This window comes from Mesocricetus auratus, unplaced genomic scaffold, assembly GCF_017639785.1.
Source record: "Mesocricetus auratus isolate SY011 unplaced genomic scaffold, BCM_Maur_2.0 Super-Scaffold_100010, whole genome shotgun sequence".
NCBI classification, from domain to species: Eukaryota; Metazoa; Chordata; class Mammalia; order Rodentia; family Cricetidae; genus Mesocricetus; species Mesocricetus auratus.
In genome coordinates, this window is record NW_024429194.1 from 63930124 (window position 1) to 64069774 (window position 139651).

Sequence of the window (139651 nt, forward strand, 5' to 3'; positions counted from 1 at the left end):
GATGGGGCTGGAGAGCTGGCTCAGAGGTTAAGAGCACTGGCTGCTGTTCCAGAGGACCTGGGTTCGGTTCCCAATACTCACAGGGTGGCTCACAACTGTAGCTCCAGTTCCAGGGAATTTGACATATTCAAACCAATGTACGTAAAATAAGGTTAAATAAATTATTAAAAAAGAAAGAAGATGATTAAAAACAGAACCCAAGGACAAGTCTGCCTACAGATTAAGGAAAACAAAACAAAACAAAACCCAAAACAGTCAAACATTATTATGGGAGATGTCACTAAGGAACGGGAAATCAGAGGGCATGCTGTCATGGAAACCTAGGGGTGGGCATATTGCAAGAAGGGGATCGAGGATTCAAGCTGAGAAGAGCCACAGCAAGGTCAAGATACAGGCAGATGGGAGCTATCATGTAAGTTGCAGAGACCCCTTCCCTGAACAAGATGTGGCCTGTAGGTAGCTAGAGCTAGAAGGCACAAATGTGGTCTATAAAGTAGCTCTCTAAAGGAAAGTTTGGCTGGATCCTTGTGCCAGACAGGAGAGAGAGGAAAGATACCCACAAGACATTTGGGTGGTGCCAGTAATTTTTAGTTCTTTGTTGAAAGGATGGGTACCCATGATGCCTTGCACCACTCTGTGTCACCGTTCTCGCTCCTCCCATATCTGCTGGAGGACACCTGACACTCCCTGACAATCCATTATCAGAAAAATGGCACAGTCTTAGTCAACTTGTGACCTTCCCAGGTTCATGCAGAGGTGTTCCCACCCCTCCCAGGAGACCACACCCAGTTTCCAATCTGTCAATAGGCCCTTCTTGCTCTGTCTAGGCAGTGTGGAGTGTCCTCTGCTGGTACAGAGGTGTCACTACACACAGCCACTGCTGCATGGATTAGCTGTGCAAGGAAGAGGTTTCTAGGCACAGGGAGGGAAGACAGAACAGTTTAGGACAATTCCTGGCAGTGAAAGCAGGAAATGCATTTTCCTTGGCTCTGCTCATTGGTTGTGAAAATGTGGGGAAGCAGTTAGGTCCCTCTTGGTGTGGGGTTTGCACAGACGTGTATGCAGGCAAAAAAGCCAATGCACATTAAAACCCATCCAATGAGAATATCACGTTTTCAAAGGCTAGAAGTGGAAGAGAAAGGGGACTTGAAAGATCAGAGACAGCGGCAGAGGGTTGGGTGTGATGGCCTCTTTTGGTGAAGCTGAACTGCACCACTCTTGTGTGGGGGAGGCAAGTGCCGTCCTCTGAGATCCTCAATGGAGGGGATTCTGGCTAGGGCACTCCATAGAGAGAACTCAAGCCTTGGATAGAAGGTGGATCACTTCCAATTGTGAGATCCCATGTTTGTGTCTGTTCCCCACTCTCTTCCCATGTCGTCCAGATTCTTTCTTTCTTTTATGTTCCAAATAGTCTCAGGTTCCTAGACTGAACTTCTAGAATATTTTGATCAACTATTTTAGAAAGTGAAAGGCACGGCTTTGGCTTGGGCTACCTTGTAGGCCTTTTGGATAACATTTTTGCTTTTTCAGTTAAAAAGAAGAGAACAAGGGGCTGGAGAGGTGGCTCAGTGGTTAAGAGCACTGCTGTACTTACAGAGGACCTGAGTTCAGTTTCCAGCACCCACATGGCAGCTCACAACCATCTCTAGTTCCAGGGGATCCAGTGTTCTCTTCTGGCCTCCATGGACACCAGGCATGGGCCCATTGCCTACATATACATATGCGCAGGCAAACATTTATGCACATAAAATAAAAATATAGAACTCTTTAAAAAAAAGAGGTCAGTCTTTGGCATGGATTGCTTCGTCTAATTCTGCTCAGGTTCTTGGTACATATGCAGCTTGTCAATGGGGACTATAAAGAAGCTGGGGATAGCTGGGGCCAGTGCCCCTGCTGTCCCTCCGCTGTCACCCTCTGTAGCCGTAGACATGTTACAGGGCAGGGAATGGAAATGGTTCATTTGAGGTTGTTAGGGCCTACTGTTTACCCATCAACCTAAAACTTTCACAAACAATGTAAGAGTAACATGATAGGCGATAGAGGGGAGTGGAAAACCACCTCTATGAGAAATGATTGTTTCCACGTTTGTTCTCGACTCTGCGGCCACAACTGCAAAGTACGTACACTTTTTAGGAAGTTTAAAATAGATGTGTCTAGTCAGGCCTGGTAGATCACGTGTAACCCCAGCTGTTCCAGAGGCAGGGGGATTGCAAGTTCAAAGCCAGCCCAGGTGACTTAGTAAAACAGTAAGCTGAGAGCTAGAGCAGTGAGGCTCTTGCTTGGCATGTGTGAAGTGCTGCTCTATTCCTAGCACTTAAAAATATGACACTGGCCGGGCGGTGGTGGCGCACGCCTTTAATTCCAGCACTCGGGAGGCAGAGAGGCAGAGACAGGCGGATCTCTGTGAGTTCGAGGCCGGGCTGGACCGATAGCCTCCAAAACAATACAGAGAAACCCTGTCTCGTAAAAACCAAAACAAAATATGACACTGGGGGCTGGCTCAGTGGGTAAGTCCTAGCACTTAAAAAAATGACACTGGGGGCTGGAGAGGTGGCTCAGTAGGTAAGAGCACTCACTACTCTTCCAGAGGATTCAAATTTGATTCCCAGCACCTAATGTTGGCTCACGGTCATCTGTAACCCCAGGCCCAGGGGACCCTAAGTCTTCTTCTGGTCTTTCTGGATACCAGGCAAGAACATGGTGCATAGACATAACACACAGGCAAACACACACAGAAAGTGAAACAAAAGAAATGTAAACAATTTAAAAATGACATTTTATTTAAGGCCCAGACAAACGCCACAATTTCTGCGAGGACATGTTAAGAGAGTGCTCCTTCGTGTTCTATTTTAACCTGCCCGCATCCCAGTGTTTGAGATATGATGTGCATCTGTCATCTGAGCGATTTGGGAGGTCCTAAATGGGTGGTAAGGTCATCCTTTATTTATTTCTGACTCTTTTAAAACAGGTTTCAAATCACTAAGTCGCAGCATATGCAGCATATGGACTCTTTAATTTTGGTTCTTCGAACTGTTTCTGGTGCAGAAGTGCACACTCCGTGGTCTAAAACATGTTCACTGGCTTGACTTGCTATCCAGCACAAGCCAGGGCAGTTTCCTGTGCAGGGCTGGGCTTGGGGTGGGGGAGAAGCGGGAGCCTGGCAGGAGAACCAATGACATTTGTACTTTGTGGGGTTGAGGACCAATACTTTCTGAAATCTGGGGTCAGGGCAGGGAGTTAGGGGTGTGCAGTAAGTTACTAGTGGGGAATTTGCCTTGGGCAAAGTGGGTGCTGCCGTGGTGGGAGATCTGGATAGGGAAAGCTATGTCAATGTTGTGTGACAGACCTTCCTTGAAGAGACACTACACTACACTACACTACACTACACCACACACATACACACACACAATTACAGTCTTGTACACACACTCACACAAACTCATACACTGGCATACCCTCACACATTCATACACACAACTCTTACACGCTTGCACACTCTCACACTCACTCATACACACACTCAAACACACACAGATACCCTTACAAACACTCAAACATACCCTCACACATATACTCAAGCACTATCACCTACACTTACACACATGCACACTCATATACTCACACACCTGTTCACACACTCATGCATACAAGCTCACACACACCCACACTCCGATACAGAAACTCATGCACACATGCTCACAAACCCACACTCAGACCCACTCACATTCTCTCTCTCTCTCTCTCTCTCTCTCTCTCTCTCTCTCTCTCTCTCTCACACACACACACACACACACACACACACAAACACACTTTTACTCACTTCAGAAAAGGGAGCCCAGGAAGACCAAAGCAACAATTGCACCAATGGCTGATTGTGCAAGCCAAGGAGTTTTTTTTCAGGCTTACTAACAAGAGTATAAATGAAAGGTTACTTACATGGTGCAGGGATAATTTAGAAGCAGAAAGTCACCCTGACATAGGAGGTGACTGCCTAAAACCTGTAACCCTGATCTCTATGCAGGCAACTCCACAATCTAAACATCTTTTCAGTGTGGTTGACCAAAAGCCCCAACCCATAGTTCAATCCCTTTTATTCTGTTAGTAGGCCCTCAAGAATTCTGTCCTTTCCTCCTCTTAGATACCTGACTTTGTTCACCACTAGAGGCTCTAGAGCAGTGGTTCTCAACCTGTGGGCCAGCTCCCCTCTGGGGGTCAAATGACTTTTTTACAGGGGTCACTTAGGACCATCAGGAAACATAGATATTTACATTATGATTCATAATAGTTGCAAATTACAGTTATGAAGCAGCAACAAAGATAATTTTAATACACAATACAAAGAACTGTATTAAAGGGTCACAGCATTAGGAAGGCTGAGAACGAAGTCTCTAGAGCCTCCCCTCTCTCCTGGAGCAAATGCTTCAATTTGGAGGGAATGCTGCAATTCTGAGGAACATGCTGTGTAACAGTGATGTCAGGGTGACCTAGCCTCTGAGGCCATTTTCAGGATGATGTGAATGAAGCCCTTCACCTTGATTTTTATTAGAAAGACGAGCAAAAGGCCATTGTGGTTTGACCTTTGACTCTGGGGTAAGCGGCCTTTGGGGTAATAGTCTTGTTGTCGCCCTTCTTGCCTTTTTTCTTTTTCTTTCTCTCTCTGTATGTGTGTGTGTGTGAGTGTGTGTATGTGTGTGTGTGAGTATGTATGTGAGCAAGTGTGTGTATGTGTGTGTGAGTGTGTGAATGTGTGTGAGTTGTAATTTATTTTAAAGCACAGTGAAGAGAAGTCACGCCACATTACAGGGTTCACATGGGAGGTTTATTGGAAGAGGAGAGAGAAGGGGCACAGAGGGGAGTGGAGACTTGTCCCTGGGGACAAGAGTGGTGGAAGAGAAAGAGAGGGGAGAGACAGAGAGAGAGACACAGAGGGAGTCAGAGAAAAAGAGAAAGAGACGGCAGATGGGCAAGGCCCACCTTTTAAAAGGGAACAAAGTGAATGTGCACAGGTGGTGCTCTTAGTGGCTGCAGCTGAAGACGTGTCCCGTCAGAACCCCAGAATACTAACAGTGTATACACCAGTAGTCAACGTGGTATTATTTTTCAGGCACTGTCTGCCTTGTTTTCTTGAGATAGGGCCTCTTGCTGGAGCCTGTGTCTCCCTGTGTAGGATAGGCCAGCCAGACAGTAAAGCCCAGGATTACAAGCACACACCGCCACTCTTGGCCCCTTACCTGGGCATTGGGTATTAAATTCAGGTCTTCATGCTGAAACAACAAACACTTTACCAACTGAGCTACCTCCCTATCCTAGTCACTCATTTTTTAAAAAGACATGTCCATCAAGTTCGCCCAATACAGGAGATGAACCATTGACCACACTGAACATTTACTTTAGTAGATGCTTCCGATGCTACCATCATGACAGCTACCCCCTGCAGATACACCAAGCAGGTTTTCCTGAGGTGCCATGGAGGCAGGCCCTGCTGGGGTTAGTAAGGAGGAAGAAGGTGCCAAGGTCATGGGGCCCCTACTGAGAACCTACACAGGACGTTTCTCATATCCATCTGTTGGGAATGCCACTGCCAACTGGTTTCTTGCCTGGGCCAGGCCTAGTGAGAGGTGTGGTATTGTTATCTGCTAAACAAACCAGACCTACACATCTTTATGCAAATATTTCTTCATCTCAGAGTCTTCTCCCCTTTTTCAAGTATGTAACATGTGTCCATCCTTTGAAAACTAGCTCACAGGTGTTCCTCATCCCTCAACTCTTGCATCGATTTTTTCTATTTCCATTATCTTGTTCTTGGTAGGTATGTCTGGTGGTGTGCCAGCTCATGGAAACCAGCTGAGTACCTGTGTTTTTAGCTATATTCTATCATATCATGTGGTAGCTTGAAGTTAACTATGGTGGGTGTTTTCATCCCACATGAATTAGGAAATACTCCAAGTCAAGGCTTTCCTCCACTGGAGACCAGATGTTAAACACTGATCAGCACAACACCTTCACAGTGTCCATCTCTATGGTACTCATAAGTCCCTCACCCACAGGACAATGAATCTCTTGAGAGAGGGGACTGTATCTTCCCCTTCTCATCCCAAGGATACAGCACAGTGTATGTTGTCTACTACAGACGATCAGAAAATTCTTGTTGTTCAGTGACTTGAGTGGACAGGAATCAGAGGGAGGGACCCAATGGCATAGATCTCCAGTCCACCAGTCCAGAAGAAAGCACGTCTGGCTTGGGGTTTGCAGGATGGATCATGGTCATGGGTGGAAGTAGGATAGTGGGTAGGCAGTTTTCCCCTCAAAAGAAGAGCCTGTAAGTCAATCTCTAATTTAGACAATTGCCACCTGTCTGTCCCAGTTTGAGGTGCCCATTTAACCTCAATTATATGGAATAGTTGAAGTGGTGTGGGTGGCAGGGCCTAGGCTTAGTCTTCTGTTCCCAAATCCCATGCTGTCCCACACTCAACATTTCTACTCTTTATGCAATATGGCCATTGGTGTAAGTATCTCCTGATGTCAGCATAGTTGATTTCCTCTTGTCCTGTACCTGGTAAGGCTGAAAGAACATTCCAGGCAAGTGATGAACATGATCTCTATCTCTGTGTTCCTGAAGAAAGAGTGAAATGATTCTCAGGCGAGATCACCCACAATCAGCATGTACTGTGAAACAGTTGGGTGTCTTCATTCCCACTGTGCTAAATTCTAAAGTGTGTTTGGGATTAAAGAAAGCCTTCTGGGCTCCTGGGGGAACACTCTGGTTTTGGCCGCATCTCCTCATCCGTCCTCTCTGGGGTTTACAATGGATAAGAAGGATTTCCATGGTAAAGACATCAGGCTTGGAGGCAAGGTGGTGTGCCAGAAGCCTTGTGCCACCTCCTTGGTACTTGGAGCTTGCCAGGTGCCATTACAGAGAGGAGCATGCTTAGCAGGAGCAGGGGAAATGCAGTCATTTCATGACAAAGCTATCACCAACCTGTGACTGCTGAGGCAGGGCTTGAGCAACTTGGTCCTGAACACAATTTACCAGCCCCTTTCCTGGTCCATCTACAGGGAAGCCAGGAGGGAGGTGCGGCTGGTCTGGTGCCCTGACAGCCCCAAGGGAAGGAAGCATTGCAATGAAAGATTTAGACAGCTGTAAAGGACACAACCGTATGCTTCCTACTTTCCGTCATTATAGGTAATTGAGCGTTGACTGCGGTGTTTATTAGGCCCCTGCCTTTGCTCCTGAGCTTGTTCTGGCTGTGAAATTAGTGCTGTCTGGGCTAGTACAGGTTGGTGAGGGAGCAGCTAGGCCAGGATCTGCTTTGTCACCAACCTCCACAAGTAACCCACCTCAGCCTTTCCCTCTTACATGTGAAGATAGCCAGCAGCTAAGGGGATCTCTGCCAGGTTTCTGTGCAGAGACCAGAAAGCAGAGTCCGTCAAGGGGCAGAAAACTTCAGCTCCAATTTTTGTCACACAGTGGGGGCATTTGGGTCAGAGAGGGTGGAGCTGGCAGAAGTGGGGTTCCCTAACAGATGTGGGGTCTGTGGCCCTCAGCCATTCTCTTTGCTCTTTAGAGGCTCTACCGTGTATGAAATGCGCACTGGCCATAATCATTTCCTGAGGAGGTGGTCAAAGCAGATGATGTGTACCAGGGTGACCTGCAGTGACCACGAGAGGGGCCCTGACCCTGCTGCTCCTCCTTGATCAGGTGCTGAGTGTGGGATGAGGTGTAGGAGATGTGTCCTGCCCCTCATTCTCCTGTCTTCAAGCACCCAACTATTTCCCTCTGAGTGGAGCTGTCAATGCCTCTTCTTGATCACTACATACTGGTCACACATATTGAGTCGTTGCACTGTACTCCACAGATACTTGCAGTTAAATCTGAATAAAAAGTTCTTTTAAAAGCAAAAGTGGGGCTGGAGAGGTGGCTTGGCAGTTAAGAGCACTTGCTGCTCTTCCAAAGGACCTGAGTTCAGTTCTCAACATTCATGTTGGTCAGCTCACTGCTGTCTATAACTCCAGTTTCAGGGGAATCTGATGGCTTCTTCTGACCTCCACAGGCACCTCCCCTACATTCTATGAGAGTGTGGGCACACACACACACCATTCTATGAGAGTGTATACACACACACACACACACACACACACACCATTCTATCTATAAGAGTGTACTCTCTCTCTCAAAAGAAAGGTCCATTTATTATGAAGAAGCTCATTCACTAAAGCTGCTATATAATGGCTGGTTGCCTGGCACCTGCCCAGGGAGGAACCCAGAGCTAGATGGGATTGGCAGGAAGAAGGGGCAGATGCTTCAGGGAATGGGGAGGGCCCGGGAGATGGGCTTGCATACCATGAGTAAGGGGTGCACCACAGGCAGCAAGATGAAGCCCAGGAAATTTGGGTGTTGTCACAGAGCTGGAACTTCTAAGTGTCTCCTGCAATGTGTGCAAACCTTGGGCAAGGTGAAGCAAATGCTTCCCAATGGGAGTTGTGCTTGGTGTTGCAGGCCAATTGGCCTTTTAGCTAGTCCTGGTGCTATTATCTCTACTTCACAGGTCAGGAGGTAAAGGCTAACTGGGGTAGGTTGTGAGAGGATAGTAAGTGATGAAGCTGGGCCTCAGTCCAGCTGTGTGGGGTGGGTATGTGTCCTTTATTGGTGCACAGCTAGAGCAGGTCTTGGAGTGGGAGCATCCACCACCCCTCCTGCTAATTCTCCTTCACAGTCTGGGCTCAGGACAGCACTGCTGCTATGTTCATTAAAGGCCCCATGCCAGGTTTAGAACCATCATAATTTTCTCCTCTAAATAATTTCCTCAAAATCATGTCCATGGGGATACTACAGGCATTGAAAAATGAATACTGGGACTAGGGTAAAGAGAAGCCCTAGATGACAGAGAGAAGCCCCTTCCACTGCTGGGCAACTCTCCTTCCCGACGTCTTAGGGGAAATGGGGAGCACGGCCACTCACCCTTGGGTGGCAGATAGGTGCCATTTGGGACAAAGGTGAAATCTGCTTTTAGTGAGTTCCTGCCTGATCTAGTGTGATGCTCTGATTCAGGATGGGTCCAAACTGCTCAGAGGGCCATGGTGCCAGGCAGCAGTACTGCGGGACCAGGCCAGGGGCTGGGATAGGTATCCCTTATAGGTGGAACACTCCCAGGCAGGAGCTGGGCTCCACGTCTCAGTGCTTACCTAGGGAGGAAGGATGTGAAGGGAGAGCCCAGGATGGTGTGTAGTGAGTAAGAGATCATATTTGAGGGAGAAGCTGGGCAAATGTGCTCAGCCTTCAGCACTAGCAGCTGGCAGCAGGCACTGGCTCCCTGCTTCCCAGTGCCTTGTCCTCCTTCCCTCCCAGGTACAGTCATTCACCTCGTGGACCCATCCTCCGGGTCTTCTTTTGGACAACCCTAGAATTCAGGGTTTCATGCTCTGTCTTGCAGTCTTGCCTCAGCTGTCATGATCTCCTCCCAGAGAGGCTGGGTGCTCCCTGTGGTGTAGTGGCAGCCCAGCTTTATGCCAGGACTCCCACTGGACCCGAAGCAGGGCTTTGGGATAAGGTAGGTCATTACCTCTTTTGTTAACTGTCTTCATACTGTCACCCAGCTTGGGCCAACACTGTTTTTGTGTTCCCAAAGTCAACAGGATGAGAGCCTCTGAAACATTGAAACACGCCCTTTAAAAATCCCATAGTAGTTTCTCGCTGATGTCACACACCCAATAGGAGGTCAGCTATGCTCTCTCCTCACAGACAGGATGGATGACAAGATCCCCCGTCCCTTCCAGTTTGTGGCATATGAAGTCCTGAGACTTCAGAGCGCCAGGGTCTGCCCTTCCTCACACTCAACCTGACAGTTTGCAGTTCTTTCTCCTAGTCCTGTGGCCTTAGCACTCCCTGCAGCACCTCCCACTCTGTGCTGGTCCGCCCCCCATCTCCACCCTCTGGGGTGTGAGCAGAAACCAAGAGAATCCAGACACAGCAAAGTTCTTTCCACACGTGTCCTGGTATGTGCCTGCGGAGCAGAGGCCTAGGAAAAGACAGCCAATTGGATACTGATTGGGCACTGTCACGTGCTAACATTGGTTCTGCCAGCCATGGCCTGGAGCAGCAAGTGAGAAACACAGGGAGGTGAGGGCATCTCAGGATAGAGGCTCAGATATTTAGGTCATAAATCCTGTGAGCATGTGAGACTCCTTCTCAAGGAAGAAAAGGCTCCTGGGTCAGCATTCAAGTTTACACAGATTGCCTAGAGTCCAGCCGGCTACTTCTGCTTAAGAACCAGGCAGAGGCGTTTGCGATCTGAGAACCCCAACTGCTACTTGACGTTTAGGACCTGGTGTAAGAGAAGAAGGGGAAATGAAGGCAAAGCTGTGATGGACCAGGACAAGGAGCACTGGCTTGAAGGATTAAAGGAGAGCTGGTGGAATGGTCTTGGGGAGATCTATGATGGACACCACAAACAGATATCCTGCACACCGACTCTGTATACTCCTGTCCCATTTCTCACTGTCATGATTCTCCTCTCGCGTCAGCAGATTGAGAATGAGAGTAGGAAAGTGTACACACACACTCACACATACACACTCACATATACAGACACACACAGACATAATACACCCACTGCACACATACACACACACACTGAACACATACACACTCACATATACAGACAAACACAGACACACAGACACACACTACACACATACACACTCACATATACAGACACACACAGACATACATACACACACTACACACATACACACATATACAGACACACAATACACACATATACACTCACATATACAGACACACAATACACACATACACACTCACATATACAGACACACACAGACATACATACACACACTACACACATACACACTCACATATACAGACACACACAGACATACATACACACACTGCACACATACACACTCATATATGCAGACACACAATACACACATACACACTCACATATACAGACACACATACACACTCACATATACAGACACACTCACTCACACATTCATACACATACACACTCACAGACAAATGAGACACACAATACACACATATACACTCACATATACACAAACATACACAGAAACATACACACACAGACACACAGATACACACATTCACAACACATATACACTCACAACACTCACACACATATACACTTAGATATACACATAGACACACACACAGATACATACACCCACATACACACTCACATATACAATACACAGACACACACACACACACACACACACACACACACACAGAAGGAAGTACCAATCCAATGAGAAGACTTGCAGGTCCCACCAAGGATGCCAAAGAGAAGTGGATCAGCCTCTTCAGCCAGCTACCTCCTGCTCTGCTCCCGGGGGACAGTAACTCCAGATGCCGCTCTGCTGTGGAGTGGGCGGGGTCTGGGGAGCTCTGCTTGGTAAAACCAGGTCCTCCTTTCTGCTTCCCAGCATCTGTACCTAGTAGGGCAACAGTAATGTATGTTGGCAATGATCTGGCTTCATGGATTTGCCTGGACAAGCCTGCTAAACATCTTCATCGTAAAATTCTGACATTATAATTTTTCTTACCAGAGAGGCACTATTTCTGCTTGATGGTGAATGGCTGGTATGGAGGTAAACCTGCTCAGATACTTGTTGACACCTGCAACTGGGTCTTCCTTGATGTGGGAGACATGGCACGGATGCATGCAGACCCAAACAAGGTAGGTATCCAGGTGAGCGGTGGACGCAGTCTAGGTGTCTGAGGGAGGAGAGGGTTTAGAGATGATTATACGTGGCCAGAGACTCCAGCCTTTTGGATATTTCTTTAAAGTTTTCCTGCATCATGGCCGTGGCACCCCACGAGAGGAGGTGAAGGACACCTGTCCTGTTGTCTTGGAGGAGGATGCTGAGGGAGGGGGAGACATCAGAGTTGCAGAGCTGGGCTAGAGGGGTTCAGCTTCATTTTGGAGGCAAAAGGGAGTTTCAAAGATATATCGACGTGTGGGTTTGCTCTAGACATTGTGAATGATCAGGGATGAACATCCCCCAGTAGCTCAGTCGGGCATCAAAGACAAGGAAGCTTGACTGTTCAGATCCGAAGTGTCCACCTCACAGGCAAGCCCCCATCACAGCAACTGGTGACATCTATTTTCCCTTCCTCTCCCCTCGTCTGGGCTCCCACCGTCCACCTTTCCTTTGAACCTGCCTAGGAATGACTGGAAGCAGGGATGGCACTGCACATGTGGTCCCTGAGCTCCCAAAGAGCTGCCTCAGCTCTCAAAAGGGCTTATCTCTGAAACTTCTTGGAGCATGACTGGTATCTGAACCTTTTGGATCTGTAGTTCAACACCCACCCTTCAGAGAGGAGAAGCCCGAGGCCCAGAATGGCTAGGGGTTGTGCCCAGAGTGGTCACGAGTCAACAGACCCACGTCCTCTGACACCCTCCCCAAGGGTCTCCCCGATGGTCACTAAACCCTTCAGTCCACAGGTGGTGACATGTATAGGTGACACATCTGCTTTCTCGTGCAAGGACTTGACCTTTGCTCCTAAACACACTCTTCCTGGGTTACCACCCAGCTTCCCTTGTAGAAGTCTACTAACCAGGGGTAAACACGCTTCTCTGAATACCTGATGGGCTGTGAAGTGTGCCCAAAGCTCATAAAAAATGTAATTCAGGTCATAAATTTAATACAGCCTTGGTGAATGACTGTGCTAGCTCTATTTTTAATCGCTTAATTAGCAATGGTTTCATTTATAGTTTCTTTTTATTTAAAGGGTTTTAAAGAAGAATTCTCAAGATCCGTTGTCTTCGATGTCAAGAAACAAAAAAGCTATTCTGAACAATTGCCTTTCTCCAAATCCTATAGCAAAAATCTCACCTAGGATGAAGCCTGTGGTTATTTTAGATGGTTTATAAAAACTTATTGCTAAACTGAACAGCAGGGATTGCTTGAATTTAGGCTTTTAAAATAAAAGTTGTTTTAATGTGTATTTTGATTCATTTTGGGGGGAGAGGGCATCCCCTCACCAGCCTCCACCTACAATTATCCCCTTGGGGCGATACAGGAACTCTGACAAGAAGAAGGAACTCTTCCCACTGGTGTTGGGGAGGGGAAGGGCAGGTCAGATGTGAATTATGACTGTTCGAGTTGGCAGTATGGTGTGGAATTGATAGGGGGCTCCCCACCTTTGAGGGGCTGGGTGAGAAGGGCCAACACTGGACCTGGAAGAGCCCGAGGAGTCTCTAAACCAGGAAGACAGCATGAGCACATGGTTGTGAGGATCCTGTTAGGATCCTGACTAGGGTGAGATAGGACACCTGACAACCTGGTCCTTCCAGGTTTGAGTGGCTCTGTAGGAAATGAACAAAAGTAAGTGTCCAGGTCTGGCAGGGGGGAGTTTGGAACCATAGGGCTGGAAAGGAGGATTGGGGCTGGAACAGCAGTGCTGTCCATGGACAACCCTTTGCAGTTCTCTCCGTATGAACGAAGGCGTGGGACCACACATGTACCATGTTGTAGCATGTTAGCCAACAGGGGACAGGTCTCCATGAACCCTCAGGATGCCTGCACAAGAAACTGAGCTGATGCGGCTGCAGAACCACCACGCAGAGAACAAATTCACAGTACGGAATACAGTATTCTGGGCCGGAAAGCTAGGCATGGCAGTGCATGTCTATAATCCTCACACTTTAGAGTCTAAAGCAGGAGGACTGTGAGCTTAGTGCTAGCCTGGGTTATAGGACCCCGTTTCAACACACACACACACACACACACACACACACACACACACACACACAAAATTAAAATTAAATTACATATGTCATATATGACCACAGCAAAGGGGGAGAAGTGACATTCATTTACTACCCAACTGTAAGTTAGATTCTATGCTGGTGTCTTCATTGATTTATTGATTTGTTTTTCAACAATTGCTGTATTCCACAAACGTGTGTCAAATGCCTGCTGGTCACCAGGTCTACCCCTGTCCTCATTGTCCCTCTACTTCTGAAGCTTGCACATCCTGCTTTCTCCAGAAACCTGGCACATGTGTCCTGGAATGTCTTCACTCTGGGACTGTCCTGCAGAGCCAGGCTTATGGGAACTGACATGTAGCCTTTCCAGTGACCGCCAGTTTGTCTAGGGCCCCTTAAAATCAGCCGCCACATGTTTTTCTTTCAGAAAAGGGGGTAAGCAGAGCCCAAACTACTAAAAAACGAACAGGTTAGGTAAGACGTGAGGGGGAGGCTAGAGCTGGGATGGGGAACTGGGTCAGGGCCTGGGACTTGGACTGAGTAAGCAGTTTAGAATAATCGTTTACAAAGAAAGGCCCTGGAGGGAGAAGTTGAGCAAGTGGCTCCGCCTGGGAGCCTGCCAGGCTCTGTCCCACCTTTCCTTGCGGCCGCTGGCTCTGTGATGGGGCTCTTTGGAGCAGCATGTTAGTTCAGATGGAGGCAGAAGGGGTCTGCAGGCAGCGTGGGCATGCTGGCCGGTGGGACATGACCGGCTCCACTCTGGGTTTTTGCCATTTTCAGCAATCAGAGGCTGGAGGAGGAGGGCCCTGGTTTGTTCGTTTTATTTTTTCCTTTAAAAACCCAACACTTGTTTTCTATCCTGAGAGCATTTGGGTATTTATTCTGTTCAGTTAATGCCCAGACATTGGGAAAGGGAGATAAGCTTGTCCAAAATCATGAAGAGGGACCCTGCCAGAGAGACACAGAGACCTACAGCCACTCCCACAGTGGGATCTTCAGCAATTACAGGGGAGGCTGTAAAGACTCAGGCAAGGTCACCACTGAAGTCCTGCCCAGGGCGAGCCTGCAGTCCCAAACCAAACCTGAGAAGTGAGTTTTTGGTAACAGGCTTGTTCCCAGAGTGACTGCTCTGGGAGACGGAGGTTTCTGGTAAAGATGAACGTGACCTTGGCTCTTCTCTGCATAAGTCTAGGGACAAGTTCGTCGCAACATGAGGGAGATTGTGCCGAGGACACCTTACAGAACATGTTGCTAAGGGGGTGCGGCGGGGAAGACTTCTTCCTGCTGTCAGCTCCCACGCCTGCTTAGACTTCATTTCTGTGGGCTAGAGAGCCGACTCCCCTCTGCTTACCACCAAGGGCTCCGGGTTCTGCCCCACTGGCCAGCAGACAGGCATTTGCAAACCTGTGAAAAGCACCAGAGCCTTCCTTGGGTTTGCTGGCAACTTATTTAAAAAGAAACTGGGAGCAAGAAGGGGTTCGGACCACAGGCTTCCTGCTCTGTTCTGAGAGACAAGAACAGTGCTTCCACAGGGGCTAATGTCCTCGTGGCACAGACAGGATCTGGGATAAAGGTTCCCGTGGACATGAACATCAGCCATAGCCAGACTAAGAGTCTCAATCCCATCTCACTCCCATTAATAATGCAAAACATGCTAAATTTAAAGTTCATTGAAATTACTTTTAGAAAGGTGAAATTTAAAAAAATCCCATAGAAACAAAATCTTATGTAATGACTGAGTTCCACTACTTCTAACCCCCACTTTTCAATAGAGGAAGAGGATTTTTTTATTCTTTGATTTTTACACACCACAGACGGGGTCTAGAAGGGGCAGGCGCTCAATGAGATTGTTGAGAACAAAATTAAGATGTTTATGTTGACCAAGTGCTGGGCACAAAACTAGGACATGGCAGATGCCCACTCAATGTTTATTCCTTCTCTTCACTTAGGGATTAAGACCACTCTGAAGCTGGTGTGGCCTCCGCAGAGTCATAGTGGAGTAATGGGCAATTAGGGCGTTGCTTAGATACCCATAGATAATGACACATTTGGCTTTGGATTGAGACTCTAAAGCTTTTAGCTTTATAGTTTATTTGCATGATTGTAATTATATAAGCTGGATTGGAAAAAAATGGAGGAGACTCTTGGATTGCTTTGTTCAGCTTTCTTTTTACTGCAAATCTAACAGCGCAACAAGTTCTCCGTTCCTTATCTCTGTTCCCACCCCTGCTGTGTAGTTACCACACAGGGCTGAGAAGGGGCAGAGCAAGAGGGTAAATAAAATTCATTGAGTTTCAGTTATTAACCAGCAACCGTATCCTGCACATGTGTGCTGCTTCTTTCTCCTCCTCCTCCTCCTCCCCCTCCTCCTCCCTTTTTCTTCCTCCTCTTCCTCTCACTATAGGTGAGGAAACTGAGCAACCCAGGCTCACAGAACAACATGATTTATACAATGCCATTTCTCTCAAACAATGAAAGCGTGACCTAAGCCATTAGAAGAAAGACTAGGACACTAAGGTTGAAAGGAAAAGACAATATCTTTGCCTCACTCAAAATAACGGCATTTGATATTTATAATAATAGTATAGTTACCAAAGCATTGCATATTAGTTTTCCACTCCATAGCTAAGGCAACAAAGCCTCAAAGTTTAATTCAAGGCCAAACAGCCAATACATGGCAAAACTGACTTGGAGCTGATTCTGTTTCTCCCGCAGTGACTGTCCTGCATGTGTAGCCACATGGACAGGAAAGACTGCCTGAATTTGGTGTGATGCTCTGTGCAGTTGGTGACTCCGGATAGACAGACTGGCTGGGTTTCCCAACACTCACCCATCTTCGAATGTCAGCGAAGAGCCTGTCTTCTCATTACCTTCAGAATTACAAGGCAGTACATGGTTTCTGAGCAACAGAGTTGGTCCATATTTGGATCTCAAAGCCACACTTACACTTTCATGAGCGCCCTTAAGAACAGAACTTGCTCGTCCTTTCGCCCTTCATCCCTTGTGCATTCATGCAGAAAGCAGCAGAGTTGGTGGCCATAAAAGTTCCTGTAGACAGGGCTGAAAAGGAATCCTTCCCTAGTGTTTGGCTATGTGTATGTTTTGTGTGGCCAGGGAAGAAGTGGGCTGAGAGGTTCGGATAAATGGCTACACTGTTGCAGCATGGCAGGCCAGTTTCTCTCTGGAAGCAAAGGCTGAGTCTCCACCACAGTCACCCTCTCCATTTCCACCACAGTCACCCTCTCCAGCTTGAGCCACACAGAAAGAAGCAGGACACTTGGGAAGCTGGAGTGTGAGCGCTCTGAGTCTTTGGTAAGCCCACACAGGCCTGGGTGGTGGCCAGCTTCCCATGGGTCGGTCCAGAACAGGGAGCAGCATTTTGCAGGACATTTTTTTCCAAGTTGAGAAACCCAAATCCTAATCTGCTCTTCTGATGATTTTACAAAAATCAAATTGCGTGACAGATGGGCAGATAAACAGGAGTTCGCAATCGAAGCAGGTTCTGGAATGGGGCTGAGTAGGAGATGTTTTAATGGCCATTAGGTTGATAATCACTCACCAAGAATAGCTTCCAGGCAGACCAAACCCATGCATAAGTGGGCCCACACCCAAGCTCACAACACCTCGTTGGCAGGTATATAAGAGGACCCTGCGAGTCTCCCAACAGCACAGTTCAGTCTCCAGCCTTGGATCTGCTCTGATCTTCTTCTACTTTCCTTGCTGAGCAAAAAAGAAAAAGAAAAAGAAAAAAATCCATCATGAGTTGTCAGATCTCGTGCAAGTCTCGAAGAGGAGGAGGAGGTGGCGCTGGATTCCGGGGCTTCAGTAGTGGCTCGGCTGTGGTCTCTGGAGGAAGCCGGAGATCGACCAGCGGCTTCTCCTGCTTGAGCCGCCATGGTGGTGGCAGAGGAGGCTCCGGTGGAGGTGGCTTTGGCAGTCAGAGTCTTGTCGGCCTCGGAGGGTACAAGAGCATCTCTACTAGCGTGGCTGGCTGTGGTGGAGGATTTGGTGGCAGAGGTGGCAGTGGCTTCGGAGGCCGCAGCAGCTTTGGAGGCAGCGGTGGCTTTGGAGGTGGCTCTGGCTTTGGAGGAGGCAGAGGATTCGGAGGCAGCGTTGGCTTCGGAGGTGGCAGTGGCTTCGGAGGTGGCAGTGGCTTCGGAGGTGGCAGTGGTTTTGGAGGTGGCAGTGGCTTCGGAGGTGGTGGATTTGGTGGAGGCGGCTTCGGTGGAGGCCGTTTTGGAGGAGGTAGCGGCTTTGGGGGGCCTGGAGGATTTCCTGGTGGAGGCATCCATGAAGTCTCTGCCAATCAGAGCCTCCTGCAGCCTCTTGATATCAAATTAGACCCGGAGATCCAGAACGTGAAGTCTCAGGAACGGGAACAGATCAAAACTCTCAACAACAAATTTGCCTCTTTCATTGACAAGGTGAGTCAGAGAGGCGCTGCTTCTGGGATGTGATGTTCTGCTTGTGCTGGATAAAAAGGCAACGATGGACTATCTCAGAGGCATGGATGTGACACCAAAGCCAGGGGCCTTGGCAAATTTCAAATGGGAGAGATGCCGATTTTGTGGACTACACTTCTGCAACATTTTCTTTACATTATATTTTTCAGTCCAAGTAGATACTATTTATAGAAAATTTTGACATCATAGAAAAGTTGAAATAGGCAAGTAGTAACAGAGCAGCAGGTCACGCCAGGTGACAGCAGGATTGGAAGATGATATCCAGAAAGGGTAGTTTTTGTATCTATTGAGTGTTATTAGTCTGATAAGTTCCAGGATCTGTTCTTGATATCTGTTTGGGGATGAATAGAATTCCAGCCCTCAAGAGAACTGTTCTCATTTTGGTGACCCATAAAGTCTTTATTGGTATTACCTTGGGGTGTTACTGTCTTGGTTCTTCTGCCTTGACTTAGACAAGAATTTACAAGGTTCTTAAAATTCAAGCAGAGGAGTCCTGCCTACCCCCCTAGGACTCTCCTATTTGGGCCATCTGCTACTGGGCCAGCAGATGCCTGCTTTCTGTTTTCTCCAGAATTTATGAGACCTTGGCAGAGTATTGGAATAGGGGGAGGGAAATGCCTCAAGTCTAGGGAGTCACTGTGAACAAAACAGTGATCATGAAAGTAGGAGAGTTTTAAGATCAGAGTGGGACAGACATAGCAACAGAGGTCTATATATCCTTTCCATGTGTGATGTGGGGGGGGGGTGCTCAGAAACCCTGCCTGGTGTTTTCCAGCCTCCCTTGGATGGTGAGGGTGAGGTATTGTGACTTCTACATCTCCTGGAGCAACACCAGACGTTCTTGGGGGGGGGCAAGAGTGACCCACTGGTGTGACAGTCTTCCTCTGGCCACTGTAGGTTCGATTCCTGGAGCAGCAGAACCAGGTGTTGCATACCAAATGGGAACTTCTGCAGCAGCTGGATGTGGGCACCCAAACCACCAACCTGGACCCCATCTTCCAGGCCTATATTAGCATGCTCAAGAAACAAGTGGATAGGCTTATAGCAGAAAGGACCTCGCAGGATTCAGAGCTGAGCAACATGCAGGATCTTGTGGAAGAGTTTAAGAAGAAGTAGGTGATCAAGGAAACCCTGAGTGGAGATGGAGTTCTGACTGTAGCCATCCACTTGTTGATCTCTCAGCAGCCGTTCTGCTGGTGCATCAGGGTGGTGTGGAGGGCATCTTTGTTAATTACAAAGAAGGCAGGGTTTGGGGACTTATACATGCTTGAGTTAATGAACAGAAAGCAACCTTCTTTTGAACTTTCATGGTTTTCATCTAAATATCTAAAGAGTTTAATTTTCCAGCAGAAAAAAGGGAAAGGGGAGCTGGCCAACCAGAACATGTCTAACTGCTGTTGCCTTTTGGGGATTCAACAGGTATGAGGATGAAATCAACAAGCGCACATCTGCGGAGAATGAGTTTGTGACAATTAAGAAGGTGAGCAGGAGTTTACCCTGGGGCAGGGTAGGAATAGAACCCCTCATACCTTTCCATGTCTAGAGGGACAGCCAGGAAACCACTGTGAGTGCACACACACAGAGCCATCAATAGGGTGGGCATCCTAGGAGCTGGTTTTCTTGAGAAGAACAGGGTCTCTGTGTACTAACTTCCATAGGTGATTTTTTCAGTTTGCCTACTGTATTTGGGAGAGCACCTCCATTGATGACTTAGTTAAAGAGTGTCATGAGAAAATGTCAATAGAAAAAAAGCATTTTATTCTTCTAGAAAGCAGAGGAGGAGTGGGACTTTTTAGGACTCCTGCTTCCTGACGAGTTATGCTGATATAGATTTGAGCTAGGAAACCACAAAGTGTTAGTCTAGGTCCTGCAAGGGTTTTGGAGAATAATTCAGGTAAGTTCAGGAGAGTTTGTATGGAAGGCATGAAGACTGTGGAAGGGTACAGAAGCCATCTCACCTATTATGGGAATGCACCGTGTCTCGAGCAAGAGGGATACGAGTTGGGAATGCCCTGTCCATTGCAAGCTCTCTTCATGCTGGGATGTGTGAGCAGTTGATCTGGGCATGGAGCTCCCCACAGAGGTTCATGGTAGGGTATATGCTAAATGAGGGTCTGTGGAGATACAGCTCACCTGGAAGTGCCTGGGATGCTGGAGGCAGCAGAGAGAATCTGGAACCCATCAGGGAGTCATTCAAGGTGGGGAATATGAGCTGTTCCAGAGACCCCTAACTTCTCTGCAGGATGTGGACAGCTCCTACATGGACAAGACAGAGCTGCAGGCCAAGACGGACATACTGATGCAGGAAGCTGATTTCCTGAGAACGCTGTATGACGCGGTAAAGGAGGCTGTCCCCACAGACCCTTACTTCCCACCTTTCCTACTAAAGAAAAATCCTTTTCAATCATTGAAAAGTCTGCTGGAATGGGATTGTTGGCTGACTGACTTCATGCAGCGAGACCATTGCAGTCCTCTAAGGGGTTTCCCTAGAGCAGGGTTGGGGGTGAGGGATTTCTTCCTCTGATGTCACGTGAGGTTTGGAAACAGCAAGTCAACGTCCCTTTTCTCCATCCCCTGCATGTCCAGCTCCCTTCAGAAGTGACCTTCCTGTGCCCAGGTGCCCACTATACTCCAGAGGTTAAAACGCATCATGCCTCCTACTCACTCCCCAGTCTACTTCTGAGATAGGAAGAAACTTAAAGGAATCCGCCTTGGACCGGGTTCTTTCTCGGGCCTACTGGCATAATGGTGAAGGCGTTATATTATAATGTCAGTAAACAGCTTTCTGCCATCATCTCATCATGAGGATAGCCCTGTGGTGATACCACTTTTCATCTCACCCAAGGCATGCTTAGTCTGAGAGTCTATATTTCCTCAATGCCTGGGAAGGGAGGCCTTTCAATGTCTGTGGCCATTGACAGAACACCATGGCTAATCAGTGTGTGTGTGTGTGTGTGTGTGTGTGTGTGTGTATTATAGGAACTGTCTCAGCTACAACAGAATGTCACTGACACCAATGTCGTCTTGTCCATGGACAACAACCGGAGCCTTGACCTGGACAGCATCATTGCTGAGGTTCAGAGTCAATATGAGATCATCGCCCATAAGAGCAAGACCGAGTCAGAGGAGCTGTACCATAGCAAGGCAAGTCCTGGGGATGCAGAGAGAGTGACATGTCCAGGAAGGACATTGGAATGGTTTGTCTAGTGGAGACCAAGTATCATTCCCATGGCAGTTCAGAGAATGGCACTAAATCCTCAGGGGCATGTGAGGTGGTTTCCTAGGTGGGTTGACCATCCCTGGCCTGTCACTGGCCTTCTTTAGCTCAGGCTAAGCCTCCCTCAGACAGAACTTCTCTGTGAACTGTCTTTTCCCTCATCAGTATGAAGAACTCCAGGTCACTGCTGTGAAACATGGGGACAGCTTGAAAGAGATCAAGATGGAGATCAGCGAGCTGAACCGCACAATCCAAAGGCTGCAAGGGGAGATAGCGCATGTGAAGAAGCAGGTGTGGCTTGGGGCTCAGGGTGGGACCCCTGCCATCCCTCCAAGTGTAGGGGAGAGACAGGACAGAAAAGAAACTGGAAGTTCTAGTTTACAGCAATCCCAGTCTCCTCCAGACCAAGGCGATGTAAGACCCTTAGAGTAGTTCAAGTCACATTCTCAAGTGAAGATCAGGGAAGGGGAAGAATTGCTTGACTTAAAGGGAATAACAGCAAATAAAGCAAGATCTTGTTTGACTTGCTGATTGGACACATAGCTTCTTGTTCCATCATAGTCAGTCCCTGGACAGCTGCTGTGATGACTGTGTTCACAGAGGGGCAGTGAGTGGGAGAGAGCTAGTCCACATTGGACATTGACTTTGGAACTCATTGCTAGGGGCAGAGTCGGCTTCATAGGCAGAAGAAGTTCTTCAGAACAGAGTTTCTTCATTTGCACATAGAACAGAACAGATGATGAGTTCTTGTGTTAGGAGGGTCAAGGGCACTGTTGGGAAAGCTTAAGGGTCCAGTCAAAGGGATGTGGGAGGAGGCTAGCTCATGGACAGCAGCTACAAGTCATAGCACAGTTGTCTGCAACGTCTGTTAACACCAAAGGGGGTCCCCAAGACTTCCAGAGACAGCTATTCTGGTCTTCCACACCGAGTGTCTTGTCCTTTGCGTCCCCTCCCCCCAGCAGGCTGACCCTATGCAAAACAGAGACCTTCTTTTCTTTTCTCATAGTGTAAGGGTGTACAAGACTCCATCGCTGACGCAGAGCAGCGCGGAGAGCATGCACTCAAAGATGCCAGGACCAAGCTCACTGACCTGGAGGAGGCCATGCAGCAGGCACGAGAGAACCTGACCCGGCTGCTTCGCGACTACCAGGAGCTCATGAACACCAAGCTGGCTCTGGACGTGGAGATCGCCACCTACCGCAAGCTGCTGGAGGGCGAGGAGTGCAGGTGAGGGACATCACTATGGAGGGTGTCATGCTGTACACTGTCCTATCTCCTGGAGCCAGGACTGGAGTAAAGGGAGAGAAAGCTGAGGGCTGGGCAGGGTCTTTGGTTAGTGAGGTTGGCATCAATGTGCTTCTCTAAGTAAACATTCAGGATGAGAGTGACAACATTATTCTGTTATCAGTAGAGAATGGCAAATAGGACCTGTTACATTAAGCTAGGTGATAATTTAGACATCCTGGTCGTCTTTAAAAGAGAAAACAAGCTGGGAGGTGGTGGTGCACGCCTTTAATCCCAGCACTTGAGAGGTAGAGGCAGGTGGATCTCTGTGAGTTTGAGACCAGCCTGGTCTACAAGAGCTAGTTCCAGGGCAGCCTCCAAAGCCACAGAAAAACCCTGCCTCAAAAAACAAAAAACAAAAACAAACAAACAAAAAAGAAAACAAAATGACATGAACATCGGCAGACAAACGGAAGGGTTTGTCTCTAAGTCTGTAGGGAGACTAGCTTCCTTCCCTTCCACGTTTGGCTCCCAATGGGGAGACGGCATCAAATGTGTCGGAGGGACACACTTTGTTCTTTTAAGGCCTCTACAATGACAAACAGAATCATTTGACTATTTTAAAGAGGAGTACTTTGCTTCCTCTCTCATCAGCATCCTTAGGGACTTAAGGTGGGTGAAGCTGCTGGGAGGGGAAAGCCCTGGGTGTCAGCAGCCCTGGGCATCAGTGTAACAAAGGAGCTGGCTTTCCAAGCCACTGCTCTGTACTTGTCTGAAAGGCAATGCCTCCCATTCCCATGAAGGAGCTGTCAGGCCCCGGAATCTGGGCTGGAGCGGCCGAGCTTCAGAGGAAACGGGAGGCAGGGAGCCCAGGAAGGGTAGGCAGCTTCACAGAGTTGCAGCTCTTTCTGCTCAATGGTCACAGTGCAGCCTCGTTTTGAAATGTTGGGTGTAGCATGGATTCTGGATAGCAGATTCCCTGAGGTAGCTGTAAGTACAACTTTGGTACAGTCAGAAGTGACTGGGCCTTTCAGCCACTCTGGATCTACAATGCAAGTGTTTGTTTTGATTGAAGCAAGATCTCGGGATGAATGGAGATTTCGGCTGTAGTGAGTGTGGGGTCTGCCACCACCTCTGGCATCCTGTGTCATCTGTCAGCACAGAAGGTGTGGCTGCCTGAAGCAGCTAAACTGCACACTTGTAGGCGGGAGCTGTAAAACAACTCTGTTCACCCACATAGAGTCCAGACGCTCAGTCGCAAATCCCTTTCTTTCTCTTCCTGACAGGATGACTGGAGAATTCAGCGACAATGTGTCTGTGTGTACGTAGTGGGGCATGTGCCTGTCATAATGGGGCAGTGGAGGGTAGAGGTGGTCAGAACTCCTGGATTGACATAATCTCTCCTACAGCCGTGACAAGCAGCACCATTTCCTCATCCGTGGCATCCAAGGCTGGCTTTGGCTCTGGAGGTCAAAGTTCTGGAGGAAGAGGAAGCACCTATGGTTCTGGAGGCAGAAACTCTGGCTCCAGAGGAGGATCCGGAGGAGGCGGATTCAGCTCTGGAGGAGGCTCTAGAGGAGGATCTGGAGGAGGCGGATTCAGCTCTGGAGGAGGCTCTAGAGGAGGATCTGGAGGAGGCGGATTCAGCTCTGGAGGAGGTTCTAGAGGAGGATCTGGAGGAGGCGGATTCAGCTCTGGAGGAGGCGGATTCAGCTCTGGAGGAGGCGGATTCAGCTCTGGAGGAGGCTCCAGGGGAGGATCTGGAGGAGGCGGATTCAGCTCTGGAGGAGGCTCCAGGGGAGGCTCTGGAGGAGGTGCTGGAGGCGGCTCCAGGGGAGGGTCTGGGTCCGGAGGAGGCGGATACAGCTCGGGAGGCGGCTCTAGGGGAGGGTCCAGCTCTGGGGGTGCAGTATCTAGCTCTGAAAGGGGAGGTTCTGGCTCAGGGGAAGGTTGTGGCTCCGGGGTGACCTTCTCTTTTAGATAGAGATGGGTCCTTGCCCTACTCTTTGCTTCCAGAATGTCAGGTGTATCTCTGTATCACTAATTCAGAGCAACCCCAATTTTTGTAATCCACCTCTGATGACATTTCTTTTTGAGAGGGGGTGATGAAAGATCTAAGAATTAGAGTCAGAGGCACGCACTGTGTTCTGGGGAAGAATCTGTGTTGTCCAAGTGTGTCTTCAAGCCACGCCCCACCCCTGGCCTCCTTGTAGTGCCCATCTGACAGTCATTCCTAGATGGTGCTCTGCTGAGGACCCCAGGGTACCCCCACCCTCCTCCCCCAACAGTGGTCTGGGGAACTATGCTTCTGTGTACATAGCCTCTTGAATGGACTCTGCTCTCTGAGTGCTGTGGTCTGGGTGTCTGCATAATAAACTTCATTTGCAATCGATATTGTGTCATGTCTGTTGGATGTCTGGTAGAAGTGGGGTCCACAGAGAAAGGAGATTTGGGAGTGGTAAAAGCTGGGCTCCTGGGAGAGGGATGACCTTTTGAAGGTGGCTGGGGAGCTCAGGAGGTTTTCCTCTAGTAAGAGGGACCAGGAATGGTCCTGGAGTTAGGGTTGGTGCAGCATTCTCAGGAAAGATTTGCCAGATTGGGGACTGTGGCCTTTCCAGGTGGTAAGCTGGGGAATTTATAGAAATTTTCTTTCTTGGCTGAAGTACTGTTTTTGAGAAGCATTTCCCACAGAGTGCCTCTTCCTGGCTTTCAGACAAGAGCTTTGCTCTAAAGTCATTATCTGCAGGGCAAACTAGCTGAGTCCTGGACATCCACTCAGTTCGTTACAGCCGAGCTCTCGGTGCAGAGCACACTCAGGTCAACACAGGCCAGATTTATGCCCTATGAGTGTCCCCCTCCCTGCCTGAAACAGAACAGCTGAGTGGGATCTCCAGAAAATTCTGCTCTTATTTGCACAGCAGCCCCTGTCTCAACACACCTCTTTCCCTTTCACTCAGGGACTCCCTGCAGTCTCTACCCAGGGATGCACCACTCACGATGAGTTTCTGAAGGTATGGAGATGATTCCAGCTCCTTCCTCACAAACTCCTGGTGCCCGACTGGAGCTTCCAGGGAGATGAGGAATGGTTGGGCAGCTTCAGTTGGTATTCAAAGATCAGAGGTAACAGAAGACCTATTAGCTCTGATGAGGCCCTCTTCCCACTGTCGGGGGACATGGGGCAGACTGGCGGATACAGAAGATGTTCCTAAAGGATGGATGCTTTTGCTGGCCCTGAGCACCCAGGATGAAGAATGGAAGGTGCTGGGAGGGGATGCTCCAAGGGCTGCAGGCGGCAAGGTGGCAGCAGAGCAGGCTGAGAACCGCCCGATGGAGAGGGAAGGAAGACAGGGTGCCAGCCGGGGAGAGTCATTGCGGGCTGTTGGTGCTTTTATGGTACACCCATGATGTAAACATGAATACAGCAGTAGGCAGGAACTAGTTCCCAGACATATGGAGCAGGAAGTGAGCTCCAACAGTCAGGGAACTTGAACTTCCACTTTAGGTAAGAAAACAGTCCAGTCCCAGGAGGAGGCATGGAATCCCAGCCCCCACCTTCCATTTCGTGCTATGTTTTTAGGCTTCAACAGCTGAGAGCCACCTGGTAACTTCTGAGGGGTAGAGAGGCAAGGCAGGGCAGGGGCAGGCTTTATTCCCACCACTTGCGTTCTGATACTCTCAGTGACACCCATCTCAGTCCGTGAGTTCCCAGCTCCTCCGTCCTCCCATGGAGACAGCCCCCTCACACTGACTGCTTCCATACTGTACTCCCAACAGCCAAAATGTTAACCTGAATGTTAACGGACAGGTACAGCCTGAGGCTGTCAGAGGTTGTCACTGGGCAAGAGGCAACATTGCAGAGGGACTCTTTGTTCCCTCCTGAGTGATCACAGTCTCTATTCCCCATCCATGCTCTACTTCCACCAAGTTCAAAGATTGATTTGTCATGTTTTTGGCTTTAAAAGGCTGAGAGATTCAGGCAGGATTGTGTGAATTCCATTTTCAGAGAACACAAGGACAAAGATTTAGTTACACTGCGATGATGTGAGGTTTTTAAGACAGCTAGTCCCCCCTCTTTCCCTGTCCATAATATCTCATATAAACCCAACCCAGTTTTCCCTCACTCCTCCTCATACACCCCCTTCCCATCAGCCTTCTCCAAGAGGCCCTCTGAAATTGAACACACAAGTTGTGAAATGGCAAAGGCCTCATACGGGGAATGAGATGCTTGTGTGACATCAGAATTGTTTTTCCTCCTAAATTTCATTTCTGTATGATTTTAGGGGAGCAGACTAAGATCCTCTAAGACACTGAAGATATAAAGGCAGGAACATGTCTATGTGTCCTTCATTTGGGACCCTGGAGTCAGGGAGGAGGCTGAAGACTTGTCTGAGCATAGGCCACTGCAATTTCTTCTCATTCTGCTTAGATAAACATCTCACACCATGATGGAGGGGAGGGACTGTGTTTGGCCACGCGGAGATAAAGGCAGAGCATCCTGCAGGAAGTTCACTGTCTAAGTGGGGATGGATGAGAAATTTACAAACAGCTGTTCTTGCAATGTGGGACGCAATTAGTGCAATGGCTACTCTGGGACCCATTGTGGATATTAAAGTCATTTAGGTGCTTATTTAAAACACTTGCTCTTAGTTGCAGCACCCTGAAGTTCCCATCATAGAGGAGTGGGGAAGATCCTGGAAATCCACATGATTAATCAGCTCTGGGAGCACCTGTGTCTGTGGTGCAAGACCCTCATTCTGCGGAGCTGTCGGTACTTTGAGGTTGAGTAGGTTCTTAGTAAAAAAAAGTAATGATCGGATGAGAGAATATAAGACCTTGGGTGCATTATTTAACAATTCAGAGACTGTGTTTACACATTTATAAAACAGAAAAATAGCATCTCCTTACAGGGCCATTCGAAAGATAAACTCAACGAAAATGTGAACTGTCTACTCTTTAGGGCCTGCACCCTCGCTGCATGCAGCAGGTGCTCCTCCTCCTCCTCCTCTTCCTCCTCCTCACCATCATCATCAGACAGTGTTGTGAGACCGGGAAAGGTTTCATAGATGCAATGGCTGCACATCCAGGCCCTGAAGGACATGTAGGATTAATTACAAAATAATACCAATTCTACGCAAACTCTTCCAGAAGACAGAAGAGTCAATACCTCCCATCTTGTTTTATGGGACACCAAGACATTGTAAAGAAAACCTAAATATGTTTATATGTTTATTTACATCTATGTGTTCCCTTGAACATACAGATTCCAAAGTTCTCAAGAATATATGAGCACATTGGACTCAGGGATAGGTAAAAATGGATACTAGAAAAGGATTACCAGCCTACAATTTACACCGCCAGAGAAGCTAGGAAACAAGGAGGACCCTAAGAGAGACATACATGGTCCCCTGGAAAAGGGGAAAGAGACAAGATCTCCTGAGCTCGTTGGGAACATGGTGGGGTGGGGAGAGGGAGAAAGAGAAGGGGAGAAGAGGAGGGGAGAGGAGGACATGAGAGAACAGGAAGATCGAGTCAGGGGAAGAATAGAGGAGAGCAAGAAAAGAACTATCATAATAGAGGGAGCCTTTATAGATTTAAAGAAAAATCTGGCACTAGGGAAATGACCAGAGATCTACAAGGATGACCCCAACTAACCATCTAAGCAATAGTGGGGAGGCTACCTTAAATGCCCTTCCCGGATAATGAGATTAATGACTACCTTATATGCCATCCTAGAGCCTTCATCCCGTAGCTGATGAAAGCAGAAGCAGACAGCCACAGCTAAACAGTGGACTGAACTCCTGGAATCCAGTTTCAGAGAGGGAGGTGTGATGAGCAAAGGGGTCAAGACCAGGCTGGAGAAACCCACAGAAACAGCTGACCTGAACAAGGGAGAGTGCATGGAACCCAGACTGATGGCTGAGAAACTAGCATAGGACTGTTCCAGACCCCCTGAACATGGGTGTCAATTTGGAGGTCTGGTTAATCTATGGGGCCTCTAGTAGTGGATGAGTATTTATCCCTAGTGTAAGAATGGATTTTGGGAGCCCATTCCACATAGAGAGATACTCTCTCAGCCTCGACACACTGGGGAGGGTCTACGCCCTGCTCCAAATGATATGACAGACTTTGAAGATCCCATTGAAGACCTCATGGGGATGGGATAGGGGGTCGGTGGGGGGCAGGGGAGGAGGGGAGGGAGAGGGAACTGGGATTGACATGTAAAACAAGCTTGTTTCTAATTTAAATTTTAAAAAGGAAGGGAAAAACAGGATGCTAGATCATGCTATGGGAGATTTACCCCAGAAATGAAAGGTTGGTCAACATTAAGAATCAGGTACGTGATTCACTCTCCAGAAATGAAAAAACATGCTAGCTATATTGTCATATTATAGAAGAAAAACACATACATGGCCATCTGAACAAACGCAAAAGTGTTTGATACAATGGAGTGTCCATTCATCACGGAGTCAGACAGCACAGTGAACAAACAAGATGACGGGGACTTGCTGGAGACTCTGGCAGGTGGGCCCGGGACACAGGTTTGGATTTGAACTGTGATCTCTAGCTTGCCAGCTCCCCCATCAGATTTTGGATTGTAAAACTTCCACAATCACACAGGGCAGATATGTGTGAGAGAGAGGGGTGGGAGAGAGCAGAGGAGAGAGGAGACAGTTCCCTTATAGTAAACACTGAATACTGAAGGTCTTAATGTTTTTCCTATAAGATTGGGAACAGGTACTAACTTTATTTAGTATCATACTGGGTTCCTAAACAGTACAAGAAGTATAAAACATACAAGTTGGAAGGAGGAAAAATTGATTTTATTTATACATTCAGCAATTGTGTGTGTGCAAAGTTCCAAAGAACTTGACTAGCATTGACTAGCATTCCCGTGTTATGTTGACTCACACAAAAGCTGGCGATATTTGTAACTTGGTGATCTTCAAATATTTTATTACTTTCCGTTGAAAGAAATAGTAGGAGGTGCTGCCTGAAAGTCTGAGAGCTCACCAGCCCCACACACTGTGTGTCCCCTTGGGCACTTACAGATGCAGCACTTGATTCAAGTCTCTGTGAGTGCATTGGGCATGGAACCAGGTGGCCATGGCTCAGACCCTGCTTCTACCACTGAGCTGGTTGCATCATTTTGGACGAGCACTTAATCTTCTGAACCTTAGTGTCTACTCCTGAAACACAAAGATATTTGTAAGAACTACCCTCTAGTGTAGTTGTGTAAATATTATGAATATTGTCTTTGTCAAGAGCCTAACAGTTCCGAGTGTGATGATCTGATGATGTTTTGTGAGCTGTGGGTATTCCTGCAGATGGGAAGGATAGACTTAAATATTTCTTTTTCTGAAATGTCAATGGCAAAAGTTAACACCATAGGGCTGGAGGTATGGTTCAGCAGTTAAAAGCACCAACTTCTCTTCCAGAGGACTCTGTTGATTCCCAGCACCCACATGTCAGCTCACAATCATCTGTAACCCCAGAGCTTGGGGGTCTTCTGGCCTCCATGGGCATCAGGTATGCATGTGGTACATTAGACAAACAGGCAGACAAAACACCTCACATAATAAGATAAATACATTAAAATGATTAAAAGGGAATACTATTTCCATACCCTGAAGGTTTTAAATAATATCTTGGCTATGTAGTCAGAACGTCGTTATCACCCCATTTGACAGATAATGAAAAACTGAGGCTGCAAAGCCCACAGTCATAGAACTAGAAACTGTAGAGCTGGAACTGGACATTATGGTCAGAAGGTCACCTCCCTTCTTGCGTTCTCTACACTGTTTGACTTCCCATCTGTCTGGATCTCCTCCAGTGGCCAGGTTAGAGGCATTCACGTGGTAGGTGGGGCTCCATACTGAGCCTGGCTGAGTAGGGAGGGCACAGAAATAGGATATTTTAGTTCAGTCTAGATCCATGAGAAACTATCTGGGAGAAGTTGTGCTGAACCCTGCCAAGTGTGTGTTATCTCAAATGGTTGCTGCCAGGCCAGCAGTCTCAGGGGACAGACAACTGGGGACTAGAGATGAAGCCGTTGGTCAGTGGGATACTGGCCCATGTAACTGATGGATAAGATAAACCCAAGCCCAGAATACTCACTCAGGCAGCTAGACAAATGGCTGCCAAAAGAGTTAATGTTCTCAGCCTGCTTTGTTATACCCACCTCCCACTCCAGTATGATGTATGTATGTATGTATGTATGTATGTATGTATGTATGTATGTGCTCCTGAACACATGAAAGTCACTGGATCACTCCAGTGCCATTTCTCAGATAATTTCCACTTTTGTGGAAGGGAGGGTCTCTCACTGGCCTGGAACTTTGACAAGTAGTCTAGGTTCCCACGATTCACCCGTCTCTACTTCCCATCCCATCACAGCTTAGGTCACAAGCATACATCAACTCTTGTGGATTTTTACCTGAATTCTGGGCAAACTCAGGAAAGCCCTGCATTGACTGAGCTGCTTTCTTTTTCTCAGCTGTGTTCTAAAAGGCAGTTTCACCTTCCTACATTAAAGTTTGAAGTTTTTATAAGGCCAGACTGCTTGTATTATACAGACCAATGCCTGCTTATTGTATGATATTATTTTATTTCTTTGAAAGTTTTTGTTGCATTTACTTTTATAACTGTTGGATTTATTTATTTAATTTTATTTGTATGAGTGTTTTGCCTGCGTGTATATGTGTATGACATGAGTGTTGGCTTGTGAAAGCTGTATCTCTGGAGTTCTTGGCACAACATGTAGGTGGTTTGGTTGCCCAGTATCTTTTCTCCATCGATTGTTACTGCTTATATAACCCTGGGAAGGGACTCAGTGAACCCTGTAGGTTTCAGAATCTTTCTAAGACCTGTAAGTTTCACTTATTTCTTAGACTCTCTAAGTTTCATTTACCTCCTGAATCCTTTCTTTCTTGTCTTCATTTTTTTTTTTGAGACGAGGTCTTACAATGTAGTAGCCCTAGCTGACCTGGAACTCACAGTGATCCATTTGCTGTGTCTCCCAAGGGCTGAGATTAAAGGTGTATGCTACCATGCTAGGCTACTTCCTGAATACTAATGAGTCTTCCTCTAGGGGAGAATGTTTTAGTTCAGGGGAAATAGCTACACAACACTCCACTTCTTTTCAGTCCGTCCTCTGCTTCCACAATGTTCTCTGAGCTTTGGAGGGGGTGACATAGATGCTTGATTATTTTCTTCCCTCTAGGGCTGATTACTGGACCAGTATGCTACAGCAACAACCAACTATTCTTAGGAGCTTCCTCAGTGTAAGCCTCTGTAGTGTGCCACCTACTGCAAAACTAAGCTTCCTTCCACAGTCGGTTCAGGCTGACAGCAGCATTAATCTCGGTGTAGCACTGATGCTTAGGAAGTAAGTAGCCTGTGAGGTACTTCTCTTGAACAATAATGGTGGTCTTCTCATGGGGACTATGACCTCCACAGCTACTGTCTTTTGTCCTGACTTCTGAAAGTAGGTGGAAGGTCCCTCTGGTGGGAAGGCCTTAAGTCCAAGTGGAAAGCAGTGGTTGGACCCACGACAGTCAACAGTCGTGTTACTATTTCACTGGTGGGCACATCTTGCTTGGTACTCTAGAACTCAGGGCTTAAAGCAGAGCAGTACTGTTGGTGACAGTTTTCGCTAGCAGTTTACATTGGTACCTTTCAGCACTATGAAAGCCAGCCAGCAGGAAGGGACCTTCCAGTTCAGTCTCAGCTTGATTCCAACATGCCCTGCAGCCAAGCATGTGCCATCTTCAACAATAGGAATTTACTGTCTTTACTTGAACCCATAGGAATAGAGGTCCCAAACTTTGAGGTGTCAAGGCATGGAAAACACGGAAGACAAAAGCTGGGACCTGGAGGTCTTGTATAAGCTTATAGCTTATGCCACACAAGTTCGTTAAGAAGTACAGCACCTGATATACTATTTGCAAGGGACTATGTGTCAAAGGCAGCAGAAAGCTGAACCAAGCAATGTTGGCAATGTTGGCAAGGGAAACCTCAGACAGAGCTGCCTTAGGACTGATAATCACAGCCCTTGACTGGTGTTGCATAGGGGAAGCCAGGTTCCCACCTTAACTCCTTCAAGGCCCTACCAGCTCCAGACTGGATCTTATCAATTCTGCTCCTGGGCAAGGACACAAAACTAGTATTTCCTTTTGTCTTAGGGTTACTATTGCTGTGATAAAACATTATGACCAAAAGGAACTTGGGGAGGAAAGGGTTTATTGCCTGCATTTCCATATCATATCATTGTTCATCATCAAAGGAAGTCAGGACAGGAGCTCTAACAGGGCAGGAACCAGGAGGCAGCAGCTGATGCAGAGACCACAGGGGCAGCTGCTTAATGGCTTGCTCCCCCATGGTTTGCTCAGCCCGTTTTCTTATAGAATACAGGACCAGCAGTCTAGGTATAACACCTCCCACAATGGGTAGAGCCCTCCCACATCAATCACTAATTAAGAAAATGCTCTATAGGCTTGCCTGCAGCCCGATACTATGGAGGCATTTCCTTAATTGAGGTTCCCTCCTCTCAGATGACTTTGACTTGTGTCAAATTGACATAAAACTATTCAGCACACCTTTGTCCTTTCATCAGAGCCCCCAAGAAAGCCTTGGATCAGCCTGGATCCCAACACCATCTAATTTTAGCTGGCAACTCTTAGTAGCATGTATGGTGGACACAGCTGCCATCTACTGCCCCGGAACCTATGGACATTCCCATTAACCGCCTAGACTCACCTTTGGGTGCTGTTGCGTCTACAGGGCTTCCATGCATCTCCTCACTCCTGGTGGCTTCAGCCTAACTCACGAGTATTCCCTCTCTAGGAATGAAGGAAGGATACAGCAGAAGCAAGCATGTCCAGGGGCCACACAGTTGGCAGAGTCTAGTTTGAAGTAGGGTCCATCATGACCTACTGTCCTACAAATTCATGAGCAGAGGCTTGGGACTTGGGTATCTGTGGATGGGTCTGAGCCTTGTCCTTTTTAGAAGGCTGCCCATCTTCTTCTTTGTCTCTACTCCACCACCATTTATCTAACAGACCGCATGGGAAATCCATTATTTCTGGCAGTTTTTAAATACTAACAACTAGTTGGATCTGAGTATAGTTGGATCTGAGTATTGTTCCCCATTCCTGGCCAGAGATGAATGGTTGAATAGGGTCATTTAGCCAGGGAGGGTTTTCAGGGCTTGCCAAAGGAGTCAATCAGGGCTTGGGGGGGGGGAGGCTCGGGCTGTAGTGTCCAGCATCAGTGTTAGGACACCATTGGCTTCACCCTCTTGCATTCTGTCTCTCTCAAGAGGTAGCTTGGGGAGGACCAGTGCTAGTATTGAGGCATCTAACTGGCCTGTCCTTGGGGTTCTGACAGGATAGGTTCTCAGCTGTAGACACTAAGAGCACTACCTGTGCACATTCACTATGTTCCCTTTCAAAAGAGCCCTGCCCACCCCCATCTTCCTCTTTCTCTGCCTGTTTTTCTGCCCCTCCTTCCTCCTTCTCTCTCTCCCTCTCCCGCCACTCCTGTTCCCAGAGGCTGGTCTCTCCTTTTCCCTCCCATTTTCCCATTCACTTTCCCCCAATTAAAAAATCCTCCACCCAAGCTCTGTCGCATGATGTTTCTCTGTCATGCTGCTTCTTTAAAATACAACAAAGGGAATATTTATGATCAGGAGAAAAGATTAAAAAAAAAGGATTGTCAGGGGGCATTGCCTGTGTTGAAACTGGGAACATCTAAAGAAATTGTTTTTCTTGCTAGAAAAGAGCTATTTTGCATAAAGAATGGCAAATTTGCTTGGTACAACAGCATTAAGGACACTTCATAACCACTATATAGAAACTGTTCAGTCAGGTAATCAACTAGTGGAATATTTGTGTTTAATGAGGAAATTACTGATTGTTGTTCTGCGTAAGATCTGGGGATTGTGAAACTCTTGGGTCACATACATTGGCAGCGTTAAGGGTCAAATGTTAATTTGATTGTCTGCCTAGAATTCTGAGCTAGATTTGGTCTTCTTCAGGATTCCAGAGCCTAGCCTCAGACGTTTGCAAACTGATTGAGTGGATGTATTCTCTAAGGAAGGAAGCTGCAGCTGGCTGGTTGTTAGGGTGGGCAAATGACAAGGCTCAGAATTGGAGTCAGAAGACCAAAATAGGAGTCCTTGCAGCAGAGGACTGTGTCTTTCTAGGGGATTTTCATCCTCTGGGATTCTTACAGAGAAAGGGTGTATTAAATGTTTGCTAAAGGAATGAAGCTTCTGCTTTCCCATTCATGAAATGTAGATGGTTGCCATCACTCTGCAGATGAAGAGGACGGAATGAGCCATGTGCAAGGAGCTACACTGCCAAGTGTTGCACCTGTGTAAACCATTGTACATGGTGGTGGTGACCATCACTCAGCTTACAAGACCGGGCTTAGAGGTCTCTGCAAACAAGTGAAGGCAGATGGGCACCTGGCTGGCACTGGGGAGCAAGGGACCTACCTGAGGGCACAGCAGGAGGTTCCCCGCCACAGGGTGGAGCCTGGATTTGGATGGTTTCCCATTCCGCATCCCTGGCAAGTCAGGCCTGAAAACAGTCTCTGGCAGTCTTGGGAAGCCGGGCCTTGGGACTTCCTAACCACATGAAAGCAGCCAGCCAGGGTCCCTGAAGCAGGTGATCTGATGCTGGCACAGGTGGAGGGTTTCTCATAGACGACACTGTCAATTAGAAGTCTCCTTCAGCACTCCTACTACCCCAGCCCTCTGAAGAAGTATAGTTGGGATCATGACAAGCTTCCTAGCTAAGATCTTCCTGGGGATAATATGGCCCAGCTAATTACCCCATGCTAATAAGATAAGACTCAATTACATGCAGAGGACTTGCAAGCCCAGCACTTTGGAAGTTTTCAAGTTACCCCATGTCTCTGATTTTGATGGGAGAAAATGATTTTTTTCCTTCCAGGCAAACTAAACCCACCAATTAGGGCAATTGTTCTCTTGAGCTCTATAAAGGGTGAGGCCAAGATCACAAGCTGGTGAACAGTCTCACAGGCAAGGTTGTGCGTCTCATTCCCACTCTGTGGCTTCTCCACGATGAACCGCCAATTCACCTGCAAGCCCGGAGCCGCTAACAGGGGCTTCAGCGGCTGCTCAGCTGTGCTATCCAGCAGCTCATCCTCTTACCGGGCAGGGGGCAAAGGGCTCGGTGGAGGTTTCAGCAGTCGGAGCCTCTACAGCCTGAGGGGTGCCAGGAGCATCTCTTTCAATATGTCTGGCAGCAGCGGGCGCACAGCGGGATATGGGTATGGCCGGAATAGGGCCAGTGGCTTTGCGGGCAGCATGTTTGGCAGCGGGGCTCTGGGGCCTTCAAACCCACCCCTGTGTCTTCCTGGAGGCATCCACCAGGTTACTGTGAACAAGAGCCTCCTGGCTCCACTCAACGTGGAGCTGGACCCTGAGATCCAGAAGGTGCGCGCGCAGGAGCGGGAGCAGATCAAGGCTCTGAATAACAAGTTCGCCAGCTTCATCGACAAGGTGGGGCAGCTGATAGCTAAGTACCTCCTTTCGTCCTCCACTTTCACTGCCCTTGGGGGGGTATCTGGAGAGAGGATTTTGGGGACCCTTCCTAGTAATCTAACACAGCTTGGGGCAGAGCAGAGAAGAAGCAGACAATAGCCTAGACATCAGAGCTGAGGGACAGGACCAAAGGCAGGTAAGGAGCTCCAGACAGCTTCATTTGGAAGTTCTCTAGGGGCCTCTTGGTAGAGAAGAGGGTGAGTGAGGCAGAGTCAGTGGGACTTAGAAGACAAGGGAGAAACCATTGGTAGCCTTGGGAGGGGCATAGTGCCATGGTCCTATGCAGTCTGCGTTTTGATAAGCCATTAGGAATATTGATGCTTACCGAAGTCTGAGCACCAAGGAGTAAGTGGTAGGTGAGTCTTGAACAATGGGAACTTCCTGGCAAACCACAGAGGAGAGCTCAAGATCAGCCTAGTTGAGTATCTGGCTTCCAGGTAGGCTAGGAGAAGAGCAGGCCAGACAGACTAGGTCACCAGGCCCTGCAGGGTGGGAAGCTGGCCTGCATATCTGGAGCCTGCAGTAGAGAGGCATTCCCAAAGCTCATCAGTATTGACCCAGCAGGTTTAGCCTGGGCCGGGAGACAAACAGCCCACATTGTGACGGGCTGGGGATAAAGGCATATTGGGCCGCTCATGGCCTCTGGAGCCGCCTTCTGGCTGCTAGACTGAGGATTCCCAGAGGGAGGTACTTGGGTATCATTTTTCTTTCAGAGCAATGTGACCTTCAAAGGTCGAAACCCATCTTTTCCTCTGGAAAGAAAGTCTCCCATCCCTTCTCCCTGTTGTCTGTGGAGTGGGAACAGGTGGCTGTGGGTTTGGGTTCCAGGTGCGCTTCCTGGAGCAGCAGAACCAGGTGCTGGAGACCAAGTGGGAGCTGCTGCAGCAGCTGGACCTGAACAACTGCAGGAGGAGCCTGGAGCCCGTTTACGAGGCCCACATCAGCAGCCTGCAGAAGCAGCTGGATACGCTGTCCGGGGACAGAGTGAGGCTGGACTCAGAGCTGAGGGGCATGCGGGATGCCGTGGAGGACTGCAAGAAGAGGTGAGAGGGATGCTATGTGGACTAGCTGACTCCTGGGGTGGGGCTTTCTAAGCAGGTCCTGGGACTTTTGCCTGTGGCCTCAGGGCAACTCAGCGTAGAACCAGCCATCTGAGCTCACCCGGCATAACCAGGCAGGATGGATGGAGAATAGCCTGTAGGGCAGTGCAGGGACTCCCTTTCAGACAGTCTCCTCTTTCATGTGTTGCTTCCTAGCCCTTCTATAGAGCCCTTGTGCGTGTTCAACACAGAACTCCAGTTCTTAAGCTCACCCAGGGTGCCCCAAGTTCCAAGGAAACCCCAGCAGAGTTTCCATAGAGCCTCTCCTCTCATTGGACCCTGCACATTTGAGCCATATTCTTTCTTGACCTGGGAGCGGGTGCTTCTAGCTTGTGGCATTGTCCTGTTCCTGTGATTTTGGTGCTGGAAAGGAGGAGGAAAAATGGACCCATTCCGCAGGCATCAGAAGAAACCTAGACCCAAACCCTCCAGCCACTAAGCTCAGGTCCCTACTGACAACTCAGCCAAACAGCCCTACCAAGTTGGGGCAGCTGAAAAACCCCTGCTTAAGGATCCCCGATTCAGCCATCTTGAATTTCTCTGTGAGAACACACAGATATAGGCCACAGACACTGGCACCCCCAGTCTCTGTTCACTGATGCTTTCCCTGCAGGTATGAAGAAGAAATAAACAAGCGGACAACTGCTGAGAATGAATTTGTGGTGCTTAAGAAGGTAAGGAAGTCTCCCGTGGGGGTGCAGGGGTAAGGGCAGGGGAGGGAATGAAGCAGACTTTGTCATCTTCTTCACAGCTGTGGATAGTCAGTGCCAGCTTATGGTCAGCCATGCGCAGGTCTCTGGGAAGGGCTAAGTCCTCTTTCTAACACATGTCAAGACAAGTCACTGTGGCTGCCTTGGTGACCATGGGAAGGAGCAGGGTCTGTACGCTCCATTGGAGGAAGAGGATGAAGCTCTCACTGTGGGTCCTGGCTGAAGTCAAGTTCCTGCCCCTGGGGTCTCGAGTCTCTTCCTCGGGTAGTTAGCCGCAGGCTGGGGTTCAGCAGAGAGACTTGTCAGTAGGAGGTGTCTGGATTCCCTTCAGGATGTGGACGTAGCGTACATGAGCAAGGTGGAGCTGCAGGCCAAGGTGGACGCCCTGGATGGAGAGATCAAATTCCTCAAGTGTCTGTACGAGGGGGTAAGGCTTGTCCTCGCCTCTAGCTTTGGATTTGGAAAGGACTTGTGATGATAAGGTACCTATTTATCAGTCAGTTTAAAAGCGCAGGAGCCCTCCAATGTTTGGGTCCTGAGGGCTTAGTAGTTCAAAGGCTGGGTGATAGCTGGGCAGGACATTTTCCTTCACTTTACTTACTCCTGCCCCCTCTTGGGACAGACATGTGGTTTTCTTCTTTCACAGCAACTGGAAAGGTTTTCAAAGCGGTTTTGAAACCTTGGGCTCTGTTATATAGCTTTAGGGAATTCTGCTTGTGCCTGTTTTGGGTGTCCTGGGGTTCTTCTGCTTGGATAGGGCCATCATTTTGTCATCTTTGCCCGGTTACAATAGGCATTTCAAGCATTCTTCTTCTCCTGTAGGAGATTGCCCAGATGCAGTCCCACATAAGTGACACATCTGTCATCTTGTCCATGGACAACAACCGCAACCTGGATCTGGACAGCATCATTGCTGAAGTCCGTGCTCAGTATGAGGACATTGCCCTGAAGAGCAAGGCCGAGGCCGAGATGGTGTACCAGACCAAGGTGAGGCTGACTGTACACCTCTCCACTGATGTGTGTATGGGGGTATGGTTTGGTTTCCTTTTTTTTCTGTTCCATGACTCACCACAGCTAGCTGGGAACATGACACTGACCTTGGCACTATGGGAAGCAGGAAGAGAGCAGACACAATTCTGCCACTGGGCTCCCCTTAGGCCCATGGCAGACATTTCAGGATGCAAACTGCAAGGTACAAATGAAATATCTTTTTTCTTTTGGTTTTTCGAGACAGGGTTTCTCTGTAGTTTTGGAGGCTGTCCTGGAACTCACTTTGTAGACCAGGCTGGCCTCGAACTCACAGAGATCCACCTGCCTCTGCCTCCCGAGTGCTGGGATTAAAGGCGTGCGCCACCAACGCCCGGCCAAATGAAATATCTTAGTACAGGACTAGGTGGGATTGGGCAGGACCCACTTTATGGAGGCAGAGAGCTCTGAAGTGTGCTTGGGGGAGGGGGAATTTGAGCAGTCAGCATCTCAGCTCTGTCATTACGGTGAATCACAGGTCTCTTCAGTGATATCTGGCATCAGGCAACCCCCACTTTTTCATTCAAGTCCACCTCCAAGGATGAGGAGGGTGTTGCTATCCTGCACATCTTAGCTCCCCCGATGGGTGTGGGTGGGAGCTGACTTAGATAATCTGGTTTCTCTGATCATGATGGTAACTTTCTAATTGTTCCTTGCTGTTCACTGGGCTCTTTCTCTAGATAAATCACCTTTGGGAGACCTTATCTCCCCTTCTCCATCTCCTTCCCAGCCTTGAGTGAAGAGGTTTAGCCTGTTGGGGAAGGGTTAACCTTCAGGGCCTAAGGGACAGCACAGGCCTAGACTTTTTGATGAAGGCTCAGACTTGTGACCTGGTCCCCCAGTTCCTTCCCCATTTACTCTCATAAGCCAGGGTTGAGAATGACCATGGGCTGTCAGGATCCAGCACCCAAGCACAGACTGTCCCCTCCATAGCCCTTTGCAGGAGAATCAGACAGGTCTCCCAGGTGTGCTTGTAGACCATTTGCCACGTGGGTTATTGGCACCTCTACTTCACCATGGGCTTACTGAGAGGGATGCCGTGGCTAGGTGCTGACCATAGTGGCTGGGTGCTATGAGGCCAGTTTTCACTATCACCATTTCAACATGAGTAAGTGAGCCCTGCAGGTGCAGGAAACTCACAAGAGCACTCAGTAGATAAGGAGTTTGCCACTTCTGGGGTGCCAAACTAGATCAGAGTTGAGCATTCAAGGATGGGGGCAAGGCACACATCACCCTAACGTGCCAAAGAACACACCTGTTTCCCTTTAAGTCAAATTCTGAGGTTGAGCTGGGATACTCTCTGTTGACTATTCGATGGACAACCCAAATGGCAGGAGGTGACAGAGATTCATGGCTGATAGTCAATGCTAACCTCTCCCTCTTTCCATGTCCAAATCCATACAGCCTGTTCTCAGTTAAGCTAGCAGGGGGAAGAGGACGTGGGAGACACAGCCGATTGGCTTCTCATTCAGTCATTTATTCACCCATCAGATCTTCTTCTTGAGCGACACTTTATGCTATATACTGAGAATTAAGAAAAAAATCTATCCACGGAGGAAGGCACAGAAACATTTCAGTGAGGTCTAACATGTGTGACTTCTGGAGCCCAGGATCATGGGAACAGAATTGCACCCAATCAGAGGATTAGGGAAGGTCTCCCAACCTGGCCTAGCTCCAGCTACCTAAGGAAGAAGGAGTATGGGGGAAGGGTTCTGGGGGAGAGAGAAGCTCATAATCCCTCAGGGGCATGGAAGCATGTGAGAGTCATTCAAGGAGGGGGTGGATATTAAAGGACTATTTGGCAAAGCTGGGGAACCAGATACATGAAGGCAGGGCAGTGAGAAGTGAACGTCTTGATGCCGTGCTAGGAGTTTGCATTTCATCCTGACTCTGAAGGGCTACAGGCAGAGAGGGTGGTAGATGGGGGTGCATCTTACAAAGATGCAGTGTGGAGAGGTGGGGCTTCCAAGAGTCCTATCCCAAATTCAACCGTCAGGAAGATCAGCCAGGCTTAAGGCAAATGAATAAGTAAGTCTAGGAACAGATGGTTACAGAGAAGAAGGCTATGAGATTGGGGACTGGGAATCCCTTCTCTCCTCTGCCACACGGCCCCAAGCAAAGGCACCATTTCCATGCTAGATTAAGCTTAGACAACCCTTATGTCATCTATATGCTTTGTTACTTCCTACCTGCCAGTTCCAGGAGCTGCAGCTGGCAGCTGGCCGGCACGGGGATGACCTCAAACACACCAGGAATGAGATCACTGAGTTGACCCGGCTCATCCAGAGACTGCGATCGGAAATTGAGAGTGTGAAGAAGCAAGTGAGTGACAGGGGCTTCTGACTGGGCCTCCTACACACCCCAAGGGAAGGCTGGGGGGCTGGTAGCTTCCTGCCTTGTCTCCTTCTCTTTGTACTTTGTTCTAGAAACCCCTTCCTCAGAGAAGCCTCATCTCTTCCCCTACTTTGTTCCCCATCTGAAGTCTAGAACCATTGCACGGTGACCCCCAAAGCTACAAGACTGAGAATAACATAATTCCCTGGAACCAAGCGAAAGTCCTTACTTCTAGATACATTCCACAAAGTGTAGCAGGACAGAGTAGTGCCTCCCACCCCCACTGGCGCATGCATATGGGAATAAAGTGGGACCTGGGTACCTCAGAACTCAGGGGGGAATGCTACCTCCTGCCCCTCAGTGTTCCAATCTGGAGACAGCCATTGCTGATGCCGAGCAGCGAGGAGACTGTGCCCTCAAGGATGCCCGGGCCAAGCTGGATGAGCTGGAGGGTGCCCTGCACCAGGCCAAGGAGGAGCTGGCCCGGATGATGCGTGAACACCAGGAGCTGATGAGTGTCAAGCTAGCCCTGGACATCGAGATCGCCACCTACCGCAAGCTGCTGGAGGGCGAGGAGTGCAGGTGACCGCAGGGATGCTGAGAGAGAACCTTTGCAATTCTCCCCAGACCCGGTTCCCTAGACTGTGGGATGTGGACACTGGAGGGCTGTAGATAGTTTTCAGTTCAACCACAAGCAAGCCCCAGAACGATTTCCATTTGTGCAGTAATGACAGCAAAGTCCTTTAATTTTTCCTTCAGTTCTTCAGGGAGTTTCAGCCTAGTATTGCCAGCTTCAAGGCCTTGGTGGCCCTAACAAATACTTGTGTTCACCGAGTGGGTCCCAAGGTCAGCCTCTAAGCAGATAGCACCATCTTGATCACCTACTCCAGTTGGCTTGTTTTATTTTCACTGTATTTGTTTTTAGTGGCATTTCTTGTTCTTATTTGGTTTAGTAATTTTGGTTTTGTCCACTGTGACATTAAACCTTCTTTTAAGAGAAATGCATTTTTCCCTATAAAAGGCAGTCACTTAAAAATACTTAATTGATAGCAATGTGGGTTGCACCAAGTCCAGTACAGTTAGGGGCACAGGACACAGGGCACTAGCATTTGGAAACCATGGGACTGGGCTAAAGAGCTTCATTCATTGCTACTTCAGTTGGTCTGTATCCCATGCCTCTACTTACTCAGGCCCCAAGAGAAACTCCACAGGCGAAAAGGGGGCCCTGACAGTGGGGGGTTAGTGTGGGAGCCCCGAGTCTACAGCCCTCATATCTCTGAAGTGGGAAGTAGACAGGGCAGGGAAGGCGGGACCGGGAGGCTCAAGTCTTGAGGCAGAGGTTGTTAACTCTTTCTGACTGGCTGGTGGCTGGTGGGGTTGGTGGAGATGAAACTGGACTGGCTGGTGTTTCTGGCCCATGTCCAGTGAATGGGGAGCACAGCTGGGGATCCTAAGCGTGACAGAGGCTCCCTGTGTTTTTTCTGTGCAGGATGTCTGGGGAACACACCAGTGCCGTGAGCATTTGTGAGTATTTCATGTGTCTGAGGGCACAGCTCCAGGCAGTTAACAAGCACAAAGTGAATGAGTGGGTGCCTGGCATCAGGGCCCCTGTGGAACCCCCTGCACTCCTACTTCCTGCCTCCCCTATTCCGCACTACATCACCAGTAGAGTTAGCTTCCCACGACTCTGACTTTGCACACTCACCACTTCCCCCAGCCATTCCACCTGTGCTGGGATGACAACCCTGTAGCTACACACCCTCTCCTGCTACCTACACCCGCAGTGTCACCTGTCCCTTCCGTGGGGAAAGACCTCTGCAGTCGTGCAGCACAGACCAGTGTTATCATTAGCCCCTCAAGGTTCATCTACTCTCTTCCTAAGGGGGGCGGCATGAACACCCCAGTTCAAACCTCTGGAAGTACAATAGAAGCAACTTAAGGGTGCCTTTTCGGGTTAAATGCAAGGGCTTGGCTTGACTTAGGCTTGGGTATCGCCATTCTTTGGGAACCTTGCTGTTTCTTGCTCATCCAAGAAAGAGCAGGTGCCTGACTAGGGATTTGGTGACAACTGGGTTGTTTTTTCTCAAAGCTTGATTTGCTCAGGATTGAGTCTGTGTCACTAAACTTAAATTTGGGGTCCATGTGAGGGGTCTAGTTAGGAGGGAGATTTTTGAGTTAGGGGGGCTGGAAGTTGAAAGCGACTTAGGGCCAGTTCTCTCCTGAAATGCCCACTGATCCCTCTTCTCTCACTTTTTTTTCCAGCGGTTATCAGCAGTTCCACATCTGGGGCCGTGGGTGCAGGGACCAATTTTGGATTCAGCAGCACCGGCACCTATGGCTACCGGCCCAGCTCCGTTGGTGGGGGCTACAGCCTCCTGTCTGGGGGCTGTGTCACCGGTAGTGGGAATTGCAGCCCTCGTGGAGAGACCAAGGCCAGACTGGGTAGTGCAAGTGAATTAAAGGATGTTTCAGGAAAGACCTTGGCTTTGGGCTCACCCACAAAGAAAACCATGAGATAAACGACCCATCCCCCACATCTGCCCAGCCTTGGTTTTCTCTGGATTCTCTCTCAGGAAATCTTCTGTTCTATTCACCATCACTCAATTCTTGCTTTTCTTTGTTACCAACATCGCCCTTTCCTCTCCAGCCACTCTTAATAGTTTTAATTAACCAGAACCAGGATTCTAGGAAGTCATTCATGCATCCTTCTGCCCCAGTACAAAGGAACCACTTCTCTTAACCTTCCATACCTTCATGAGGACCTAATCCCTCTGCCTGCATGTCCCCTTGCAGATAAAGGTTCCCTCTAGGCTGACCCTGATCCCCCTGATGCCCAGTACAATCTGGGCACATGAGACTTGAAGTGAGTTGATGGACAGCTCTGCAAGAACCAACCCAGCCTGGAGCAAACTCCTGTGTGTAGTTGCGTCTGGCATGATCTCTGTCTGTTTAGGGCTGGGAGTCCCCACATCCATTCTGGACCTTATTTAGGCCCCAGATCTCTGTCTCTGCGTTCCACTAATAAACTTATAAAACCCACATAAGGTCATATTGCCTCTTTCCTGATGAAACCCTCATCTCAGGCCATGTTTCTTCTGTATGTGAAATGGTCACTGAATGGGAGCCTCTGGCACATGCAGTTCACCCATCACACAGAATCTAAGTGTAGTTTGATCTGCACGAGTTAGACCCTGCTGAAGCTGGGGGGTCTCTACCAACCTGCATGGACCCGGCACCACCTGCACAGATACCCAGCTTCACTTGTTCACACCGCACTGGTGCGAGCCCCACTTTCTTCAGATGACAGTCGTGAGGGGTGTGCACAATGTTTAGCAACATGCAGACTCTCAGGAGAAGGAGTCAAGTGTCTGGGGCTAGACTTAAAGCTGATCAAGAGGCACCAGAAAGCCAGTTCTCAAAAGCTTAAGACTTCATATTTTTTTCTAATTAAAAACCCCAAAGGCAGATTCCTCTTTGAAATGTCCCAGGTCATTTGCACTGAGTCAAGGGTGGGCATGTAGGCATACATGTGTGAATTTGTGTGTGTGAACACATATGCATATACATGTGTGTGTGCTTAAGTAGCTGGGCATCCCAATGACACATATCACTTTGTTCACAGAGCCCTGTGTGTTCAGAGGGGTCTCCTAGGTCCCCAGGCTGCAGGAATCATTGTCAGACGCAACAGAATTCAGAGTGCAAATGGTACACATTCAAGTGGAGGCTCCTGTGTGGCAACTGAACAGGACCCTGTAGGTCCAGGATGTCTTCGGGTTTTTCCTGCTGTGAAGAGACACCACAACCAACACAACTCATAAAGGAAGCATTTAATTGGGGTGGTTCACTTACAGTTTCAGAGGTTCAGTCCACTCTCATGCTGGGAAGCATGGCCATGTGCGGGCAGATGAGGTGCTGGAGCTGAGAGTCCTACATCTGGCAGGCAACAGGAAGTATATTAATTGTCACACTGAGGGAAGCTTGAGCAAAAGAGACCTCAAAGCCCACCCCCACAGTAACACACTTCCTCTAACAAGGCCACACCTCCTAATAGTGCCACTCCCTTTGGGGGCCATTTTCTTTCAAACCACCACACAGTGGGAAGATAGTTTTCAACAACAGAGAATTTTGAATTCCGATTCTGCAATTAATTGGTGACCCTGAGAAAAACTCTCAGCTCACATGAGCTTCATTTCTTTGTTTATAAATGAGGAACAATGATACCTCTGATGTTAGCTGGAATGAGACAGTAAGAGGAGACCACGTGCAATTCCTGGCATACCGAGTCAAGACAACTTGACCAGAGTGGCAGCAGAGGCCTGCCATCTCTTTGGTTCAAAAGCTTGACTTATGAACAGTGTGGAGGAACTGGGAAAACAATTCACAAAATCTGTACTTGGGAGAGATCATCTCTTTGGAGATTGTATTAGACACTTTTCTGGTTGCTGTGACCACATTCCCGGTAAGAAGCAGCTGAAGATAAGAAGGGAAGATTGGGGAAGGAAGGAGGAAGAATGGAGAAGGAAGAAAGGAAGAAGGGACCCGGGCCACCATGGCAGGCAAAGAGTGATGGTAGAGGGTGGGTGGTCCCATTGCGTCCATAGTCAGGAAGCAGAGAGAAGGAGAAGGCGGGATGCTGGCATTTAGTTCTTTTCTCCCTTTATACGGGCAGAACCTCAGCCAATGGGCTGACACTGCCCACATTTGGTGTTCTCTTCTACCTCCAGTCAAACCTTTCTGGAAACATTTCCAAAGACACACAGTGATACGTTCCCATGGTGATTATAAATCTTTTCAGACTGACAATGAAGATTAAACAGCACCAGAATAATACAACTGTATTTTCCAATAGCTAGTAGCCTCAGGAATAAATTCTTGGGTCCAACGGAAAAAGGGCAGCTCAATGGTTTAGAGTCCATAGTTGGCATATGGTTCGTTCTTCATACTGGGCATTTTATGGATTTGGACAAACATGTAATGACATGCATCATGACAAAACACGGAGTTGTTTCACTGCCCTATAGATCCTCCAGCAGTAAGCAAGCTAATGGACTAGTCCTGTGACAAGACATTTGCTTATTGCACACATGGAATACAGGGATGAAGAAACCCTGTATATGTGCTGTAGGGAGGTAACTCACCCTGGTAAGACAACAACTAAAGAATGCCCAGTGGCCACCCTGGCGGTGAGGAGCTGGAGGTTGGGGGGCAGGCTGTCATAGGAGGCAGTGTGTCAGGCTTCAGAGGCTGCGGGATTCCTGGGAAGAAGTGAAGAAGTGAAGATTGGAGCAGAGGCACTTGAGTGGGCAAACCTGTTTCTTGTTGCTGTACTATCACCAGTGAGACAGAAGGGGGCTCAGGTGAGGGGCATGGAAACCCCTGGAACTGGGGATGCAGCTGCAGGGGTCAGGGAGAACCTTTCTTTTCTGCCGAGAGCCGTGATTCTCTCCCACAGATTGTGAGGGAGAATTGGCCCCTAAGCTGCCGGATGAGCCTGGATCAGTAGGACCTGGTCCCTGGCTGTGACTCAGGCTACTTTTGCTCCATGGGTCTCAGATTTCTCATCTGATAAGTGCTTAGTAACAGCAGTTATCATCTGAAGTTACCGTGAGAATTAAATTTAATGGGGGTAGTGTTCGAAAGTCATTTATCTCATGGCCTGGTGCTTAGAACACCCCATAAATGACTGCTCTGGGTATTATGAGGGGCAGAATGTTATTCCAAGAGGCTTAAGTGAAGAGAGAAGTAGAGAAGATCTAATAGAAATCAGATTATATGGTAAGTATGGACTTAGGATAAAGAACATTAAAAGATATTTCTGCTGAGCAGTGTTGACACACACCTTTAATCCCAGCACAGGGGAGGCGAAGGCCAACCTGGTCTACAGAGCAAATTCCAGGACAGCCAGGGTTATGCAGAGAAACCCTGTCTCAAGAAACAAAAAATAAACAAACAAAAAAGAAAAATTTCTGCCATCTATCTTCTATGATTAGATCCAGAGAATCAATGCCAGTTGCATCAGTGGCAAACCCTGGAATCTGAACATCTCAACTTAATACAAAAGGTCTAATTTCTCACCCACTGTCTACAGCAGGCCAGGGCGGCTATCTCCCATGGCTGTGCCAGTGGGTGTCTAGGGAACTTAGGCTTTTCTTAGCTAGGGCGCATGGGACACATGAGATAGAAGCAAAGGGCACTAAGGCTCCTAATGGCTTCATCACCCCAGATGTGGCTCTCTTCAATGGCACTCACTTCTCAATGGCCAATGGAGCCCATGGCTCCAAACACAGCGGAACCCAAAAGAGGCTTGGAGAAAAAGAGGAGAGTGAGGTTGTCTGGCATCGTCTTGATAGTCTCTGGAACAAGCTGCCTCAGTTGAGATGTCCAGTCACCAGTCTGAGAGTTCCTTTGCCTTTGGCCAGCGCTGGGAGATGCTGAGCACCCTTTCCAGAGTCCACGCAGACATCCTTCCCTTTTGGTTTTGACAATAACCCTGCTCACATTACCGTAAGCTATCCGAGGCTGCATACTGTTCTATGTCTTTCAAACGACTGTTAGGAGGAGTTTCCTACAGTTTGGAGAATTATCTATATGGTAGCCATGTTTTTCATTTGAATGTGTAAATTCAATATTTATATCAAGAAAAAGAATAAATAAATAGCGAGTAGCTGAGCCGGGCGTTGGTGGCGCACGCCTTTAATCCCAGCACTTGGGAGGCAGAGGCAGGCGGATCTCTGTGAGTTCGAGGCCAGCCTGGTCTACAAAGTGAGTTCCAGGACAGCCTCCAAAGCCACAGAGAAACCCTGTCTCGAAAAACCAAAAAACCAAAAAAAAAAAAAAAATAGCGAGTAGCTGATAGAAAAAAAAACAGCAGGTAGATAGCAAGCATTATAAGATCAGTATACAGCAAAGTTAACAGGAATAGCCCCAAGCCAAGGGAGCAAACAGAAGGTGACACCATCAAACCAGGGCTTAAACACACACAGCAGAAGTCAACCGGGAAACAGGCAACCAGCTGGAATAGCAATCAGGAAGGTCTAGGTACTTATAGAGCAAGGGGCAAATAGATAATATCAATTTGGACACATCCAGCGGAAATAATTGAGGAAGCTAGGCAGTGAACTGGAATTCCTGATTGAACTTTCTCACTATGGATGAGCATTGCATGGCTGAACTCCCGGCTTCCCATTCCCACTCCAGGGATTTTTTTATTGTTTGTTTGTTTTTCAAGACAGGGTTTCTATGTGTAGCCCTAGCTGTCCTGGAACCTGCTCTGAAGACCAGACTGGCCTCGAACTCACAGAGATCCACCTGCTTCTGCCTCCCGAGTGTGCCACCACCACCAGGCATCTCCAGTGATTTTTATATCACAGGACAAAACATTCTCTGTTGGAAATGGCTGACCTAACTATTCTCAGGGATACAGTGATTTACTCAGATACAAGGAGGAGGATGGTTTGAGACCAACATGTTTGTGTCTGAAATGAGGAGGAGGGACCCTTTCCAGATCCAGCTTCCCAGTGAATAGCAAGTGACAATTTACTAGTATGATGACATTATAGGAAGGGAATGCTGATCTTTCTGGATTTGGGCTTTTTAAATCCATTTAGTGATGAAATGGTGACACCTTGAAACTTTGGTTTCCATAAGATATGTAGCCAGCCAGTTGGTGGTGGCTCACGCCTTTAATCCCAGCACTCAGGAGGCAGAGGCAGGCAGATCTCTGTGAGTTTGAGACCAGCCTGGTCTACAAGAGCTAGTTCCAGGACAGCCTCCAAAGCTACAGAGACACCCTGTCTCAAAAAAACAAAAAAACCCAACCCCCCCAAAAAGATATGTAGCCAAATTGACCAATTGGTTAAAAATGCTCTGAACACTCCAAGACTTTTTTTTTAATAAATAAGGGGAGTATTTTATGTCTGCTAGAAAGATTAACTTTCTCTCTTTTTATTCTATGGTTTTATTGAACAATACTTCATTTATAAAAATATTTTTCTGCCCATATTTGAAAAGCCAGGAATATTAAAAAGCTGAAAAAGCCATCATTCATAATTCCACCTTGGCACTGCTTGTGGAAAAGGCCAAGGCTAGCCGAAAGCACAAATATCTTTGCTGCTGTTGACACCATTGACACTACCCACACATTTATTTACTTATTCTGGGTTTGAGTTTTCTTTTTTTTTTTTGAGACAGGGTTTCTCTATGTAGCCTTGACTATGCTGGAACTCACTATGTGAACCAGGCTGGCCTTGAACTCACACAGATCCACCTGCCTCTGCCTCTCAAGGACTGGGATTGAAGGCATGCACTACCATGCCTGGCTTAGGTTTGTTTTTTTAGAAGAAAACTTTAAGGTTCACGGAGTGGCAGGCACGGTGTTTTCCCACATGTCCTCTGCCCTCCCCTATCATAAGCATCCCCACCAGAGCGGTGCATTTGATATGGCTGATAAATGTTCATCATTGCTTTTGGAGTCCATAGTTCACTCTTAGTGTTGGACATTTGGAGTTTTTGTTTGTTTGCTTGTGTTTTGCATGTATATGTATGTGAATGGAGTCTCAAGGTTGATGTCACAAGTTTACTTGATCACTGTCTACTGTCTATACTTAGTTTACTCCAGAGCCCATTCTAGGAGCCTTCTCTAGGAATCTCATTTCTCTGCCTACCGCACATTGGGATTACAGGTGGCAGACCACATCCACCTGGCATTTGTGTGGGTGCTGGAGACCCGAACTGTGGTTCTCATGCATGCATAGCAATACTGTACCCACTGAGCATTCTCCCAGCTCCAGTGTGGGACATTTTGTGAGTTTGAATAAATGCATAGTAACATATACCCACTATTACAGTATCCTATGGGATCGTCTCATTGTTTTGAAAATCCTGTGTCACTAAGTATGTTAACAGACTAGCAAGTTTTGCACTAGCAAGTCTATCTGCCTAACTTTTCTTTTCTAAACCTAAAAGCCTCCACCCTGATACCTTTCTCACATGATACTTATTAATTTCTCAAGAACTGGTGTTCCAGGGCAAAAGAGAGCCAGTTTAAAAAAGCCCATTTGCAAGTCTCATTCCAGAATGGCTTCATTCATCTTTTGCTGTTGACCTCTGGTTTTGAAGGGAAGACATTCCTTCCTCGGTCCGCCAACCTCTAAGGGCAACTCAATCAAAAAACGAATGGTACAGGTGGCCTACAGGGCCTGAGGCGACACAGCAACCTGCTATCAGAGGCAGGTGCCAGGACCCCCCACCCCAGGCCTCAGTCACCTTTGATCTTCCCACATCTGCACACATCAGATGTCTCTGAAGCCACATGTGTCACCGTGCCTCTCCACCCTCTGTAATAATGGTAGCACAAGGGCGGGGGGCTCCTGATTCACCCAGCAGAGGAGCCCTCAGGGGAAGGCGAGAAAAAGCTGTCTTCCCTTTCCCTGTCTGGGGAAGGGGAGCTCTGCCCACGAGGGACAGATGTCTCTGAGTCTTAGTTTTCAGAAAAAGATGACCACAAAGGTTACTTTTCTAAGCCAGTGTTGCGTAAGTATTATCCCCTTTAAACATCTTCCCTACATTGCTAGACCTGATAAACTCTTGCTCTTGTTGGGGGAGGGGCAGGCAAAACTTTAATGGGGTGGAATTGAAATAACAAAATGTTGAAAAGCACAGCTTGGAGTTTTTTTAAGGTCCAGTTGGTTCCTAGCCCCTCCTCTGGCAGCACAGAGAGCCCAATTCTTCCCCGTGGGGACACCTCACCTCAGGTTTCTCTATCTGTCCATCTTTGCCTGGCGCCGCCATCTTCACCACTCCCAATAACCACATCACACCGAACAACGTGGGCAAACACCTTGGCTGTCATTATGCCTTCTGACGGACTCACTGGAGGCCATGGCAGCTGTCCTCAGGGACTGTCTGAGTATCCCAGAAAGGCCCAAGGGGAACATAGGCTCTGAGGCATCAAGTCTGAGGCGACTGTTTCTTCCAAACTCATCCCTAACGTTCCCGGTACCACGGCCTGCTCTGAGTCTGGGAGGGAAGAGTTAATCCCAGTTGGGTGGTCAATCATATGGAAAGTCTCTGAAGCAGAACCAACCTGGACATCTTCTTGGTGCCCAATCCCCCAGCCTACCACAAGCCAGATCCACTTGATTTTCTACTGAAGATCTTGGTAGTGATGACCTACATAATTGGAGGGAAGACATCACCTATGGAGATAAAGTGGTGAAATTATTATAATGCTGGAGACGATCACGGGGAATTCAGGGTTCCAGGCCATTTTATAGGGGATTCATGGACAGGTGAATTGGAAGAGTCAGAATTCTTTGCAAGTGAATGGTAATTTCCTAAATGAAGGACCCAAGAAGTCCCCTTCCAGTGACCCCAAAGGGGTTTCCAACATACAAATTAGCTGACTCCATCCTGCCAACCCAAGCAGGACTATTTAAGGGGCGAGCTGGGTCAGAAGTGTAGCTGCATCTGTGCCCCAAGGCCTGCCTGCTGCCGCTCTGCCGGTCCTTGCCCACCTCCAGCCATGAGCCGCCAGTTGACCCTCTATCCCGGTGCGGAGCGCCTGGGTTTCAGTGGCTGCTCTGCTGTCATCTCGGGCCGGTTCAGCAGCAGTCATGCCTCAGTCCGTGCTGGGGTCAAGGGTGCGGCTTTCGGCAGCAAGAGCCTGTTCTGCATGGGGGGTGGCCGGCGGCTGGCGTTGAGCTCCGCGGGGCGGAGCGGTGGCTTCGCGCTGGGTCACGGAGGGGCGAGCAGTGGGCGGCCCGGGGGCTTCGTGGGCACCATCTTCGGCAGCGCAGGACTGGGACCCACGTGTCCATCCGTGTGCCCGCCTGGCGGCATCCCTCAGGTCATCGTCAACAAGAGCCTCCTGGCTCCACTCAATTTGGAGCTGGACCCGGAGATCCAGAAGGTGCGCGCACAGGAGCGGGAGCAGATCAAGGCTCTGAATAACAAGTTCGCCAGCTTCATTGACAAGGTGGGTCGCTCGCTTCTACTAGCCCTGCATTGCCTTGGAGAGCACCACAAGATGCAGCACATTCTCTCTGCTGATGATGAGTGAGAACTGGAACGAACCTCCTTTCTGCCTATCTGTCAAAGGGACCCAGTAATGTATCTTACCCCTGGGACCAAGGGTTCAATGTACTTAGGACAGTGCCTGGCACACTAAACAGTGAAGGAGAATCTCACCCTTCTATGTGTGATGAGACAACTGTAGCATGAGTCCTGTGAGGGCTTTCGGTGTTAGACCCACATTCTCAACAGGGGCACTAGAGGGACAAAGGCCAGGGAATGCCATAAGGCACGGGAGTAAAAAAAAGGGAGGGCAAATTTCCAGAACAGAGGGGAGAAAGGAGCCAGAAAATTCAAATCAGACTTACAGACATTTTCAGGGAAGGGATACCAAATTGTTCAGCAATGAAATAATCAGGAAAGCGTCTTTGTTGGGGGTCAGAGGCAAGGATCCCAGTGAATGAGAAAGGGACAATAAACGGGTTTCTCTCACCTGGACCCCCATAAGAGATCTTGACCATGAGGGTGTTAGGAACATAATAATGACAGCTGGCATTGATGGAGAGATTACTGTATTTCTGGGTTGCCCAACTAACTCTTATCAACTTGAGATCCCTGCTTCTGTGCTGGCTTTTACATGGAGGAACCAAAGGCTGGAATGATGAGCATAAGCTCACGTTGGTGGTACAGTCAATGTATTTTTCCTCTCTCAACTCTACTCAGCCATGTTTCCTGCTCACCCTAAGTGCACAGACAGGTAGGAGGAAAGGCTGGTGAGCAGCAGAGGAAATGGGAGGAATCCTGAAATACATGAAAACTGGCTTTGAACAAACTGAAAAATCAACCAATGGCATCCAAGCTCCAAGAGAAAGGAAGCATTGTTCCCCCCACCCCCAGAATGCCCAGTTTCTCCCCTAACCCCAATTCTCAGCATCTTTAGCAAGAGAAACTGACCCAGCCAACATGGCAACTCTCCAGGCAAATGACACCATTGCTCCAGCTTGGCTGGAGGGTTCTTGTAGATGCTTTCAGATCCCATGTGCTCCCAGATGAAGACGCCCTGGGATAAACCTTTCTTTCCTCTGCCCCAGTCTCAAAAGGCAATAGCATGGGGGAACTGTGGCCATGACCGCCTTTGGGTTCCAGGTGCGCTTCCTGGAGCAGCAGAACCAGGTGCTGGAGACCAAGTGGGAGCTGCTGCAGCAGCTGGACCTGAACAACTGCAAGAGGAGCCTGGAGCCCGTTTACGAGAGCTATATAAGCAATCTGCAGAAACAGCTGGAGATTCTGTCCGGCGACAGGGTGAGGCTGGACTCGGAGCTCAGGAATATGCGGGAAGTGGTGGAGGACTGCAAGAAGAGGTGAGTGGAGGCAGAGAAGGAGAGTGACTGCAGGTGCTCCCCATCAAGCTCGCAGTTTGCTTTAGTCCCTTGTTGAGACCATGGGTATTCCCTTCATATCCCTCAGCAAGAGACACCTGGATAGAACGGGGTTGGAAAGATGGTGTGGGTCTACCCAGAATGCTCCTCTGCCTCGCCCAGGAAGTCTGTTCAATTTCTGGTCCTGGAAATGGAAGACTGGGTCAAAGAACACTCACTGAAACCCCTCTGTTTAGCCAGAATGGCTTTGTGGTCTCCCTTAAGGAAGGTTTTTCTATGGCACTTTCCCTAAAAGATAGACACCTCGCCAACCCTGGATCAAAACTTAAAACGAAATAAACTAAAATTTAAAACTTAGTTCACATTGAAGTGGGTACCTATCCTGTGGAATCTCATCTTAAGGAAAATATTGAGAATGTCTTTGAAGCCAGATTGGAGCAATAAGGGAGAGATCAGAATGACAAGAACCTAATATTTGAAAAGTTTGCTTCTGGGTGCCAGGTTTGTGGGGACAGAAGCCAGCGGCCATAATTCCAAAGGAGTGGAGATGGTCAGTGCTGACACATTTCTCTTGTTCCACATCTAAAAGGCCTGACCACTCTATGCTACAGTCCCTTAAGCCAAAAGCGTGGCCTGAGCTCTGCATAGAGACCCTAACAGAACTGGCGATTGCCCTGGCTATAGAGAGTCTATGGGCGCAGGCTTGCAGAAATACATCCAAACAGTCATGGGGAGTACGGGATAACTGAGATCAATGGATTCAGATGGGCCTGGGTCTCCAGATCTGAGCTAAGCCTGCAGAAGAGGGTCAGAGGGCACAGTCCAGAGGTGCAGCCCAGAGGCGGTGCTAACTCTGGACCTTCTGTGGGGTAAAGATCTAAAGTACCTGAATCACTTCTTTCTGGGTGACTTTGCCTGGGCCTCTCAGCCCTCTGTGAACGGCAACATTATTGCAGTCTCTGTAATATAAAACACTGCCGGCTGTCTGGATACCTGAAAGAGCTTCTGAGAGGAGAATGGCAAACAGCAGTGTATGGAGAGCTCCTAAAAGCTCAAAGTTCGGCACAGGGCATGTGTCCTCGGCACAGTCTTGAATGTGAATTTCAGCTTCACTATTAGCTAACTGTGTGTCCTCAATACAAAATCTGGACAACAGAATAGACCCCCTAAAAAAACAATGGATTTTATTGGAGTGTTGTGGAGCTGGGTGTGGTGGCACACACCTTTAATCCCAGCACTGGGGAGGCAGATGTAGGAGGATCTCTGTAAGTTTGAGGCCAGCCTGGTCTGCACAGTGAGTTCAAGGGCATCTAGGAGTACATAGAGCGATCCTGTCTTAAAAAACAAAAACAAAAACAAAAAACCAAACAGTAACAAAAACAAACAAACAAGCAAAAAAGAAAGAAAAATAAAAAGAGCTGTTATGGTAAACAAATGAGATGATGAAACATTTAGCATGTTGTTTGGCATACAACAATGAGAAAAACAAATTCTCATTTATTATTATTGTTTAAAATTGTTAGCTGTAAACAAGTGAATGCATGTGTTGAATGTATGGTTTCTAGAAGTACATAATGCAAAACCCTTTGTAACTATTGTCTTTGCTTTCTGATAGTCATCTTGATCAAATGTTTTCTATGTATCTTATAAAATAGACAGATACAAAATACTAAGATCTAATCAGTCTGGAAGCTAACATATGCATTAGTTTTTATATCCAGGCAGCAAATGTCATTAGATATTTATAAGATGACATAACCACTAGTGTGAGGGTGAACATTTGTTATACAATGTCATCTGGAAGCTTTTAGTTACATGCCAAGCTATACACAAAATCTGGGATGCATTGTTTGAACTGTTTTCTTTGTGTTTAGAAAAACATGGCAGTCTCAGAAAACTCCCAAGCATATTTAATTAGTTTGTTGGTTGTTTATTTATTTAGTTATATTGGGAATCAAACCACTGGGCTACAGCCCCAGCCCCCAGTTATATCTTAAATAACTCACATTTCTAACTCATTTTGCTGCCAGTGATGTCCCTTAGGGATGCATGAAGGGCTGCAAATTGTTACTTATATTTAAGCATATAGAAGGAGCTATTTTCTAGCATTAGATACTCTCATTTTAATGCAGTAAAATATGTATATCAAAATTTTACCATTTTGAACTTTTAAAATAAAAACCTCAATAATATTACTTTCTTAATCTACAATATATCCACATGCAAAATATCCTGGGCTCATCCAAACACTGTTTCTAAGACCTTGCTTTGCCTGAAATGGAAGTCTGAAACTGGGGTAACATAGTTTCAAAGTGAGAGCAGTGTTTGGTGAACTGGGCATCACATCACATTAATGGGGGTGGGGTGGCTGAACCTTTCTCCTGTAACACGGAAAAGGCCACTTGTGAAGGGGAAGTGAAGTGGATACTCATGTCCCCAACTCAGTGTTGTCTCAGACAAATCAAGTCAGGGCAGACTATATATGGACTAAGGAGCTAGAAAAAATCAAATCAAAACAAAGCAGTGTTCCTCCTTGGGGAAGGCTGTTTGTCCTGGCGTAAATAAACACCCTGCAGCCGTGCGGAGGTGGAAGTCTGCAGAGCTGAACTGTCCCAATGGCAATGCTGTTTTTGCTGACAGGTACGAGGTGGAGATTAACAGGCGTACTGCCGCGGAGAATGAATTCGTGGTGCTGAAGAAGGTGAGGTGGGGTGCAGTTGGCTAGGACTAGAGAGCCTTTCCAATGATCTGTCACAGAGATGTGCCTAGGGTGACTCAGTTTTTGGGGATCCTAACATCTCAGCTCCTTCTGCTAAGGGGAGGCCCTTGGGTGCTTGCTGCTTCTAGAGCTTGCAAACCTGGCATCCGGCTTAGATCCAGGGCATCCTGCTGTGGCCACTGAATTCACAAGTTAGTTTCTGCTTAGGGACTGGGCCGTCCTTGAAGCACAAGGTGAGGGAATGAAGAGTGATAGTCTCCACTCCAAATGGCAAGGGGGGCAACCGGGGCAGGGTGGGCAGAGTGGGCAGGTTAGGGAGGGCAGCCTGACCATCATCATATGTGCTCCCAGGATGTGGACGCTGCTTACATGAACAAGGTGGATCTCCAGGCCAAGGTGGACTCCTTGACCAGTGACATAAAATTCTTCAAGGTCCTCTATGAAGGGGTAAGGACGTCACTGGCCTCTCTCACGGAGCGGCTGCTAGGGTTAAAAGGGAAAAGCCTTTTGTCCGGGTGCAGCTGGCATTCACCGCCATACTGAGGGCTGGCACAGAGCTGGGGTTAGCTTTGAGGAGACCAGGCTTGGCAGGAGAAACCACATGTGGAGGAACTTTGGGAGAGCAGAGGAAGGCATGCGAACCCCGCCTAGGCCTTCAGGGAATGTCTCTGGAGAAAGGAGGTCTGGGAAGGGAAAGGTGGCAGGCATTTGAATGCCACGTGGAGTTTTGACGTGGTTAACGTGGCTGTCTCTGAAGAAGGGTGGGGGGCCTGAGTACAAGTGGAGTTCAAAACAAGGCGCCAATCGTGTGGGACTGAGCTCAGGGAGGCCAGTCTCACTCCCAGCTGAGAAGGGGTAAGGATTTGGCCAGGGAGGGTCCTCATGGACGTGCCCCTGACATTCCCCATTGGCCACCAGGAGATTGCTCAGATGCAGTCCCACATCAGCGACACGTCTGTCGTTCTGTCGATGGACAACAACCGGCAGCTGGACCTGGACAGCATCCTCACCGAGGTCCGAGCCCAGTATGAGGAGATTGCTGTGAAGAGCAAGGCTGAGACAGAGAACATGTACCAGTGTAAGGTGAGCCTGGTGTGAAAGTGTGCAGAGAGCTCTGAGCACAGCCGTTGTGCTCTTAGTGAGCGCGTGCGTGCGTGCATGCATGTGTGCATGCGTGCGTGTGCGTGTGCGTGCGTGTGTGTGTATGTGTGTGTGTATGTGCACTTGTGGGCTTGGATGTATATTTGGGCTTAGTTGAGATCCCTTTTATTTTGGAATTGGGCCTCATTAGGCATGCCTCCCTGTGGCCCCGGAGGTCAGTCAGTCTTAGCATGCCTTAAGGATTAATACAGGGTTAGCCCTTCCCTCACTGTGGCCCTGAGTGACAGATGAGGCCATGCCAGCTACAACCTTCATAAGTCAGTGAGTAATCCACACTCCTCAGCTTTTCTTCTTGTTTCTAACTTCGGTGAAATGAGGACAGAAAACTCAAGCTGCAGCAGGCTCATGTTTAAGGACCCAAGTGCCCTGCTGAGCTAGAGCAGGACCTTGTCTACAGTAGAAGGAACTGCTGCTCTTCCACTTCCTGCCTTCCCCCCTTGGCTGGTATTGATGCTGCCCACCCCAAGGAGACCACAGGCACCCAGAACTCCCTCCATGCTGAGGAGCACTCCCCTCTATGCTGACTATCCCACCTTATGCTGAGGAGTACTCTCCTTGTGCTGAGCACCCCATCCCTGTTGGGGTGTTGGAGTGTGTTGAGGAGCACTCCCTCTGTGCTGAACACACCACCTTGTATCTAATGCTCCTAAGCTGGTAAGTCTTTAACCACCTTGAATCCTCACTTCTGATTCAACCTCAGATCCAGGAGCTTCAGGCCACAGTAGGCCAGCACGGAGATGACCTCAAACTTACCAAGACCGAAATCACAGAGATCAACAGGCTGATCCAGAGGATCCACTCAGAGATAGGGAACGTGAAGAAACAGGTGGGTTTTACGCAATGAGGCAGCTCATGGATTTGTTCAGCCCCAGTCTTGGAGAGACCTGGAACAGCAAGCAAGGGTGGCTTGGAGCAGAGAAACCATCCAGGAGGGAGATGATGGTCCCCTTCTGAGCCAGGCAGTGGCTGCTGTAGGTCTAGGATGACACTCTTAGGTTTCAGCATTGTTGGAGGGAGTGGAACTTGTGGTCAGCTTTAGACAGAACAGGGAAGCAGCAGCCTTCTGCCTAACCTTAGCCCAGAACCCTGCATGGCTGTGGCCTTCCTCATGGCGTCGTGAGGTGGGAACTGTTCCCAGCATCTTCCTCTGCGGGAGCATTTGATGGAAGTCTCACTGGTGCCACACCTGTGCTTCAGAAGCCATCATCTTTTGGCACATGGAAATCAGTGCAAGCATTCGAGAGCCTCAGCTTCTCAGGCAGGTCAAACGCTCCCCTCTTTCTTGTCCTCTTTATCCCCCACCTCTTCACTCTGCACATGAGTGTGAGTGCGCGCACACACACACACACACACACACCACTATTCCTGTGTTCTTTGGGTTTATGATCCCAGGATTAAATAAGAACTTATGAATTTTTTGTTTACCTATGACTGATAGACATGCATGAAAAATGCAATATTTCCGGTACTTTCAGTAATAGACTGGTGTCTACTTGACTCAATGCTGTATGCTCACAGTTGGGCAAGGCTCCCAGAGCCATCCAAGTTCAAATCAAAGCCTGAGGCTCAGTGAGGATGCAGGATCATTCTTCTTACTGTCGCACTTTTAGATCAGAATGTTCTGGCTGTCAGGGAAGATGTCTCTGTGGGGAACCTGTGAGGGTCCCTTGTGATATTCATTTCATGTTGTATCCTCTGAGACTCCTAGCCAAGGGGCTTATCTCCCTGCATCTTCCCTTCCACTAAGGAAGAAGCCCACTGCGTCACCTTGGAGGGTATTGGCGTTTGTGATGTTTGAAAGAACATTCAAATCTCATGTTCTTCCAACTCAGACAATTCATAAGACCCAAGCTTTTGGAGTTCTCCAGTTTGCCCTGTGAAATTTGATCAGTGAAGAGCAGAGACAGTCTGATCAAATTCATGTCACCCTCCTGCATGAGTAGGTCTAGAGGATGAGCCATGATTACCCATGGTCAGGCATCTTAGTCCTGGGAGTCTCCTCCAGGCTAGGAGGCACTCATCTATAATTCTGTGGGTATTGGCAAATCTGGGGACTGCTTACGAGAGATGGTGACAGCTGAGGAAAAATATGGAAATTCGTTTGGAGTCAAGACCAGCTATTGCTTCTTCACTACAAAGCAAACTTCCATAGGAAAGGGGCACCCCAAAAAGAATAGGCTGAAACTTAGACCCTACCAAAGCCTTAGAGGAGTGACCAAAACGCCCTCAAACTAAAATACTCAAGAATCCCCCAGAGTCCTTACATGTGTGAACACACAACCCCAACCCCCGAGAGATTGCAAGATTCCTAACTGAAGGAGTTTGCCACCTGCAAAGCCCTGCTGGTCCTGCAAAGGCATCTTGGAAGCCTGTTTTTGCCCCTTCACATGATTCGCTGCATCATGGGTGCGGCAGACTGAAACCGTGGTGGGCTCATTAGACAGATACTTTTACTAAGAATGACTTATTAGCTACCATTTTCTCCTCAGAATTTATGGACACTCCCAAGACAGCCTGTGCTGTGTAGAACTGCCGAACTCTAGATGTAGGGGGACTTTCATCCAGGCTGTCTTTAGAATCCGACAGCTAATAGTTTCATCAAGTAGTTCAGGGCCAAGGGCTCATACCCAGGCAGCCCATCTTCTCTGTCCCTCCCTGTCTCTACTCAGAGAAAGACATCTAACTTTAGGGGCTGAGGTGAGGTGTGGGTGGCGGTGATGGTGGAGGGGTGAGGTGGATGGTGCCTGGAGTCAGGGAAAACATAGACTTGCCTCCAATGACCATTCAATGGGATCCCAAAGCGTTGGTATCAGCAGAGAGGGCTGAGCAGGACTTCAGACCCAAAGTGCTGAATCTGTCTGTTCCTCAGTGCTCCAACCTGGAGACAGCCATCGCTGATGCTGAGCAGAGAGGTGACTGTGCCCTCAAGGATGCCCGAGCCAAGCTGGACCAGCTGGAGGGTGCCCTGCAGCAGGCCAAGGAGGAGCTGGCCCGGATGATGCGTGAACACCAGGAGCTCATGAACGTCAAGCTAGCCCTGGATATGGAGATTGCCACCTACCGTAAGCTGCTGGAGAGCGAGGAGAGCAGGTGAGCAGCACCCATCTGGGGAAATTTTCTCCCAGCTTTAATAGGAAGGCCAAAAACAATTGGGCTCTGTTCAGGTTCTATAGATGTGAAACCACACAACAAATGTGTTCACCTTATGGTAGAAAAGACACAAATTAGATAGCAAGAAGGACTGACTTGTAAAATCCCTAAAAGGCTGTGGGAGAGCAAGTAAATGCCACCAATATTAGAGTGTCCCCTGACTCCTCATGGTTCTTGGATGGGAGAGGGGCAAGAACTCCCAGAGCCATCCAAGTTCAAAGTCACTGTGGCAAAGCCTGAGGCTCGGTGAGGATGCAGGATCGATCCTCTTACTGTCACACCAGAGAGTAACGGTGGAGAGCTGCTCCCTACAGCAGAATTATCCTCAGAGCTGGCTCGGGAATGGGAAGGAATGAGTCTGGGCTGGGGTTGCCGTTTACTCTGGTGGGAGGCACTTTCTCTTGGAGGTGACTCTGTGAGTTCATGGAGTGATTGTGACAGTGGATTCCCCTGTTTGTTCTCTCTCTGTAGGATGAATGGTGACTACTCACATTCTGTGAGCATTTGTAAGTACCACATGTCCTTCGCACCTTCTCAGGGTCATAGGTAGCTCTGATTCCCTGGCACAAAGCAGAAATTGGGATCACAGGGGAGTGGGAATGAGCTCGAGGTTGAGGATAGAAAGAGGAGTCTGGCTGCAGCGACAAGAGAAGCAATGGCTAGAGAGTAATAATACGTTGAAATGTGAAAGAAAAACAGTCCAGTGATTCCCAACAGCGCACGTTCCAGCCGTGTCTTCAAATGACCTTGATGGAAGCGCTCCTCCTGTCCAGGCCAGAACAGCGTGGCCGCCCTCTTTGCATACTTCTCTTTGAGGGCTTTAAAGTCTTCTACTTATATATAGACTCAGACCACTTGCAAAAAAGATTGAATATTTGGGGTTAAGTGCAGGCAAAATGAAGCCATGGATATGATGAGTGCCCACAAAGGTATCTTAGGAGAGAGAGAGAGAGAGAGAGAGAGAGAGAGAGAGAGAGAGAGAGAGAGAGAGAGAGAGAGAGACAGAGAGAGAGAGAGACAGAGAGAGAGAGAGAGAGAGAGAGAGAGCGCCCAGTCTAAGGAAGTAACCATGATGCTCATGAAGGACTCTGACCACAGTGTAGACTAACTGGGTCTGGGGTTTTCTGTCGTCCTTCTCAGCTGTCGTTAGCAATACCAATGTGGGACCAGGAGGTGCTGGCTTCAATGTTGACTTTGGTTCTTCGAGCAGTTACAACTACAGACCTCTGGCCCTGGAGGTCAAGACCAAAGGCAGCTGTGGCAGTGAGCTCAAGGATTCCCCGGCCAAAACCTCGGGCAGCAGCTGTTCCACCAAAAAGTCCTCCCGTTGACAGACAGACAGACGGTGGTGGTGCTATGAGCAGAAGGATGCGGGCCTCATTCTCCTCCTGCTCTTTTTCCTTGGGTCCCTTTCCAAGTCTGGAAGTGTTTTCTCTGTCACTGAAATCCCAACTGGTTCCCCCGGCCCTGTTTTCGTCAGTGTGGGAATTGTCTGGTGCAGGAAGGTCAGTCATGGCTCCCTCAGTGACTTCTCTCCCACTCACTTTTCACTGGGTAGCTGACTCACATGCAGAGATGAAGCACAGACCCAAGATGTCTCCCTGAAGCCAACTGCAAGTCTCTGTTCTGTGTCTTCTTCAGCCTTCACCATCAAGGGACTGCCCCTCTTTGTCCTCTGATGGGGATTCTGTCTAGTTCCCTACCTCCTGCAATAAATGATTGACTGATGACATCATCCTAGTCTATTTTATCTATCTTTCTGCCAAGTGTTTCAACAGGTAAATTATAAAGAACAGGGATTATTTCGGCTCACAGTTCTGGAGGTCTGAGAGCATGGCATCAGCATCTCTCCATCGTCTGGGAACAGGCATGTGTGGAGGGGGCCTGTGTTCAAGGGTGAGCAAGGGAAGATGTCAGCCCACTAATAACCTGTTCTGGAGAGTCCTAATCTAGTCTCCTGGGAAAGCCATTAATCCAACCATGGGGCATTATTTCCATGACTCAGTCGAATTCCAAAGATCCCACTGTGGCATCAAAATTCAGCATAAGTTAGGTGGGGACAAACATGTCCAAACATGTCCCCTTGGTTTTCAGTGTCTATGTGTTGTCCAAACGTCAATCTTTACATTGGCCTAACTCTTTTTGAGGTCTGACTCTTGCTCTGCTCCAGGCCATCAATCACACTCTTTGTCACCTGGTTCCAGTCAGGTAGGCATCAGGTGACAGCTGATCGTGCTAAACAGCTGAAATTTATCACTGATGTGGCTGCAGGCCTGCCTCGACCTTTCTCATGTTGTCCCATATGAGATGTGTGATGCCCACTCCGCCCCCACGAAGGCATGGGACCATCAGAGGCTGGCACTTCAGTGAGGCTTGCCACTCAGTATCTCCAACACCCTGAAATCTCCCTTGCTGTGCCTAGGGTTGTCACAGTGGCCCCTCCCCACACCCCATAGTGCCCCACGTTCCTCTTCTAGTACAAGCAGGAAACCTATGCATGTGGGGGATACCAAAACAAATATCGTAAGCATAAGGGGCTCACAGTTTCTGGGAAAATCCAGCAGCTAACAAGGCAGTGTGTAGCATGTTACCATGGTGTAGGAAGGTGAGTGATTTGGGTGGTCTTCATAGGCATGTGTATTTCTGCAAGAATGCTTGTTTCTCGGGTGGTCAGTCAACTGATTTGAACACAGTTCTCACGGTCAGGGCTGTCTTTCAAGAATAAGCCTTGTTGAAAAGTGGCATTCAGGGTGCCACTCTCCTACTGTGTGTCCTACCCTTCCCTGACCATCAGCCTATCCCTGAGCAGGCCAGGATCTTCACATCCAGGGGCCATTGCCTATTCCCCATTTATCAGACGTTCGCTCATTCTTTGTAGCTCCCTCCCATGGGCCTACAGTGCTCAGTCCCTTCAGTAGAACCCATCAAGCCACATAGCGTGAAAAGAGAAGTAACATTCTAGCTGCTGGCCCTACAAGTCTCCAGTCCCACTCTTCAGGTGAGCAAGCTGGAGCCCAGAGGAATGAGTGATCTGCTCGTAGTGCTGGGGAGCAGAGTGGCCTAGACAGGTATCTGTATAGCTGTGACACTGCCTGAACCTATACTGCAGTTCACGATTGCCCCTCCTATACTGCAGTTCACGATTGCCCCTCCTATACTGCAGTTCACGATTGCCCCTCCTCAACCCCTCAATGCCCCCTTGTTCCAGAGACTCAACTCAGGATACATTTTCTGCAGGAATGTGCTACTGAGTGGAGCCCTTGTCACTGTGGAAAAAGAACTCAACATAACACAGATGTCTTAATGCCTTGGCACACAAGTGATGAAACACTCGGGTTAATAAGTTTATGTTTCTTACATATACACAGGTTACATAATTTATTATTCAAACTGGGGCCTTTTGATGTCATCAAATTCCAAACTGGTCCTTGGGAAAGAGGCAAAGTAAGGACTTAAAGGCCAATGATTCTTCTGGACCTAGCATTCTGGCTTTGAAGTTTGGTCCTTTTAATTGCCAGTTATGGCCCAGTGCAAAACTGTGCCCTTGTAAAACAGGCTTAACCTTAACTAGCCTTTTGCTTTCTGTATGCCAGTTACTCATCTCAGCCCTGCTGGAGCATTTTTCTACCTGGCAGTGTGGTTAATTCTCCTGAAAACTGGCATGTGTCATTGCTAATAATAAAAACGTTACTGTCACACTGTCCATCTCTGGGAGTATTGGGGTTCAGCGGATGGAGGTTAAATATCTCACCAGGGATCACTTGTCAAGGAGGGGCGTAGGTGGGCATTGAAACCCATGAGGTTCTGGCGTCTGTGCTCCTAGTTCCAACACAGCCTTACTTGTCAGAGAGCTTGCCATGGAGGACACCTTGCTGCTGTTATGATCACAGTTGTGCATTGTGTAATAAGAAGCACTTTAGAGAAAAGTGTTGCTATGTGATTATGTCACTGAGCAAACATGGGGGTGTGCTTACACCCACCTGGACAGTGCAGCTCAACCCTTATTATGTGGCCAGTTGACACCACAAAGAGATGTGTTAGACATAAGGTATACACAGCTGCTTCTAGGGTACCGCAGTGGGCGAGCAGCAGGCATACACTCTGCAGTGCAGAAACCAGTAGCATAGCCATTTATTGTCTTGTCAAATATTGCTGCTGCTCAGCGAAGTGTGTGAGCTACAGTTTTTTACACCTGGCAGCGCTGTATGTGTGTATACTATAGCCTTACTATGAACACTCGGCTCCTACCCTGTGCTATGATAGCTGGAGCTTCATAAAGTGACAGGAAATTTTCAGCTTTGTTATCCCCCTAAGGGACCCGGTCATATAGATTGCTGCTTGCTGACCTGAACATGCAGTGTGTCATTGCAGGATCTGATTGGTTGGTAACTTTGTTTGGAGAGAGTCTTGCTGAGTGACACTGTCTAGCTTGTAACACTCTATGTAGCTGGCCTTTGACTTGCCATGATCCTCCTGTCTCTGTCCCCAGAATGCTGGGATCCAGGCACACAGCACTACATCCTGTCCACATGACTATATTTACTTTGTGTGCGTGCGTGCGTGCGTGCGTGCGTGTGTGTGTGTGTGTGTGTGTGTGTGTGTATCTCTGTAAGATGTGTATTGGCTGGTCAGGTCCCAGGAGTGTGGCAGCAACAGGACCTGGCAGAGTCAGACTTAGGCTGTGAAACTTAGGATCTGTCTCAAGTGCATTCACCCCACCCATCAAGGAGGTGCAAATCCTTCTGATACCTCTAACCTGTGCACACACTGCCCTCTGCCAGCAGCCCCCGGTACTGAGCCTACTGTGGCCCTGAGAAAATACTACAGAGAAGCTGGGGGATAATCCTGGATGAGCCCAGTGCCTCTTTGGAGAAGGTGCGCTCCCTGGCATGCCTAGACTGATCCCAAACTCTGAGTTGCCAGGGCCCCGTCTCCCGTCTCCTCCCTCCCTCTCCTCTCACAGAAGGAGAAAGGAGGCAGCCCCTCTTTCCGATCCTCCTCACCTTTGGTAGCTAGCCATTCCTTCGCACAGCTTTTCGTCAGCAGTTGCCTGAGAATCTTGGTGCTGTGTCAGAGGTCCTGGGAGTGTGGGTGGTCTGTCACTCACAACATTCCCTCCTCCAAGCCCCTCTGGCACTGCATGCAAGACCCAACCCTGGCTACAAGGGCAACCTTTGAATAACTGTCTCTCAAAGCAGACAAGTCTAGGGTCTAGGAGTCCTGACAAGACATGGTTAGTGCATGGCAGAGCTGTGCATAGACAACCCTAGAAGGCTTCCTGGAGGGGGTGTAGAAGGCTATGAGGGGGAGCTTTGTAAAGACTCTGTGGGTTCCCCAGGACTCAATCACTTCAGCTACCTGCAGGGTGATGACTGAGTGAAGGACAATTATTTTGCACTGTCTGTCTGTCTGTCTGCCTGCCTGTCTTTATACTCTTACTTGGCAGCTACTTCCAACACCACCATAGGGCTGAGGGGCCTCCCTAACTCCTCCTGCCTGGTGAAGTGTCCACACCACACCCAGTGACCTCCCTTAGGAGACTCATGGCTCGAACCCTTATTCATGCTTCCCACCATCCGTCCTCACAAGACATGGGATTTTAGATCTAGATCTCCGGGGTCTGTCTAGCTGGAACTACAGATGAAGCACCAAGTGGGAGACAAAAGTCAGATCTGGACCTTAACTGCAATGTGCTGGGCTGGAAGGGACAGGCGCGTCACTCGGGTGGAAAGACACACTACAGCCAGCCATCGGTGGATTTGACTCCTGGCATTTTTGTTTCTGTTGCTACTAATGACCGACATGGGCAGCTCGGTCTGCCTGCCTTTTGTTTGTTTGTTCATGTTTATGGTGGGAAAAACAGAAAGGATTGGTGAGAGAGTGAAATGAGTTAAAATGTTCAAAGTGCTGAATCCAGTAACTAGTGCCTGCGAGCCCCGGGCAAGTGGTAGTTCCGCGTTTCACCAAGGTGTGCCTACCGGGCTAGCTTCATTCCAGTCCCTGCTCCACTCTGGTCCCACTGCCTTCTCCTCAGCCCCCAGAAGGCTCTTTCCCATGGCTCCTGGCTCCCCCAAGAACTATCCTTGGCTTATTTCCGCTGCCCCCTGCTCTTCTTCACTATTTAGGAAACTAGAGTGCCCCAGACCTGGAGTTCACTGGTTCTTACTTCCAGTCTCCTTGGTCCCTGGCAGGTGTCATTCTCCCTCAGCTCTGCTACCTCCTGACCCACTTTACAAGCCTCCTCCTAATCTGCTAGTGGGTGGCACAGCTCAGCCATAAAACTCCACTTGCCTCCTTGCCCCCCTCCCCAATTGCCAGGGAGGTGGAGACTTGGTTCCCTGGTGTCTGCTTCCCCAGCCGCTTCTGCTGGAAGGGTGGGTAGAATTTTCCAGGCTACAGTGGGAGGAGCTGATGTTGTGGCCAGAGTTTCAGTTGCACTATGTGCTCCAGTCTCTAATTCTATGGCCGGTTTTCTTCTGTGGGGATGGGGCTTGGGTTCCTCGCTGTACAGGTACAGGGGGTTTCCCCCGAAGTCAGCCCTTGAACTGTCCTTCCAGTCCCTGACTGGGCAGATGTACGTGTCTAAGAATTCCGAGGACTTCCTTCACCTTCTGTCACCAGCCTTGGTGTGCAGCCCCCTTCTTCCGTCTCAGCTACTCACTGAGCAAGCTTTTTCAGACGCCCTCTCCCCAACACCCTTGACATCCTACTTTTGTGTTTTCCCCCAGTTCTCACTTTGTCTTGTATCATCTGGTACCCAGTACCTTGGCCCTACCCAGGCGTGTCTCCCCAGCTCCCATCCCCTTCCCGATTCCATCTCCAGGTCTGGCAGGCTTAGTTATAATGTTGACCCAGAGAGGGGGCTGGCCATTCCTTCTACACCCGAGGCACGTGTCACCACAGGCCTGGCCCACCACCCCAGGGGCTCCCTAGGGATGAGATGGGGCAGAACTTCTCCTTCCTGTTTGGACAGGGATGGTGGGAGATAGAGAGCATGTCATTAGTGATGACTTGGCTTAATTACAGCCCACAGCAGAGCCAGGCTTGTTTACTCTGCAAATGGGCGGAGGAAGAGGTGGATGGGGCATCAGGCTTCCCAGACACGATCAAAAGAGGTGTTCTCCCCCCAGCCCTTTTGTTCCTCTTTGAAAAAGAATCACACCATAGCTTCTTTATGAAGGCCAGTGTCAGAAAGGATCTTACACACATCTCCCCAAGTGGCTGAGGGTGGAGGGATTGTGGGACAAAGAAATAGATGAACCAGTACCTGAATGGGGGCCCTACAGTATTTTGGAATAAGCAAGGGGAAGAAATCTCATCTTTCTCAGAGCAAGACTACACTTGCCTGGACATACCTGAGAGCTTATGAGCTTGGAGGAAAAGGCCTGTGATGACTGGGCAGGTGGTGGGTGGGGTTGCACAGGCCTCGGAGAGCTTTTCTTAAAGAAGCGAGGAGAGAACTAAGCGTGTTTGGTTTACAATAGAGCCCAAGGGGCCTGTCTAGTGGTTGAGGCCTTGGAAGTAGGAACAGGAGTGGGAAGGGAGAAGAAAACTAGAAGGACCTTAGTGAGACTTAGGGCAGGATTTGCTGAAGCCAAATATATCCAGCCTGGGAAATGAGTCCATAGAGCCAGAGTGGCCGCAAGGTTCCTGACCCAGAGCCCTGGTGAGCTTGGGTGAGCATTCTGTTACAGACGCTGGGCTGAGTGACATCCCAGTCAGGTGGTCACCATGATCAAGATTCCTATTTCTCATGGCCATGTGAGTGCAAACACTGTGTAGTATGCCCCTACTTACAAAAAAGTGCACCAAAAAAGGGAAGCTGTGACCTGAAACCTAGTGATCTTCTCACCCCCATTCTCTCAGAACTTTCTACAGCACCCTTGGGGTAAGCGTGGGAAAGAAACCTTTCTACTCTTCCTTCAAGAGTTAAGGGCTTTCCTCTGCAACAGAGTGGGTATGTTCAGATGATCAACACTGAGAACTTTCCCAGGAGATAGCTCCGGAAAGTCCGACGTCCAGGACGATGCCTCACACTTGGCTGAGCTAGGTAGTTTTTACTCTACAGAGCAATACTGAGGCAGTCCCGGTACCCTTGTCTGATCTGTACCCAGGGTTCCTGCTCACTGTGCCCTCGTCCACCTGGCTGGAGAGCCCCAGATCATGCGCCTCTCTGATACTCACTCCTTTGCAGACGGGATTGAATCCTACGGCAGCTAAAGAAGCTCATGTCAGGAAGGTGATGAGCTAGGGGAGGGAGCATGGAGGCAATGGGAGAGAGGATGCCTTCTCTTGAAGACGCTCCCTGATGTGGGGAGAAATGTGGTCCTTCCTGCTGAGGACAGCAGTGGGACTGGGTGTCAGCATTTCGCTCATTTGGTAAGGGACAGCGAGAGACTGAGCATCAGGTCTTCTCCCGCTGGTTCATCCTCACATTGCTCCAGGTATCTCAGAATCTTTCAAGTTTCTTCCTCTCTCCACAAATGACCTTGGTCTACAGAATCCCAGGGTGGCTATTTCAGGGGCAGGGGCAGTCAGTAGATCAAAGGGTCAGGGAAACATTACCTTCATTACCCCCTGCAAAGCAGACAGACATGACCTCAGCTTCATCCATTTGGGCTGTTATGCTGTCCCATTTGGTACTCCTTTCTATTTTTCTCTGGTGTGATGTGCTTTCCGGATTGGATTTTTGCTTTCCCAGAATATTCTGTATCAACATGGTGACAGATTATAATACGATGGATGGAAAGTTCTTTGGAACTTTTTAGGGTCCCTGTGTCTCCTGAAGTTCTCGGGCAATGAGGAGTCTACTTACAATACAGGCTCTGTGAGGTTGCTCCTGGAGATCCTAGTGTGATTCCACACTGCCTACAGGGAGAAAGGATCTACTTGAACAGACTACTCCCTGCACCTGCCCAACTATCCAGCCTTCTAGGTTCCAATCCATACCAGAAACCCCAACTTCTGTTCTGCTAGTAAAGATATGTAACATGCAAAAAGCACACTTCAAAGTAATTATTTAAAAGAACCCAAATTTTAACAATAGCTACATAGTGTACTGTTTCTTCCCAGTGACATGACCTTCGCCATCCTGATGCAGAGCAGCTGTGATGACCCATGGGAACCCTCAGGAAATCAGAACTATTGACTTTTTCTCAGAGGGAGAGGGTGGTCACAAAACCCATGACAGAAGACCCTTGAGATACATTGACACCTTCATGAGATCATTATCTGGTCTTCTTACCCCTGGTATTCCAGCTGCTACTACATAAGAGGAAGCAAAGGACTGTGCTGGGGACTTTTCAGTTGTACAAATTACCTGTATTTCCAATAGGAACCCCAGTACACCTACTTGTTTGCCAAGCTAGACTTGACGAACTCTCACTTTGGGTTGTTGGCTCCTTCCCTGTCTGGGACAAATAGATCTTGCTTGTCATCATCATATAATCATTGTTAGTGTGTGTGTGTGTGTGTGTGTGTGTGTGTGTGTGTGTGTGTGTGAGTGTATGTGGTCTCCGGGACAGACACAGGCAGGTGGAGATAAACTACAACAACTATCACAGAACACATTCCACTTATATCTCTTCTGTAGCCTCCAGCTTGAATAGCTCCTCTTGAATCTAATATATAGTGTGCACACAGTAGTTTCTCAGTTCCATACCCATTAGCCAAATCAGTCTTCCAGGCTTTAGATACTTACTGCTCCAATGAACTTACAGAGGGGTGTGGATAGCCGTGAGTAACTGAAGGATAGCCAACATGGCACAGGGTATGGCTAGAGGAGATCCTTAGGCCAAAGATAATTCCAGCACTGCATCTCCTAGGAGTCAGGAGGGCACCTCTGTCTCTACTCAGACAAAGTGTGTCTGTCCTAGACACACACACACACACACACACACACACACACACACACACACACCGATAACAATGGCAATGACAGAGAAGGAGTCAATGGCCCCAAGTGAGATGAATCATACCACTGCTGTCTCTTCTACCTCTCCCTTTACCATCACATCCTTGTTGACCAGTCAGGTGTGGCCTGCACACGGGGTGGGGGGTGCTCAGGACTTCCTTGGGAATGAACACGAAGGGTGTCAGGACCCCAGATTCCCTTCCTAACCCCACAGCCTGCTGCTTTGAGGGGTGTGGGTGGGCGCACTCATTCTTCAGTTTTCTTTCTTTCTTTTTAAAAATCAATTCTTCGAGAATTTTATGCAATGTACTTTGATAACATTCACTCTAACTCCTCCCTAATCTAACCTCACAACCTAATCCCCCAACTTAATGTCATTATTTTGATAACAATCAACTTCATTTTTACAACAATTGACTACCGACACACACGTGGGCGTGGAGCCATTCAGGAGTCATGCCCTTGAAGAAAACTGAATACCTCTGGACAGGCCCCAGAAACCCAACTGTCCATAGCTCTTAGTCAGGAGTTTGGGCTCTTCCCACCCAAAGCTAGAATGTTGAAAGACTTGATCTTGGGCAGGCAATCCCAGCTGCTGTGGGTTCTTGAACGTAGCCATCCCATCATATTCAGAAGGCATTGTTTTGCTCTGGTCCTCTCTGACCTCTCACTGTTGTAATCGTCCTGCTCTCTTCCTCCATGAGGGTCCCTGAGCCTCAGAGAAAGGCTGTGATATACATTTGTGGCTGAGCACGCCATTGACAAATGCATCTCTTCTGCAGCATGTTCATCAGCAACCCGTCTTCTCAAGCATGTACTGCTTTGCCAGGGCTCCATTTTGAGGGCTCCAGTAGGAAGTCTAGCTTTCCTATCAGACTGGGGCTCACACTCTGCCAGGCAGTGAACTTGTAAAACCCATCCTAGGAATTTCAGTTGGAATCAGGGTTATTGCCCTTTGGGGCTACAGATGAGAGGCAAGCATGGTGGGTTCTAAAACTGACAAACAGCCTCTAATATGAAGGTGAATCTTTTCCTTCTGTGTGCTCATCCCTATTTTGGCCGACGTTCTCTCTGAACACTAGAATAATGTCTAATCTTGAATACCCAGAATCCATTGCAGCTTCCCTTTCCCTTCATACCACACTTGTCTCATGGGGGTCTCTGCAGTGCCTGCCACATACACAGGAATCTGTGTTTTTGTCTCTAACTATCATCTCGATCATGTACTGCATGGGCTTTGAAAGCAGATGCTCTTGAACCTGAGTACCATCTCTGACTTACTAGCTGAGTGATCCTGGGCAAGACTAATGTCCCCGAACCTCTGTTTCCTTAAATGCAAGCAGTAATGCACGGATTAATTAGATTTTCCTCATCGGGTGTGGCTGCACAGGCCTGCAATTCTAGCACTTGGGGAAGTGAAACAGAAAAATCTAGAGTTCCTGATCTATCTCAGCTACATAGATAGAGAGACCATGTCTTTAAAACAATTAAAATAAGCATGCCGCGTAGCACTTGGCGTAATGCCTCACACACATATGAAGGGAGCCACACATTGACTCTTCCTATTATACCGCCACCACGACAGCAATTGGCCTTAATGTTGCCACCATTGCTTCTGCTACTGTATGTAATCTGTCAACTCCCCTTGTCTAGTCCCGTTCTCATGGTAGGCACTGCTACACTCATGCGTCTTCCAGACGCCCCTAAAATCCAGTCAGAATCAGCCACTCCTCTGTGCATCTTGGTTTACCGCTTGCAAAGCTCTCCAGTTATTCCAGGGCTTCTGCCTGGGCCTCTTGGCACAGATCCTGCTTTCTAGTCCAGGGACATATAGTGGTCACTACTGGTAAAGGACCTTATATGGTGTATTGACATTTCAACATCAGAAAAGGAAGCAAAGCTTGACTCTGCTACCCTTGCAATCTGGCTTAGAAAACCTCAGGTACAGCCGTCCCTTCTGTTAGATTCCCCGAGCCTCCAGGCCAGCTCTGCTAGGAACTCTGGGATGCAGGGCTTCTGAGAGGGAACACTTGTCCCTGCTTTGGGGCTGATGTGACAACCATTCCTGTGTGTGCTCGTCTGAGGTGGCTTCTGCCCCTCTGCTTCTCTTTCCTCTTCCCCAGGGCTGTCCCTCCCCCTTCTCCAAGGTCCTCTCCTCAGAGGAGGCTATTCTACCACTCTCTGCCTAATCAGAGCTTGTCAAACCTCCCCAGTGCACTAGCTCACAGGTAGTGGACAGTGCCCTGAGCTAGGGTGGCTGCCAGACACCCTGCTCTGAGATCCTTTAAAACTCCAGCAGGACTCCTGGGTTCTCAAGAGCTGATGTTCTCTGTCCTAAAGTTAAGCAATCCTGGAAGTGATCAGAGAATTGACCGAACAGAGCCCTGGGAGGCCAGGAGTGAAACCTAGGGATTCATACCTCTGACTAATTGTATTCAGGATATGGTCTATACAGCTAGAGGTCAGCTACTTCCCAGCTCCTGCTTGAGCTCTCAGGATGGACATCTTACCCCAGGAGAGACAATTCCAGTAGAGGAGACGGCGGCTGCCTGAGGGGCTTCTCAGTCTTGAAAGCACACCTTTTTGCACTCCCTGCCCAACACAGACAGCCCACATTGTGCTCGTACAGTCAGGGGTCAGACTGATGCTGGCTCTCATTTCTACCCTGTCTTGGGGCCTGTCTTGTGCTGGACAGCTGTGGTCCTTAGCATAACCCGAATGGTGACTCCATGGACCTTCTTTCTTGATCTAGCTAGATCAGTGAGGAGGACAGTGTCCTCTCCTTTCTCAGTACCCAGTTCCTCAAGAGAATCAGATGGCAGGAGGCAGGAGAAGCCTGGAGGGTTCAGAGGATCCCCCTCAGATGAAGACAGGCATTTATCCTGCGCCTTAGTAGATAAGCAGGAAAGCGGCCTCACTGGAAAAGTAAAGCTAAGAGATCGCTGAGGGGGATAACTCTGCAGGTCCCTAATTAGGGAACAGATAAACTCCAAATTAGACCACTGCAGTGTGCAAGGGCAGCATATTCCATTTCTATCAAAGGGCTTTGTTACTGAAAGGCTTGGAGATCTGTGCTCTGCAAATTGCCCCAGCCCTTCCTCAGGGGAAGAAGGTGGTGGAGAGACGCCCCTTTCCAGTGTCCTGGCCTCCGTAGGGATAAAAGGAGGCCGCCTTCTTGTGCCTCAGTGTCGTGTACTGTTCCATCACACCGTCTGCTCCAACATGAGTCGACAACTCAACTTCAGGTCTGGTGGTGACAAGGGCAACTTCAGTGTGCTTTCTGCAGTGGTGCCAAGGAGACCCCTGGGTAGCATGGCTTCTCGCCAGGCAACTGGTCACAGGGTTGGGGCTGGCTTCAGCAGCAGGAGCCTTTGCGGTCCTGGAGGGAATCGGCATATTTCCTTCGATGTGGCAAGTGGCGGTGCTAGGGCCACAGGGCAGAGCTTTGGGCATGGCTCTGGGTATGGAGGGACTCGAACCAGCGGCTCTGCCAGAAGCATGTTTGGCAGTGTGGCCCTGGGGCCCACTTGTCCATCTATGTGTCTGCCTGGGGGCATCCACCATGTTACTGTCAACAAGAGTCTGCTGGCCCCACTCAATGTGGAGCTGGACCCTGAGATCCAGAAGGTGCGTGCGCAGGAGCGGGAGCAGATCAAGGCTCTGAATGACAAGTTCGCCTCCTTCATCGACAAGGTGGGTCTTATAGGAAGACATAACGATGCCATAGCAGGAGCAATTCTGTTTCCTGGGCAATGGATGGATGTGATGGGGCCTGGACATGTGGTCGCTCGTCTCAAGGGGAATGGAATAGATTTACAAGGTGCCCAGAATGGGGGATAAATGAAGATTGCTTCATTTGGGAATCTTATAGAGAAGGTGGGGAACTGGATAGAGGTAGCTTTATTTTGAGAAAAGTGGTGATTTCCTCAAGGTCAAGTTGTGGAGGGTGTTCCCATTTTGTTTTTTAAGAATGTGAACAACCGAGAGACCTGAGAACAATCAGAAGGCAGGGTTCACAGGACAGGGAGGCACATTTAGACCTAAGGGGATGTCTCCTGGGCCCGGGGTAAGGCTACAGAAGAAGTTAGAATGCTGTCTCTGGGTCCAAGCGCTCAGTGACTAGAGGTCCCCAAGGCCGGGGATGCACTTATTCAAGGTGTCTTCTAGGAAAGACGTCTGGTAGATAGTTAGGGCTCAACCCTAACCCACAGGGTTTTACAAAACTCCCTTTCTCTTGGGAAGCCAATGGAGTACATCCATGGGGCATGATAATATCTGTATGGTTCCAGGTGGCTGTGGGTTTGGGTTCCAGGTGCGCTTCCTGGAGCAGCAGAACCAGGTGCTGGAGACCAAGTGGGAGCTGCTGCAGCAGCTGGACCTGAACAACTGCAAGAGGAACCTGGAGCCCATTTTTGAAGCCCACATCCGTGGCCTTCGAAAACAGCTAGAGACGTTGTCTGGGGCCAGGGTGAGGCTGGACTCAGAGCTGAGGAACATGAGGGACGTGGTGGAGGACTACAAGAAAAGGTGAGTAGGCCACTAAAGGTTCATGTACCAAAGCTGCAGGGTCAGGAGCTCATGTGATCTTCTCCAGCTATGGGTTCGCTGCCCTCTGGATGCTTCGGTTGCTGGTTAAGGATTCTGTGTAGGCATTGGGTATTTTCCTGCAAGAAATCCAATGACTTCTCACACCACTGTCCTCTTGGCAGTCACTTCTGGCATAGGTTACTTTTCCTGTCGTTGTCACCAGCACCTGCCAGGGCAGCTTAAGGAAGGAGAGGTTTGTTTGGGATCATGGTTTGAGGGGATGCTGGCCTTTCTGGCTGGGAAAGCACAGGAGCTGGTAGCTCCACAGTGATGGGCATCGACTCATTCCACGCTACCAACTAAGAGCCAGAGAGCTGAGGTCAGAAGCAGGGTTAAGCTCAAAATCATAATGCCCAGAGATCCCAGGATCCACAGGGCTTGCCCTGTAGTGGAAAGAGGTGACTTGACAGACAGGCGAACCTCTGCCATCTTGTCTCCTCTCCCACAGGTATGAGGTGGAGATCACCCGACGCACAGCAGCAGAAAACGAGTTCGTGTTGCTTAAGAAGGTAAGCCCAGGTTAGGTGGTGGTGGTGTACACTTTAATCCCAGAATATGGGAGGCAGAAGTAGGTGGATCTCTGTGAGTTCAAGGCCAGCCTGGTCTACAGAGTGAATTCCAGGACAGCTAGGGCTACACAGAGAAACCCTATCTCAAAAAACAAACAGACAAACAAAAAAGGAGAACTTAGAAGCAACCATGGGCTTCAGTCTCTCTCCCACTTGTACCCTAAGCGACTCTGCTGAGGACTTCATCCGGGACACCTGGAGTGGGGTCTAGGGGCTGAATTTAAGTGGGACCAGAGTTATGACTTCCAGCAAGTTGGAGAGGAAGGACACATAGTCAGGAACTGGATAGGAAAAGACAGGAGGGAGTCATTGTGGGGACACTAGGAGAACATGGCTCAGTGCAGCTTCCTGTGTGGCTTGAGGGAATGTGAGCGCCTCTCTGGGCTGCGTGTTCTTTAGGTGAAACAAAGGAAGACTGGTCCTGCTCCCTCCCTCTGTTCCCAAAGGTTCGGTCAGTCTGTGAAAAATTGATGTTGAGTGACTGCATCAGCATGCTGAAAGTCAAATGGCTACAGGGTCAGGCAGCAGCAGACAGGGAGACTAGTGTGATGAGGGACGTATTGATGACCTTATGGGGCCTCTTGGCAGGATGCAGATTCAGCCTACACGGTCAAGGTGGAACTCCAAGCCAAAGTGGACTCTTTGGAGAAAGACATCAAGTTTCTCAAGTGTCTGTATGATGTGGTGAGGGCGCTTTTATCCCACACACTTCTGCCTCTCTTCAGCTGAGAGCCCCTGACCTTCCCAAAGGGACATCACTGGGAGGGACTCAGGGCCACTTCAGATAAAGGTGCTTCCAGAGATTAACGTGACCAACTCTGGCAGAGGCCACCGACCCAGAAACCTGATGGAGAAGAGGTGATGATCTGGGGGCCCTGACTCTGCTTCTATCTCCAATTCAGGAGATGGCTCAGCTCCAGACTCATGTCAGTGACACCTCTGTCATCCTGTCCATGGACAACAACCGGGATCTGGACCTTGACAGCATCATTGCTGAGGTCCGTGCCCACTATGAGGACATTGCCCTAAAGAGCAAGGCTGAAGCTGAGGCACTGTACCAGAGAAAGGTGAGCACCAGTGGGGCAGGCAGGGGGAGCCTCTTTCCTTCCTGGAAGGTCCCGCCACCAACATCATAGAAATGCTGAGTGTGAGTTGGGACCAATAGCATTCTGTCCGAAAGGAATTCTTGGCAGTGCTATCAAACTAGTATGGATGGACAAATCCAACAGGGAGAGACGTCTGGTCCTGGAGGAGACACGGACTGAGACACTGCTGTTGTAAAGCCGATGGATTTATGGGGATGACGGTGCAGTGGCCCAGGGAGGGAGGACACAGGTATTAGAACAGAGTAGTAGTGGGAGAGCTGGGGTCAGCGGGGAGAGACGAGGAAGCCCTGAGCTTCTTTCTGTTATGCATGAGGGCGTTAGAAGGCCCTCAAGAGCCAGCTGGAATTCTAAGAGCATCTGATGAAGAGATCAGTTGATGCAGCAAGACCCTCAGGGTAATTAATGTGTCAACTTTCCATTTCTGTAACAAAATGGAGAGAAAAATCAAACTACGCCCAGCAAAGGTTTGTTTTGGTTCACGGCTGCAGAGGTTTCAGTCCGTGGATGCTTGGTCCGGGGACACACAGGACATCATGGCGGAGCTCAGCTCACTTCACAGCGTCCAGGAAGCAGAGACAGTAGGAGAGAGTGGCCGGGTGCTTCAGTTCCTAATATTCCCTTCAAGAGCATGTCCCCAGTGACATGAACTTCTTACTAGTACTTATATCTCGATAGTACCAAGCTGAGGACCAAGATATTAACACATGGGCTTTTGGGGGCCACTCCCAACTTCAACAATAGCACCACCAAGCAAGGATGGCAGGTGTAACTGAATCTCACTGCCCGCTCCTGTCCCTTGTCCCTGTCCACAGGCATTCCACTTCCTCCTTCCTGAAGGGCTGGGCATAGGTAGAGGAAAGCCACTAGTCCCCCATTCTACCACAATCCCACCTACAACCCCATCTAAAGACATGTGTGTCCCCAGCCTTCCTTCCCCTCTGACCTGTGCCTGGGAAAGTTCTGCAGAAGAGGGTGAGCCTAGAAAGAGCCGGCAGGCTGCATCTTCAATGCCGGAGAGGAGAAGAGCCAGGCTGGGCCTTTAGGAGATGCCTCTCTAGATACAGGATGACAAAGAGGAGTCAGAACTCTCACACTGGAGAGGACTTAATGAACGGGAACTGTACCTTCCTTGTCTACTCTGGGAAAGGACTCAGGACAGGGGCAAGCTGGGTCACACGCAGGTCCTGCCTGAAGGACTGGATGAGGGGGTTTCTTGGTCAGAGCTGGAAGGGCACCCGGGCACTGGCTTCACCACCTCCACTTCAGGGTCACCTCAAGCTCCCTGGGGTAGGTGTGCTCTACCAGGACTGGTCATTTCCTGCGTCTCGTCCCCATCCTCCTCTCTCCTGCACTTTAGATTCAGGAGCTGCAGCTGGCGGCTGGCTGCCATGGGGACAACCTGAAGCACAGCAGGAATGAGATGCTGGAGCTGAGCCGGCTGGTCCAGAGGATACGCTGTGATGTGGCTAACGTGAAGAAGCAGGTGGGCAGCGACCAGGCGAAGAATGAGAGGCACAGCTGCCCCCGTGTGATGGAGACACAGGGCTGCCCTTGAGGAAGAAGCAGGTCTCCCTCCCAGGCTTGAGAGTCCTAGAACCTACCATAGCCCTCTTTCTCATCCTGCATCGGAATGGGGAGGACGCCATCTGTCTGTGGCTTACCCATTATGCAGATAGGACAGCTGGGCTGAAAAGGAATAGTGACTTGTGTAGTGTGTCCTCCCCCCTTGCCTTAAGTTTTGTTTTTGTTTTTGTTTGTTTGTGTGTGTCCAACACACCTGTCCGATGTCTTTTTTGTGTGTGGCCCTCTGAGAGCAGGCCTTAGGCCTCCTTCTCTCAAGTGGCTGGGAGCATGGGGTGAGACAGGATCCTCTGTTGCCACCCTGCATTCCTGTCCTCATGGTGGGGCATGGCCCTGGAGGAGGGGTGCGGCAGCAAATGCAGTCCTGGATTCTCCCACCTGTGTCCAGGGCCCTTCCCTTTGCACTGGTCTGACCTGAAGACAGCAGATCCTAAATGATGTGTGTGTGTGTGTGTGTGTGTGTGTGTGTGTGTGAGCATGTGTGTGAGAGCATGTGTGTGAGTGTAGCTAAACTGGCTGTCAGTAAGCCCCAGTGATTCTCCCTTCTCTACACCTAACCACAGCTCTTGGGTTATAAGTAGGTACATGGCCAAACCTAGCTTTTTATGTGTGTTCTAGGGATTGACTCAGGTCCTCATGTTTGGACAATATCGATTTTACCTTCTTAGCCATCTCCCAGTCAATATCTTTAAACATTCATCTGCAATGGAAAGTGCAGATTCTGGCTCTGGCTACTCCTTTCTGTACTTTGGGTCCCTTCTGTATAACAAAGCTACTGTGCTACCTTACCACTCTCTTAGTTATTTCTCCCAATGTAAGGGAGAAAGGGCTTGCTTTGGCTGCTGTGGGAGAGCATGATCCAGCATGGTGTCAGGCTGTCAAGCTGCATCTGTGGTTAAGAGGCAAAGAATGGTAAATCCCTGAGCTCAGTTAGCTTTCTTAGGTCATCCAGGACCCAATGGTACCGTTCATGTTTAGGGTGGGCCTTCCTACTTGACCCAATCTAATCATGATCTCTCATAGGCACAACGAGAGCCTTGTCTCCTGGGTGACTCTATCAGGTTCATGATATTAACAATCACAGTATTTTATGTTCTGCCCATCTCTCTGTTCTTTATTCCCCAGTGTTCCAACCTGGAGACAGCCATTGTTGATGCCGAGCAACGAGGAGACTGTGCCCTCAAGGATGCCCAGGCCAAGCTGGATGAGCTGGAGGGCGCCCTGCAGCAGGCCAAGGAGGAGCTGGCCCGGATGATGCGTGAACACCAGGAGCTGATGAGTGTCAAGCTAGCCCTGGACATTGAGATCGCCACCTACCGCAAGCTGCTGGAGGGCGAGGAGTGCAGGTGGGGATGCTGGAGGACAAGGCTGTGGTGCCACGGGAGCAAAGCTATGGTTTCTCTGGCCGAGGGGACATTTGAGAGAGGAAGATGAGGAAAACTGTTAGCAACACCATGAGAGAGGGCAGCTGTGGTTTTCCAGGTGAACTCAGCTGTGCTTCCTGCAGGGGGATGTCAGAGGCCAGCTACATGTACAGGGGGCTTTGTGGTGATACGAATGGAGCTGTGGGGACAGACAGATTGTCCCATTGCCCCACGCTAGCAATATGGCCCCAGAAGATCATGCTGCGCCTCTATTTCCCCGTCTGTAGAATGGAGGTTAGAATCTTCATAGATTGCTAAAAGAATGAATTAAATAACCACAGGAAATCAGGAGCCCACCAAGGCTCATCTGAATCCCTGAGGTTTTATTTCGTTGGTTTGTTTGTTTGAAACAGCGTCTTTCTCTGCAGCTCAGGCTGGCCTCAAAACCATGGTGATCCTCCCACCTCAGCCTCCTGAGTGGTCTTATCTTTTAACTTTCTGTATTTCAGGATGTCTGGTGAGAACCCATCCTCTGTGAGCATCTGTGAGTATCCTAGAGAAGGGATGGGCTGAGGAAGCAGGGGCTATGGGATACTTTGATGCACCTCCAATTGCCATGGTACCTCACCTAGAAGTTTCTGTTACCCTCCTGTGAATGTTCTCTGGCATCAGAGAAACATTTGCCACCTTCTGTCCCCTGAAAAAGTGATTGAATTAACACCCATCTCCCTTGTTGTCCATCTCCTGGGACAGTAGTCTGGAGAAAGGCTTGGGAATGGTCACTTCCCCAGGATATCCCAGAAGGCAGGCCCTGTATCTGTTCTCTATGGTGCCCCCACACAGGGTTAGGCACATGGCAAGGTCTCACTCACTGCATTGGCTATGCACGTGGACTTCACATTGTCCCGGGATAAGCAGAACACCTTCAGAGATGGCAGTTATCATAGTTGTGGTCACTTGCTGACAGACACCTACTCTCGGCCTTTCTTCCTCAGCTGTCATCAGCAGCAGCTATGGTTCTTACGGTTATCAGCCAAGCTCCATGACCTCTGACTTTGGGGTTGGCAATGCAACTGGCAGTCCCAGCACCCCTCGAAACAGCCAGACCAAGACCAGAGTAGCAAGAGCAACAGATCTCAGGGACTCCCAGAACAAGAGCACTGCTGTTGGTAGCCTGGCCAAGAAGACCACTTGATAAATCTACTGCCCCGCTCACCTCAGTGTCTGGAGAAAGAATGTCTTTGCTGCTGCCTGGAGATGCCCATCACCCTTGAAGCCTCCGTCCCTGAGTTTTAGGACTCTCTACTACACTTGACTATCCACTATCCACTTTAAGTTCTGAGTGACGCAGACAGTCTTCCCATGTCAGTAGGCCCCATGTGGGCTTCTGACTTTTCTTGCCTTCAGTCTGCAGGAGGCTTTGGAAGCTCAAGCTATCACTGTCTTCTTGAGCTAAGGAGACTATGATCAACCAGAGAGAGGGGAGAGAAAGAGGTGGTGAGGAAGGAGGGGCATTGAGGTCATATTCTCAATTGTCCACATTTTTGCCCTCAGAATGGGTGGGACTTTGCCAGTCTTTCTCTGTCCCACTGGCCAGGCCATTGAAGAGTGACGGGATTGTTCAGGGGAAAAATGTACATGTTCGGAGATTCCCCCGATAAGCTCCTATTCATAGAGTCACATGGAAGAGATTTTTAACTCATTTTAGCCTTATCTACAGTACTTAAAGTTAGGGGAAATTCAATGACAAAACTGCAGGACAGCCACAACCCAGTTTATTGTCCAAAACAACCAAACACAAGTTGAAAAAGCTCTGTTGGCTCATGTAATAGTTCAGAGTCCCAGACCTCAAAGTCCTGAGTACATTTATATACTCTAAATCATAATCCTCAGAATGATTCTCTGGGACACAGTGACTTCAGCTCTATTTTGGCATATGAGGAAAGCAAATTCAGAGGCTTGGTGATGTTGTACAATGGGGTCACCACCTTTATTATCAACATTAGTTTCTTCCACCTGTCAAGTACCTATGGTGTGCCAGGTTGTCAGGAGCCTGGTATGTGTTGCCTCTAGTTCTCACCTAACCCTGCAGAGAAGGCACAAGCCACATCTTTGGTACACACAGGGAAGCTCTCAGAGTGACTGAACTAGCCCACATCATATGAGTGATTGAGCTAGCCCACATCACACACCTACGAGTCAGCTCAAGCCTGGCAGACAGCCAGGGTTCATGATGTTTTGCTGGTATGTCACAATCATTGGCACTTTTAGAGAAGGAATGTCAAGGTCCTCGATAAAGCAGCTGATCATGTTGGCCTTTATGAAGACCATGGCTATGTTTGGTTCTTAGACCTCTCTCTGGATCTGTGACCTCCAGGACTTTATGACTCTAGGATGCTATTGCTGTAAGCTGAGTCCAGCAGGTGACTTAATCTTGTCTCTGGGTGGTCCTATCCAACTTGCTGTGTGAAGGATGACACCATCTTGTCCCTCCTTTGCATGGCCTAAAGACTCTAAATTTCTGCTGAATGTGCAATAAACTATCTTGGAGCAATGTCAGGGGTGCACATCTGTCTGTCTGTCAATCTGTCCAAATCTTCTACTGTCTAAATACAATGTGACCCACATGTATGTGTGCACAGCCCTGTTGGGCAACTGGAGGCCACCCAGGGAACTGCACAGGAGGCCACTTCAGGCTTCAGGGAGAGACAGAAACACTCAGAGCCATGCGCTTGTGCCTCTCACATCATCTGCAAAAATGAATCAAATGCATGCAGCACATAAATGCAATGGTTAAAACTATAAAACTCCTAGAAGAAAACACAAGGGTAAGTTTGTAAGAAAGTGGCAACTGGGTGGTGGTGACACACACCTTTAATTCCAGTACTTGGAAAGCAAAGGTAGGCACTCCATGAGTTCAAGGCCAGCCTGGTCTATAGAGTGAGGTTCAGAACAGTCAGTGCTATACAGAGAGACCACGTATTGAACAAAAGATGAAAAAAAGGAAAAATAAAGTGGGAAGAGCGAGGCATACTATAGTGGTGGGTGCTGCTGCCTCTGCATTTGAGAAGCTGAATTCAAGGCCACCATGGGGTTCACAGTAAGACTCCTGCCTCAAGCAACAAAAGTATGCAGGGGAGGTAAGAAATTAAGTCAGAAGACAACCTGCAGGAGGACAAAAAATATTTACAAATCATTTTTCTAGTAGGTTCTAGTAGTCAGTGTATGAAAGGAACTCTTACAACTCAACAGACAAGGGCATCCAGCTAAGAAATTGCAAAGGGGCTGAAGACTTGGCTCAGCAGTTAAGATTGCTCTTCCAGAGGACCCAAACTTGATTTCCAGCACCCACATTAGATGGTTCACCACTACCTATAATTCCACCCCCAGAGGATCCAACACCTCTGTCCTCTTCAGGCATCTGTATTCATGTGCACGCACACATACACATGCATGCACATACATATATACACACACAAGCATCAGGCATACATACAAAATAATCAAGTTTGTTTTTAAAAAAGAAATATGCAAAGGATTTTAATGAATTTTCATCTAGAAAGTATACAAATGGCTCAACATAGACAATAGAAAGTGGGAAGCAAATCCATAATTTATACCTTCTAAGACGATTATAATATTAAAAAACAGGAACTAACGGATACTGGTGAGGATGTCCAGAAGTTGGAACCTTTTGTGTTTTTGTTTTGTCTTGAGACAGGCTCTCACTATGTAGCTCAGCCTAGTCTAGAACTCACTATGTTGACCAGGCTGGCCTCAAGATCTTAGAGATCTGCCTCCCAAGCACTGCCACTAAGCCAGGGAGAGAGGTTAAAATCCCTGTATGGTCCTTAATAATTAGGCTGGAGCGTTGACTCAGTGGTTAAGAGTACACGTGACTCTTGCAGAGGACCCGAGTTCCATTCCCAGCCCCCATACGGTGGCTCACAACCATCTGTCCTTCAGTTCTAAGGGCTCCCATTCTCTCTTCTGACCTCAGTAGGCACCAGGCATTCATGTGGTACAATAACATAGACACAGAGAAATCACACACACACACACACACACACACACACACACACACACACACACACACACATAAATAGATACAAGGATTTCCATGTGCCAGTAAGTCTGCTCCTAGAGATACCAGCAAAGGAATTGAAATCAGATATTTCAACAGCATATGTGATGTACATGCTCAGAGCAGTACTAGACAACACAGCCCAAACTTCATCAATGAATGGATGACAAAATCTGAGGTATGGTATATACTTACAATGAGTATTTTTCCTCTAATTCATAAAAAGAAATGCTGTTACAATGGGAGTGATTCCTGGAGGAGGGGTGAATAAAATCATGCTAATAAAAGAGAAAGAGATTGCCCCATTGCATGATCCATTCATAGAAGTGTCCAGATTAGGAAATTCAAATAGAGAGAAACAGTGGAAATATTGGGCTGCTGGCAATGGATGGAGGGCTTTCTTTGGGGTGAAGAAATGCTTTGAAACTAGAAAGAGGTGGTTGCCTATACCACTGGGAACGCAGGAATGCAATTGTTCACCAAAATGGTTAAATTTATGGTCTATCATTTTCATTTCAATAAAAGTACATATTGAATGTGGAGGTATTAGTAAAAAGGAGAGAGCAACTGTGTCCCAGTTCCTCACCATCAGTGGCAATCTGCAATAGACAGGGAAATTGTCTAGGTCTAGGGCCAGTAGGACACAGGGACAAACATAGCCTTTATTCAACTGACCTAGGGAAGTTCGAGCTAGTCTTTAATGGCTAGGATATGACTATCTGGGACTCTGGCTACCACCAAATGAGGCATCCTTAGGATCTCTCACTGGATTTCCTGCTTATTTAACTGGCTACCTGTGTCTCATGCTGTGGCCATGGAGGACAGTTGGTAGCCCAGCGTCTGTGTTTGCCCTTGATGAGCTGAAGTTATGGCAACTCACAAACTTCAACATTTCTTTCATCGGCCAGAACTGTGGCCCTGGAGCTTGGATCAGGATTTGTTATGTGTGTGCCTATGTACATATTCATGTGTGTTTCTGTAAGTTTTGTGTGTGTAGGTAGGCATGCATATGTGTGTGGAGGCCATAGTCCAACTTCTGATATCTTTCTCTACTGTTCTCTACCTTATTTTTATCTATCTATCTATCTATCTATCTATCTATCTATCTATCTATCTATCTATCTATCTGCTTATTTATCTATTTATTTTATATTTTATCTATTTATTTATTGAGACAGGGCCTCTCCTTTAACTTGAAGTCTATCAGTTGGATTTAGCGGTACTGACTGGCCAGGAGGGCCCTCAGATCCTCCTATGTCTGCTTCCCAGTGCTAGGATAGCAGGCACACCCCACCAGTCTGGCTTTTCATGCCAGTGCTCTGAATCTGAACTCAGCTGTCCACAACTGTGTGGCAAGCACTTTGTCCACCGAGGTACCTTCCTAGCCCTTTAGAGCAGGTACTCCAGTCTTGCTGAAGTTCTCAACACCTATGTCAACCAGCTAACGTGAGCACAAAATACCACCACCACCAGAAACTTCTCTCTGTTCAGACTCAGCAGAGAAGGTGAATGCTTACTGGACCGAGAAGTCCTCCAAGGCAAGCTGTGTCTTCCCCATATGTGGTGGATGCCTGGAAGGAGAGGCTGCTTGCTAAATGCTGAGTGAGTCATTTGGGAAGGGACATCCTCTCAGGCCCTCTGCTGTCATAGTCTCAGGGATGCTGGATGGAGGCAATGATTAACTCATCCTGTTACCAGCTGGAGTCACTACCTCCTCTCCCAGGGATATTATCGAGCAAGAATACACAGGAAATACACAAAATGAGATTATTGGAATTAGAGACAGGAGCACTCAGGGGTGGAAGGGACAGGATCTGGATAGTTCAGTGTTCACCACTATGGTTTAGCAGCCAGACCTACAGAAGAGAGCAGAAACCAGAGGCTGTGGGAGACACCTGGAGGGCAAGTATCTGCTCCAGGCATCTATGTTGCAGAAAGCCAGGCTGTGAGAGGCCCAGGTTACAGGCTGCACCCACTCTGCTGGGAGCCGGGAGCTGAGCCATGGTACAGCTACTCACCTGCCATGCAACCTCAAGGAAATTGCCTAACTTCCTTGAGCATTAATACATCATTTACAAAGTGGGGATAATAATAGTGCCAGCCTTCAGGGCTGTTGTGAGGGTTAAATGAATTAATGTATGTGAGGTGCTTAAAACTGTGGCTGGCAGAATGAACCCTGACTAAGTGTTAGCTACTGCAGTCATGATCGTCTTTATTATTATTTACAAGGTATCTTCCATCCACCTCGGGGAATAGGTGCACCAGATGTTGGTGTCTCCCTCCCTAGGGATGTAGAAACAGGAGCATAGGAAGGTACAAACCCTACTCACTGTTACACAGGTGATGAGTGGTCCAGGTGAGACTATGACATGGGGTCCTCAGAGTCCCAAGTTCACACACTATGCCAAAGGCGTGGAGTTGGGCAAAGGAGATGGTCAACCATGTTCAAAGGAAGTGTCCCGGCCAGAGAGCTGATGGAGGTGGCGGGGGACAGGGCTGTATCTCTCCACCAAGACTACATTCCTCTGTCCTTTATACCCCAGTTCTTGGGGGTGAGCTCACCTGTGGCCTTTTAAGTAACAAACTTGTTGAGCACCCCTCCTGCCCCTCAAGTGGTCTGATTAGGGCCACACCCTGGGGTCTGAAGTCACTCCATCTGGCTCAGGCCAGGAATTACCTCCCTGAGCCCATGCAAGAGTACAAAGAGACCTCAAAGGGATTCACAGACAACACTCTCATGACCTGGTCCCTCTGCTAAGGAGGGCTGGGAGGACCCCAGCTGATGTCATCCAAATAGCCCAGCTCATTTTCTCTAATTTTGGAGATAATTGCTTTGCTCAGAGAGCTACCTGCCCCTTTCCCTGTGCCTCTAGCCTCTCCTATCCCCAACCTTACCCACACAGGGCTACATTCTGCCTCCTCAGACATGTGCCGTTTAGGCTCTCCAAGGCCCAACAGCCTTCGGTGACTCCTTGACATACTCACAGCCTAAGATCTGGAGTTTCTGTACCCAAAGTCACCCTCTACTCATGGTCACTTCAGCCTAGTGGGCCTTTCCCTCACAAAAGACCTGCCCCTCAGCATCCTGGGATGCTTCCCCTACTTCTTAGGGGTCAGTTCAACTGTTCTTCCATTGAAAGATGGGAATCTAAGCCTCTCCTGCAGGCAGCCTGTGTGTGTTGAGTTCCCAACCCTCTCCTCTTTGTTTATTTCCTTCTCCAACCCTGAAGCTGCAGCTGGGGGACTCAAGTCTCCTTCAGAGACTTTCTTTTAAGAAGTTGCTGACCCAAGACCTCTGGAAAGGTCAGCAGATGCACCAATCAAAGCCATGGGACACAAATGTCACTGCACACATGGAAGCACAGATGCAGAGAAAACTAAAGTTTACTCATTAACACAATAAAAGAGCAAACTATAAACCAATATAATACATAGATAAAGCTGATTGGCTAGGCCACCTGCCTGTCCCTTGAATGCCCAAGCCAAATCTCCCTGGTATCTTCAGGGTTTTATTCTATGACCTCATGGTCTTCCCATTTTACAGGTGAGCAATCCTGTGGCCATAAGACACTGAAGGCTGGCTGAGCACCACTCAAAAGTCAGTTCTGTAAGAGAGCCACCTGCTTGGGGACAAGTGTGTAGTAAGGTCTTCACCATTAGGCTTTGGGATCCCTGAAGCAGGGGTCTGTCTTCTCCTGCCCCCAATTCTTTCCAGATCTCAGTTAAAGCAGGGGCAGAGCCTTTGTACCCTTGGTGAACTGGGGCTCCATTCTGGTTTTCTTTACTCCCTCCCTTTACCCTCTAGCACAATGTGAGCATCCTGGTACCCCATCTGGGTCCACCCTTCCTGTGGGTGGTCCAGAACTCTTGCTTCCTTCTCTATTATCATTCTCATCAACACAGGGTGTTTCATTCCTCATGTCCAGTATCTGATTAACTCATTCAGGCTACCGTGTAAATGACTTGATAATAACCTAGTGAGCTGTTTCTCTCAGGGACACTTGCCTTTGTAGGGCAAAGACACCAAGAATAAGCTCTTTGGAGGCAGGGCGCTTTGGACCATTCCCATCAGAAGTTGGTTATATGTCCAACAAACATTTGATAAATTAATCAACTCCAATAGATGTGGCATCAAGTCTGTAAAGTGCTTCCTACTGAGTTTTATACTTGGCAGCCACTTGATTGACTGTGGCTATTATTTGTAATGGTCACTTTTCTGGGATCAGCAGAGGTCTGGGAGAGCCTGGGTGTGTAGGGTCACCACCCCTTCCCTGTCCTCAGCATCTGATGCCACTATACCGGAATGTGCTGATTTGGAGGCCACACTGGAGAGGAAGGAGGGGAGATGGCTGAGCCTCTGGCTCTTTAGTCACTGACACCAGTTATTGGACATTAGGAATGTTTCAAGCCTTAGGGAGCACTTCATATAGAATAACATGTGTAATCCTTGCTACCCCTGCATTAATGTCTATTGTCCCATTCTCCCTGGGAGAAGTGGAGACCAGAAAGGTCAAATGTGGTGGAGAAGAAATTGGGTCCTTGGAGTCTGGGTTTCTATCTGGTACCACTCCAGTGGATGGAAGTCCAACATCCCATCTCTGTTGTTTGCTGTGTCTCCCGCAAGGGGCTGCCTGCTGGAGAGGGCTGATCCTAGGCTCACAGAGGGAGGCATCAGTAGCTTATGGAACCCTCACCATACTCAGAAACCACCATTTCCCATATGCAGCAGTTATGAACAGAGGACCAGAGTGCAGAAAAGACAGGCCAATCCAGAGACCAGGGTTTCAGCGACTTTTTGGAGGAGCAGAGTGATGTGGGCCACAAGGTGGTGAGAGAAGAGGTCAGGGATGTGTGGGAATAGCTTGGCAATGTTGGAGGGCATTGGAGATGAGACCAGTGGATGAGATGACCAAGGGCAGGCAGGGAGAAGTAAGGAACAGAGAGTGGGTAGGAGCAGAGGACAAATACAATGCTGGCTGGGCCGGGGTGCTGTCATATATGTCAGGGAATGTATAGCTGGCAAAGCCATTGACAGGAATGCTGTGCCAGGGCTATATTCTGAGAGCATGAAAAAAAACCATCACTTCAGCATCACACAGAGGTACTGTGGGTATTCAGGCTACTGAAGGGGACAGAGGCGGGAGGAAGGGAGAGAAGCATACTGGATGGCCTCTGGGAAAGTCCTGGGGACGCTCTGCTGTCCTTACAAAATGAAGTTGAGATGATGTATGATGTGGTCTTCAGAGGAGCACTAAGGAAGTCATTTCTGTAGTCACTGTCTTCCACACATCCAAGAGCATGCCCAGGATTGAGGGATGGGAGCAGAGCTCAGATGGCAGCTGCACTGGTCCAGGAAGACCCATAGGAGACTGGGTGGAGCATGAGAGTAAGAGATGGATGTGAGACGGACGTGGGACAGGGAGAAAAGAGATATGACGCTGTTTTGATATCAGCAAGGAAGACAAGATGGCAGGAGGGAATGGAAAGGAAAATGGGAGAGTAGGTTCCATGCCCAGTGTATCCAGATGGAGCTCCAGCCTTCCCTGCATCCAGATTTTTCTTCTTTCACGACCCTATTCAATTGAAAGCCCCACCCCACCATGGGACCCTGGCAGGGACCTTTGAAAGAGGCCACCAGAGGTGAGGCAGCCATGGGCTGACCAGGGTGATCAATGGATGGGACTGGGGCCCGTCATGGGAGCCAGTGACCTAGGACAGAGAGCACCACAGATGGAGCCTCTGGGAGGCAGGTGTGGTGCACAGTCGTACTCCAGTTGAGAGCCCTCTGACCTTAGCTGTGTGAAGTCTGGACTTCTAGGAATGGCCCGAGCCAGGCTTGACTCCTAAATGCTCAGACCTGGGCATAGTAGCTGGAGTTAGGGCTCACGGCTGAGGGCTGATTCCTGCCCTTACTAGCAAATTCACATGGCAGGAGAGTGGGGCATGATGAAACAGAGCTCCTATGGTACCCACTTGAACTCCCCAAACCAAGTCCATCCTGTCTGTCCTCTCTGCTTACTGCCAGTTAGCTCCCCATCAAACTCAATGCTCTTGGCTTTTCATTTTCTCCAGTGGCCAAAAGGCTTGTCCCCTCCTTCAGCCCCTTAACAACCTGACTATGAATGTTTGAGAGGTGAAATGGGGACATCTATCTCTCCAGAAAGTGTGATAAGCACATGGTTGTCACTATCACATGGCTGTTGTGGCCTGGGTTGATCAATGCTAAAGATAGAGTCTCATCACTCTAGTGCCCCAGCAGAGAGAGTCACTTCTCTAAGGCCTTTGTCTGCAGGAGGCCTGGGGAGAATGGCTGCTCGATGAAGTCTGTCTAGGACAGAAGGTACAGCTATGGTAGAGTCCTTGAATGCTGTATTTAGTGGGCAACTCTCTCCAAAATGTCCCTGTCATCTCTGCTCCCTGAACCCCTACAAGGACGTCAACCACAAAGACGAATCTGAGAGATGGTATGGTGCCAGTGACATACCCCTGGGGCAAATTACCTTATAACAGCGGGTTAATTAGATAAGACCCAAATTACCTGAGCAAGGTTTGCAAGCCCAGCAATTTGACAGTTTCATGTTGTTTCAGAGATGGGGAGGGCCGATCTCTGGCTCAGCACAGAGAAAATGACTTCTTGCTCCTAGGCAAGCCAAACCCACGAATTAAGCGCCCCACTGCCCATCTGCAAGCCCAATGCCACACATATATAAAGGCACCTGGTCCTCACCACAGCCAGTACAACCTTCCTGGGATTTGCATTCCTCCGGTACTTGTACACTCCGTCTCCACCAGCAACATGAGCCGCCAATTCACCTGCAAGTCTGGAGCTGGCAACAGGGGCTTCAGCGGTTGCTCTGCAGTCTTGTCTGGGGGCAGCTCATCCTCCTATCGGGCAGGAGGCAAAGGGCTCACTGGGAGCTTTGGTAGTCGGAGTCTCTACAGCCTGGGAGGTGCCAGAAGCATCACTCTCAACATGGCCAGTGGCAGCGGCAAGAACGGAGGTTTTGGATTTGGCAGGAACCGGGCCAGTGGCTTTGCTGGCAGCATCTTTGGCAGTGTGGCCCTGGGACCTGTGTGCCCGGCTGTGTGCCCACCTGGAGGCATCCACCAGGTTACAGTCAATGAGAGCCTCCTGGCCCCACTCAACGTGGAGCTGGATCCGGAGATCCAGAAGGTGCGCGCGCAGGAGCGGGAGCAGATCAAGGCTTTAAACAACAAGTTTGCCTCCTTCATCGACAAGGTGGGTCAGTTAGGACGGGGGACTGGGGACAGTTCACCTCTCCTCCTGTTGGAGTAGGTGACCTTCAATCCCTCAGGAGGCATTGAAGTTGGGTACATTTATTGTACACAAGGTGTGAATTCTGTTACCTTAATATCTTGTAAAAGAGTCTCTGTTGTCCAGAGAGAAAACACCAGCAGAGGTTGTTGATGCTGGCACAGCCTTCCAATAGTTACAGGAGAACCCTGGGGAAGAGATCTGGTCCTTGCTGTGGAGAGGTCTGGCTTGGTACTGTTGCTAAACCCTGTGGTCACACAGGCTGCACACAGTGAATGCCAGGAGGCGGAGAATCAGCTTCGGGCCAACCAGAAAGTCAGTCTTTCTCCCAGGCACCTGACTAGTCCATCAGGACTATGAATGGGTGTGTGGTCACCCCAGGCACTTGGGGCTAAAGGATGCCTCCACAGTGGATGTTTGTATCAGTGGTCGAGGGCACTCTTGCAAAGTAGGGGTAGAGGTGCTCTGGAGTCAGAATTGGCCTATGATGACCATGTGCATGACTTTGGGGGACGTTGCTTGTCCCATCTGGGTTATTATGCTCTTACCCCTAGTGCTAGTTTAGAAAGGAAGGTTCATGCAGAGATCTTGGCACGATGCCTGGCTCAGACTAAGCCCTCCCCACCCCAGTGGTGGCCGGCGCTGCCGCGGAAGGGCACTGGAAAGCAGACGAACCTCAAGAGATCCTCCAGCTCAGCCAGGTTCTGGCTGCAGTATATGAGAGACAGCTTCTCCCGGCTTATGGGTCAGCAAAGCCACAGAGGCCAATGCCACACCTACAGCCATTTGGAGGAGAGGCGGGTGAGGGTTCACCCTCAGTCTCCTACCTGCAGGTCTAGGTGCAGAGTTGCGAGGGTGAATTGTCATGTTGGTTCCATGACAGTCAAGCATCACAGCCCCAGGCCTTGTGGCCACAATAGCAGCCCCTGCCCCACAGTGCTAGTTTTCCCCTGTGGAGGCCTCGCCCTCTGCTCGGACTCAGGGGCCAATGCTAGCACTGTAGCTTCTTGTCCTCGAGGCTAGTCACATCTAGGCAATCAAGGAGCTCTGAGGATTTTAGTCTGGGGGTGGGAGTGTCCTGCACCTGTGTGGGCTGGGCCAGAACCTACAGAGGGGTAATTTCAGAGACACAGAAAAGCAAGATGAGGGTGGTCTTGGGGAATGGGAAGGAGACCCAAAGCCTGGTTAGCTCTCCAGGAGCTTTGGTCTGAGGAACACTGTGTCTAGTGGCATGCTTGTTTCAGTGCAGAGTTTCACACTATTCCCCATCCTGTGAACACAGCCTTGCTTGAGTGTACCCGTGCTCACTGATGTAAATAAAAAGAAGTACAATTTTAAAAATTTGTGCTACCCGTAACCATCTGGGGGTGAAATATGCTAATGACCCCTGATAAATTCCCTGGTCTGGTGAGGACCAGGCTCTGTCTGTCCACCCAGTTCCATGTTTCATGCTTGTTCCAGACGGCGGCCTTCTAGAACTGCAGGCTTATTTGTTGGGGGGTGGGCAGCGTCTGTGAACAGAGATGGGGTGGAGGCCCCATGTGGGAATTTGAAACACTCAGAAGCTCTTGACCCAAACCTCACTGCACATGAGGAGCGGACCTCATCTTCAGAGGGGGTGGCCTTTCCAAATAGACACACCCAGTCTGGCCCCATGCTGCCGTTGCCAGGTGTGTTCACACATTCTGCTCAGGCACCGTGGGCTCTGGTTAACTGGAGGTCCACAGTGAAGGGGCACTTCTCTGGGTTTAGTTCTGAGCTCGGCCCTTGACTAAACTTCTGGACCTTGGGAAGAAGCAAAATTTCTTTGTGCTCCAGTTTCTTTTCCACTGATGACGGCTAACCCACCTCTGACCAGAGCTGCCTGCCTCCTACAGCTGTAGAGGGGCAGAGGAAAAGATACTGCCAGAGCGCCGAGCACAGGGGCCTCATGTGACATGTATGAATTCTGTGGAGTGGGAACAGGTGTCTGTGGGTTTGGGTTCCAGGTGCGCTTCTTGGAGCAGCAGAACCAGGTGCTGGAGACCAAGTGGGAGCTGCTGCAGCAGCTGGACCTGAACAACTGCAAGAACAACCTGGAGCCCATCCTTGAAGGCTACATCAGCAACATGCGGAAGCAGCTGGAGACACTGTCTGGCGACAGAGTGAGGCTGGACTCCGAGCTGAGGAATGTGCGTGATGTGGTGGAGGACTACAAGAAGAAGTGAGTGAGGAGACAGGCTGTCACAGGAGAGCCAGCCCTGTCCCTCTGAAGGGTTTAAAAAATTGGGTTTCAAAGTTTTGTAGAGTCACCACATTGAAAACCCAGAACATGCTCCCTGATCCCTAGTCTTTGGACTGACACTGGGGACAAATGTCCAAGCATTTGGGCAGTCGTCAGCTCTGGCTCAGGGTCAGCGCTGAGTAAACGAGCTTTTATGTTGAGAAGTGCATGGGAACACTTTGTTCACACTTGGGCACTGCTCACATCCGGTATGAAGCAACTTGCTTCCTGCATCTCCCTTGGTTCCCCAAAGCTCATTTGCTCCATACACTTCCTCTCCATTTTCCAAGGTGGATCTTCTTCCAAAACTGGCCACCATGCCCCTTCCTCCAGAAAGCCTTCCTTACTTGACTGGCCTTTTAGTCTTCTGTGCCACCCCCCCCGGCTGGCACTCTTTTCCATACTCAGAGTCTTCCCTGGACGCATCAGGGCTCTTGGCGAAGGGTGTAAGCTATGGTCCCTGGTCTTCTCTCAGGTACGAGGAGGAGATCAACCGAAGGACGGCTGCAGAGAATGAATTTGTGCTGCTAAAGAAGGTGAGGGAAGGCAGGTCCGAGGCCGGAGTCTAGCCAGAGAGGCTGAGCCTACCAATGCGCTTTGCCATCCGTCCCCAAATGGGTGGATGCAGAAACAGCAATGAGAAGGCTGGAGGACCACGATACATTCACGAGGAATGAAGGGAGGGTGATGGGAAGAACTCCTTGGGGGCTCCCCGAAGCCATGGGACTTGGCTCAGGTGTCACAGAGGTGACTTTCACAGCAGCCTGTCTGGGACACCCTTTCCAGGGGTCCTCATTCCTGCTCATGGACCAGGTTCTCAGGATGGGAGATGAGGGCCGTGCCTTCAACTGCCCCTACTGCCTTCCTCATGAGCCACACAGGAGAAGATAATATCTCCTTCCTCCAGCCAGGCATCTGGGCTGGGGATGGATGCCACTTTCTGGGTGGCACCTGTGTTGACTGTGGATCACTGCATCTTCTTTCAGGATGTGGATGCAGCTTATGCCAACAAGGTGGAGTTGCAGGCCAAGGTGGACTCCATGGACCAGGACATCAAGTTCTTCAAGTGTCTCTATGAAGCTGTAAGTCTCTTTGCATGCCATTCTTCAGGGTGGTGAGTGGCTAAAACTCTAGTCTAGAGACTGGAGGACTCACAGAGGCTCCAGCTGTGAAGGGGGGCCACTCACATGTTACTCCTGAGAGCCCCCACTCCATCCCTGAAACCTTATTCCATGGCAGCAGAATCCACCTAGGGACCAGTAAGGTATTTTCTTTGCACATTAAGGTAACAATCTCGTGTTCCAGGCCCTATGAGGCATCACTAAAATTTGCCAGTGATCAAGCTGATATACTCTCCCACCCATGGTCCCTGTAGGAGATGGCCCAGATCCAGTCCCACATCAGCGACATGTCCGTCATCCTGTCCATGGACAACAACAGGAACCTGGACCTGGACAGCATCATCGATGAGGTCCGTGCCCAGTATGAGGAGATTGCCCTGAAGAGCAAGGCCGAGGCCGAGGCACTGTACCAGACCAAGGTGAGAGGCTGAGACTGGGGTGGCAGGTGGAATGGCACCATGTTGTGAAGGCTCAACCCAGTTACGTTCAGATAAGAGTCAGTGCCCAGGTCAGAGTTCCTTATGCCCGGGAGCCCTGACCCTCTTCAGTCAGGGATGCAGGGACCTCACAGATTCCATACTACCACACGTACCCATCTCTGTGCTTTGGGCTTTCCAGTTCCAGGAGCTGCAGCTGGCAGCTGGCCGCCACGGGGATGACCTCAAACACACCAGGAATGAAATCACCGAGCTGACCCGGCTCATCCAGAGACTCCGCTCAGAGATCGAGAACGCCAAGAAGCAGGTGAGGGCCCTTGGCCCGTGGCCAGGGGCAGTGAGCCTGGTGGAGGGCATGTAAGGTAGTTGAGGGCCTTGGCTTCCCAGATGTCCCTAATGACGAGAGAAGATGCTAGTGAGGTCACTGCCTCCAGCAACCGGACGTCTATGAGGCACCCTCTTTCCTACTCCCAGCACCTTTCCTTGGGTATTCTCGTCTCCCCCAGGAAGCCACCCCTGCCTACAGCCTGGGCTCCCCACTGTCCATGCTTTCCTGATCAGTTCACAGCTCTTAGCAGTTCCTCTTGACAGTTGCCTGCCCCCCACCCCGCCATCTTGAGCTGTGCCTACACGTAGCAGTAGCTTCATAAATATCATTGATGTGGCTGGGATGGGGCAGTGGCTCAGGGAGTCCCCAGGGAGGTAGGAATGACTCATGCTGGCAGGTGGGAGCAGAAGACGCAGATGGACTGACATGATGGCCGTGCCCCTAGTCTACCACATTTCATGCCCACAAAGACCTTGAGAAGCAACATTCCCACTCTCTCTGCACCAGACGAGAGCTGTGGCGAGGTTGTTCAGTACATAGCTGCTAGACATAGTCCCATGTTCTTATGGCCTTAACACAACGGCTCAGCAGTCATAGGCACAGTCAGCTCTCTGTAATTCACAGGTCAAATGAGATGAGGCATGGAATAGGTGGTGCTGAGCATGGTGCTGGGCACACAATCAACACCTGGGCAAGTAACCATCATTCTGGGAGAACCTCCTTCCTGTAACCCCGGCCTGTGGGCCATGTGTCTGGGCAGGAGCAGCCATTGCATCTAGTACATTGTCTTGTAATATCTCTCCTCTAAGACCCTAAACAACTCAAGAACAGAAAGCCACTTACTCACTGCACAGCCTGACCATCAGTGTATGCGCACTGTAGTGGCTGTGGTCTCCATAGGGCAGATCATGCTTTCCTCTCACCATGTATCTGGGAACAGGGGTGTATATGAGATCAGGAGGACTTTCCAGCACCTTCCAGTCAGAGCAGAAGCATGTTGTGCTTCTGGGATGCTACTGGATCTTTCTGAATGTGAGGGTTTGGCTGCAGACAGTGCCCATGCCTCCTTTAGTTTTCTAACTTCTTGATTTCTTTGATTAGGCTTCTAATCTGGAGACAGCCATCGCTGATGCCGAGCAACGAGGGGACAGTGCCCTCAAGGATGCCCGGGCCAAGCTGGATGAGCTGGAAGGCGCCCTGCACCAGGCCAAGGAGGAGCTGGCCCGGATGCTGCGTGAATACCAGGAGCTCATGAGCCTAAAGCTGGCCTTGGACATGGAGATTGCCACCTACCGCAAGCTGCTGGAGAGCGAGGAGTGCAGGTGAGCAGAGTGTGCCTGGGGAAGAAGCCTCAGCAGCATCACTGTGAGCTGTAGGGGAGCAACGGCGCCATGGTGATGATAGGAATGCTAATAGCAATTAGGAACAAGGCTCAGTTGGTAGAGCGCTTGCTTAGCATGCTTGAAGCCTGGCTTTGATGATCAGAATTGCATTACAACCTCCCCAGAGTGTCCTGCTTCCTTTCTCTCCTGAACCCCATTCCTCTATTAGGCTTCCTGGTTCCCTCTTCCTTACCCGCCCAGGTACGCTGTGAGCTGGGTGGAGATGTGCTAGGCTAGTCACTCCAGCTTCCCAGTGTGCTAGGGAGAAAGAAGGCTCACTATGGCAGAATACTGGGAGCCGACATACAGTCCTCATACACTATTATTCTGTCCAATGTGTTTCCTGATTACCCCCAAAGGTTCAGGGGTGGCTTCTGAAGCTTCTGAGGCTCTGCTTGTGCTAAAGCAGTTCTGCAGTTTCCACAGGTGCCCATTGGGTCCAGAAGCTCACCTCAGGCTTGTGGGGGCAGCAGCTTGGAAGAGGCTGTGGGAAGTTCCTAATTTTAATTCTCTCCTTAACAGGATGTCAGGAGAGTACCCATCCCCTGTCAGCATCTGTAAGTATTTTGTGGGTCTGGTGCTAAGTCATAGGCTCTGCATGGTCGCACCCTGTGTGTGTAGATGAGGGCCTTAAGAATCAGAAGGGAAAAAGCTGTGATGATAAAACCCAGAGGGCAGACCCAGGCCAGCTCTCCCAGCTTCCTGTCACCCCAGGACTCTTTCATCTTTATCATCCTGCTTCCTGGGGATGGCAGTAAGGGACAGCCTTAGGAGAAGGGCAAGTTCTAAGAAAATGATGCTGAGGGGGGCGGTCTGTCTCAGGCTTTTTTGAAGCTGGGTTGGCAAGTTATAGTCAAGATTGTGGCTGGGGATTTAGATGGGAGTGGGGGATGTTAAGGTACTCCAGAAGGGAAGGGACACTTCAAGCTGTTAGGGTTGGATCTGGAATCACAGATATTGCATTGCCATCTGTGGGGAATCAGCAGGAGAAAGGTTGGTGGTAGATTTAGCAAAGCCACCAATAGGAAGGGCAGTGAGGGTCCCCAAGACAAGTGGGTGAATGGGTACCTGGTTGAAGGAGATGGACTTGAGAGCCAGTGGGACAAGACTAAGGCACAGTGGGTATAAACTGAGTGATTTAAAACATAGGGAAGGCTGGGCGTTGGTAGCCCACACCTTTAATCCCAGCACTCGGGAGGCAGAGGCAGGTGGATCTCTGTGAGTTTGAGGCCAGCCTGGTCTACAGAGCGAGTTCCAGGACAGCCTCCAAAACAATACAGAGAAACCCTGTCTCAAAAAACAAACAAAACAACAATAACAACAACAACAAAAAACGTAGGGAAGGTGTCTTTGGGATATCCTCCCCAGGGTGAGGGGATGCCTATGATCAGGTCCTCTCAGAGCCCTGTCTGTCTTGGGGGAAGGAGAGTCCCTCCCTAACTCTGCCTGAGTAGGTTTGAGTCCAGCTCTCTGTCTCTCTCTCTTTGCAGCCATTATCAGCAGCACCAGTGGCAGTGGAGGCTATGGCTTCCGGCCCAGCACCGTCAGCGGTGGCTACGTGGCCAATAGCACTAGCTGCATCTCTGGAGTGTGCAGCGTCCGCGGTGGGGAGAGCAGGAGCCGAGGCAGTGACTACAAGGACACCCTAACGAAGGGCTCCAGCCTGAGCACCTCCTCCAAGAAAGGCAGCCGGTAGAGAGGGCTTCCTGTGGCTCCTCTCCCTCAGAACCCCCTGTGTCCTAGCCTACTGTCCCCTTCCTACTCCTTTGTACCACACCGGGGCCCCTGGATTTGTCCTTAGCCAACCTCCACTCTTTTCCCTCCAGTCTTCTGAGCCTGGGTCGCTCTGAGTTACCACGTGGGATGCACTTCTGATAGACAGCAGAGCTTCGCTGGCTTTGGCCTCTGCCCATGTCCAGCCTGTCCCTTCCACCAGCCTTTGCCTCTGTCCTTACCTGGCTTCTTGGGTCTCAACCTGGGCTTTCTCATCTGCTGAGCTTTTGTCCCAGCTCCTGCCGATGACAGGAGTAGCTTGGAATCCAAGAGGGCAACTAACAGACAATGAACTCAGAGTGGCCTGCCCACCCAACTCTGGCACAGTCTCATTTTGAGTGGGACCACTCAGTAAAGGACTCTGTCTTCACTTCCCCGCACCCAGAACCAGAGAAAAGAGGACCCTCATGGCTTCTCCTGTATCCTTTAATGCCCTCCCTGTTGCATCCTCAATAAACTGTGCAATCTGATGTCTTAGCCTCCGAGTATTCAGTGAGCACAATTCATGTGAACATGCATGGCGCACATAAGTCACAAGCAAGTGCACAGCTGTGTGTTGCCAGTACGGTTTTCTTTGTGGAACACAAATGAACAGTGCTAGCATGGGTTTTCTTTGTGGAACACAAATGAACAGTGCTAGCATGGTTGCAGATGGGGACTTCAGAGAACAGGCTGGAAGGAGGAGGCACTGGGGACAGAAGGATGGGCAGAAAGGGCATAGTGCGGTGATTCTGTGGCCATCAACAGACATCTGAACTGTGTCCTGGCAGGAGCTCTGCCCCTGTACTGGGGTCTTTCCTGGAAGGTGGGTGGGTATCTGTAGCTGCCCTGCTCTTCACTCTCTTGGGAGAGTGGAGTTAGTGAGACTCCCACATCCTGGACTGCTGTTGTACCAAGATAGAGCAGGCCACAAGTTTCTGGAAGCTGAGGCTGGAGTAGTGGAGTAAGTGGTGGCGAGGCTGGGCAGTTGGTACCATCTAGGACAAAGGGGCTATTGTCATGATGGTCAGTCCTGCCTGTGTGAAAGAGGAGTTCATGGAGGGTGGACAGGCTGTCTGGCCAGAGAAGGGATGGAGGCAGAGGAGGGGCAAGGTGTTTGTGGGTCTTGGAAACCTAGAGTTCACAAAGTCAGTGGATAACGGCTTGTTTTCAGGATAATCATACTCATAGTGCTGTTTGGGGCTGGAACAGAGAAGAGGAGGTGGAATGGCAGATGAGAGCTGAGAGGTCTTGGAGGAAGGGCTGAGTGGGTTGGGCACAATGTTCTGAGTATGACCATGGCCTGGGGCAAGGACACAGAGCCAGTCTTGAGACTCCTGACATACAGGAGTCAGCTTTCAGGCCAGATTCATTGTCTGCCAGGAGATAAGAGAAGAGGAGAGAGAGAGAGAGAGAGACAGAGAGAGAGAGAGAGAGAGAGAGAGAGGGAGGGAGGGAGGGAGGGAGGGAGGGAGGGAGGGAGAGGGAGAGGGAGAGGGAGAAGGAGAAGGAGAGGGAGAGAGACCCTGCTGTTTCCCTAGTAAAGGTCTTTTATACACCCCTGCTTTTGTTACCCTACTGCCTTTACAACATTAAGAAATAAAACGAGATAGTCAAAGATGTTTCCAGTCAAGAGGATCTAAAAAATGTCTCGGATTTATGGTGGGAAGAGCTGCTCTGGGTGCTGTTGATTTACCACTTGGATCCGGGGAGGGAATAAAGATTTCCACATTGTCCCTTTATGCACCAGGGCTCATAGGAGCTTTCAAGGTGAGCAGAGTTACGAGTCTGTTTTTTTCTTTGTAGAGCTACAGAGATGGAGCAGGATGCAACTAGGAGCCCCATGTGAGCTCCATGGCAAGTCCCAGCATGGAGTGCTTGGTTGGATAACAGCCCAGGCAAGATTCATGGATAATTTGGGGCAAAGGAATAGTGATAGTGTCTTTCCAGCATCTTCAGGTTCAGTTAATGGAGAGAGATGGAGGAAGACATTTGATGTTTACCTCTGGTCTCCACATATGCACATGCACACAGATGACAACACACACACACACACACACACACACACACACACACACGCACGCACGCACGCACGCACGCACGCGCACACACACACACCAAGAACAGATAATCAAAGGAGACCGGGGAGGCTGAAGCAGGAAGATTAGAGTCATGAGTTTGAGGCTAGCCTAGGCTAGCCCAAGCTATATAGTAAGGGAAAAAAGGAAAAGAAAAAAGAAAGAAGGTAGGAAGACAAGAAGAAGGAGTATAAAACTAAAGAAAAAATAAAATAGAAGAAAATAGGGCAGGGAATGAAGTCACCCTCTGTTACTGGAGTTTCTTGTCCCACCAGATCCTACAGCCACTTCAGCCCCAAGTAAGCACACAAAGACTAATATTAATTATAAAACTGTTGGCTAATATCTAGGGCTTCTTACTGGCTAGCTCTCTCTGTTTTATTAGCCCATAACTACTAATCTATGTATTTCTACATGGTCTCATCTTACCAGAGAACACCTGGCTCATCTCCCCCCCTCTGTCTCTGTCTCTGTCTCTGTCTGTCTCTGTCTCTCTCAGCCTCCCTTGACCTTCCTCTCACAACTTTCTCCTGATTTGGTAGCCCCACCTATCCTTCCTGCCTGGCCACTAGCCAAACAGTGTTTTATTCATTAACCAATAAGAGAAACATATATACAGAAGGACAGCCCCATCAAACCTCGACCTTCTGAATAGCTAGCTAGGAAATCCGCCTATGCTGCTGTAGGTTACTAGCTGTAGGTACCTGTCGCACCTGCTGTGCGGCCTGCATCCAAGAATGTAGCGAGGTGGTCGGGATAGATGACACAGAGACCGGTCGGTTGCTTTAAGAAAACTTTATGCTTCCCAAGTCAGCTTAGGAGGAGACCCCAGTCCGCTTAGGAGAGCTCTCAGGAGAAGTCCCAGGAGAAGTCTCAGGAGAAGTCTCAGGAGAAGTCTCCCTAAGAAAAAAGGAGCTTCCCTTTTTTAAGGACTTCTGCCATTCATCTACATACCATTCTTTCCTCCTGGCTGGTGGTCTAATCTCCGGCCCCAGAATCGGGGAGACACCACAGGGAAACAGGAAGAGGCATCTAGCCGTAGGGGGTGTGAAAGGCATGGTATTTCAGTGAGCAAGCCCTATCTGAGCCCTAAAGCACTGAATTGTTTTCAGTAAACATTACATAGATGCCTGCTCCCAGGCCGAAGGGGAAGTGGGTTTCTGCTCAAGGTCTGGTGTCCCCACAGGTACCGGCATCCGGAGGGCAGAGTGGAGGTGAGAGATGGAAAGTGGAAGCCTGGGGGTGTGAGTGAAGAGGGGAACCTTCCGTGAGGAACCTGGGCGTGCGAGTGAAGAGGGGGAACCTCCAGTGAGGAACCTGGGGGTGTGAGTGAAGAGGGGGAACCTCCCGTGAGGAACCTGGGGGTTCTGAGAGCGTATTTGATTACTCTTGACAAGTGTTTAGGTAGCTCAGGGGTGAAAGGGGGTTTGATTGATCCCCAAACTTCAGTATGCATTTGAATCTGTGATCTCATACTGATGCACCCCTCTTATTCTAGAAGAACCTAGAACTCTATTTCTTTTGAAAAGATTGATTTAATTTTTTAAAAAAGTGTGTGTGTGTGCGCTTGTGTGCGTGTTTTTGTATGTATGTATGTATGTATATGTGTGGTGGGTGGTAGCGGGTATGTGAGTGTATGTGTGTGCCTGTGCGTGTAATGTACATGTGTTTGTGTGAGCATGTGTGTATATGAGCATGTGCGTGTGAACACATGCATGTATGGTGGGTGGTGTCAGGCATGTGCCTGTGAATGCAAGTGCATCTGAAGGCAGGAAGAGGGTATTGGATCACTGGAGCTGATATTGTTGTAATTTAAGAAAAGCAGCACATGAGAGAAAGATGCCATGTGACAGGGTTCAAGCAAAGGAGTTTTTTTTTATTAGGGAAAGGGATCATAAAAAGGAGGAAGGGGAGGGGAAAACTTGCTTCCAGGGACAGGAACAGCAGGAGAGAGGAAAGAGGGGCAGAGAGAGAGGGAGAGAACAGTGAGCACTCTTAACAGCTGAGTATTCCCTCCAGCCCCTAAGGCTGTGTTTATAATATGCTACCAGATGCTGCTGCCCCGGGGATCTCACTGTGAAGAGCAGAGCACTTGGTGACACCCAAGGTCCCTTCTAGTCTAACAGCACTGAATGCCTCGATGTCAGAACCACTTCTACCCCTCTAAGGAGCAAAGGCAGGGTGGGGGAAATCTAGGACCCAGCGGAGGATTTTCAGATTCAGGGCTCTGCCTTTCCTTAAGTGTCCTCACTGTAAACAAAGTTTCCAAGTGAGGCCCAAGCCCTTTGGGCAGTTGAGCACTTCTCCGGACCTGGACTGTGTTTTGGGAACTGAACAGGACAGAACAGGACAAAGGAAACAGCAGGAGCCTCATGGTGTTGCCTCGGTGACATTGAGTGACTTCAGTGGGAGAAACCTTGGAGCAATGATGGGAAGCCCACCTGCCCACCGGAAGTCTGGGATTGACTCCACACAATGGGCAGGCAGGGAGTGGCTTAATCTCACACTGGCCTCAGGACCGAAGGAGGTGCTGGAGTCATTGTGCAGCTCAGAAGAGCCTGACTCTAGGCTGTTGCCGGGATGGGCCAGGTCAGGGGTGGTGGTGGTGGTGAAAAGCCTGGGAGGGAGGCAGGATCTGGGAGGTGATGGCTTCTCCTGCTGCACAACAGTGTGATTGCCTTAGTGGTGAGACAGTTACCTCTCATTCAACCCCTGACACTGCACAAAGGACCTGAAATGCCACTGGGCCAACTACCAGGGGTGACAGAGATGCTGAGGTGTCCCAGGCTGGAGATAGAGACAGCAATGGATGCAGCTGGACGGCTCTATGGGGTGAGGTGGCTTACACCGAAGGAGATAGAAGAGGGCCAATGGGCTCGGTCAGGGCTAAGTGGACCAAGTGGTAGAGGACTGTGGTTGCCATGACTACAGAAGAATTAAAGAAGAAATGAGTGATACTTTGTTCACAGCAGAGTCGTATCCTCAGGGGGAAGCAGTGACAGCCCGTGATGTTTGATTCATGTCCCTTGCTCCAGAGAACACTTATCTCTTCTCCACCTGCCTTGCTGGGCCTCTCCTTCCTCCCATCTAGCACTGGTGACCGAAGACTCAACTCTCATCCTCTGTGTATTTACAGTGAGTTCTTGGCATACGCTGTGCACCCATGGCAGCTGTGGGCTGAGTTCCCTTCCCACAGAACTCTGACTTCAAGCAGTCACTGCGAGTATTGACAGAAGCCAGCCCAGAGGTACCCAGCTGGAGGGAACCCCATAGCTGTCACCTCCTTTCTTCCGTCTGTGAAGCCTCTTTCCCTCCCTGTGGGCCAGCCCCAGAGTACCAGCACAGGATGGAAGCTAATGCTTGTGACTTTCACGGGCTGGCAACAGCACTGTGTCATCCCTCCAAGTGGGTGTTCTTTGTCCTGAAACATAGATGTCCTAAATCTAGGAAGACAGAGTCAAGACACAGTGAGCTCTGTCTCTCCACTGCCCACACTCTTTCCGGACGCCACCCTGCCTCCCAGGATGGAAGCCAGGACTTGGCCCACCCAGCTACCACGCTTACCCCACAGGCTTCCTGTCCATTCCCTATTGAAACTTCAGGTGTTTTCCATCAGTTGAATTCTGATGGACTGGGTGCCACACACTGAGCTGGATCCTCCTTTCTCTGGATTTTCCTACTGCAGGCTGCCATAGGCTGGACATGTTGCTACTCTAGGCCACTCTAGATCACACAGTACCCCCCTCTACTACCACAATGGTAAGGTTTTTAGATCAAGATCAGATCTCAATTCCTGTGTTCCCTTGAAGACTTGGTCAGGGGTGGCCAGGGCAGCAGAGGCAGTGTTGGCCTAAGCAAAGCTAATGGGTAAAGAAAGAGAGAGGTGGGTAGAATATGGGAGTGTGGAGTGGTGTGTGTGTGTGTGTGTGTGTGTGTGTGTGTGTGTGTGTGTGTGGTGACTCAATGAACAGGTGCTAAACAGAATGGAACGACAGTTTGCTATGATTTCCCAGTGGAGAAGCACCAAGACCAACAAGAAGGAGCCAGGAAGCAGGAAGTTTGTCTAGTGTATGAATGTGACCTTCAAGACTTCAATGCAGATAGGCCAGCCCAGCCCATCAATGTCCAGACACCACCTCTGTGACTATCCCTACGAGAAGGACATTTTATCTCTTCTTGGGGTCCAGAATTTTTATGTCTCAAACTATTGGTTTTGGAACTTCTATCTTGTGTGTGACTTCCACTCCATAAGGACTAGCACAGTGTCTGTGCTTCACCACACCAGCTTAAGTCTGCATCTCCCCAGGAGTCCTCAGCTCTAGGCCTTTGCAGGGCCGGAAAGTCTCAGGTCCTGTGGCCTGAGCACAAGAAATCAGTCCTCTTGGATCCCTCACTCAGTCATTCACTTTCATTCAATACCACCTTCTCCCAGCCCAAGCTCAAGGAGAGATTGCGTCTTCAAGGCCAGATTTCTGCCTGAGCTGTTTCTGTTTCCTCCACTCCTGACTACAATACACTCATAGTCCGTGGTTGGACCAATGAGCAGTGAGAGAGGCTGCCAAAGGCCCACTGAAGCATGGAACATGAAACAGACACCGTGAGAACAATGATCTAGGTGTGATTCCATCCCTGAGATGGAAGATTTGTGCCACCCTTACTGGGCCATGACGTTTTTCCCTTGAAGACTTTGAAGGGCTTGGGAGCTAGCCAACTCAACAGAGAGGGCCTCTGGGTTGTCATGGAAAATCCCCCAAACAGTTAAAAGATGGATGAATCAGGGATGGGACTTCCCTGATGCTGTATGGAACAAGGGGTGGGTCTTAGGAAGGTTCCTACTTCATCCTCTACTTAAGCACATGGGAGCATTAGGATGAGGGGCCCACACTGGCTGAGGCAGGTTTATAAAAGATTACTTGGGCACCACACCCTGTGAAGCCACAAAGGCCAAGCTTGCCCCTCTACACAACATACAAGTCAAACCCAACCCCGGGAGCTCCTTCACCCTGATCAAAGGTAACCAAGGGACTCTTCCCAGTTGAGTGAAGGCAGTGGGGCCAACATCCTTTGGACATCCTTCACTGTGCTGGGTAACACAGATGCACCTGAGCACCTCCTCCAGCCTGACCAGGTATGCAGGGAGCAGTGGGAGTCAGACCCAGGGGCTCCGGGCCAAGGTAGACAGATGCTGAGTCCACCATAGACCTGGACCTCAAAGGCAGTGGTGAGGCAGCTTTCTATATTGCTAAAATGGAACTCAAAATGCAATCATTTCTTAAAGGGTACAAGTGAGAGCTACTTCAGGAAGAATGCCACTTCACTTTCTTAGCTATAGGTAAAGGGAGTGGTTATTTGTATGGCACAGCATTGAACTTGATTTCCTCAAGTGTCCCAGACTTCTGTAAATCAACCAAATGTGCGTGTGCTGCCTTAGCGTGTGCTGTGTCACATGTGTGTCTCAGTATCCTCTACACACTGGAAAGTTGTAAAAAGGGCAGGGTAGGGGAAGCATGCAGAAGAGGAACAAGAGCTGGTGAATGCCGGGAGCAACAGTTCTCTTGAAGACAGTGTGCAGGAGGGCTGGGGCTCTGGACCCCATTGACTTTATTGTGCCTGTTTCCTCCTGTGCCATAGTGAGGATGACAACAGTCATGTTAGTAACAACCATTGTCATTTCTTAAAGTTGCTATGATGGAGATACAAAAAACCAGGACCATAGTAAGAGTGTGGTAAATGTTACTTGTCACCATCATCATCATCATTATCATCATCATCATCAGATATAATGAAAGCTATCCAAGAAAACTGTGAGTAATTTGGGGTGCTTATTTCCTCCCCTTCTCCATCTTGTACCCCAGGAGCTGATTTAGAGTTCAAAGCTATATATTACTTCATCTCTGCCACCACAGTGGGACACATACCCCTCCCTGACTTCTCACTCAGTTCAAGCCCCCAGAATCACCACCTAAACCAGCTTTTCCTAACACATGATTTGCAGGAATGCTGGGGATAGTCTTGGTCAGTGTGGTCCATTTGTCCCAAGAGTCTCTTGGGGACACAGCCTGGTAGTTTGACACTTTCTTATACAATGTGTCATGTCCGAGAAAACACATAAATGTGTCCTCAGTTCTCTGAGCCCACAGAGTCCTCTCTTTGTGGCTTTGTTCCCCTCTGATCTGATTTAATTTATCTTTGATGTTCCCAGGAATGGTGGGCAGGCGATCTGGAAGCCAAGTCACCACCTGACATTCCCAGTACCAAGTGTGCCAGCATTCACCAGCAAATGGCAAAAGTAGGCACCCAGAGCTTGGGCTAAACATCAGACTTGTGGAACAACATACCCACTGTGGTTGACTGTGGGGGACAGGCATCTAGAAACTGGGATTGGAGCCAGGGCAGGTGAATTGAGCATGGCCTGTTCTGGATGGAACAAAGGGAGGAGGGGACAGGAGGCGCCTCTAAGCTCTGAGGCTTCCCAGACCTGGAAAGAGAAGGATGAAGAGAGACCAACTCCTGCAGCCATAAAGAGAAGGTCTGGGGGTGGAAGGAGACTGGAGACAGGCGGCCTGACCAGTAAATGGTGCTGGTGATCGTAGAAACTGGCTGACAATGACCCATGATGCACAAAGAGAAACCCCAATGCATGATGGCTTGGTCTCACAGTGAACGGGTTTTGCATTATGTAGAAATTCTACTTCATAATTTAAATTTTGATCCTCTCATGTCCTAGTGATATACCACATATTGTTGTTATACTTTAGATCCCAGTGTCTCTCAAAGGCCCCTTCTCAAAGGTGTGGCTGTCAGTGAGGAAACCATTAGGAGGCAGGGCCTAGTGGGAAGGTCACTGGGATATGCCTTTGAAGGGTTTGGGGACACTGTTTCTTTCCTTCTGGGTTGTGACTGGTGGTGTGAATAGCTTTATTCATCACGTGTTTCTACCATGATAAACTGCCATGCTGTAGCTCCAAAAACCATAGGCTGAAACCTCCAAAACCATAAATCCAAATAAAACTTTCTTCTCCAAAAGTTTTCTCTGGTACTTTGTTATGTAATAGTGGAAGTCCAGCTAGCATGGACACTCTTTGGTGATGCCTAGCCAGCCACATGACCACGATGGTAAAGAAATGATATGTCCAGCGTGCGGTACTACAAAGCTGTGTGGGAATGGCAGGGTATGTACTAAACACATTTCTGGTGCTAAGCAGACAACTCAGTCAGCAGTGTTCACTAGCAAGCATGAGGACCCCAGTTCCATTCCCAGCACCTACATGAAAGTCAGGGATGATGCTTCAATAATCCCATTTCTGGGGAGACAGATTCAGGGGATCCTTGGTGCTTGTTGGCCAGACAGAGTAGCTGAATCAACAAGACCCAGGTTCAATGAGAGACCGTGTCTCATCATAAGCTTTTCAGTCATAAAGCTTTGTCATAAACTAAAGAGAATTTGTATGTACATAGGTACTAATATAATTGTATGTGTGTTTATTGTAAGTTTTATTGGCATATTAGATGTGCAGCATATAATTTACAAATAAAATAGAATCTATACTACTTTCTGTTGTAAACCCTAAACCCAATCCGTCTCTCAGAATGCTCCAGTTATGGTTCACCTTGCTTAGAGCCACAGCTGGCCTGTGGTGGCTGTTGACAGTCAGGGGCAGCATCTGTCAATGCTGCCTCTTACAATGAGGGCAGAACAATGAAGATGAGAGCCTGGACTCCGTTGTTCCTCAGTGATGCGAAAGACTTCTTCGCTGGAGCAGATAAAGTTTTGAGTGCTGGAAGATTACTTTGTCCATTTTATCAGTATTCACAATATACTAGCTAAAAGTTCTAGCACACTTAAACTTAATATACATCATTAGTGTTTTCTCTGTCGCTTAATTTGGATAGAGATGTCCAATAGAAATGTAAGACACACCGTATATATTGTAAATCTAATAGTCACACAAAAGAAAGGTGAAATTAATTCAAGCATATCATACTTCACCAGGTATATGTGTGTCAGACAATCACTTTAATATATAATAAACATAAGCAATGATATGACATAATTTTTCCATGCTGTGATAGTTTGAATGTAATTGACCCCCATAAGCTCATACGGAGCGGCACTATTAGGGATTGTGGCTTTGCTGGAGTGGGTATGGCCTTGTTGGAGGAAGCATGCCACTGTGGAAGTGGGCTTTGAGGATTCCTATGCTCAGGATACTGCCCAGTGTCTCAGTCAACTTCCTGTTGCCTGCAATGTGTAAAGACTCTCAGCTACTTCTCCAACACCACATTGGCCTGCATGCCACCATGCTCCCCACCATGATAATAATGGACTGAACGTCTGAAACTGTTAGTGAGCCTCCTCAATGAAATGTTTTCCTTTATAAGAGTTGTCATGATCATAGTGTTTCTTCACAGCAATAGAAACCCTAACTAAGACACATACCAAATGTCTTAGTTTGCTTTCTACTGCTGTGATAAACATCACGGTCAAAAGCGACTCAGGGAGGTAAACGTTTATTTCATCTTACTGCTTCCTCTCCATCATGAAGAGACATCAGAGCAGGAACTCAAGGCAGGACCTAGAGGCAGGAACTGAAGCAGAGGCCATGGAGAAACACTGCTCACTGGCTTGTTCCTCGTGGCTAGCTAAAGGCCATCTGCCCAGGTCTAACACTGTCCACAATGGTCTGGACTCTCTCATATCAATCAGTAGTCAAGAAAATGTCCCACAGTCTTGCCTACAGGCCAGGCTGACAAAGCATTTTCTCAGTAAAGGTTCCCTCTTCCAAGATGACTCTAGCTAGGTGGGAATGGTGGAATGTGTGTTAGATGATGAAGCTCTAGGCCAGTAACAAGAGAATAAAACATTCTCTGCTCCGTAATATTTTCCACTTCTCTTGTGTAAACACTCTCACTACAGTGACATTTAGCTACCAGCATGATGTCACCAATCATAGAGCAGAAAGAGGTGAGCAAATTGCTGTGTAGCGTTTCTTTGTTTTTATCTTTCTTTCTTTTTTTTTTCAAGACAGGGTTTCTCTGTGGCTTTGGAGGCTCTCCTGGAACCAGCTCTTGAAGACCAGGCTGGCCTCAATCTCACAGAGATCCGCCTGCCTCTGCCTCCCAAGTGCTGGGATTAAAAGCATGTGCCACCACCGCCTGGCCACTGTGTAGAATTTAGAGGCTAGAAATTGCCCCCAGAAACTTGGAGAGTGATGGAGTGTAGGAAGAGTAGAAGGTAACAGGAGTGGGGTTTTGTTTTGATTCTGGGATTCAACAAAGAGAACATGGAATGGCCTGGGAGGGGAATGGCAAGAAAACGCCCCAAGGACTCGACAAAAATAGCTGATGAATCAGCTCACAGGCCTGAGAAAGGGTCTAGATCATTCTGTTCCTGGCTTTGCATCAGATGTGCCTGACAGAGACCCAGTAGCCTCAGCCCCAGGCCCCTCAGGCCTGAAGCGTGAGGCAGAACGCAGCCAGTGGGTTTCGTGGAGTTCCAGAGAGTGAGAGCACCTAGACACATCTGTTGTCCCTGGAGCCTCTTGACACTGAAACAAAGACTCAATTTCTTAAAGATCCCCCAGGTCAGTGGTCAAGGAGAGGTCCAGGCTCGGAGAGCCCCAGGCCCAGGCTCTGGCAGCCTGTTATTCTTACAGTTCCAGCGCTGGACGGGACAGTGCAGAGGGAGCCCCAGAGCCTTGTCTGCCCCATCCTCTCATCTTCTGAGCCCTGTCTTTGTCCTCAGCAAATCCACCTGCACCGGCCGGGAGCTGCTCCCAGAAAGGACTTGTGCTCTGCACAGGGCTTGAAGGGGCAAGAGGTCTTCATAGGCCTGAACACAGACCAGAGTGTCTCCTGCCTGCAGGACGCAGACTCCAGACTCCCAAGCACCTAGGGCAAGTGCTGAGCATCAAAAGCTGTCAGGACGGCTCAGGAGAGGGGAAGATGCAGAGGGACATGGGGCTGGGAGGTGGTGCTGTGCTGGAAAGGTGCCAGGCACTGTTGCTTATGAGGAGTTTCTCTGTGTCTGACAGTGAGCTGGGTTCCTGGAGCTATTTCCTGCCTAAGCTTCACAACCTTACTAACACCTCATCATGTATAATTAAAGAACTTAGCTCCAGAGAGGCCCCAGGATACGCTTAGTGTGGCCAGCCATATGTGGTGGCTAGCAGCCACTCTCCTCTCCTGCACCACCCTGTCCATGCAGTGTGGTGCATCCTGGGAAGGCAGGTCCTCTTGCCTCCATCTTGTGTCCCATGTCTGGCACCTGGAGATACAGAACCAAGACTGGAGCTGTGGGAGCCTTAAGGGCATTTGGAGAAATTGAGGACATTGTATGGGGTCAGAAAGAAAAGGAAGGCTGGAGTGAGGCTGGGTGTGGTCCTGTGATGGGCAGGAGCTGCAGGAGACAGCTGAGGCCGTGCAAGGCCCCAGGACTCTGGAGGAGCAGATGCCTTGAGGTGGGAGCTTTGCAGGCATGCCTTCTGGGCTGGAGGGCAGGGCACTGATAACAGTGTTCTGTCTCTAAGTGGGCTACCCATCCTTTGGCTCCCTCTTCTTTACCCCCTTGACTGGCACCTCTGCTGAAGCTCCTGCAGCCTGCTGTTTGGACAGGGCAGAGGCTGTTGCTCTCTGCACTCACCCTCTCACCTCTAAGGACTGTTATTCATTTCTAAGAGCTCATTTGTGGTTTCCAGACACTCGGTTGTGTAATTATAGGAGCTCAGCAGCCACCTCCCTGACTGTGAGGCAGGTGTACCTGCCCATCTCAGTTGAGGTTTTAAGTCGGCCCGGTTGCTAAGTGGGCTCTATAGGCTGCCCTTCTCCAAAGTGCTAGCGAGGTCACTCCTGGTTATGTGGGAGAAGAGCCTGAGACCTGCAAGGGAGGAGCAGGGCTCAGCTTCCAGAGATATGACTGATGGAGACCTCTTCTTGCTCCCAGGTGCCCCTCCAAGACTGGTCTCAGGAGGAAAAGTGTAAAAGCTTGGGTAGGAAAAAGGTGAGCATAGAGGGCCCGGACAGTATTCCCTGGGTGGGCTGGCATGTCACTGTAGAATAGGCGATGAAGGAGAACCAGAAGCAGGCAGACAGTGAAGACAAGCTCAGTTGGTCAGGGAACAAGGCCACTGGGGTGCTAAGGGACCAACCTGAGGTGAGAACAGGCTGGACCCTTGACAAAAGGCAATAATGTGGGATGGAGAGGTCTGAGCTGGCTGACTCACTCCTGTCAGATGGAAGCAAACAGCAGATCTTCCTCCATCTCCATTTCCTGAACTTTCTTCCTGACCCTCATCTCGGGGTTATGGAGTTGTCTGGGGGGGGATCAATAGGAGACAGGTTGATTCGGGGCTTTTAATCTGATCCACTGGCCCAATCTCGATGCGTTGAGACCCCAGGACATTACAGGAGTCCCCGTAGACAGCGAGTGCTGCCTAGTCACCATTTCACTAGGACCCTCAGGTCCTAGAGGGTCAGGTGGGAGGACAGCTTTCTTGAGGGGAGACCTGATGGGCACTGCAGGAAGAGGAGGAGTGTGTAGGGAAAAGACCCTGAATTTGGGTGAAAATTTCCTGAGTATGAAGGGTTTAGGTTTGGCTATCTTGGCTGAAACTGAATCCGGCTAGTGACATTTTGTCTAGAGAAGGTCCATGTTGTAACAAATTGCTGTAGACTTAGTGATAATACTTCACAATTTTATTATACCACAGATCTGGAGACCTGAGTTTAAAATCAGTGTTGTTGGGCTAACATCAAGGTTCCCCCCCCCCGCCCCACCACCACTCAGAGTCTCCAGAGGAATCTCAGGCCCTTCCAGCTTCCAGAGGCTGTGTGCATGCCTTGGCCAGTTGGTCTCCTTTCTGCCTTCTTTAACCTCTTGGGTTTCCGCTTTCCAGGGATGCTTAGGGTAGCATTGCCCATCTTGACAATGTAGAATAGTCTCTCTCCTTTAAGATCAGTGGACTAGCAGCCTTAATTCCATTCATAGCCTTTGCCTTCTTTAGCCATGGAACCTAATGTATTAAGATAGGATGCCATTCATCTTTGGGGCTATTAGTTCTGCCAACCAAAGGAGGTAAGGAGACAGCGAGGAAGGTATGTCCAGGGTAATGAGGAGTTGAAAATAAGATGAAGAAGGTGCTACCATAAGTTCTTGAGCAACACAGAGCCCCACTCCCCCGAGGGGCTGAGAATAACCTCAGTTCTCAGGGTCAGTGTGAGATCATTTTCCAGACTCAGAACAATGGAGCCATGTTATGTCTGAGTCCTTGCAGGACCATAACATGTTACTGTTCTCTGCTGAGGGCACTGTGCCAATTTGCAAGGACTGATGCCAAAGTGAGGGGGCCCAGCCCTGAGGGTGTCCAGGTCAGCTGGAGGCTGGAGACAGTCTGAGATGGCTAGACGAGTCTGACCATCTGTCTTCAAGGCACCCGTGGCTGCTGGTATCTCTCTAGTCCTGTCCTTTCTGGGGCAGGCTGGAGGGTGAGTTATGGGTGGGACGAAACCGGTTGGTATTCCCAGGCAGGTGGAATGTCAGAGACACAGGGCAGGGTGGTGGTGGGGGGAGTTCATGTGAATGAAGCTTCTGTTCACTCCTTGGCACACACAGACCCTGCCTGGGAATCCTGACAGGTCAGCAGATAGCACTGAAGCCTCATGGGTTAGAAAGCTGGGACACTCCATCTTGCAGGGACGTTGCAGTAATGGTGACTCTGACTCCAGTGGTCCCCTAGGATCTCTTCCTGGGTATGACTCAGGCTTAAAGAGCCAGGCTGCTCAGGAAGAGGTGCTGGCATGGCAGACGTGCCTCTAAGCTGGTTCTCAGAAGAACACACTGTTTCTGCTCAGGTGGGATGTATGTGTCTAAGGTAGCTTTGGTGGCAGGATGCTGATTGTGATAAGTAGGTGGTGTGGGGATCTCCCGAGTCTCCTCAGCACCAGCATTGTGTCTGGGGAAGAGCAAAGGCTATAGAAGCCAGACCTGGATTTATGTTCCTATCTTGACACTGTGTAGCAGCAAGACCTTGCATAAGTCTAACCCTTCCTGTGGCTTAGGAATAGACTGTAAATAAGAGGTGGTTGTTACCTCTGGGGGTGTGTGTGAGTCTTAGCACAGTGCCAGGTGCCTTGTCATGACTCAACAGCCATCATCATCAAAGGGGCTGAAGGAAGCCAGGCTGGGTGGACATACCTGAATGAAAGGGCATTGATTTCTCTGTGAGGTAGCATCGCCCACGAAGCCAGCCAATCTTGATGAGGTCCCTGTGTAGTCTGGCCCATCTGAGGCAGTAGCTGGCTCCAGACCTAGCCCCTGGGGATGTAGTAGATTACCACATCCATCTCCTGGAAGCCTGACCCAGCATCTCAGATGCCCCTCCCCAATCTCTGGAAGTTAAAAAAGGAGGAGGGGGATTCTCAAAGTCCACCCCTTATTTCACTCAAGGGTTGCTGGGGATGCTGAGGCCCACTAACTGCTTAGTGACACAGATGACCCCTATGTTTGCTGCCCTCACAGGCTGACTGGGTCTCTGACAGGTCACCGTCTTCACAACCACACTATGGACATGTTTAAACAACCTGAGTGTCCACAATGGTGAATACAAGGGCTTTCAGATCCATACTTGCAAGAGCCCGTAGGGAGGGGGTCACTTACCAGCTACTTACCCTCAATAGGCAACAGTTCCCAATCTGTAAAACAGAGACAGCAATAAGCCCACCTCCTGAGCTTGAGAAGGTTAGAGGAGTTGATTGATGTATCCAACACCCTATCTGGAAGTCAGCATTATGTAAATGTGTCTGCTATTTTCTTCCACTGTAATACAAAGCCCAACTGAGGCCTTTTCTATGATCTGAGCTATTGGAGATCACAGGAAGTCAGGGTTTCAGAGAGATGCCTGACTAGTGGTCATTGCACATATGTCACTCATTAGGAAGAGGCAGCCAGAGAAGCTGACTAGGGTTTCCACTCATGTTTTGATCCAGGAGAGCTGAGGGCTGGGGGTTGGGGAAGGACACATAGGAGAGGGGGGAAAGGCAGGGAAGGTGGGCACCATCACTCAGCATTAACTGCTTTTCTTTTTTTTTCTTTTCTTTTTCTTTTTCTTAATATTTTTTCCATTTTAAATTTAGATAAGAAACAAGGTTGCTTCACAAGTCAGTACGAGGTCCCTCTCCCTTTCCCTCCCCTCCTCCCGTGCCCTCCCCCCATCCCCCCCGTTATCCCCTCATTCCCCCAGGGAGGGTGAGGCCCTCCATGGGGGTGTCCATAGTCTGTCATTTCATATAGGGCAGGGCCTAGACCCTTCCCCAAGAGTTCAGGGTGAGAGTGCACCTCACATTGTTCTATGGGAGTCCAGAGACTGTGTGTATACTTGGGATGGGTACTGATCTGCTGTCCAAGGCTCAATAGATTACCTAGGCCTCCTCACTGACACCCAGATTCGGGGGGGTCTTGATCAGTTCCATGCTGGATTCCCAGGCTGATGCCTGGGATTCAAGAGTTAACCTTTGTCTGGTCAGCTGTTTCTGGGGGTTCAACCAGCCCAGTCTTAATCCCTTTGATCATCAGTCCTCCCTCTCTGATACTGGCTTTCTTGAGTTCAGCTCAGTACTTAACCAGCCAGTAAATGAAGTTACTGTTTCCCAGACTCTCTGGCCATAGGATTGTAGGCTGGCACTCCCCAGATCTATGACTAAAATCCATATATGAGAGAGTACATGCCATGTTTCTCTTTTTGTGACTGGGTTACCTCACTCAGGATGGTTTCTTCTAGTGTCATCCATTTGCCTGCGAATCTCATGATTCCATTATTTTTTTCTGCTGAATAGTACTCCATTGTGTAGATGTACCACATTTTCTCTATCCACTCTTCGGGTGAGGGACATCTAGGTTGCTTCCAAGTTCTGGCTATTACAAATAAAGCTGCTATGAACATAGTTGAACAGACATCTTTGTTATATGAATGGGCATCTTTTGGATATATGCCTAAGAGTGCAGTTGCTGGGTCTTGTGGTAGGTTTATTCCCATTTTTCTGAGGAATCTCCATACTGCTTTCCAAAGTGGCTGAACCAGTTGGCACTCCCACCAGCAATGGAGGAGTGTCCCCCTTTCACCGCATCCTCTCCAGCATAAATTGTCATTGGTGTTTTTGATTTTAGCCATTCTGACAGGAGTGAGATGGTATCTCAGAGTTGCTTTGATTTGCATTTCCCGGATGGCTAAGGATGTTGAGCACTTTCTCAAGTGCCTCTCAGCCATTTTAGACTCCTCTATTGAAAACTCTCTATTTAGTTCTGCAGCCCACTTCTTAATTGGGTCCTTTGCTGTTTTGGAGACTTGCTTCTTGAGTTCTTTGTAAATTTTGGAGATCAACCCTCTGTCAGATGTGGGATTAGTGAATATTTTTTCCCATTCTGTGGGCTGCCTTTTTGTCTTGCTGACTGTGTCCTTTGCCTTACAGAAGCTTCTCAGTTTCAGTAGGTCCCATTTATTAATTGTTGATCTCACTGTCTGTGCTACTGGTGTTATGTTCAGGAAGCTGTCTCCTGTACCAATTCGTTCAAGGGTACCACCCACTTTCTCTTCTAAGAGGTTCAGTGTGGCTGGATTTATGTTGAGGTCTTTGATCCATTTGGACTTAAGTTTTGTGCATGGCGATAAACATGGATCGATCCGCATTCTTCTACATGCCAGTCTCCAATTATGCCAGCACCATTTGTTGAAGATGCTTTCTTTATTCCATTGTATATTTTTAGCTTCTTTGTCAAAGATCAGATGTTCGTACGTGTGTGGGTTAATACCCGGATTTTCAATTCGATTCCATTGGTCTACCTGTCTATTTTTGTGCCAATACCAAGCTGTTTTCAGGACTATAGCTCTATAATAGAGCTTGAGGTCAGGGATAGTGATGCCTCCGGACGTTGCCTTGTTGAACAGGGTTGTTTTGGCTATCCTGGGTCTTTTGTTTTTCCATACAAAATTGATTATTGTTCTTTCAAGGTCTGTGAAGAATTGTGCTGGGATTTTAATGGGGATAGCATTGAATCTGTAGATTGCTTTTGGCAGGATTGCCATTTTTACTACATTGATCCTGCCTATCCAAGAGCATGGGAGATCTTTCCATTTTCTGAGGGCTTCTTTAATTTCTTTCTTTAAAGATTCAAAGTTCTTACGATACAGGTCTTTCACTTGTTTGGTTAGCGTTACCCCAAGGTATTTTATGTTGTTTGTGGCAATTGTAAAGGGTGATGTTTCTCTGATTTCTCTTTCAGCCCTTTTATCATCTGTATATAGTAGGGCTACTGACTTTCTTGAGTTGATCTTGTAACCTGCCACTTTGCTGAAGGTGTTAATCAGCTGTAAGAGTTCCCTGGTAGAGTTCTTTGGGTCATTGATGTAAACTATCATATCGTCTGCAAACAGTGAAAGTTTGACTTCTTCCTTCCCAATTTGTATCCCCTTGATCCCCCTTTGTTGTCGTATGGCAATAGCTAGAACTTCAAGTACCATGTTGAAAAGGTATGGAGAGAGTGGACAGCCTTGTTTTGTTCCTGATTTTAGAGGAATTGCGTTGAGTTTCTGTCCATTTAGTTTGATGTTGGCTGTTGGTTTACTGTATATGGCTTTTATTGTGTTTAAGTATGTCCTTGTTATCCCAGAAACTGCTTTTCTAATGTGATGTGGAGTCATTAGTAGCCCTAGGACAGGGAGTGACTGCGTCTTCAGGGCTCAGGAGTGGAGGCTCTAGGACCCTGGGAACCCAGGGGTTTGTGAATGGTAGAAAGAACCATGAGCACCCTTGAGAAGTGCCTCATGGAGTTGGTGGAAGGCTTCCAGAGGAGCTAGGCTCTGAGTGGGTAGCTGTGTGTCTGCATCAACTGGAGTGAGGTGGCCAGAAAATGTTTCTCATCATCTCATCTGTTCTGTAATCAGCACTGGCCCAGCACCAGCAGGACATGGTGTGTCTAGAAATTCCTGAGAGCTGAATTTAGCCACTCCCCCATAATGTCAGAAAGGCCATGAGGTTAGACAGGGGAGAGGATGATAGCTGTAAAACTACGGCCACTCGCTAGGCGGCGGTGGCGCACGCCTTTAATCCCAGCACTCGGGAGGCAGAGGCAGGGGGATCTCTGTGAGTTTGAGACCAGCCTGGTCTACAAAGTGAGTTCCAGGACAGGATCCAAAGCTACAGAGAAACCCTGTCTTGAAAAACAAACAAATATAAATTATTGCTCCTTGTGGTCATTACCAGACAGCCTTCTACCCACACAGGCAGGAAGTGGTTCCCTGAAGGAACGGAGACCCACAGTATCAGTGTGGGAGGTCAGTGTATACTTGCTGGTCAGTCGTTGAATCATTGGAAGACATTTTATCCCCTGAAACCAGATCAGGCAAGATGCTCTGACCCATCCTTTGAATGGTCAGCCATGTCACTGGCTGTATTACTTCTGCTTCTCCAGAGGAACAGAACAATAGTATGCCCCTACATACACACATGCACAGGCATACACATGCACGCACACACACATGTACAATCATACATGAACAAGTACACACATGCACATAAACTCATGCACAGGCATGTACACGAATGCACATGTATACCTGTACAGGCATGCACATACATACACACGCATGCAGAGTCATACACATACATGCACATACACACACATGTGCATGCAGTTATGAAAGGATTTAATTGAGTGACTTACATGAGCAATGGCTTGGCAGTCCTACAATGGTCATCTGCAAGTGGGACAACCAGAGCAAGAAGCTAGAAGAAAAAGAGAGGGGGCAATGATGCAGGCCCAGTTCCAGACTGAAGGCCTACAAGCCACTTTAGGCAGTCATGGGTTCAAGTCTGTGTTCAAAGACCAAACAATCTGCATTCTGGCATCCAAAGCCATCAACAACAGCTAAGAGAAGAGTCAGGGGTCAAGGTCCTAGAGTGTACACTTCCTCCTCTTCTGCCTTTTCTCTCTGCCCAGCCCCCAGGCTACCTGATGGCGCTGCCCACTTTCAGGGTGAGACTTTCACAGTAAGTTCACTGACCCACATGCCTCTCTTCTCTGGGAACACTATCACAGACACACCCCGTTGTGGTTTACTGATTTTTCTAGAAGTTTCTCATTAATGAAGATGACAATAAAAACGAACTCTCACCCTGTCCACGTGACATGGGATAGCAGCCTGGGTCTGGAAAGACGATCTAAGGTGGAGGCTCATCCCCGTGCTTCCTCATCTGGGAGAAGCTGGGGACTTTCAGAGACACACAACCAACTCTAGCAGTACCTGTTGCCTGGTACTCCACCGTGGCTCAAAACCATACACATTGAAGGAGCCACCATTCAGTGACTGCTGCCAGTCTTCCTGCCTACTCTCTTTTCTTGGTTCCTTTGTGCAAAACCTTAGCCTGTTTTGCTAACCCTTGGCAGTGACATTGGCCCAAGCAGTCAGGAAAGCAAGGTCAGTAGTAGGATGTGTGACAGGAACTGAGGGTGTGTGGAGGGTAGGACTGGGGACAGCAAGGGGTCAGTAAGCCTTGAAGACTGTCTAACTCTAGTGTGAGGGCAGCTGGGAAAAGGGATCGTTTCTGGCTATGGCCAGATTTCCTTTCTTGACTGTGGAAACATCCCTGTGCCGAACCAACCTCTGACTGGAACTCATCCAAAGTCAAGGAAAAGTCAGGTGGAAGTCCTGAGGAGGCAGCTCCTATACTCCACTCCCCAGTGTGTCTTCTGCAGGAGTAGAAAGGGGCAGAGGGAAAGGAACGTGTGCAGGGTCTTCCCTTGATGGCTCTGACGAACAGGTTGACACACAGGCAGTACAGTCCTGCCTCTCCACTGTGGAGGTGGTTAACTCAGGCAAGGTATGCACCTGTTTGCTTGTGAGGACCAGAGAAAATGTGCAGAAAATGGTTAAAAACAAAACAAAAACAAAGTCTCGTGGCACAGTCCATTATTTCTAGATGCACAGATGTGTTCAGGTCAATGCCAGACCTGGCAGTTCCCCCGTCTATTTGTCTAAAAATTAGAACCTTACCATTGTGGGAAGGCAAAGCCCAAAGGTTCATGCTGGGCAGGTATATCCGTTTTTAGCCCCTCTGACTAATTAAAGTATTTGTTGATCTCCAACCTGCAGTTTCAATCAAGCAAGGGGGATTTTCAAAACTTGGTATGCAGGCCACTGACAAAACACCCTTGAAGGGAAGGAAGAGCATCTCCAGGCTTGCAGGGGCCTGTTGGAGAGACACTGGGAGCTCAGTTCTACAGCTCTAGTCTGCAAATGCCAATCGCCTGCTAAATCTGAGGGACAGGGCCAAGTCTGCTCCCCACAGTCCCCCATGTGCTACCCCGCCCTTCCTGCTTGCCCCAGCCAGCTCAGCATTAAAATCTCAGCCGGCATGGCCCATTCCAACAAACTCACGTTCCTTTCCTCCTGGGTCTGTGGAGGGAACTGTGGAGTGAGAGGCTGGGGAGCATGTTCAGAGCTCTAGAATATTCCAAGGGTTGTAGTAGGTCAAGATGTAGTCCAGAAAGAGGTCATAATTGGTGTAGAGGACTTAGATAAGAAAATTCAAAGCTAGGGGTCAAGGCTCACTTTTAACTCTGACTCTGACTCTGACTCCAGTCATGACATCTGGACTTCCAAGCTGGCCCTGAATGAGTAAGGGCTTTGTTTCTGGACATTTGCATTTCTACCTAGGTTTCTTCTCAGACTCAGGTCTGAGAGTTCTTGATAATCTGGCATGGTTCCTAGCCTCACCAGGCAACCATGGTTGTGTTGCCAGGGGTTGTGCACCAAACTTTACAGCATGGCCAGTTACACACGCGCGCGCACGCACGCACACACACACACACACACACACACACACACACACACACAAATCACTTATGCCCCTGCCATGCTGAGAATCCAGCTGAGCCCCTCAGTGGGTCCCAGAGGTGTAGGGGTAGGGACCCCATAGCTTTGGGTGGAGGCAAGAAAATTCTCTCAATTCCTCCCTGAGGCTAGGCTTTGTGAAGAGTTGTCTTGGGCTGGCTCGCTGCTCCATCTGCCCTTCCCCATCCTATGAATCTGGCTCCAGGCTCCTGGATGGGACTGCCAACCACAGCCTGATGACTGGGTGACTCATGACCCAGCTATTTTCCCCACGTTTTTGTGCAGAACACTCAAGGGGAAAGCTGTAAAGATGAAAGCTCGTTGCTTTCCTTCTTTCATGGGGGCTAGGGCAGAATGTCGGGCCTTCAAGGGCTTCAGCATATTGTCGAGGATTGCATGGGAGAGGAAGGAGCAGAGGAAGGTCCATATCAAGAAGAGGCATTGCTTCATCCTCAGAAGGTGTCCTGCCTGAAGAGGACAAAATACTTGCCATATAGACATGGTCTCAGATATGTAACTAGATGAGCAGGTCTCTGGGACTTAGAACAAAGTTAGAAAGGGTTCGCACAGAGACCTAGGGAAGGACTTGACAGAGGGGACCATACATCTGTCAAATTAACCTAGGAAAGGGTGTGTTCACAGGGAAGCTGAAGAGATGTCCCTGGCTTTGGTGTCTGTACCCTTGAAGTGCCCTGGCAGATATGTACAAAACCATTGTTTTTTATTCTATTTTATTTTACTATCTTCCATTAAGTATCTTTGCTCAAAGACACACAGGTTGGAGTTTGGGTTCTGAGGAGAGGATTCTGAGAAGGTTCTGTACATTTACCTCTTTCTCATCCATGAGTCTGTGAGGTGGTCTCTATTCTGTTATCTGAGAGGAGCTGTCTTGTGGTTTGTCCCTCTGACAGGAGGACAAGCTACTGGGGGGACCCCTCAACCATGCCTGGGGTTTGGTAATGAAAACAGAGGCTAAGTGGCATGTCTGACCATGTCCTGGGAGTGCCCTGCAGCAGAGTCCAGGACCCAGTATGATCCTGCTCTTCCTGCCCACAGGGATTCCAAGCTGGGGTGGGTCTCCCACTCTGCAGAGGTGCTGGTGCCTGGCTCTCTGAAGGTTTCTCTATTGCTTTTACTGGACTGGTCTGGCGAAGTGGGAGGGTCCACCCTCCCTGCCATGGAGACTCCCACTGCTCCTCTTGTGAGGCCTCTGACACACCCTGCTGTCATTACTTGCTACCCACCAGACTCTGGATGCTGGCCCCTAACTCTGAGTGTGGCTACTGTAGCAATTCTCAGACCAGATAGAACACACTCCTTTGCTGGCAAGCCTTCCTTCACAGTGTAGCCCCTGAAGAACGAATGCGGAAAGAGAATGCCCTAGTGTTTATGGAGGGGTAGATCTTCCTGCAGGGCAGTGGGGACAGTCCCCAATGCTGTGTGTGTGTTTGGTGGGACATACCTTGGCAGTGATTTTCCAGTAAGAAGGGACACTCCTGCTAGGATTCCCCAGACACCTTCCTCAATCTTAGAACTGTTCTTCTTAGGGTTGAGGGTCCCCAGTGTGTCTCTGGAAATTCACATCTGGTCTCTAAAAGACCACAAAAGGTAACACTGGTGTAATCTCTGAGGGCCTCAGAGACCCTCCAGGCAGAGAGACACCCAGACCTGTTGCCCAGGAGCTGCCAGGCCAGCTTGGCCAGTGAGTGTTGCAGGATTACCTATTAGCAGGCTGCTCGGCCCAGCCCCTGGTGAGCCGTTGCCATCTCAGCAGACCCTCAGTGCTCATTTTCTGCAGCTCTGGCTTCCTTGAGGCAACCTGAGGCTTTGTACAGAGGTTCCTGTGTCTAATTCCTGATCTCTTGAGAACACCACCCTTCAGCAGTTCCCACATAGTGGTAGTTCCCACTGCTCCTCCTGCTTCAGACAAACAGGGTCCAAGAGTCCTGCTCTCTTCTGGGAGGGAGCAGAGAGGGGATCCCACTCAGATCCTGAGCCAGAATGACAGGTCACAGCTTGGGACAGACATTTGCTAAGAATCTAACCTGAATCCCCCTTTATCCATGGGTGATACCAACAAACTTTGCAGGAGACTCTTCTGGGAGCTCTCATCTTTGCAACTGGACGGCTATTGTGCCAGCTGCCTGCTCCCCCAACTTGCTCTGTCTAGTCTCTGGCAGTGAATCTGCAGACTTAAAATTCCATTTTCCATTCCTTTAGCCCTGAAGGAGGCTTTGGGCTGGAGGTAGAGGAAACACATCAGTTCCCTCTACTTGGAAAAGGGTGGTTCCCCGTTATAACAGGCCTGCCGATTCTCAACATGTTCCTGATGAGATTAGAAGCTCCTGCAGGTATGCGTTTGCGGCGGCCTTCAGCCTGTATCAACAGATACGATGACTCACTTCTTCCCTGTTGGAATAACTGAGAACTTGCTGTAACACAGCTTGGGGGGTACCGGGGAAGCTGGCAGAACAGCTCCCCACAAAGAGAGGACTGGCTGCCAGTCCAGTGAAGACGTTTGTAAAGGATTAAGTGGGGTCCCTGGTTTACTAAGCTCCCACATGGACCTGCCCAGGGCAAAGAACATCAAGGGCACACAGAAAGCTGAATTAGGAGGAACTGTGGAGATGTGGGTCTGGCCTTAAAGAGAAGTCAACAGGGTACAACCTGGTTGAGGGCACCTATCTCCTCTGGTTTTGAAGCTGGGGGCTTGGCAGAGCCTTTCTGGTCTAAATCTTGCAGGTGAATCTGCCCAGTGGTATCTGGAGTGAATGGACATCTCTTGAAGAAAGCACAGTGCAGTGAAGGACTGGACCCCACTTCTCTGGAACATACCCAAACTGTGAGGCCATAGATTGCCTTGCTAAGAGCGCAGGTCTCTGCAGCACCCGCTGCACAGCCAAGTGTGAGAAGAGCAGATTGTTGCCAGGTGGTGGTCTCACTCTGGCCCACTGATGGACCAGATCTGCTAAGCTGGCAAGGCAGCATGAACCAGGCTGGACAGCAGGTCATGCCACTGATTCTGTAAGGATCTCTAAGACAATGGCCACGGACAAATGTCCCTTACTTCCTGGCATCCTTCTAGGCTACACACAGCACCCAGATACTGTGGTGACAAGAGACAGTTGGTGGCACCCCCTACACATTGCCAGGACACCAGAGCTGCAAGAAAGGGTTATTTCTAACTGAGGAGAGCCTGCATTTGCACCCCGCACCACTGTGCAGGTGTTCTGGGTGAGCTCACAGCTGCCCCCAAGGCATGCCCAGCCCACTAATCATTCACAGCTCGACAGCTCTCCCGCCCAGCCCACTTCTAAGGTGGATAAAAGGGGACCTTGGAGCTTCTAAGTAACAGAGCCACCCACGGCGTCCTGTTGAGCTCCGACCTCGCCAGCACCTCCCCACTACCAGCACCCAGTGCTCTTGCTCCTCCAGGAACAAACCATCATGTCTCGCCAGTCCAGCGTGTCCTTCCGAAGTGGGGGCAGCCGCTCTTTCAGTGCCGCCTCTGCCATCACCCCGTCTGTTTCTCGTACCAGCTTCAGCTCGGTGTCTCGAAGTGGTGGTGGTGGTGGTGGCAGGGTCAGCCTTGGGGGTGCTTATGGAGCAGGTGGCTATGGTAGCCGGAGCCTGTACAATGTGGGGGGCTCCAAAAGGATATCATTCAGTTCTGGCGGTGGCAGCTTCAGGAACCGATTTGGTGCCGGGGCTGGTGCTGGAGGCAGCTTTGGCTTTGGAGGAGGAGCCGGCAGTGGATTTGGCTTCGGTGGTGGTGCTGGTAGTGGATTTGGCTTCGGTGGTGGAGCTGGTTTTGGTGGTGGCTATGGGGGCGCTGGTTTCCCCGTGTGCCCCCCTGGAGGCATCCAAGAGGTCACCGTTAACCAGAACCTCCTCACCCCTCTGAACCTGCAAATCGACCCCACCATCCAGCGTGTGAGGACCGAGGAGCGTGAGCAGATCAAGACCCTCAACAATAAGTTCGCCTCCTTCATCGACAAGGTGAGGCTGGTTCTTCCTAGAGCAGTCTATGCGGGAGCAGCCTGGAGGAATGCCCAAGGCAGCGGTGGAGGGAAGATATTCTAGGCTTTGCCCAAACAGTGCCATGGTTTCTGGTTGACTCTGTCCTGGCTTTGTCTCCTCTTTAGTCAGACTAGCAGCTGGCAATCAGGAACAGAGCTCCTATTCTCCAGAAGTGGCCCCATAAGGGTGTCTTACTCAGATGGGCTGAGATGAGCTCAGGCCTCTCATAACGGGATTCCACAGAGGCCAAGGTGTCTACAGGGTAGTCTGGGAGCTTTTCCGACCCCGGTGATTTGGACCACACTGGGTTCTCTTGTGCCCTGGTGGGATTTTGGGAGCTCCACTGCCAATTGTCCCTCACAGGTCACAGGCCAGGCACTGAACACAAAGTTTGGTGGCACACTAGTAAAAATGTCACAGAAACCTGAAACCCAGTCTTCTCCCTCTCACTCGGCCCCCTCCAGGTGCGCTTCCTGGAGCAGCAGAACAAGGTCTTGGACACCAAGTGGACCCTGCTGCAGGAGCAGGGCACCAAGACCGTGAGGCAGAATCTGGAGCCGTTGTTTGAGCAGTACATCAGCAACCTCAGGAGGCAGCTGGATGGGGTCCTGGGGGAGAGGGGCCGCCTGGACTCAGAGCTGAGGAACATGCAGGATCTGGTAGAGGACTTCAAGAACAAGTGAGTTGTAGTGTGAGGGAAAGAGAGGCACTGGGGTCACACCAGATATGCTCCACAGCCAGACTGAGCTTCTGTCTTCCCCATGCACATTACACCCGTAAGAAATAGCTCTAAGTCTTTGTTTAGAAAGCTCACGGCCCAGGCTCAGCCCCCTCTACAAGGCACTAACCCACCTGCCCGGGCAGCCATGTGCTCTCCTAGCTCCGTCTGGTGAACCTGGAGCCTGGAACCCTCACTCTCTGGGACTCTCTTCCCAGTGCCCTCACAACACATAGCATTGCCCTTGGTAGTTTCCCCTCAAAACGGGAACTGATGACATCCTGGTGGCTCCAAGAATCCTTTTAGCCTCATAAATCAGCTACTGATCCAGTGGGCTGCTACGTTTTATTTCTTTGTGCATTCTCGGAGAGTGAACTCAGGAATTTGTGCATGCTAAGCAAGTGCTCTACCACTGAGCCACACCCCCACCCCAGGATTATTGCTCAAACAAGGGAATAGTAGTGATACTAGATGAGTAGGTGGCAGGCAGTTTGCAAGAAGTTAGCATCTCACGGGGTAAGGACTTGCCCAGGGCTTGTGGTGCCCCCTACTTGTCTTCCTGTGGAGATGTGAGCAGCTTCCTTGTAGTGTGAAAGCATGCTCACAGTGACTGCGAAAAGAGACCGCTTAGCTGGCCCCTGTCACCCGACTAATACTTCCTGTCCCTTTGCCACAGGTATGAGGATGAGATCAACAAGCGTACCACTGCCGAGAATGAGTTTGTGATGCTGAAGAAGGTGCGTGCGGTGAAGAGAACCTGTATCCCTGAGCCGTGTTCTCCTGGGGGTGGAGCCATATAAGGCTGGGGTATGCTGTTTGATGACAACCACACCTATTTCCTTAGGATGTGGATGCTGCCTACATGAACAAGGTGGAACTAGAGGCCAAGGTTGATGCCCTGATGGACGAGATCAACTTCATGAAGATGTTCTTTGATGCGGTGAGCAATTAACCTAGACTTCCCTTGTGGGTATTTTATTATGGTACAATAAATGGGAGATTTAAATGAAGCACACATTAAATAACAGGATCAGATGAGTAACTTCACATGTCCTTTTAGGAGCTGTCCCAGATGCAGACACATGTCTCAGACACATCTGTGGTCCTCTCCATGGACAACAACCGCAGCCTGGACCTGGACAGCATCATCGCTGAGGTCAAGGCACAATATGAGGACATTGCCAACCGCAGCCGGACAGAGGCTGAGTCCTGGTACCAGACCAAGGTGGGTACCTGGGTGGCTATCCCCTGAGTGATAGGATGCACCTGTCTAGGGGAATCTAGATTCCAGACCAGAGCAAAACTAAGGACAGGACTCCCAGGACTACTGAGACCACTTGAGATAAATCGCAGAGGAGCCGGCTATCTATTTTCCACAAAAACCCAGGAACTTGGGAAGAGTTTCACGGCAGCACCTTTAGGAGAACTAAAGACCCTCAAGAAGCTACTTAAGAAAAGCTCCATCTTACAAAGGCCCAAACCAGCCCCAGACCCTAGAATCCACCACTTACCACTTCTTAATGGTTCCACCCTGTGTTAACTATGTGTTTCTTCTCTTTTGGTGGCATTAGTATGAGGAGCTGCAGCAGACAGCTGGTCGGCATGGTGATGACCTTCGAAACACCAAGCATGAGATCTCTGAGATGAACCGGATGATCCAGAGACTGAGATCTGAGATTGACAATGTCAAGAAGCAGGTAGGGAGGACTTAAAAGAGGGCAAAGGAGGATACTGGACTTAGGATGGGAGGCATCTTTTGCATTTGACACAGATGCATACACACACATACATGCACACACACATGCACTCATACACATGCATACACAGCTGGAACAATTAACAATGTTGCCATATTTCACCACTTATAATGGCCAGGATGTACTCAGTTCTTTCTGGGCCTCCATGTCTGGTATATCTGACTTAGACTCTCAGAAACGGACAGTTTGGACAGTTCAGCTACCAAAGCATCCCCACTGCTTTTCTCTCTGCAGTGTGCCAACCTACAGAACGCCATTGCTGATGCCGAACAGCGTGGAGAGCTGGCTCTCAAAGATGCCAGGAACAAGTTGACAGAGCTAGAGGAGGCCCTGCAGAAGGCCAAGCAGGACATGGCCCGGCTGCTGCGCGAGTACCAGGAGCTCATGAACACCAAGCTGGCATTGGACGTGGAGATAGCCACCTACCGCAAGCTGCTGGAGGGCGAGGAGTGCAGGTGGGCAGACATCATGTCTCCTTCAAGAAAGGAGAGTGTCAGATACACATACAAATGGCTGAACATCATCCAGTGCCAGTCTGATATGGGGGCGTACCACAGGCTTTGACTGGGTCTTTGACTTACTCTCCATTCTGTTCTCTTAGAGTCTGCCCTCCTCCATCAGCTAAGTACCTCAGCAGACATATCTTGCCCCATGTCCTCTCTCTGCTTTTACTCATGTTCTACTCTAGACCTCAGTGTCCAAGCCTCACTCCTTATCACCCTTAGTCTCCTCCCCATCTGGGAAGCCTGTTATAACTACTCCAGCCAACCTAAACTCATTTCCACTGGGTTCTCAAACTATCGTGTGTTCTTCATTTTTTTTCTGGCACAGGCATTGCTAACTGTGAGGTTTCCTCTGGCTCCAGGTCTCCTACAGCAATACCTGCTTTATGCATATTCATATTATTGCTGTTGCTTACTCATACTTTCCAGCAACTGGGTGGAGGAGAACGGGAATTACGGTCCTTCTTTGACAGCCTAGCTCTAGGCTATGTCCTCTTCTTTCCAGCGAGCATGATCTTTTCTAACTTACAGGAATTTAGAGATAGGCAGGTGCCTGGCTTTGGTGTGGCCCTAACCATGCCAATGACAGCCTTGCTGTTTTGGAGGAGCAGTTTGTCACTCTTACCCCATCTTTTTGTCTTTCAGACTGAGCGGAGAAGGAGTTGGACCAGTCAACATCTGTAAGTAACAGAGTGTCAACTCAGAATCCTGCTGTTTCTTCCAGATAGCAGACATCCCCATCCCAGTAAATGACTACCAGACATCGAGAAACAAGTAGAGGAGGGACAGAACACAGGCAGGGACACGAGGCGATGTGACTCCATCCAATCTCCTACAGGATCCACACATACTGAGCTGTGTCCTTAATCCTTGCCTCTGCCAAGCACCTGGCCCTCTACCTTGCTCCTTGTGTCATCAGTTTTCTGTCAGGGATCCCAAATGACTAATTTAGTTCTTCTGATCCATTCTGCTACTTTGTAAAAAAGTCAGGTATACAGTCTACCCCAGGCAGGATCAGACATGTTAGCTGTGTGGATTAAATGTGACAGATCCATCTCACCTATTCCTCCTTTCTCCACAGCTGTTGTCACAAACAGTGTCTCTTCTGGCTATGGAGGAGGCAGCCTTGGCTTCGGCGGTGGCAGTGGCTTTGGTGGTGGCAGCAGCTTTGGCGGTGGCCTCGGCAGTGGCCTTGGAGGCGGCGGTGGAAGCTACTACTCCAGCAGCAGTGGGGGTGCTGGTCTGGGTGGTGGGCTAAGTGTGGGGGGCTCTGGCTTCAGTGCAAGCAGTGGCCGAGGCATGGGCTTTGGCAGCGGTGGGGGCAGCAGCTCCAGTGTCAAATTTGTCTCTACCACCTCCTCCTCCCGGAGGAGCTTCAAGAGCTAAGAAGAGCCTGCTGCAAGACCCTGGCCCTCATGGGCGGCCCCGCCCCATGGAGACTGCTTCCTCTAGGCAGTCACCCCCCAGCGTACTCTTCTGGAGAGTAGTCTAGGCCAAGCCTACTGCAGAATCATGTGCTCTGGTTCCCAGAGGGAATGAACCCCAAACTCTGGCCTCCCATACCACAGTTCTCCATTGTGCTACAAGTCAGAATTTAGGTACCTATAGATGGTCTTCGATGACACAGACATCCAAAGTTTTCCAGAGTGTCAGCCACCAAAACAGAATCCCTACCCTGACACCCACCTTAATTTTGGTTCTGACTTCCTCCGGAACATGTTTAATAAAATGCTTTTATAATATAAGCCTCTGAGTAGAATGGTTTTCTTCAGGTCTACAGTCATCCTGGAGATACCTTGAGGTGGGACCTTTCAGGTGCTCTTGGTTTCTTTGATGAATCACAGGGAGGACAGGAGGTTCTAGAAGGGAGAGTGCACTGAGGGTGGTCCACAGGTTCCAAGAAGCAGGGAGGTTTCAGAAGCTCAGGAAGTGAAACAGTCTCCATAGGAAGGCACGAAGGGGAGTGCCCACTGAGTCACACATGGATGTTAGAGCTCTATGTTATAGGGGACTTTTAAGGCAGGGTGAATGGTTAGGAACAGATAAATGGGCAAATGGGCTTAACTGAGGTTGGTAAATGAAGAATCAATTGGCACAGGGCTCCAAAAGGCCTAAAAGATGCTGAGATTTTCTAACATCACAGACACCAAGAGGGTTAACGGGCACTTCTTGTCAGTGTCAGGGACCTAGTACTTCACAGATCACCAAGTAACATTGGTGATTGACCCAAGATGGCAGGACTCTGCATGTGATGCTGGCATTCCCTCTTAGGAGTGCTCTCTTGCACTCATACAGGAGTGACTGTATGAAATGAATCCCCTTTAAGGATGTCTTGGAAGCCATGTTTTGAGCTCAGATGCAAAGGCTGTTAAAATAGACCCTGAACAGAGTGTTTTGAGCCAAATTCACGAGAGGCATGGGCTGGGTGGGGCAGTTCTTTCAGCAGTCTTTGTTGTTAGGAACTGTATTGCTATGACCTTAAGGCTGTGGAACTCTGTTGTGCAGAACAAGGCGTTCTTTCCAAGAACAAACAGAGGCCCAGCTGTGTTGTATGGAGTAGGTGGAACCATCTCTTCATCCCTGAGTAGATCACATGAAGGAGACCATCAGAGCGTCTGTTTCACTGACACTAGGCAGCTGTATGAACTTGGGAAGGAAGGCCCATGAAGGCCATTTCTATCAAGAAAGTTTGTAGGTGTCAAAGACTTAATCTCTTGGCTCAGACTCAGGTATTTAGGAGATGACAGGATTGTGGGGACAATTAGGAATCAATAGTTCTGATAAGATAGAGGATGCAGGCTGGTTCTCCTTTGGATTCTGTCACTAGAACCCCCAAGGCTGCATCAGCATCCCGTTTATGTCTATTGGGACATAAGTACAGGTGTAGTTGGAACTACAGCATGAACTAAAGCCATGAAGTAGCCCAGCAGATGTGAATGTAATTTATAACCTATGTGGTAAAGACCCAAAGCCAATCTGCACACCTTTTTGATCTTTTTGCTGTATAAATTCTTTCAGAGCAACTGAGATTTCTACCCATATCAAATTGTGGAAACCTGTTTCATTATTTTGCTTTCCCTAATTTCAACTCCTCTCCCTCACCTTCAACCCCAATTATTTTATCTCCCCTAAATTCCAGCTCCTTCCCTGCTTTCCTGTTTGTGGATGTACTATAGCAAGACTAGAGACTTGATGCTTATATATGTATTTCTCTGGAGAAGTCCATATCATTATTACCAGGGTAGGAGGCTGCTCCCGCAGAAATAACTGCATAATTCCTTGCTTTGCCTCTATAGCCCAGAGGAAAAGGGTTTTTTAAATTCCCCACAGAGTCCCAGGAAGTATTAGTAGCAGCCAATGAATTTTATAGGGCATGATGGAGTGTGGCATCAGTATGCCACACAGTAACTTTCTTCCTCCGTGTAAGCCACAATCCAATGGGGCCATTGACTGAAAGGTTTATCAGTCTTTTCTTTGCATACTCCACAAAAAGAAGGCTGTGCCAGCCTGAGACATACAACCAACATCCATAGGATAAGGGACACTCCACTGAGCTTAGCATCAGTCCTGGTTTATAGTAGAGCCAGCAAGCAGAGCTTAACACGCGACATATAGATGGATCTGAACTGTGACACAGCACCCAAGGGTATTTTAATGACAGGCCCAACCCTACACTCCTCCTCCTAAATGACAATCATTATGACTTCTGAATCAGACCAATGAAATCTATAAGGTGGAACTTACAAAGTTAACTCAAAGCAACAGAGATCTGTGTGTAAGCTTGCCACACACAGCATGCAACTACAGCTCACCAAGGCCACAAAGCAGCTTGAAGGACAGCCTGCAAGCCAGATTGCAAACCACAGCAAGAGACAGAAGATGCTGCAGTGGTGAAGTTAAGGGAATGACGGTCAGGGAGGGAAAGTCTGCCCCCAAAGACTGTCCTAGGTCTCAGGTTTCAATGACCTTCCAGCTGTGAGGCCCTTGCCCAGCCATAGACATCTGGAGATATTTCTTCAAAGTTGGGCACATGAAAGGCAACAATCCCTCCTCATTCAGCAGAGAACTGAGCCCACAGAATGGAGACACAGACAGACAATGATAGAGAATCCTAGATGCTGGAATAGACAGTGCCACTGCCACCTGGAGGAAGATTAAAAGCACACTTGACAGACAGGCAGCTCAGTGCAATGAGGTGACTCAGGCTGAGAGAAACGGCCATGCTTTAGTGAGTTTTACCTCTAGGGGCTCTTCAAAGTCTGTGCAGAGAAGGCTGGAGGAAAAAAAATCCCCTCAAGCCTCCAGCAGGGGGAGTGGAAATGAGCTGTTTTTGAAACAGTATTCTGTTCTTAACTGCCTGCCTCTCTCTGGAATTCTGAACAAGTGATTCGACCATGATTGATTTTTGCTGAGGTCCCAGTCAAGCCTAATTGATCTAAAAGAAGGGAAACAAGAGAGGCTAAGAAACAATGTTCACCACAATGAAATAATGCTCTACCACAATGAAACGGGATGCTCCCGGCAGGGCATGGTTATGAATTCTCTAACTAGGGTTCTCTGGAATGAGACTGTAATATAGAATCCAACAAAACTGAAACACACACTCTCTCACACACAAAAGAGGCCCAGGAGAAAATGGGACCGAATATGATAAAACCTTGGTTGCAAAAATATGCCCCTATGGAAGGTGTAACACACGTGGATGGGGACACTGGAAAACAGAACTAGGGGGAAGGACAGAAGAAACCAAAACCAAACAAACCAAACGAAACCTTCCACCAAAGTCACTAATAGTCAATGACAGAGAATCTCCTAAAGCTGATGTCAGCCACCACATCACAGATAAAGGAACACACCACACATTTGCCTCACTTCATGCTTCAGAACATCAATGATAAAGAGGAACATTTTTAGAAGGAAAAAAGCAGGAGACCTATCAAGGAGTAATGAACAATAATCACACATGCAGCTTCTTCAGAAGCTGTTCAAATGGTGCCCTAGCCCAGAACCCAGACACCACCCAGTGCTGGCAGTGTGATGAACAAGATGAAGGTGGTGGAGATACAAAGTTGACCAGTCGCTTTGGAACAGACTTTGGTAGTTTCTTAAAAACTCAAACATACTTGCACCAGAAAGCTAGCAATCATAATCACTGGTGTTGGCACAAATGAGTTGAAAGTGCATGACATCCCAAGAACCTCTACATGGGGTTTTAAAGCAGTCATATTCCTGAATACTGAACCGAGGAAGAAACCCTGATACCCTTCAGTAGGTGAACAGACAAACTGTGGTATATCAAGAAAATAAATATTATTCAGGATTTTAAAACAGCTATCCACAAAAATACACAAAGACAACTTAAGTGTACATTACTAAATGCAAAAAAACTGATCTGAAAAGATTATGTTCTTAAGCATCTGACAGCTATCTATCAGGTTCTCTCTCTATCTACCATAAATCAATCAATCTATCATCTATCTATTATTATCTATCTACCATCTATTTATTATTTATCAATCATCTATCAACCACTCTATCTACCATCTATTACCATCTGTCTATCACCTATCAATCACTCTATCTATCTATCATCTATCATCTATAATCACATTCTGGAAAAAAAGACTCTGAAAACTAAAAGGAAGCAGAAGGGATGGATAAGTGAATCATGGGGTTTGGGTTTTAATTATAGGATTTTTCTAGATCAATGAAATTCCATCATTGCATATTCTTCAAGACTTACAGATGGAATGGCCCTAACATTAACCATGCACTTTAGGTGAAAACATTATGTCAGGCAGGTTCGTGCACCGTAACCATCATACCACTTGGCTGGAGGGTGACCTAGGTGCGGCACACTGCTTAGTCTTCTTGTGAACCAAACGTTACTTTAAAAAGGAAAGTTCACTTTCAAAAATGGTGCAACAGCTTTTGAAAACTCAAATACATTTTCTGTCAGTGCATGAATTCCATTTTTAGGTATCCATTTATCCAAAGTGAATATTTGTGTTCCTAGAAATGCTAGTGTGTTCAACACTCATTTATTCTAGGGAATCCTTAGCTGAAAATATCCCAGGAATTTACGAACAGGAGTGTGTTAACTGAACCATGACATATTCATACACAACTCAGCTACAAAGCACAATCAAAAAACATTGTTGAGTATAAAAGTTCAGATACACAATGAATCTACTAATATAATAAATTATAAATTCATTTGTAACAATATAAATATATACTGCATAGCTATTTGGTGGGAAAATCAAATATTTTAATCGGCAGTGGAAATCACAAGCAAGGCCCCAAAGGACTTTTCTGGAGTAATAGGAATAAATACTCTGTTTTGTTAGTGGGTTATAGAGATATCTGATTTTATTAGAGTAAATTGAGTTCCACACACTTAAGATCTGTGCATTTCTTTATATGCAAATTATACCTCAGCAAAATGTGGTTTTAAAAGAAGGGGAAAATATTCCCCATTTTTTATTTCTGTAGTGGAGACAGACAGAAAGAAGTTTGCTGGAAATAGGTTCTAGATTCACCAGTCCACTGAGCAACTCCAGGGCGCAGACTTTCCTAATCACATCAAGTGTTCCTCTTGCCAGTTTAGAACGATCCAGGCTATTTCTTTCCAGTGTCTGAAGGAGGTTAAGGACCGTGGAGAAGGAAATAGGCCGATCCCTTAGAGACTTAAGTTGCAACATAAGTGCCACAGACTTGTGCCAGAGTTATCAATGATCTGTCATTAATCCCAACCTCAGGCTTCAGGTGAGATCATAAAGGCAGAAGGAACCACTGGGTGCCAAGAAATCCCAGCGCTGATGGTAAGAGTTTTGCTGTCTAGGGTATCTGTACTTAGGGAGCCAGGTAGCTTTGCTAGTGAATTTTGCAGAAAGAATTACTGCAAATTTGTCCCAATGTGGATAAATGACTCATCACATTCTAAAGGTCCTGTTTTCCTCAGTTTGCCCAGGAGCCAAGTGTATTATTAAGGCGCGATTCCCTAGGACAACTTCACCTGGCCACTTCCATTATGTAAGACACTTACCTTTTGTATTTCATTGGCAGGATGTTGGAGTATCCCGCCCCTCCTGCCCACTACAGTTTTGAAAGTCACACAGTCTAGTAAGGTGGATCCTGTAGCGGTGGTGAGGAAACCAGGGCGCAAATGAGGAGGGGATTAGAGGGCGGGAAAACATTTCACTTGGAGATTGTCCTGGCCCCTCTGAGCCCTGACTTGACTCTTTTTAATCTTGTGCATATGTGGGAAGTCTAAGCTACTTGCCTCCTCTGCTATGGCCCCTGTCCTGCTTGTCCAGGCAAGCCCTGGGCTGATTCGACCTCTAAATTGCTCCTTCCCTCCTTCCCAGCCCCTTTGGAACCTCAGCATCTCTTCTTTCCTCAGATCAAGATAAAGTGTTCTTACAACTACTTTCTCCATATCGACCAGACAGGCCACAAGCTGTCCCTTCCTTTTAAATATGTTTTCAATCACAAGCCCATCTCTGTAAATGTCACAGGGGCAAAATGGATAAAAAAGAACCAATCATTTTCAAAATGTTTCTCCTGTAACAAGGTTTTTCTTTTTTACAAACAGATACCAAAATCAATCAATAAGCCAACAGGGATAGTTCTGTGGTCGTACATGTACATCCTGGCACAGGGCAATTACCAGTCCCTCAGGTGCATCCCAGACTCCTCTTGCCACGTGCTACTGTGGGTGGCAGGAATGGACGTCATAATGCTTCACTTTTCTGTAAAGAAGAGGTCCAGGACACACCTCAGTTTCAAATTCCCAGGGAGTAACATGTGGGGATTAGGAATCACAGTTAAGGGGTGGCTCAGAGCTTGGAACCAAGCATCTTGTGATGTGGAGAATGCCTTTGCAGTACCACCTGGACTTCACACCTGATGCAGGGAACCCATCCCGCTGAAAATGCGGAAGTGGAAACTGCTCAGGTTTTCAGACGTGCCACCTGGTCTGGTGCGTTCTCTGGAAAAAAAAGGGGGGTCATGGGGGTGTAGTTGCAACTACAAGGGAGACTGAAGTTTAGTGCGTATCAGGTGCAGTGACCACCTGACACACTGGCTGTGTAATAGCAGTCTGCGCGTTCCACTCCTGGAGCCGCTGAATCTGTTCTCACACGTGCATACAGCCGCACGTGTATTTCTTTCTCTTGGGATACTCCCGAAGAATCAGTTGTGGGATTCCCTGGGAATAGCATCATCCTGCCCTGTGGTTTGTGGGATTATGTGCTTAGTCCTAAGCCTTCTGTGATCATCAACAGGGCTCCACCCAGGGAGGCTAGAAGACAAGGCAAATCATCTTGAGGTGACTTTCCCTGGACCCAGGCTTCAACACCTCCCTCTGACCCACCTCCATGCTGGGAACAAAGTGCTATGAAGGCTACCCTCTGGCCAACAACAGGGCATTCTGCATTCCATGGCCACCTGCGGCAGCTGCAGGCTGGACTGAATAGGACTCTTCCAGCACAGGAAAGAGGCTGTCTTCAGCAGCTTGCCAGGGAGGAGGCCAGCTGCCATTGAGTCACTCACACCGCTGGCTTCTTCCCCCACATATTTGCCTGAACTATCACCCTTTGTTCTCGTCTTATTATGAAAGGTGGCCCTTCCTCACCTGGGTCCTCTGGGAAACAGAACTGCCTGCGGTGACACTGTGAGGCATGACTCAGGGCCACCAGGGAGAATTCAGGCAAGTCTCTAAACTTTCAGGGGTACCTCTGACCTAGAACTCTCATGGATACTAAAGTAAGGTGTGAAGTCACTTGCCTTTAATCCCAGCGCTGAGGAGGCAGAGGCAGGGGTAGGTGGATTTCTCTGAGTTCATGGCCAGCCTCGTCTACAGAACTCTAGGCCAGCCATGACTTCATAGTAAGTTCCTATTTAAAAGAAAAAGGGAAAGTGTGTGTGTGTGTGTGTGTGTGTGCTCCCTCCTCCCCCTGAGTCTTCCCAGATGAAGTCACTGAAGAGTGTTCTTGAGAGTGCTCCCTATCAGGTGATCAAGGAGATTTAAATTTTTAAAATAAAATTACTTTGTTTTAATTAACTCATAAATTAAGACATCATACGGCTAGATTAAGGAAACCACTCAAACACTTGCTCAGCTAGGAGGATTTTATATTAGAACCTCTGTTCTCAACCTGTGGGTCTCCACCCCTATGGAGGTCAAAAGTCCCTTTTACAGGGGCTGCATATCAGATATCCTGTATATCAGATATTTATAATATGATTCATGATAATAGCAAAATTACAGTTATGATGTAGCTACAAAAATTATTTTATGGTTGGGCTCACCACAATACCAGGAACTGTATTAAAGGGTCAAAACTTTAGGAAGGTTGAGAACCACAGTACTAGAATATGCCTTGCCAATCTACCAATGGGTAAGCTTATGTCAGAAAACCAAATGACACTTATACTACCCGTGCTGTCTGGAGCATATGCCAAGCCTGGGATCAGATAGAAAGCAGAGGCTAAATCAAACTCTGATGGGTTCAATGACCAAAAGTGAGGTCCCTGCTGCAACACACTGAGCATACCACCCTCAAAAACATACAAAATGGTGCAGTCACCTGTACTGGTCAATGGCATCACGTCCCTGCACAGCCAGAGACAGATAAGAACTCAGCAGAGGAGGAGCAGGTAGCCTGGCTTCAAAGGAGGGAATGTAGCCTACTGGGCTTGAGCCAGCTTCATGCTCTCTGACCAGGAGACACAGCTCCTTCAGGCAGTGGGGTGGGCTCTGCCAATCCTGTGGGCAAGTCATTCTTCCTGTCCCGTTGCTGTCCTGTTGACTGCAGTTCCGGCAGGCTCTCCTACACGTGGCTTCCAGGTCACAAACTTGGTAACAGTGGCTTTGTTTATCCTGCTGTCCTCCAAATACCCCCATACACATAAAGACTGCACCTGCGTTCCAGTTTCCAAAGTTTCTCATGGGTCCCTATGCATCAAACTTCATCACACTGCTTTCTAGTAATGATAACTAGCTCATCCTCGTTGAGAACATGTGTGTCAGATACTGCACTAAGACCTTCACGGAATTGTTCTCATCTCTGCTTCATGATGCTGTGAGGCACAATTTTCATCTTGTCTATGGGTATAGAAGCACACATGAAGGGTTCAGTGGTTTGCATATGAGCACACAGGAACCTGATCTGTCTGACCCTAGGGCTCACGCTCTGTACCAGGGGTTGGCAAAGGACTTCCTTAAAGGAATGGATAGTGAATTCTTCCGGCTTTGCAAATCGCAGTCTTGGTTGTCACTATGTGGAGCAGTTACAGACATTGAAATAGACATACAGTAGGGAAGTGGGAAGACACATGTTGCATCAACTGGCTTCCCTACCTTGCAGTCCAGCCACACCTAGTGCCCCTAACTCAAGAGAAGAGTGAGAATCAGTGCTGCAAACCATGAGAAGCACTTGTTTCCCAGAACTGGGTGGAAGCACATTGTGCAACAGGGTGGAGGGAGGGCAGCTGCTTCCGTTGTCTGGAGAAGGTATCTCTGTTCTGCCAGACGCTGAGTTAGCACGTTAGAGGAGCTGGGAGCTTCCAACCTTCCTGGATGCCGGGTCCCCAGCATGCCAGAGAGCAGTGATTGAATTCACAACAGGACCGGGCCTTGTGCATGCTCTGCTCAGTGTGGGAGTTGGCCTGTCCGCCCATGAATGCTTCTCCAGCTACATGTTCTCAGAGAAAACACACATAGAACTGTTCTGTTTTTCTCATGCGTGGTTCTTAACGCATGGACTAGAAGAAGCGAACCATGCTCCCCTGGAAAGCAAGAATAACTCTCCTTTGAAATTTAACTTTTTCAAGAAACTAGACTAGAAAAATAAATTGGGAATGGACTTGTGAAATCACCACACTTGTAAGGGCACATTTCAGTGATTCATTGCTTCTATATGCCCCCTCGACTTTCTAGACACACCCTATGTATACCAACTCTGATTACTGAGACATGTTCAAATTGATGGTTAGAATAATTCTGAGAATTCCTGGAAGACTGTGCTTCTTCCCATTTGGGGTTCTTTAGTTTAAGCTCTAAGACAGCATCCAACACAGCACAAAGGACGATGTCTATGAATGTGGAAAGACTGTTTTACTCAAGAATCAGACTGGGGACTGGAGAGATGGTTCATCAGTTAAGAGCACTGACAGATCTTCCAGAGGTCCTGGGTTCAATTCCCAGCACCCACATGACAGCTCATAGCTACCTGTAACTCCAGTTCCAGGGGACCTGACACCCTGACACAGACATATACACAGGCACAGCACCAATGCATATAAAGCAAAATAATAATAATAGTAACAATACTAGTAAATTATTTAAAAAGAAACAGACGAATAAAAGATCAAACTGGGGAGAGAGGCTACAACTGGGATGGAGCATCTGCGGAAGACAGCTGGTGTGTGCCTCTGTCCTCAGGAAAAAGCTAAGTGACACTTAACATACAGGACACAGTCAATGTTAGTCTTACAAAGGAGAGCATTAATTTCTCTATTCTCTGGCCTTAGGGGGTTATCTGGGCAAAAAGCCTCTTCTGGCCATGCCAGACCACCAAGAAGAGCAGCCAGGAGCTACAGAAGAATAATTACAGGTAGCTGACAATGTCTAGATTGGGATATTAGGCAAATGCCTTTACAACTTCAGGAAGACTCTGACTGAGCTGGGGAGGGAGGGGCAGGAGGAAGGGAAAACCTGTGTGGTGAGGGGGCACAGAGGGAGTGTCCAAATAAGCAGAATGAAGGGACAATTATCACAGATCAGCTCCTTGTCTCTTTTGTTTGAGAAGATGACTAACTCATGACTTCAGAGAATTTGCGTCCAGGCTCATTGTGTTCAGATCAAGTCAAGGCTGGAAGGCAGGAGAATTTGCTCCATGACTAAAGGAAGCCAAAAGCAATCTTCATGTATCATACCTTTCTACAACTTGGGGGTGATCTCATTATTTGTAAAGCCCTGCCCTTCCCACTCTACAAGCTCACCTTCAGGACTTAGCCCAACCCATCTATACCATATATAAGCAGCTGCCCAGAGCCTATCACCCTCATCTGCCCAGCTCTGCCCTGCATTACCTCCACTTCA

General features: G+C 48.8%; 7 protein-coding genes and 2 long non-coding RNA genes across 13 annotated transcripts in view; 8 read left to right on the top strand and 1 right to left on the bottom strand.

Annotated features, from left to right (window-relative positions):
* The first annotated feature begins 11490 nt into the window (after positions 1 to 11490).
* Positions 11491 to 12992, top strand: LOC121142859. Its single transcript, XR_005879972.1, has 2 exons — positions 11491 to 11723; positions 12779 to 12992. It is a non-coding gene; the product is annotated as an uncharacterized LOC121142859 (long non-coding RNA).
* Positions 12993 to 17249: 4257 nt separating this feature from the next.
* On the top strand, positions 17250 to 25053 carry Krt2 (keratin 2). Its single transcript, XM_021225577.2, has 9 exons — positions 17250 to 18181; positions 19118 to 19332; positions 19640 to 19700; positions 20463 to 20558; positions 21200 to 21364; positions 21603 to 21728; positions 22444 to 22664; positions 23948 to 23982; positions 24071 to 25053. Exons 1-9 carry the CDS (start codon positions 17516 to 17518, stop codon positions 24643 to 24645), a joined length of 2160 nt encoding a protein of 719 aa, XP_021081236.2. The 5' UTR covers positions 17250 to 17515; the 3' UTR covers positions 24646 to 25053.
* A 10695-nt stretch (positions 25054 to 35748) lies between these two features.
* Positions 35749 to 44440, top strand: LOC101840066 (keratin, type II cytoskeletal 73). The gene is made up of 9 exons (XM_040753758.1): positions 35749 to 36189; positions 37060 to 37274; positions 37945 to 38005; positions 38373 to 38468; positions 38864 to 39028; positions 41264 to 41389; positions 41763 to 41983; positions 42891 to 42925; positions 43664 to 44440. The coding sequence occupies exons 1-9, from the start codon at positions 35749 to 35751 to the stop codon at positions 43918 to 43920; spliced, it is 1617 nt and encodes a 538-aa protein (XP_040609692.1). The 3' UTR covers positions 43921 to 44440.
* A 7483-nt stretch (positions 44441 to 51923) lies between these two features.
* Positions 51924 to 62462, top strand: LOC101835741 (keratin, type II cytoskeletal 72). 2 transcript variants are annotated; one of them, XM_040753760.1, is made up of 9 exons: positions 51924 to 52376; positions 53558 to 53772; positions 56431 to 56491; positions 56861 to 56956; positions 57428 to 57592; positions 58371 to 58496; positions 60540 to 60760; positions 61292 to 61326; positions 61961 to 62462. In XM_040753760.1, exons 1-9 carry the CDS (start codon positions 51924 to 51926, stop codon positions 62149 to 62151), a joined length of 1563 nt encoding a protein of 520 aa, XP_040609694.1. In that variant the 3' UTR covers positions 62152 to 62462. The 2 variants fall into 2 exon arrangements, with proteins under 2 accessions (XP_040609694.1, XP_040609695.1); XM_040753761.1 differs by lacking the exon at positions 58371 to 58496.
* Positions 62463 to 73955: 11493 nt separating this feature from the next.
* On the top strand, positions 73956 to 82497 carry LOC101836004 (keratin, type II cytoskeletal 74). The gene is made up of 9 exons (XM_005067283.2): positions 73956 to 74426; positions 75046 to 75260; positions 75769 to 75829; positions 76478 to 76573; positions 76792 to 76956; positions 78353 to 78478; positions 79702 to 79922; positions 80450 to 80484; positions 80936 to 82497. The coding sequence occupies exons 1-9, from the start codon at positions 73956 to 73958 to the stop codon at positions 81133 to 81135; spliced, it is 1590 nt and encodes a 529-aa protein (XP_005067340.1). The 3' UTR covers positions 81136 to 82497.
* LOC121142860 lies at positions 77178 to 78884 on the bottom strand. 2 transcript variants are annotated; one of them, XR_005879974.1, is made up of 5 exons: positions 78773 to 78884; positions 78597 to 78681; positions 78298 to 78461; positions 77939 to 78049; positions 77178 to 77416 (listed from the first exon to the last, which is right to left on the bottom strand). It is a non-coding gene; the product is annotated as an uncharacterized LOC121142860 (long non-coding RNA). The 2 variants fall into 2 exon arrangements; XR_005879973.1 differs by having other exon boundaries at positions 78298 to 78681.
* An 8323-nt stretch (positions 82498 to 90820) lies between the features above and the next one.
* Krt71 (keratin 71) lies at positions 90821 to 99074 on the top strand. Of its 2 annotated transcripts, none has more exons than XM_021225579.2 (9): positions 90821 to 91264; positions 93289 to 93503; positions 94039 to 94099; positions 94550 to 94645; positions 94939 to 95103; positions 95303 to 95428; positions 96551 to 96771; positions 97354 to 97388; positions 98298 to 99074. In XM_021225579.2, the coding sequence occupies exons 1-9, from the start codon at positions 90821 to 90823 to the stop codon at positions 98525 to 98527; spliced, it is 1593 nt and encodes a 530-aa protein (XP_021081238.1). In that variant the 3' UTR covers positions 98528 to 99074. The 2 variants fall into 2 exon arrangements, with proteins under 2 accessions (XP_021081238.1, XP_005067341.1); XM_005067284.4 differs by having other exon boundaries at positions 98322 to 99074.
* A 24810-nt stretch (positions 99075 to 123884) lies between these two features.
* On the top strand, positions 123885 to 129287 carry Krt5 (keratin 5). Its single transcript, XM_005067276.4, has 9 exons — positions 123885 to 124543; positions 125029 to 125243; positions 125959 to 126019; positions 126127 to 126222; positions 126343 to 126507; positions 126854 to 126979; positions 127274 to 127494; positions 128188 to 128222; positions 128624 to 129287. The coding sequence occupies exons 1-9, from the start codon at positions 123992 to 123994 to the stop codon at positions 128926 to 128928; spliced, it is 1776 nt and encodes a 591-aa protein (XP_005067333.1). The 5' UTR covers positions 123885 to 123991; the 3' UTR covers positions 128929 to 129287.
* A 10335-nt stretch (positions 129288 to 139622) lies between these two features.
* Positions 139623 to 139651, top strand: part of Krt6a (keratin 6A) — a 4273-nt gene continuing 4244 nt past the window's right edge. For both annotated transcript variants that reach the window (XM_040753762.1, XM_040753763.1), the window contains exon 1: positions 139623 to 139651. This exon is cut by the window's right edge and continues 527 nt beyond it. The gene's annotated coding sequence lies outside the window, so the exon portion shown is untranslated.

Excerpts from the sequence above, each read along its gene's own strand:
- Krt2 (XM_021225577.2), top strand. The coding sequence starts at position 17,516 with ATGAGTTGTCAGATCTCGTGCAAGTCTCGAAGAGGAGGAGGAGGTGGC. Across the intron at positions 20,559-21,199 it reads TGAGAACGCTGTATGACGCG|GAACTGTCTCAGCTACAACA; the intron begins GTAAAGGAGGCT and ends TGTGTATTATAG. Across the intron at positions 23,983-24,070 it reads CAGCGACAATGTGTCTGTGT|CCGTGACAAGCAGCACCATT; the intron begins GTACGTAGTGGG and ends TCTCTCCTACAG.
- LOC101840066 (XM_040753758.1), top strand. The coding sequence starts at position 35,749 with ATGAACCGCCAATTCACCTGCAAGCCCGGAGCCGCTAACAGGGGCTTC. Across the intron at positions 38,006-38,372 it reads AATTTGTGGTGCTTAAGAAG|GATGTGGACGTAGCGTACAT; the intron begins GTAAGGAAGTCT and ends GATTCCCTTCAG. Across the intron at positions 41,984-42,890 it reads CTGGAGGGCGAGGAGTGCAG|GATGTCTGGGGAACACACCA; the intron begins GTGACCGCAGGG and ends TTTTCTGTGCAG.
- LOC101835741 (XM_040753760.1), top strand. The coding sequence starts at position 51,924 with ATGAGCCGCCAGTTGACCCTCTATCCCGGTGCGGAGCGCCTGGGTTTC. Across the intron at positions 53,773-56,430 it reads GTGGAGGACTGCAAGAAGAG|GTACGAGGTGGAGATTAACA; the intron begins GTGAGTGGAGGC and ends TTTTGCTGACAG. Across the intron at positions 56,492-56,860 it reads AATTCGTGGTGCTGAAGAAG|GATGTGGACGCTGCTTACAT; the intron begins GTGAGGTGGGGT and ends ATGTGCTCCCAG.
- LOC101836004 (XM_005067283.2), top strand. The coding sequence starts at position 73,956 with ATGAGTCGACAACTCAACTTCAGGTCTGGTGGTGACAAGGGCAACTTC. Across the intron at positions 75,261-75,768 it reads GTGGAGGACTACAAGAAAAG|GTATGAGGTGGAGATCACCC; the intron begins GTGAGTAGGCCA and ends CCTCTCCCACAG. Across the intron at positions 75,830-76,477 it reads AGTTCGTGTTGCTTAAGAAG|GATGCAGATTCAGCCTACAC; the intron begins GTAAGCCCAGGT and ends GCCTCTTGGCAG.
- Krt71 (XM_021225579.2), top strand. The coding sequence starts at position 90,821 with ATGAGCCGCCAATTCACCTGCAAGTCTGGAGCTGGCAACAGGGGCTTC. Across the intron at positions 95,429-96,550 it reads TCGAGAACGCCAAGAAGCAG|GCTTCTAATCTGGAGACAGC; the intron begins GTGAGGGCCCTT and ends TTCTTTGATTAG. Across the intron at positions 97,389-98,297 it reads CCCATCCCCTGTCAGCATCT|CTCTCTGTCTCTCTCTCTTT; the intron begins GTAAGTATTTTG and ends GTTTGAGTCCAG.
- Krt5 (XM_005067276.4), top strand. The coding sequence starts at position 123,992 with ATGTCTCGCCAGTCCAGCGTGTCCTTCCGAAGTGGGGGCAGCCGCTCT. Across the intron at positions 126,223-126,342 it reads TGAAGATGTTCTTTGATGCG|GAGCTGTCCCAGATGCAGAC; the intron begins GTGAGCAATTAA and ends ATGTCCTTTTAG. Across the intron at positions 128,223-128,623 it reads AGTTGGACCAGTCAACATCT|CTGTTGTCACAAACAGTGTC; the intron begins GTAAGTAACAGA and ends CTTTCTCCACAG.